This window comes from Neovison vison, chromosome 6 (genome assembly GCF_020171115.1).
Source record: "Neovison vison isolate M4711 chromosome 6, ASM_NN_V1, whole genome shotgun sequence".
NCBI lineage: Eukaryota > Metazoa > Chordata > Mammalia > Carnivora > Mustelidae > Neogale > Neogale vison.
In genome coordinates, this window is record NC_058096.1 from 102720445 (window position 1) to 102864623 (window position 144179).

Here is a 144179-nt window from a genome sequence, read left to right on the forward strand (position 1 = left end):
TAACAATTATTTGAAGCCCGGGTGCTGAGGTTACAAAAATGAATCAGACCTAGCCTTGAGACCCTCGCTTTTCTAATTTGTAAATTGGGACCGACAACTTCAACTTACTATCAAAAATTAAACATATGACGGGCCCCCCTTGTACAGAGATGTTCATCTTTGAAACCGTGTTCACAGGTTTATTTATGCTTGTTCAATTTAATCCTTTCCACGTCTGCTCCTAGGAGCTCTAAATCCGAAAAGGAATTAAATAATCTAATCCAATCCTCTAAAATTTTACATTCATTCCACGGGGATTTCTTGAATCAAGGAATCGGCCTGAAGTCTAATAACGACAGCGATCTTCAAAATTCTCAGCCTCCTACCCCTGCGTAGTTCTTTCGTGGGGGACGCGGTACAACCTTGGCAAGGCCGTCGCCCTCTGCGTCCCCAGCAAGCAGCCGGCGCTCTGGGGGCTGAAATGCCATTTGCCTTGCCTAACTCGTGTAAGACCGCTCTCGCACGCCCCCTGGAGGAGCCAGGTGGGAAAGAGGCCACTAGCTCGCCGCGCTTCTCCCACTTCTCTGGAGGCGGGAGGAAAAGCTCGGGAGCCTGTGGCAGGGAAGTTCCCTCGGCGGCCTTGCGGGGAGCAGTTCCAGGGAGTGGAATCACCCGCTAGGCTCCGGAGGGGCGGTACCCAGCCCGGAAGAACCCTGCGGCGGCACAGGAGTGCCGGCAGGGGGCGCGGGCTGCCAGGCCACCCCCGGGGGCTAAAGGCCGGTGGTCCCTCCCAGGTCTGGTGTGCGGCGCGGCTGCACCGCCCGATCCCCAGGCCCCCCCACCCTCACCTCGTCACCTCCCCGCCCAGTCGGCGGGCCTCTGAGGTGCGCGGCGCAGGCGCGGAGCGAGGTGGTGAGTGCGGCCGCCGAGCTGGGGCCTGGGGCTTGGCGCCTGGCGGGCAGGGCGTGAGGCGCGCGGGAGGGAGAAGGGCCGGCCCGGGGGAGCGCCCGAGAGCGCGAGGGCCACAGCGGCGCCGCCCGCCGGCAGGGCCGCGCGGCCGCTCCGCCCGCACTCGGGCGCTTCGGCTACCGCCGCCGCCTCGGAGCTGCGCCTGGGCGGGCCCCGGAGTCCTGGTGAGTGTGAGGAGGAGCGGGCCGGCGGCGTGCGGACGCAGCCTCCCAGAGGAGAGGGCAGGAAGACCCCGCGACCGACGTCTTTTTAAACGAAACCCTGCCTCCGTTTTAAGACGGGATGGCGGCCCCTCCCCCATCCTGGAGGCAGTTCCACCCCCCGCGGAGGACGCTCGGCCCCCTGCTGCTGTTTTCTTTATGGCGCTTTTGGGGTCGGGGTTTAGGAGTCCCCGCTGGTCGCCTGGCCCTGCTGGGCCCGGCGCGTGGCGCGGGCGTGGAGGCGGCTAGGTCCGGGGGTCTCCTGCGCGGCCCCTCTGACCGGCGTGTCCGGTGGCGCCTGGGCTCCCGAAGCCGGTCGGTGCCAGGCTGGCCCCCCGCGGTGCGGAGCGGCTTCGGGACTCTGGCTGCGAATCCCTTGTTCGCCCGCAAGCCTCCGCGTCCGAATGCAGCCTGGCGCTCTCATCTCGGGCCAGTGGCCTGCCCCCCCCCCTTCGGGTGCCCCTACACCCCTTTAGCTTTTCTTTTTCAGTACAACCTACGACGCGAGTAATTTGAAATAATTTCAATTACCTCTTCGCGAAGAGGTAAAAATTTGGGCAAAGACTGGTGACTCAAGTTGGACGTACCGTGCGTTCTAGTTTAAAAACTCCACTGAACCATTTTTGTGTTTCAGTTCTTTTAAAATCTGGAGAATATGTACTTATTCTGAAAGGAGGATGAAAAAAACTTGCTTTTAAAACCTTGTAAAAATAGAGCTTTTGATTGTGAATACTTGCCTTATTTTTATACCAGTTAGAGAGTATTTATATTAGATGAAAGGCCTTCGATATCGATCTGTTTGATATAGGTACTGATTGCGTGTTAAATGGCATTTTGTACAGACATTCTTGAAAAAAATGACAGGTGGAGAGATGCTGATAGGTATTTTGTAAGTTGCTTTAAAAAAAAATGTTTCGTGTGGCATGGTATCATTTTTGTAAATGTAGAACATACATATGTATACCTTAGCCTAGGAAAATGTCTAGATGTGTGTATACCAAAATGTTAACAATGTTTTTCCTGGGTGAATAGATTCAAAGTGATTTAATTAATTTAAATTAACTTATAACCTGCTGTGACATGTATTACATGGGTTGTTTGTTAAATGGGGAAGAGAGTGAATGAGAAGGTGACTCAAAATCTTCCCCATGAGAGGAAGACTTAGTGAGGAGGTTGATAAGACATCTTTGAGTAAAAAACCATACTTCTTCATCAGCGCAGTTATGTATACAAAAAGCACATAAGAATATTTGCTGAAATGAAAGATGTTAGCATTTCTGGTCTTGAGAAGGCATCTTAGCATCATGCTGAAAGGGTGGGAGTCAGACCTTTCCTGATCAAGGTGATCCTATTCCTCTCACCTGACAGCCTGAATCCAGGCCAGCTTGAAAGATTAATTTTTAGTGCCGTGCTTGGTTTCCTTTCCTTGCTTTTTCATTCTTCAAATTGGAAAGAATTTAAAGTGTGTTCTGAAATAGCAAGAAGCTACTTTAATGTTGGGCCGATAGTTTTCATTGTTCTCCCGACAGTTTTAGAACATTTAAAACATGAAGTTTAATGCCTTGGGCTGTATAAATTCTGGAAGTGTACAGAAGAGGTATTAGGAATGAGTCTTGAGGTTTTAGTTTATGGCATAATGAGAAGTTTTTGAATGTACTTGATTGGGAAGGGTTCAAGGAATGCTATTTGTATTAGGTAAGCCATTTTATATAGAGATACTATTTCTATAAATCTAACTGTTGTCAGTTTCTTTGGGTGATTCTCTTCCCTTCTTCCTGTTGGTGACTAAGAACTGGAAGATGTAATGTGCTGGTAATAGTGATTAGCAACAAAAATTACTTACACAGTTAGTTGTTCAAAACTCAAGTCAGAAGACATGATTTTTCAGCTCTGGTTCTGCCACTTAGTTACTGACTTTCACTGAATTGTTTCCTCATCAGTAAAATTGGAGTGAGTTTGGTGGTAACCCTTCTGTGTACCTCACAGGATTGTGAAGATCAAATAAAATAAGAGGAGAATGCTCAATAAACTGAAAAGCACTGTCTTATTACTGTATGATCACATCACTTAAAAGCTAATAACCTAGGACCCAGAACCTAGTGAAGCAGCAAAAATAGTGTGTGCACCTCAAGTACCTTACCATTAGAAACAAGATGGTCTCAGTAATAATATCAAGTTTACCTGCTATGTATATGACTTTGATGATAAGAAAGGCAGCATATAAAGCTGGCAGAGAAAATGTCCATTTCTTTTTCTGACATTCCTTACTTCGCCACTTCTACAGTGAAAGAACACTAACCTGAAATGGAAGAGGTGATTCTGATTCTGACATTAATCTGTTACCTGAATTATAACTCCCTATTTGTATCTCCCTATTTCCAAAGCATGTGCTATAAAATTAGATCCTTACTCAGATTCCAGTGCTACCACTTATAAAGAATTTCCTGGACTTAATTTTACTATGCCTTGGTTTCCTCATCAATTGATACATCAATCAGTACATCAATTGATATATCATCAATTTTGAGGGAGTGTTGTATAATTTTCATATTATAGGATTAAATATGATAAAGCTGCCTGGCACATGATTGGTGTTCAGTAAATGGTTATTGTCCTTGTATTGTTAAACAATCTGTAAGGACTTAAAACAGTTCAAAGTCTGATTTGATTTGCTTTCATTATGGCTGAATAACCAGATTTATATTCCTATTTTGGTGTTAAAATATAGCTATAGTTTTAGAAGGTAAATTCATTTCAAAGAAATGACACATGTATATACTCACATATTTATCAGTTTTTAGTGCTTAATACAATATGTTCAAAAGATTATTTATACTTGAATTAATTCCATATAACTTTCCAGTTAATTAGAGACCTGGTGCTATAGTATTCTTGAGTCTCAAAAGTGAAATACATTTTTGCTAATGTGACTTCCTTTGTGTTTTTTCCTACAGGCATTTTTTTACCATCTGTGAAAATTTCCCTGTAGTTCATTTCTCCTCACTACAGTGTTAAGAATTATACCAAGTAAGTGGAATATGATAAAAACCATTTAGTCAATTTTATAACAGTCCATTGGAATTTAATCATTTAATGATTAAACAAAAGTTGCTATCTGTTTTGTTCTAAATAGAATGTTGAATGTGACCTTATAAGTAAGAAAAGAATTTTTTCTTGAAAATCATTCTGAGCTTCTATGTGATGAGTATGTTTTCTGGAAATCAGGGGATCGATACAGATTTTTCAAGGGCATATATCCACCATTAGCTTGAAAGCTGTATCAAAATATTCCCAATTGTAAGAAATGTACCTGTCTTATTCTTAATAGGGTACTATAATGATTTTTTTAAATAAAAATAACTTAAGAGCATGGTTTATTGTAATTATCCTGTTCTTAAAATTACATCAACATTTGAAATGGACTTCTCAACCTCACCAAGAAAAAAAAAACAAGCAAACAGTATTGGTGTCCTGCCTTTAAACTTGATTAGAAAAGTAAATCCAAAATATAAATGGAAGCATTGTTTAACACTTCTCTTACAAAGTAGATTTTCAAGTGGTGCACATACTTCTTATTCCCAGCAAGTTCTTTAGTTAAGAGGAATTTTTATAAAATATTAACAATCTTTATTTGTGACATTTTTGTTAAATTTTTCCATTTTTAGATTGCAAAGATATGAATGAATATCCTAAAAAAAGAAAAAGGAAGACATTACACCCTTCTCGTTACTCAGGTCAGTGGATTATTTTAAACTTGGGCCCTGGATTGAGTCCCATGCAATTGTATTCTTACCCATTTTCTCATAAATGATCAGATAACAGTTAAATATCTGGGTCAATTTTTAGGTAAGAGAAAACTTTAAGTTCTTTGAATATATATTCCTCATTGTCCGACATGCTCGGCACACATCAGAAGTTTACAGACATTATGTAATATATACAACTGAGTAGTTGATAGATATTTAAAATTAGATATCCAGAGTTGCATGCTTATACAGCATTAATTGAGATTTGCTTGTGTGTTCTTAAGGTGCATTAACCTTAGTGGAAGGTATTTGGATTGTTGGGGATAAATTTTTTATCCTATACATTATTTTCAGAAATGTGAACTTTATTTTGATTGTGTTATTTTAGGTCCTTTGGTTGAGGTTGGCTCTACTATCTTGGCAATAAGTGAGGTCTTAAGAAGAGAGGTCTTTAAAAAAAAAAGAGAGAGAGAGAGAGGTCTTTGATTTGGCTTGTGCGGAATTTAAGAAACAAAACAGAGAAAGAAGAAAAAAAAACAAAACAGAGGAGCATAGGGGAAAGGAGGGAAAAATAAAAGAAGATGAAAGCAGAGAGGAGACAAACCATAAGAGACTCTCAATCGTAGGAAACAACAGGGTTGCTGGAGAGGAGGGGGGATGTGGAGGGGGTAACTGGGTGATGGATATTAAGAAGGGCATGTGATGATGGGACGCCTGGGTGGCTCAGTTGGTTAAGCAGCTGCCTTCAGCTCAGGTCATGATCCCAGCGTCCTGAGATCGAGTCCCACATCGGGCCCCTTGCTCAGCAGGGAGCTTCTCCCTCTGCCTCTTCCTGCCTTTCGGTCTGCCTGTGCTCGCTCTCTCTCCCTCTCTCTCTCTGATAAATAAATAAAATATTTAAAAAAAAAAAAAAGAAGGGCATATGATGAATGAGCACTGGGTGTTGTATCGAACTGATGAATCCCTGAACTCTACCTATGAAACTAATAATATACTGTATGTTAATTAATTGAATTTAAATAAGTTTAACTAAATAATAAAGTATATGTTGGTGCAAAAAAAATAGAGATCTTTGTTGCCACCTGTAACTAATCTCACATATCTATATTTGCAGGTATGCTAGCCCACCCAAGCTACACATTCATTCTTCATATCTGAGGAAATTAAGCCTGGTTTACTGCCTCTTAACCTCTCCCAACAACACTTGAAATGACTATTCAGAAGCCCTCATTGGTCCTCAGACTATTTCTCCTGTGCCTTACTTTCTTTTCATTACATGGCAGATCTTCTTGGTAGTTAATTCAGTGTTAATTCAATGTTTTTTGCAGTTAATATATTTATCACATATTTATAATGTGTGGAATTCTGACAGTAAGGCAGATCTGTCTTTGTGTACTTCAAGTGTTATATTGTAAATCATGTAATTGGTGGTTCTTGCAAAGCTCAATGTCACTATCAGATCTGAAATATAGAGGCTTTCAGAATTGAAGGAAATACACTTTATTACAAATATGAAAATTTATATATGGTGGATAAAGTGATGGCTTTACATGTTTAAATGTTTACTTGAAATTTTAAAAATTTTCCTTTTATGTTCAGATTCCTCTGGAATAAGCAGAATTGCAGATGGATTCAATGGAATTTTTTCTGATCATTGTTACAGTGTTTGTTCTATGAGACAACCGGACTTAAAATACTTTGACAACAAAGGTATATCTAATATTTTCCAAAATATCCTTTAAGTTGCTTTTATATATTTTTATTTCTTACTTGAAAATGTGGGTAAAAGTTATGACTTCTAAATGGGCACATATTCAGTTTGTTTAAATGTAAGGAAATTGGGTTTTTTTGTAAGAAAGCAAGTATGAATTTTTAATTATTGGCATTATTTCAGACCTGTAAATAAAAAGCACACTCTCCTAAGTCCATTTTAGTGGCAAGGAATTGGTGGAAAATCAAGACTGACCCAGAGTTGGGAGCATTTATGATGAAAGGTTAGGAATAGTGTTATACACAGTTCTTCCACTCAGCTGTAGTCTAAAGGTCTAATGGAAAGGAAGGAATGGAGGGTGAAGCATTCAGTGTTTTTCAGTCTTAACATCTTTTGTTGAGTCTTTAAAACAGCATTGGGTAAATGATAAAAATTTGCATTTGCTCTCTTCTTTGCAACCATCAAAACTGCCAATTTCCTTGAGCTCCTACCAGAGGCACAGAAATACGTTTTTTTGAAAAAGCATAAGGAGTTGAAGATATTTGTATGAACTCATGTTTGGCTTAATAGAGACACAGATGGTTACATACAGAGATAATTATAGTTATGTCTGTGTATATGGAGCACTGTACAAACGTGTTTACTCTGTTAGTTGAGAGGGCCTAAAAGATATGACACCCCAGTGGGAGTGAGCCCAGATTTTGTTTTTAAAACCATTCTCCAATAAAAAGAACTAGCACTTGGAGAAATGGCTGATTTATTTCTAAGGTGGGAAATACATAAGATGAGCCTGGAGCATTTTGTAGTGCCAGAAAATAAGGAAGTACTCAACACATGCACATGATCCAGGTAGTCAGAGGAACATAGGAGCCAACTAAAGAGCTCCCAGTAGTCAAAGCTGAAACAGTTTAAGGGGGAAAAAAAAAATTAGAACCCCAAAATATAAAATAAATATTCCTGAGCCCATACAGACGTAATTGAATGAATAAATTAGAAACTGTATAGGAGAGGGGCGCCTGGGTGGCTCAGTGGGTTAAAGCCTCTGCCTTCGGCTCAGGTCATGATCCCAGGGTCCTGGGATCGAGCCCCGCATCGGGCTCTCTGCTCAGCAGGGAGCCTGCTTCCTCCTCCTCTCTCTCTGCTTGCCTCTCTGCCTACTTGTGATCTCTGTCTGTCCAATAAATAATAAATAAAATCTTTTAAAAAAAAAAAAAAAAAAAAGAAACTGTATAGGAGAATTCCAAATTATTTATGTGGACTCTCCTCCCTCAAGGAGGTGGAACATAACTTTCCACTCCTTAAATGAGGACTGCATACAGGGACTTCGTTCCAAAACATAGAGTATGGAGAATACTCTGTGGAGAGCCTTCATCTCGGGTCTTGGTCTCAGGGTCCTGGGATAGACCCCCACATCGGGCTCTCTGCTCAGCGGAGAGCCTGCTTCCCCCTCTCTCTGCCTGCCTCTCTGCCTACTTGTGCTCTCTGTCAAATAAATAAAATCTTTAAAAAAAAAAAAAAAGAGTACAGTAGAGAAACCTGATCAATACTACTTCAACCAGGTGATCACAGTCAACATCTACAGTAACAAATCATGTAAGTACTATGTACCCTTGATATGATGTGATTAAAAAAAAAAAAAGGCAGCTTGCCTCTCTGGTCTACCTCTAATAACCCATAATCCCAGTCTAATCATGGGGCATCCTACAAAATACCTGATCTCTACTCCTCAAAACTGTCATGGTCATCAAAAACAAGGAAAGTCTAAGAAACTGCCACAGCTAACAGTATCCTAGAGAGAGATGACAGCTAAATGGAATGTGAAATCTTAGCTTCTTGAAACAGAAAAAGAACATTAGGAAAAAATTAAGAAAATCTGCTTAAGTATAGGCTTTAGTTAATACCACCTTACTGGTATTGGTTATTAATTGTAACAAATGTATCATATTAAGAGCATAGAGAAATTGAAATGTAATGTAAGAGAATGGAGAAACTGAATGCAGAAAATATGGGAATCCTCTGTATTATCTTCTCAAATTTTTTCTGAGAACTCCTAAAAATAAAGTCTTTTAAGAACAACAGTGACATGATATTGAAGCCTAGTTTTTTCTACTGACCTGTATTTCAGTTTCCCCATGCTAACTTTGAAACATGGGGTCTGGGCTGAAGGAATAAAGGCTTACTCAAACTCAGTAATTTAAACTGAAAATTCCTAAATTACTTTAATAAGTATATTCTAGTCCAAATGGGGTACAGATGCAAAAGCAGTTGCTTGTTTGGACAGATTATTTTGTGTGTCTGTTGGATAACATCTCTTTTCCTGGCTAAGTCTAAGTCCTTTAGTTCCTGTGGGAGTTCAAAATTTTATTTAAAACATTTAGTGCTTTGTTTAATAGTAATTAATATTTAATGCTTTGATATATATAATATTCCAAATCTCTTTTTACAGATGATGATTCTGATACAGAGACATCAAATGACTTGCCAAAATTTACAGATGGAATCAAGGCCAGAAATAGAAATCAAAACTACCTGGTTCCCAGTCCTGTACTTCGAATTCTAGACCACACTGCCTTTTCTACAGGTTAGGGAAACCAGTTGATAGCATTTGCTTATTTTATATAGATGAATGAAAAAATTTTTGCCAATTATTTATTCATTAGGTCTTATTTAGTGATGGTAATAGACGTGTTATATTTTTCAGAAAAATCTGCTGATATTGAAATTTGTGATGAAGAGTGTGACTCACCTGAGTCAGTCAACCAACAGACTCAAGAGGAAAATGCTATAGAAGTTCACACTGCTGAAGATGTTCCAATTGCTGCAGAAGTACATGCAATTTCTGAAGATTATGATATAGAGACAGAAAACAATTCCTCAGAAAGTCTTCAAGACCAAACTGATGAGGAGCCACCAGCTAAACTTTGCAAAATTCTTGACAAGAGCCAAGCTCTGAATGTGACTGCCCAACAGAAGTGGCCTTTACTGAGAGCCAATAGCAGTGGTCTCTATAAGTGTGAACTTTGTGAGTTCAACAGCAAATATTTTTCTGATTTAAAGCAGCATATGATCCTGAAGCATAAGCGTACTGATTCAAATGTGTGTCGAGTATGCAAGGAAAGTTTCTCTACCAACATGCTTTTGATCGAACATGCCAAACTGCATGAAGAGGATCCCTACATTTGTAAATACTGTGATTATAAAACAGTGATTTTTGAGAACCTCAGCCAGCACATTGCAGACACCCATTTTAGTGACCACCTCTATTGGTGTGAGCAGTGCGATGTACAGTTCTCCTCAAGCAGTGAACTCTACCTACATTTCCAGGAGCACAGCTGTGATGAACAGTACTTATGTCAGTTTTGTGAACATGAAACAAATGATCCAGAAGACTTGCATAGCCATGTGGTAAATGAACATGCATGTAAATTAATTGAGTTGAGTGATAAGTATAACAATGGAGAACATGGACAGTACAGCCTCTTAAGCAAAATTACCTTTGACAAATGTAAAAACTTCTTTGTGTGTCAAGTATGTGGTTTTCGGAGTAGACTTCATACAAATGTTAACAGGCATGTTGCTATTGAACATACTAAAATTTTTCCTCATGTTTGTGATGACTGTGGGAAAGGCTTTTCAAGTATGCTAGAATATTGCAAACATTTAAATTCACATTTATCTGAAGGGATTTATTTATGTCAATACTGTGAATATTCAACAGGACAAATTGAAGATCTTAAAATTCATCTAGATTTCAAGCATTCAGCTGACTTACCTCATAAATGTAGTGACTGCTTGATGAGGTTTGGAAATGAAAGGGAATTAATAAGTCACCTTCCAGTCCACGAGACGACTTGATTATTTTCTTCACCTGCCATAATGTTAATGTAAAATAATAAATTTGACTTTTTTGGAGATGTTAAAATGGATGATTTTAAACATAACTTACGAGAATTGCTTTTAACAAGTAAGTTTTTTAATTGTCCAATTTTCTTGGCATTGCTACATTTTTCAGTATATAATGGTATCCTAAATGTGTTATTTTCAGTGCATGATAGTTTTAACCACTCTTGGTGTCTGTCATCTTGTTTCTTACAGAAACTCTGATTTCATGAATTGATGAGAAACAGATGTACGAAAGAAACTAGACTACAGTTTTCCTTTTGTAACCATGGGTGCTATTAACTTTTTTAAACTCAAGACAAACTCAGTTTTTCCATCTTTGAAGTCATCAAAGTACTGCATTATCAGAACTTAAATACAATGTACCATACAATTAAGTCCACTGATATTTCCGTTTATAAGAACCCAAACCCTCCCAGATAATCCCCATCAGGAATTATCTCCAAGACTCAGTGGACTCTCCATCTGTATTATTCTTTTAACAACACTAGGAAGTGGGACATCTGGGTGGCTCAGTTGGTTAACAACACTAGGAAGCAAGTGTTACAGTAGGAAGGGAAGATCCAGTTTTGTTGATGGTCTTTTTTTTTTCTTTTTTTTTTTTTTAATTCTCATTCTATTTTAGCCCCTATCTATGAGTTAAATGATTTTAAAATGAGACTGAGGAGGAACTGGTAAGGGGTTAGACAATAAAAAGTAACATTTAATAGCTCAACATTTTCACAATTCATTTTCAGTTATGTAACAGTGAAGTAAGCTCAAACTCTGATGACAAATCATTTATTGACTGAGAAAACCCACTGAAGTATTAATCTGGAATTAAGAAGATCTAGAAGATGAGGGGTTCTGGCTTTCTTCTTGGCTTGTAGATGGCCATCTTCATTCACATGGTGTTCTCTTTGTATGCAAGTCTATTTCTCAGACTCCCCTTTTTTATAAGGTCACTGGATTAGAGCTAACCTTAATGACCTTATTTTAACCTAGTAAAGATCCAATCTCCAAATAAGGTCATACTTTGAGGTACTGGAGCTCAGGACTCCAACATTTGAAGAAAAAGAGACAAAACCACAATTCAGTAGCAGCTTCTTAAATAGCAGTATGCAAAGATACGATTTTGTCTATCATTGAACTCCAATGAACTACTAACAAACAGTATTGTTCAGGAATATTGATACAGTTGAAGAGATCAGTTTATGACCTATGGTGTTCCCACTATAAGAACTGTGGAAATTTAGTCTATTTTGAGAATGGTGGCAGCAACAAGTTTTCTCAAAAATAATCATTTTTGGCTCTACTATTGTCATATATGCATAATTGTATTTTTAGAAACTCATCTTATTTGAACATTCCAGGTAGGGCTACCTGACAGAAATGTTTCTAAGACAATATCAGAGTATTTAAACTGGAAGAGAACCTTAGAAACCATCTGGTCTAAACCCTCTAGTTCTCTTAAGTTTCTTGTTGAAATAGGCCAAGGTCACAAAACCAGTTATAGGAGACAGGAGTGGAATCCAAGTTATTTGGCCTCCAGTCTAATGTTTCCATTACACCATGTTAGATTAAAATCCAAGCTTTGTCCTTGGGGTGTTTTTCATGACTACTTAACATAGCTGTTTGGCTGCCTTCTTGGTAATTCTTTTTTTAATGCCTTTTTAATATACATCCACCTTCAAGAATTTTATTTTTAGGAAACAGACTTTAAATAAATTATGCCTTAGTGGGTTTTTTTCAATTTTGTATTTTATTACTTTACATTTGATCACATTAGTAATCAAATTAAAGTAATTGTAATGAAACCTCAAGAGATATTAATCCAAATTTAGACCCATGTAATTTTGTACTTTTTACTGAATCTGCATCTTGAGGACACATCCCACTGACAGTTTGCCCAATAAAAACTTTTTGCTTTGACTCCACTTTCAAATAAGTCAATGACAGCTGGTTTATATTTTTAGCTTAAAGAACTTCTTCAGAAAAACAACCCTAACTAAAAAGAGATTTTTTTCTAACTACTTGGTTTTTCCCCCCAAAAATGCAAAACATTTCCACTGAACTCTCCTGTGATTTAAAGCACAGTTCAAGTCTGAGAATACATAATTGATAGTGATGTTTATTTTCACTACAATAGGATTCTTGGCAGCAAGAATTCTTGGCCAGTAGCATTGGACCATTTTATTTCTTGCTTTTTTTTATCTTCACCTTGCAATGAGTTATTACTTATGAAATTCCAAATTTCCCCTGTACTCCAAAATTTTAAAGTGATTGTACGCTATTCAAAAGCCTCTCTTCTCATAAATTTGCCAGTTTTACCATTTTAAATCAACTCTCTTAGATTTCATGAATGTGTGTCATCACATACTAACCGGTTTCTCCGTTTCACAGAGTCCATAGTGTGTTGTTAGGTGATTGCTGAGTTACTGGTACTGGTGTAGTATATGTAAGGTTTTGTGTGTGTGTGTTTGGAATAACACTAGTCCTAATTTTTAAATCTAATTTGCAAAACACTGTATTACTTAATTTCTGGCACTTTACCATTAACCATTACTTTTGCTTCTTTTGTCAGTATTACTACCTTTTGTAAGAAGTTTAATATGTTTCCCAAACTACTATGATTAATTTTTAGCGGATTTTAATGCCTAAAAGCACTATGACTTACACAAACTTGAGAAAGTTAATGAAAATCAAATGGCCCCAATCCTCTTGGGAATCAGATTGGTTTACCCAAAAATCAATATTTGTTAAGAATTTAAGTGAAAACAATTAAGACCAAACATCCCAAGGAAAAGCAAATTTGGTTACTCAGGTTTACCCTATAATTAACACAGTCTGATTCCTGGGGCATCTGGGTGGCTCAGTTGGTTAAGCAACTCCCTTTGGCTAAGGTCGTGATCCTGGAGTCCTGGGATCAAGTCCCGCATTCGGCTCTCTCCTCGCAGGGAGTCTGCTCTCCCTCTGACCTCTCCACTCTCATGCTCTCTCGCTCGCTTTCTCGTTCTCGTTCTCTCTCTCAAATGAATAAATAAAATCTTTGAATTAAAAAAAAAAGCAAAAACAGTCTGATTCCTATAAATTAAGATCAAATTTGGGGATATATATTCCTTTGCCTATAACTTTCAGTTCTGGTGACTAAGACAGAGTATCTACAAGAATTTTCATTCAAGGCATTTAGGTTATGGATTTACATATACTTACATTGGTTTAGCTTTCCATAAAAAAATCTTTTAAGACAACATTCAAATCGAAGAGAAAGAAATGTGTACATTCATGTTGTAAAATTTAAATTCACAAAGCTAAAAGTTGCCATGTAATTTACATATTTATATGAAGTTATGCATTCAATTTGTAATTTAAAAAATTTTAAGACTGCGTTCTTTTTTTTTTTTTTTTAAGATTTTATTTATTTATTTGACAGAGATCACAAGTAGGCAGAGAGGCAGGCAGAGAAAGAGGAGGAAGCCCGCTCCCTGCCGAGCAGAGAGCCCAATATGGGGCTCCATCCCAGGACCCTGGGATCATGACCCAGGCCAAAGGCAGAGGCCTTAATCCACTGAGCCACCCAGGCACCCCAAGATAGTGTTCTTTGAAGCCTACTTCATACTCGTCATTGAAAATAATTTCTGGGTAAAGACTTCCTGTATTAAAGCCATCAGTCATCACAACCTCCTTAAGTTCATTCTCCTTCGTAATCCTGGTGTTAAACTGGTAACTACCCAAACCCAAATAAATCTTATTTGTGAAAAGTAATTTCTTTATTTTAAAAAGAAACAATTTTGGGGGGCAGCTGTCTGGCTCAGTAGAGCATGGGACTCTTAATCTCACAGTTGTGAGTTCAAGTACCATGTTGGGTATAGAGATTACTTAAAATCCTTTAAAAAATGAAAATAAGGGGCGCCTGGGTGGCTCAGTGGGTTAAGCCGCTGCCTTCGGCTCAGGTCATGATCTCAGGGTCCTGGGATCGAGTCCCGCATCGGGCTCTCTGCTCATCAGGGAGCCTGCTTCCCTCTCTCTCTCTGCCTGCCTCTCAGTCTACTTGTGATTTCTCTCTGTCAAATAAATAAATAAAAAATCTTTTTAAAAAAATGAAAATAAAAAATTTTCTCACATTGCTACATAGAAATATCATTATTATCTACTAGTCTTATTCCCACATTTTAAGAAGGTTGATTATTTAGACAGCTTTTTAAAGGAGTTTTTGTTATTAAAACGTTTAAAAGTGTGTTATTTTTGGTTTAAAAAGGCAAGTGAGTATAACCTGAATAGTCTTTTTCATGCTAAAAATATTGAACTGAATGACTTATACCCTGAGAAATTTAGTGAAAACTATGTTTTGAATGAAAACTCAAAAGTTTTCTAGTTTTTAACCTTACCCAGATAGTGTCCACTGCCAAAAAACTTTTACTTGAAATGACTGATACTTTTTTTGTTTGTTTGTTTTTTTGTTGTTGTTGTTTTTTGTTTTTTTTTTTTTTATGACTGATACTTTTGTTGCCCTTCTCTTTAGAATAACCTGAGAGCAGGAACTGGAATCATACCCATCAAATGTAACTTCTGGTGGATAATTTTTTTTTCCTTAATTCTCTGTGTGAAGGCCATTCACCATTCTGTTCTAAATTTGAATTGACTGAAGTTTGAGAATATTAGATTCTCTTTTCCTGCCTACCCTGTTCATTTTATTTAGGGTTACCTCCATTATTCATGTTTCTAAAACATATTTCTCAAATAAAATCTATGGTTGATTACCTTCATCTTTACAAGTCTTCCATACCTCCAGGAAGTCTCATAAGATTAAAATTTTCCCAATTAAAAGGGCAAAAGTAAATTTGTTTTCTTTAATTCTTCTATTCTCCAAACTGTTAATTTAACTTCCCTCACACCATATACCACATCACTGGTTTCTATACCCTATAAACATTTTACATGTTCCTTTCTAATAGCAGTTGGCTGTGCTGAATTTATAAATTTCAGTGAATCTATCTTGGGTTTTAAGAAGCAGAATATCATGGCACAGATCTTAATAAATACTTTTTTATGGTCACAAGATTATGTTTAAGTTCCTTATGGCACTCATTCAGTGTTCTTTACCGAATAATTAAAATACTGAGGTAGAGGAACTAACCTAGAATGATGGAATGTCAGTCTGTCTGGGAGGGATCTCTAATCCAGACTCATAAAGTGCACAACATATAAAAATAATTGTATGTGATACAAGTTTTGTTTTCACGGCAATAAATTATATGTTAACTGTCACATCAAATCTGAATTGTGAATATATTTACTTAGGACAAAACTGACTTTTTTAAGAAAAAAGCAGATTGATTTGAAGAAAATATGAAGTAAATAATGATACATAGACATGGAAAAGTTGGGTAAATGATACATTAAAGACTAAAATTTAAGAATACAAAATTCTGATCTGAGCTTCTTTGTTCATAGTTTAGAAGAATGGTTATCAAAAAAAATAAAAGAAGAAGAATGGTTATCTAGTACCATTAGTCAAATGCTTTTTTATAAAGATTTTATTTATTTATTTTGGAGCATTCGAGGCAGGAGGAAGAGTAGAGGCAGAGGAAGAGGGAGATAATATCCAGCAGACTCCTTGCTGAGTGCAGAGCCTGAGGCAGGACTCAAACCTATGACCCTGAGACCATGACCTGAGCTGAAACCAAGAGTCAGATGCTTAACCCACTAAGCCACTCAGATGCCCTAGTCAAATGCTTTTTAAGCTAGAATAAATGGAACTTCTAATTTCCCCATCACTCTTAAAATTTTTTCTTTAGAGAAAGTTTAAATATGCCCTATTTGTTTTTTTCATACAATGTTATACTAGACACCTGAAGAGAGAAAATGACAGAGTCCAGGACCAAAATATGAGTGATTTTTTAAACCCTGTTTGCTAACTATAAATTGTATGGCTATAACCATGAACAGTGGTTATATATATATAATATACATATCCTATATATAACATAATATTACTAAATTTTTCTCAAATAGACCATGGAGTCTCTGCAACTCCTTAAAAACTTCTATTTCACTACTCTTCTATTTGATAAGTAGCTATGGAATATCAATTCCAAAGCCGTGTGCTCAGGGATATGAAGATAAATAAACCATGGTTCTTGTCCTCAAAGAGATTTACCATATAAGGCAGGAAACTCTTCCCTCACATTTCTGAAGTCAATTCAGTTAAATATCAAACTGAGTAACTTTTGCATTTCTAAGTATTTGTTTTATGTACAAGGCTACCAGAACTTTCTTGTATTTTTGAGGTGTTTGGGGTTTGTTTTGGTTTTCTTTGGGGGTATGTGGGTTACATATACATATAATATATGTGCGATTAAATACTTCCAAAATATTATCCAGACTGGCTAAAGTTTATATTCCCATCAGCAGATCACATTTCTCTACATCCTTACCAAAAATTAATATCATACCACATTTTAAATTTTCTGTAAATCTGAGGGGGCATAAAGTAGTACAATATTATTGTTTGAATTTGCATTATCAAATTACTAACAAGGTTGAAAATATCTTAAAACTAGATATTTTGGTTTCTTATTTTGTGAACTGCCTCTCCTGGTTGACTTTCAAAAGTTCTTAATAAAATTTAAATATCAGTCCTTTGTTTCCTATATATACTACAAAAAAAAAAAATCCCAGGTTGTTATATATTACTAATATCTTTTTTTGAATAGAAATCTTTAATGTAGATAGATCCATTACATTTTCCCTTTACAAGTTGTGCTTTATGCAGCTTGTTTACAGAATTGTCTGTAACCCCAATGTCATAAAGTTATTTTCCTACATTTTCTCCTAATAATTTTCTGGTTATACTTTGCATGTCCACATCTGAGTTTCTTTGTGTGTTGGTATGATTCAAATTTTGTTGTTGTTGTTATTTGATTCAAGTGAGCCAATTTCCCTAATACTATTTGTTAAATTATGCATCTTCTCTCAGTGTTCATACCAATTTTATCATATATCAGTTGCCTACGGGCAAAACTGGCATACAGGTCTGTGTCTGTACTCATATATATTCCTTTGTTCTAGCAACAGTGCCCCAGGCTTAAACAGTTACAGTATGCTTAAAATATTAGGGTTTTACAATGTCTTAGTATAAAGTAGTGCGACTTTACTCCCTTTACTCTTTGGGAGAATTGTATTAGTTATTGGTAGACTTTTTCTTCTTCCATGTAAATTTAAGATTAGTTCCAATTCCATCTGAAGTCTTGTGGCAGTTGCATTAAAATTTTAAATGATTTTAGAGGGAATTAACATCTTTACATTAAAATCTTTCCTTTTGTAAATATTGTGTATTTCTCCATTCACTCAAGTCTCTTTTTAATGTTCTTTTAATTTTTTTTTTAATGAGGGTCATATGTAGTTTTTGTCCAGTCAATGCCTAGATTCTAAACAGTTTAGGTTTCTTTAGCATGTTTATTTTCTAATGGGTTATTACAGGTACATAGGAAGGCTTCTGGCTTTTTAAACATTGATTTTGTATATAAACACCTTTTCAGGTTCTAGTCTTCTTAGTTCTAATAGCCATCTTTGCTCAATTTTTAATATAAATAATCATATAACTTCTGAATGACATAAACTTAAGGAATTAAATGTCCTTAATAGCTTTTTTTTTTATCACAGAATTTGTTTGTAACTTTACTGTTAGTACTAATGAGTGCCATTATTAACGCGCAGAACTAGCAATAGCAGGCATTCCTTTTTTGTTTCTAGTCTTAGATGTAAGACTCCTAAAGTTTCCCCAGTAAGTTTGTTTACTGTAGGTTTTGGTAGGTAGTCTTTATTAGGTTTTTTAGTTTTCTAAGAACTTTTTTTTTTTCCTAAGAGCTTTTATTATAAATAGATACTAAACTTAAGCAATAACTTTTTGTGCACCTATTAAGATGAGTATGTGAGATTTCTCCTTTAATCTACGAATATAATAAATTATATTGGTTGATTTTCAGATGTGGTATTATCTTTGTATTTCCAGGAAAACCCTGTTTGGACAAAAACTTTTTTCAAATACATTGTTGGATTCAGTTAGCTAATAGTTCATGGAGAATATTTGCTTCTACATTCACAAATGTAATTTTTCTTACTTGTACCTCCTATCCAGTGTGGTATCAAGGTTATTCTACTCTTGTAAGTTGGATGTTTCCTCTCTTGTTCTATTCCCAGCCAAATCCTGTATGAGATAAGATTAATCTCTTTTTAAAGTGTTTGGTAAGAAGTCACCTCTAAAATCATCTAGGCCTGGCTTTTAAAAGACACACATGTATTGGAAATTGCCATTTCAGATCTTTGAGTGATTATTAACTTATTCAATTTTTCTTTTTTCTCTTGGAATAATTTTGGTATTTGATGCCTTCCCAGAAATTTTACATTTCATTTAAGTTTTCAAATTTATTCGCTTTATGGTATATATCTAGAGTTATTTTCCTTTGATATGTGTCTTCCTTGTTTTTGACATTCTTGAACACATATGGCAGTGGTGTGTCAAATTTATAAGTTTTTTGAATAATTACATTTTAGTTTTTGTTAATCTGTATTTGTTTTAGTCTTTATATTTTAATTTTTTAAAAGATTTTATTTATTTGACAGAGAGAGAGACAGCTAGAGAGGGAACACAAACAGGGGGAGTAGAAAAGGGAGAAGCAGACCCCCTACCAAGCAGGGAGCCAGAGGAGGGCTCAATCCCAGGACCCTGGGATCATTAACAACTGAGCCACCCAGGCGCCCCAATTTTTTTCTTCTTTATGTTTACTCTGCTGGTTTTTGCCCATGAAGCCTGTTCCATTATAAGAAGAATGGATTAAATGATTTATTAGTTATTATATTAAAACATTTGTTGTAATTTATAGTTCATTTTTACTTTAAAATATAATAATTCTATAACCATGTAATTATTATTTGTAGAATTAACAAAGGGGCACCATTATGATTTTAAAAATTTAAAAAGAAAGCAGAAGTTCCCTTTTAGATTCCCTATGCTCAGAGCTGATTTGAATAATTAAGGGTTTCACATAGCTATTAAGTGGCATAGTCTAGATTTGAACTGAGGTCTTCAGATTTCAAGTTCCACATTTTTTTTCTTTTCTATTCACTTGACAGACAGAGGTCACAAATAGACAGTGAAGCAGGTAGAGAGATGGGGGAAAGCAGACTCCCCGCTGAGCAGAGAGCCCGAGCTACATCCCAGGACCCCGAGATCATGACCTGAGCTGAAGGCAGAAGCTTTAACCAACTGAGTCACCCAGGCACCCCTCAAGTTCCATATTTTAACATTAAAAGATTTCTTCTTCAATACATATTTGTTGAATGAACATATGAGTAGATCCTAAAGGTGGTGAATGCTTTCACCCTCCATATGCTGCCAGATGCTTGAAATTCATCCTTAAAATTTCATTCCTTTTTGCTTAATGCCTTAAAACCATTGTTAATTATAGTGCTTATCAGCCAGAATTGTTACTAGATGCACATGTATTTTATTAAGAATTAGAAATAAAAACTTTATAGTTTTTCACTACAAAAATACATGCTTAATATAGAAACTGTGAAAACAGAAAACTACAAAGGAAAAAAAAAAACACATGTAATATCATCATCCAGAAATAAAATGTATGTATTACATGATTTACAAAAATATTTTTATGTACTGGGGAATATATCTATGTCAAATATTTTTCTAAAATAAACTTTAATGACTACATCATATTTAATACGGTCCACATACCACAATTTATTTAACCCATCTCCTTTGGGGGAACACTTGTATTGTTTATAATTTTTCATGATTTTAAATAATACTTTACTAAATATTTATTTGTATTTTTGAATATATAGTATTTGGTTATTTATTTATAGCTAAGTCTCTGTCCACATGTTTATTTTCCTAGGACTGCTGGGTCAAAAGCCTTCACATTATAAATTTTGAATAATTTTTCCCAAAAAGCCCATAACAATGTGATAGACAGTTTTATATGTCAACTTGAGTAGGCTGTAATACCCAACTATTCAATCAAACACTGATCTGTGTGTTTCTGGCAAAGTATTAGTGATTAACATTTACAAGCAGTAGACTTTATATAAAGAAAATTATTTGGGGATGAGCTTGATTCAACCAGTTAAAAGGCTTTAAGAGAGGGGCGCCTGGGTGGCTCAGTGGGTTAAAGCCTCTGCCTTCGGCTCAGGTCGTGATCCCAGGATCCTGGGATGGAGCCCCGCATTGGGCTCTCTGCTCAGCAGGGAGCCTGCTTCCTCCTTCTCTCTCTCTGCCTGCCTCTCAGCCTACTTGTAATCTCTGCCTGTCAAATAAATAAATAAAATCTTTAAAAAAAAAAAAAAAGGCTTTAAGAGGAGAAAAGAGATTTTCCTAAAAAGGAATGGTGCCTGTGGTGCAGTATCAGGTCCTGCCCAAAGATTTCCATTCTGCCCCTTTAAGAACCACTGAATTTCCAATCTGCCCTTACTGACCTCTTGCCCTACAAATTTTGGATTTGCCTAGCCAGCCCTCACAATCACAGAAGCCAATTCTTTGCGATAAATTTGTCCTCTGAATCCTGACTGATACACACTGTAACCCTCTGACCAGCAAAGTATGCAACTGCCAAGTCGTCATTTACATTATAATGCAAAGTTTTCTCACATAAACAGACCTTTATCTATTGTAGAAATAGATCTTTTTTAAAAAAGATCTGAAAAAAGCACATCTGAAATGATCTTATTTATTTACTTGAAAGACAGAATGAGCAAGAGAAAGCACTCACGAGCAGGGGCAGAGGGAGAGGGAGTAGCAGGCCCAACACAGAACCCTGGATCAGGGACCTGAGCGGAAGGCAGCCACCCAGGTGCCCTGAAATAGACCTTTATTGGAAAACAAATTTTGTTAGAAGTACAATATAAGGATTCCTAGCAGATTGAGTAGCATACTGTTTACGTGTGCGCATTTGTATACGGTGCGGAAGGAGGTTGGTAAAATTAGATAAGGGATTAAAAAGCATAGAACACTGAAGTCAAATGATTCCAGTTTATTTTGCAATTATGCCTACAGCTCCAGTATATTACTAATATTAAAAGCCATTTTTTAGATGGATACTTCTTTTTTTTTTTTTTTAAGATTTTATTTATTTATTTGACAGAGAGATCACAAGCAGGCGGAGAGTCAGGCAGAGAGAGAGAGAGAGAGAGAGAAGCAGGCTCCCGCCAAGCAAAGAGCCCAATGCGGGGCTCAATCCCAGGACACTGAGATCATGACCTGAGCTGAAGGCAGCAGCTTAATCCACTGAGCCACCCAGGCGCCCCTAGATGGATACTTCTAATTCCAGTCAGTAGAATAGCTCTTTAATAAACATTGTGTGGAATCTTGGTAGAGTCCAATATCTAGAGGACAACCAAAGTGACCTTTTAAAATGTAAGTCCTATCAGTCCTCAAGTTTAAAATAGCTAGCCATTGCACTTAAAATAGAATCCAAACTTCTAATCTTGGCCTGTATGATTCTACAACTACCTACCTCTCTAAACGTCCCACATTTTTTTCTCCCTCCCTACATCCTAGATATACTGGCTTTTTCCTTTTCATCCACCATACCACTCTCCTTCCTATGGGCCTTTGGACTTCCTGTTCCCACTGTTTGTGCCACTCTTCCTCCAATATTCCAAGGATTGGCTTCCTGGGAAAAATCAAGGAAATATCTCCCCAGAAAGGATCACCCTGTGTGGCTCAGTTTTTCTCATTTTTCTTCCCATAGTCTATCCCATTGTCATTTTTTCCTTTTTTAGGGTAGGAAGCACATCTGAAATGATCTCATTTATTTCATTTTTTTTATCGAATTTTATGTATTCCAATAAAACGTTAATCTTTCTTTATCCAGCTCTAACTATATACCCTGCAGTGTTATGAGCACTTTACCTGCTATCGACCCATTTAATTTTCACAAGAACTTATAAGGTAGGTCTTATTAGTACTCTAGTTTTATAGACGAGGCTCAGGAAGGTTTCCTGAGGCTCAGGAAGATGAGGTGGCTTCACGTGCAAAACTGCACCTCACTTACTAGCCCAGGAAAGCAATCTCCAGACCGTTAAGCCATGTAAAGACTAGCAGCAGCAGCTCTCCAAGGATGTCAAGAAATGCACGCTCTCAGGCCTCACCTCTGACCCAATGAATCAGAATGTGCTGTTTAACAAGATCCACAGGTGATTCTTAAGTATAAAATTTGAAAAACACTCATCAACAATGTATCAATTTCTTCTCACCTCTAGAGTAATTCAACACACACACAACTATCCCAAGCCCAGGAAGCCAACCACACAACAGAAAAGATTAGTGGTAGTGGAGCGGTCAAAAGGTTTTCCTTTATTGCCCCTGCTGCGGCAATCATAAATCCCTTTTGTCTGGCAGCCCTAACCCCACCTCAGCCCAGTTCACCCCACCTCCTTTTTGAGATTTCCCTCACTAAAGTGGAAGCTAGCCATGCCTGAAGGAGGCAGAGCTTTGGAGACTCTGATGGGAGAAGAGATGGGAGGCAGACGTATCCGGGGTGGGGGGAGGGGAGCGTGCCCGGGAAAGAAACCATTCGGGTCGCATTCCCTAGCCTCAACAAACCGAGCCTTCTGCCCTTAGGAAAAATGGCGGTCGGCGCAGCTGCACTTCCGGCCACGGAGCCAAACAAAATCGGGGCGGAGAAGAAACCGGAAGTGACCGCCCTTTTGACACTCCTCCCACCTCCTCTCCTCTTCCCATCCTCTCCCGGGAGGATGAGGAGGCCTGGGGGCTGTGGCTGGTTTGCGGTTGCCGAGTGACAAGTCGGAGCCGGGACAGAGTGAGTGCTCGCTGCCTCGGCCGCTGGCCCATTCACTTCGCTCGGGGTGACCTTCGGGCGGCCAGGGACAGGGGGCGGAGAATCGTGCGCCGGAGCTCTGTGACGAGGCGCCCCCGCGGCTCTGCGGGAACGGAGCTAGCGAGCGGATTTGCGAGCGGGGGCCCTCGGCCAGGTCGGGCCCGCGGAGGTCGCGAGGCCGGAGCCTGGAGCCCGGGGTTGGGGAGCCGGGTCTGGGGCTGGCGCTCGCGGGGCAGGGGTGAGGTCCGGTCCCTAGCTCTGCAGGCGGCGTTCCAGCGCCCGGTGTGGAAGGCCTTTCCTGTGGAAGGTAGGTGTTCACAGCCGGTAGAACCGGATCGTTGCCCTCACCCCGCTTTTCCCACGCAGCTCCTTCACTGAGTCATTTCGTGACCCTTCGGAAGGCTTTATGGCCATTCTGCTCCGTTCCACACACATGCATACCGGGACTGGACTAGCGTGTAATCGGTTGTTTGGTGTCTCTTTCATGAGAACTTGCCAGAAAAGAAAATTTGTTTTAACTTCGATTCTTCGAAGTTCTTGGTGCTTTGGCTGGTAACGTTAATGATCGCTTTAAGCGTTGCCTGCTTATTTGTTGTGATGAGAACTAATTTTTTTTAAATGTCGGAGTTACTTTATGATACTGGAATTTTGATACCTAACTGGGTATCCACCTCCACCCCCTAGAGCTCCAAGTTGAGAAACTTCTTTTCCCGAACTTGTTCCATCTCACTAACCCTGTTCCTAAGAGTCACGTGCAGTCACTGTTTGCCACAACTAGTTTCATCTTCTCCAAAGGGAAATAAAGGAAAAGTAGAAATTGCAACCAAGATTTTTTCCCATAGTTAATTATTTTAATGGACTATCCACTGAAAAGTCTTTAATAGCTTGTCTAAAACATTTCTTCCAAAAGTCTTTTGGCAGTTTAGTTTATTTCACTGGGGAGTTAATGCAGTAGGAAGGTGTCATTAATTTGCATGTCTTTATCATATAGTTTAACTTGTGCTTTTATTTTTTCTTTTTAAAGATTTGTTTCTTTTAGAGAGAGACAGAGGGAGGGAGTTGTGGGGGAAAACAGGGAGAGAGAGAATCCTAAGCAGATCCCCCCCCCAGCATGGAGCTTGACGTGGGGCTGGATCTCAGGATCCTGAGATGCCAACCAACTACGCCACCCAGCTACCCCTAATTTGTGCTTTTCTGACTTTAATTTTCTTCCCCCAGTATCACAATGGCAGAAGCTGCTTCTCCACTGAAGCACTTTGTGCTGGCTAAGAGGGCAATTACTGCAATCTTCGACCAATTACTGGAGTTTGTTACTGAAGGATCCTATTTTGTTGAAGGTTAGTTTCTCTAAGTTTTTAAAATAATACGGTTGAAAGTATATGCGGGAGCTTTGTCCTTTCACCCTTAGCTACGGAACACATATACAGGGCATTGCTCTATAGTCTAGGAGAAATGCCATAACAAATGAAACCCATTTCTGCCCTCCAAAGGAAGAAGATTAAGTGGTATTAATAATCTAAGATATAAGTAGTTTTACGTATGATACCTGTAAGCACTTTATTATGTTATTAATGCTTTTAATCCTTATATCAACGCTGGGACAGATTTTAATTGCAATTATTTTTTTATTTTATTTATTTGTCAGAGAGAGGGTACAAGCAGGGGGAACAGCAGAGGGAGAAGCAGGGACCCCAGTGTGGGACTTGATCCTGGGACCCTGGGATCATGACCTGAGCCAAAGGTAGACACTTAACTGACTGAGCCACCCACACATCCCTAATTGCAATTATTTTAAAGATGAAGAAACCAAGGCACAGAAAATTTAAGCAACTTGCCCAAGATCACCTCGCTAGTAAATGTCCGGACTAAAAATCAGGCAGCCCACATTTAAGCCATTATACTTATCTCTTCCCCAAGTCAGCTGTCAGTCTAGATCTCAGACCTATCTTATCTTCTCAGACGAGGGTGGACTGTGGTGGGGGAAAGAGCAAAAGAAGCTTTCTTAGAGTGAGTGTAACTGTTCAAACAGGTTGGTGAGGAATATCTTACTGGGGAATACTGCTTTGGAGGTAACTGTTGAAATCTTTTCTGGTTCTTAAGATTATATGACTGTCAGGGATACAGTGAAAAAGGAGGGATTCTATATACTTCTTCAGTGACAGTTGGGAAACAGTTGGGAGTCCAACTTTTTTCCTTATCCTTCCTCCCTCACCAGATTTTTAGCTTGAGGATAGCCCCTGTAATTTTTAATAATTTTGGAATTTAGGGGCGGGATTCTTATGACCTGTTGCAACAAGGCATTCACCTTTTACCAAATATTCAGATACTGTGGCATTTTTACTTTTCAAATGGCCATGTTAATATAGAGCAAAGCCAAAATATGCAAAATGTGTGCGTATCTTAGGTATTCCTTTGTATGATTAACCTAATAATCATTTTTATCACTTTTGCTAACACCATTTCAATTTTCTAGCAACATACAGGAATCCAGAACTTGATCAAGTAGCTACTGAGGATGATCTGATAGAAATACAGGGTTATAGAAACAAGCTTTCCATCATTGGTGAGGTGCTGTCTCGGAGACATATGAAAGTGGCATTTTTTGGCAGGTAATCCTTTATTGTTTCTCTCAAGGGTAGTTTCCAGAAATCAGCTTTTATAAATCATATCTCCAACCTCGTTTCTTATGTTTCAGCAAGTGATATTCCTCTCCCTTTACCCCACAGAGTTTCTCCCTTTGCTAAATGCTAAAGCTATTAGCGTGAAAAAGCATTTGTTCATTTTAGTTCTTGGTATAAAACGAAGCTTTCTAAAGGTCCTTTGTATTTTTACTTTTTTTTTCTTTTAAAGATTTTATTTATTTATTTGACAGAGCGAGTTCACAAGCAGGCAGAGAGGCAGGCAGAGAGAGGAGGAAGCAGGCTCCCTGCTGAACAGAGAGCCCGATGTGGGCCTCGATCCCAGGACCCTGAGATCATGACCTGAGCCGAAGGCAGCGGCTTAACCCACTGAGCCACCCAGGCGCCCTGTATTTTTACTTTAAGGATGCTGATCTCTGAGAATTAGCTTCTTAGCCAATCCAAAGAATAGAAATACAGATATATGATATGTGTAACCTGTGACTTTTTAAAGTTTCTCTTAATTATCAGGTGTGCCTTCCAAAAGGATTCTGAGCCCCACGATTTCCAGAGGGAGAGTAGGAAGTGCCATTTGTTAACTATCTCGAGTGATAGAGCAATCTGTGACATAGCTCATGTTCATTAAAGAATAATTTGTTAACTTCCTGTGTAGTGTGCACTCTGTTAGGCAGTAGGAATGCAAAGACAAATGAGTAGGCCCATATCATGTGTTGTGTGTCAACAGAAAATGGATTTACTCACTAAACTAACTTTTAAGCCCATCTTAGAGCTTTTTTTCAAGCATTTGTGAGTTCCTATACTTAGAATTCCCTTTGCCTTGATTTATCTATGTGTGACTCTCACTGTTCAGATCTCATCCTAAGTGTTACAACCTCAAATCTTCTCTGACCGCTCTGTCTGAAGTATGCCTTCTCAGTTATTCTCTTCTAAAGTGCCCTGCTTATGCCCTTTAAACCTTTCCCACAGTGCTGTTTTTATTTATTTATTTATTTAGGTCCACTTCTGCTTCACCTTATGGGTCTTACAGAATCTAGCATGAGGTAGGTCCATAAATAGGCCCTAATTCAAATTAGAGTGGAGTGGAAATGGAAAGGAAGAGGCCTTCTGATGAGGTGATGACTCTGTTGTCCTATTTGAGAAGGAGAGATAGGTAATATCTTTGGAAGTGAAAAAGATCCAGCCCAGATTTACGGAGATGGAGACTTTAGACCACAGTTTGTGATGGGAAGAATTTGCGATTGTGATGTCAAATTGTCACAAGATAAAAAGGCAAGGATAGATATATGAGAAAGGTGGAATTTGTGTTCTTTTATTTTTCTGATATGTACATTCCTAATATTTGTGTAAATCAGGTTGGCAATTTTGTAAAAAATGCAATCTGATGAAATTTCATCAAAGTTTGAATTCTAAAAAGGTTGGCCTTAGACCCAGTGAAAGAATAAAGCTTTTACTGTTAATGTTTTATTTTCATGATTTTATATATCATTCTTCAGGACAAGCAGTGGGAAGAGCTCTGTTATCAATGCAATGTTATGGGATAAAGTCCTCCCTAGTGGGATTGGCCATACAACCAATTGCTTCCTGAGTGTTGAAGGAACTGATGGAGATAAAGCCTATCTTATGACAGAAGGATCAGATGAAAAAAAGAGTGTGAAGGTATAATATTATTAGCAGCATAATGTATCTGAAATAATGTCCTTAACTTTTTTTTTTTTAATTTGTAAGATGTCTACATTGCTGGACATAAAAGAACTATTAATAGTTCTATTTGTAGCTTTAGAGCCATCACTGATATTTTGAATTCTCTAAATTTTTTTTGCTTCAGAGCTAAATCATTAGAAGAATAGATCTTAAAGCATACCATATTAGAAGAATATCTTATTAGAAGAATAAAACTTGTCCTTAAAATAAATTAGAGTTAAAAGTTTGTTACATTTTAAAAATAATGTTCCCAGTGAAAACAGCATTACTGAAGTGTATTGTTGCTATTTAATCTCAAATCTGATTTCATCTTTTGAAAGAAAACTTTGTTTAAAAAATGGGGCTCTGGAATGTTTTTGATGTATGTCTGTGCCTTTAGAATCTATTTTATCTTTGGCGTATTTAGTAAGAACATTCATGAATAGATTTAATAGTTTTTTCAGATAAGGGCCAATGACAATTCCCTACCTTTCATAAATTTTTTTTTTAAGGTTTTATTTATTTATTTGACACAGAGAGAGAGAGATCACAAGTAAGCAGAGAGGCAGGCAGAGAAAGAGGGGGAAGCAGGCTCCCTGCCAAGCAGAGAGCCCGATGTGGGGCTCTATCACAGGACCCTAAGATCATGACCTGATCCGAAGGCAGAGGCTTAACCCACTGAGCCACCCAGGCTCCCTTTTCGTAAATTTCTTAAGGAACCCAGTGCCACTAGGTTCCTTCAGCCAAAAGAGGGAAAAAAAGTGTTTCTCAGTATTATCACTTTCTCTTAAGTCTTAAGAGCTCTCCCACAAATGCAGAAGTTCAGTGTTTAAAATCCATCCCATATTAGTTTTTGCAAAACTAAGTTGAATTCACTGGTGTAGTTATTGTTCTGTGAGTTTACTGTTTGATTTAGCTCAGGTAACTCAATCTGCCCAATACCTTTCAGATTAGTTATGGGGAATAAAGGAGGTGATGTTTATGAAAATATTTTCAAATTTTTAACCCATCCAAATGAAGGAATCACCTCTTAATCAGGATTTTTACCAAATCCAAATTTAAACTACTGGTGGCTCTAGATCCTCAGTAAAATGTACTATGATATTTTAAAGTAATCATCTCCTCTTTCTTGGTCTGTGCTCTCTACTTCCAGTCCACTTCCTTCATGCCCTTTTGCTCCTCTCCCCTACTCCAGTATTTAAATTTGTTTACCTCAAGTTGAGGCCTGCTTTAAGGTATAGACTTTGAGTCTCATGCTGTAGTCCTTTACTTAGTAAAAGAAATGCAATAGTAACAGCTAATATTTCACTGTACACTAAGTACCAGGCAATATTCTAAGTACCTGCAGTAACTCAAACCTCACCACAGCTCTGTCAGATAGGTGCTTTTATTATCTGAATTTTACAGACCAGGCATCAAGATTTTAGTACAAGTTTATAATTCAGTCAAAAAGTTTATGAAAGCAAGCAGAAATAAAACCATTGACAATAACATTGTCACTATGGAGATTCACCTCAGCCGTGATCAGGACTGTTGTGCCCATTTGAAAATAGATGTTTCCCTTTAAAAATTGATACCTCTACATCTCATTTGTATGTGTACTGGTGTCCTTTCCTTGAATATTAATTTTATATTAAGCTCTTTGTATTGTATATTTAACACATACATGAATAGTATTAAAGTAACACATTAATAAATTAGCATATGTCAGAAATCATCTTGAGAAATAGAAATATTTTAGTGAATTCAGATGGAAAGAGAAGGCATAGTCATTGATGTCAAGTAGGTTTATGTGAATAAATAACCGCCTAGTAAGAAAAATCCTTTATTAAAAGAATATGTCTTGAGCTTCTCTTGTATTGTTTTGGTCTTATTACTCTGGTGTTTTTAAACCTATTTTAGTAATGTTTCTTATATTTTCACCCCTTAACTACTGAGCAGTGCGTTTTAGAAGAGACAGAAAATACAAATGGGCAAAAAGAAACGCCAAAACTCACATGTTTCCTAAAGCCAGTGGAAAATTCTTATGGTATAGAGTTAAATGTGTTTCTTTGTATTTTGTAAACAAAATGGTTTCATGTGTGTTATTTTTTTTAACTTGCCTTTTTTTTCTCTCAATATATTGTAAATTTGCTTTCATACATACAATATCAATATCGGGTATTACATAGCATTCCATTGCCAGAGTTCACTTATTGGGCATTTACAATGTTACTAGCTTTGATTATTTTTGCAGAGTGGATGACTAAACTGTTTTTAATAGTATCTTTTTTCCCCCTTCTTGGTAATTCTAAAACTCAGTTTCTCAAGATTGCTGAGATAGTTTTATTTCCAGTTATTTAAAGTTCTGCTTTTTGTATATGTTTTGCAAAAATAAATGTACCAGATCATAGTGTTTTTCATTTTTATTGAGTTTTATTACAAGCAGAGTTTTGTTTATTTCTTTCCCTTCCACTTTAGACAGTTAATCAGCTGGCTCATGCCCTTCATATGGACAAAGACTTGAAAGCTGGCTGTCTTGTACATGTATTTTGGCCAAAGGCAAAATGTGCCCTCTTGAGAGATGACCTGGTTTTAGTGGACAGGTAAAATTACATATGAATTGCATTTTCTCCTTGTAAAAGTTTATTTGATAGAATAGTATTGCTTATTTTAAAGTATAATACATAAAAATTTAAATGTTTAGTTGCTGCTTTGTTCTCACTTGTTAGATTGTTAAGAAACAGAAAAGGTGTTGGTTTATGTTTTTTACTGGTTATATAAAGTGCCAGTTTCTTTGTCTAATTCTATTAGATGAAATTTCAAGGATAGCCACTTTTCTCCCCCCTCTACCTTGTAGTTTGGATAAATAGCTGGGGCTTAGAGATTGCCTAATTCTAAATGACTATGTAGGTAACTCTGACTAGGTAAATTTTTTTAACTAGTAATACCTCTTTATTTTATTTTATTTTATTATTTTTATTTTTTTAAAGATTTTCTTTATTAATTTGACAGAAATCACAAGTAGACAGAGAGGCAGCCAGAGAGAGAGAGATAGGGAAGCAGGCTCCCTGCTGAGCAGAGAGCCCGATGCGGGACTCGATCCCAGGACCCTGAGATCATGACCTGAGCCGAAGGCAGTGGCTTAACCCACTGAGCCACCCAGGCGCCTGATACCTCTTTTTTTTTTAAGAATTGAAAGAACACATGCGTAGGGTGTGGGGTGGGGACGGCAAAGGGAGGGAATTTCAAGCAGACTTCACACTGAAGCGTGGTGTCAAATGCAAGACTGTCACCACCTTGAGATCACAACCTGAGCTGAAACCAGTAGTCCAACGCTTAACTGACTGAGTCACCCAGGCATAATAAATTAATGCTTAAGGCCCAAGTTTCCCAGAATAACTTAATGGACAGTTTACATAAATTTTTTTTAATTGTTCAGGAATTAATTGAATACTTCTGGAATTTTGTTTCAACTCTTCTGATGAGTCTTCATTTATTATATGTTCTTTTACTATATTGGTGCTAAGTAAAGTGATAATGCACATTTGCTAAGCAATGTCCTTAACTAAAAAATGTAGTTAAATGATTTTTCAAAATTTTGGTATGCTCTTTTGTTTTCTTTGGTTAAAATTTCAGTGTTGTGTGGAAACCATTTTGGTTTTGGTGATGGGCTTTTAATTTTGCTTTATTTCATGGCCAGACTATGTCCATGACACCAACCTCTCATCTTTCTACATTGTCACAATGGGTAGATAGTTATATTATAATTTTTATAGTATAGTATATTAAACTTAGATTTTAGCAGAGGGTGTTTTATTATTTATGCTCATGAGCACTTAAATATTTTCTTAGCTGTACTGGACATAGCTACTTACACCTTTGATTTTGGTATATATTAGCCGTTTTGTGGGGGGGGTTGGAGGGCTTTTTAGCACTTATTTTTCATCCTTCCAAACCATAAGGATTTAAAAGATTAAAATATTGACTATGTTACTTACTTTGTCAAAAATCAGAAGGTTATTTGTTTTTATCTTAAAGATTTATTATTAGAGCGAGTATCTCCCCCCCGCCGCCCCCCCCCCGCAAGGAGGAGGGAGGGGCAGAGGGAGAGGGAGAAGCGGGCTCCGCATTGAGCAGGGATCCAGTGACTTGGGCTCCATCCCAGAATCCTGGGTTGGTGACCTGGGCTGATGGCAGACTGTAACTGACTGAGCTACCCAGGTGCCCAAGGTTATTTCTTTCTAGTAAACAACTTTTTTTTTTTTTAAAGCATTTGTTTAAGTTTTCAATTGAATAGGCTCTGGGAGTTCTTTGTCAGCAGAATAGATGTAAGTTAATAAAACACAGACTCAGCTTGTCACAAGTGTTTTTTTATAGGTGGAAAAAGTAGATCTCTTGGGCTTTGTGCTGAAAACTGGTGGAAATCCTGGCCTTTAGACTTCAATTTATAAAAGCTTTATAAAATGTCTTTTATAATCAAATTTTCTTTTTTAAAAAATATAAAATACAATATTATCTTATTCCCATTAGTCCCGGTACAGATGTCACTACAGAGCTGGATAGCTGGATTGATAAGTTTTGCTTAGATGCTGATGTCTTCGTTTTGGTAGCAAACTCTGAATCAACACTAATGAACACGGTAGGTTAAATCATATTATTATGTTTGAGTGGTAGGAAATGAGATGGTGTCTTTTCTGAAGAGTGAGGGAAATCCAAATCATGGATTAAAAAGAACCTCTAATATCAAGGGTGAACAGAGGAATTTGTGTTTCCATGGGACCGGAAAAGTTGTTGCTGGCCTTCTTGAGTGTTCCCATTGGGAATCTAGGGTTTGATGGCTCTCGCTTCTAGTGAATCTTTAATTAAATGCAAGGTGTGATATGTGTGTGGTATTGACATTGATTGTGGTTATTTGCCGGTTTCAGAAGGAATGGGCACCAGATTGTCAGGGTGATGATTTCAGTCTTTTGAATAAAGTTTAACACTCCCATCTCACACCCTCCCCCAGTCCCCACATCTGGCAGGCAAGGCTTTTCATACTTCTAGTTTTGTCAACCCTTCCCAGCTTTACTTGTGTGTACTCTAGGTTCTGGCTTACCTGTGTCCATTATACGCCACTGTCAGATTTAATAGATTCGATTATTTATCCAGGCTGTCTAGAGCCATACTCATCCCAGATAAACTCCAGAGTTTATAGATATCTAATATCTAAAACTATAGTATGGTTTTTAAAAATTGTCATTCCTCAAAAGCATATAAATGGCCAAACACCATTATAACCTAGGTGTTACTAGCAAGACCTCTGGTTTGCCACTGGTACTAGCTTTTGTATAACCTGATCTATATCACATGGACCAGGCTGCTATGACAACATGGACAGTTGTTTATAATCTCATGGTATGAGAAACAGATAAATGCTTAAAATCTTTGTTAGAATAACGCCATTTGAATTACATTCTGACTTTTGTGTCTTTGTTTATGCTATTCTTTGCCTACAATTCTTCCTCCACTCCCAGCTTGTCTTTCAGAAAGCCATTATCAGTACTTCTAAGTACATCTTTATCATCACTCCCTTCTTTATGGAGCTTTTCCTAATTCCACCTGGATATGGTGTCTCTTTCCTTTAAATAAGCATAGTATGTATTTTAGCATTTAAGGCACATACCTTTCTCTGTTGTTTATTATTATGTGCATAGGTCTTACATTGTTATTCTAAATCTTCAAAAAGATTTGAGGTAGCTTTTTGAAAATGTTGACTATAATATCCAGCAGTATCCGTTATGCTCTGCATAATAGTAGAGACATAGATATTTATTAAATTGAATTTCAGAAAAGACTCATGGCAGGAGCAGGAAAATCCTCACTCTTGCCGTCTTACAATTTAGTTTTCTCATCTTGGAGAAGTGTAATGTTCAGTGATTTGGGATCCTTTATCGGTGGGTATGAATCCACTGTTGTCTTAATGGTTCAAACTTTAAGATTAGAAGAACTTCAACTATAAATGTAAATATAAAATAGCTGTTAAAAGTGAACATATCTTGGGTATTTGATGTTTTTTAGGAAAAGCAATTTTTTCACAAGGTAAATGAACGACTTTCCAAGCCTAATATTTTCATTTTGAATAATCGTTGGGATGCCTCTGCATCAGAGCCAGAGTATATGGAAGACGTAAGTTATTTTTTCTTTTAAGTTATGAGCTGTAGTCATGTACATTGTTATCTGAGAAAACAGTATACCTTATAGAACATCCTACGTAGCTGTTCTTTTACTTGAGAAAAGACTTAGTGATCGAGACCAGACTATTAAACTACTTTGGAGGGAAATTGTTATAGAAGTGTACTATCTAATCATTTTAGATAATGAAACTTTGTTTTGTTGTGGTTTTTTTGAAGTATAGCATAACAAAAAAGTGTGTAGATCCTAAGTGTCCAGTTCAGTGAACTTTACAAATTGAAAGAACTTCAATTTGTAAAGAACTTGAATTTGTGTCAGGATCCAGCTCAAGAAGCAGAACTCAAACTCAAGAATTGAAAGAACCTCAATTTGTGTCAGGATCCAGCTCAAGAAGCAGAACATTGCCAGCACCCCCCTCCAGTCTTGTCCTATCTCATAAGAATGAGCACTTACATGACTTCTGACATCCTTGATTAGTTTTTTGGTTGTTCAACTTTATGTAATGGAATCATATAGTATCTGCTTTGTGTCAGGTTTCTTCTGCTCAACATTACATTTGTTATTGCATCCATACTCTTGTGCATGGTTGAAGTGCAGTGTCATTACTGTATAGTATTTCAGTCTTTGAATATCTACATTTGATTTATTCATTCTACTAGTGATGGGCATTTGGGTAAACTTCCTATATTTAGCTGTTATAAGTAGTGCTGCTCTACATATTCTTACATGTGTGTCTTTGGTGCACATAGGTATATATTTCTGTTGGGTATATTCCAGTGCTTCTTCGTCTGAGGGGTTGGGCAGTTTTGATCTCTGGGGCCATGTCTGAAGATATTTTTGATTGATACAGCTCTGGGAGTGTGCTACTGGCATCTGTTGGGTAGAGGCTAAGAGCTGTTAAAAGTCCCGTAACAGAACAACCCTCCCAACCAAAAGTTTATCTGACTCAAAATGTCAGTACTGCAGAGATCAGTAATTTGTGAGTATATATCTAGGAGTAGAATTGCTGGTAGAGAATATGCTGCTTCAGTAAACACAGCCCAAGAGTTTTCTAAAATGCTTGTCCCAGTCTATACTCCCAAGCAGATTGAGAGTTCCAAGTGATTTATATATCCTTATCAACAGTTGTATTTTTTTGTTGTTTTAAATTTTAGTCATGCTGGTGGTTTTAGAAACTTTTTTTTTTTAAGATTGTATTTGTTTGTCAGAGAGAGAGAGAGTAAGCACAAGCAGCAGGAGTGGCAGGCAGAGGGAGAAGTAGGCTTCCTGCAGAGCAAGGAGTCCAATATGGGACCCCATCCCAGGACTCTGGGAACATAACCTGAGCCAAAAGCAGATGCTTAACTGACTGAGCCACCCAGGCATCCCTAGAAACTTCTTTTTAAGAAGAATAGAGTATCTGGAATTTGGCCTGTGGTCTATAAATAATATTTAATTTGCCTGATAATTTCTTTTTCTGATTTTAATCATGATTTGTGTTTACTTACAAAAAAATTAAAATTTACACAATCCCATCACTGTTTACATGTTTGATTATGTGTTTTCATTCTTTCCCCTACCCCCAGAATTATAATTTTGTTTAATATGAAGCTTTATATATCCTGCTATTATTAATGCATATGGTCATACTTTTGCAAATTGGGGTCTCATTTAATCATCAGAGATTTAGGAAATATCATCCACAGATTGTTTTTTTCCATTCTTATTTAGCTTAGATCCCTTATCTTAGGCACAATGCTAGAGGCTAGTACTATACCCTAACTAGTTTTACTCTTAGTCTTATTTTTTCTTTAATTTTTAATTTTCTTTAAAGTTTTAAGTAATCTCTATACCCCACATGGGGCTCAAACTCACAACCCCAAGATCAAGTCACATACTGTACTGACTGAACCAGCTAGGCACCCCTCTTAATCCTAATTTTAATACCTAAGTACTAATCTTAAATCTAACATTGCAACCCTAATCCCTAGCTAATGCATTCTCCCCAAATTTAATTCTCAGTGTTTTAAGAAAGATAGACTATTTGGGATGCCTGGGTGGCTCACTTGGTTAAGGGACTGCCTACAGCTCAGGCCATGTCCCCCATGGAGCTCCTGCAGTAGAGAGTCTGCTTCTCCCTCTGACCCCCCCACCATGCTCTCTCTCTCTCATATAAATTAATAAAATCTTTAAAAAACAATCACTGAAAGAAAAATAGACCATGTTCTGATTTTGCAATAAAGATAGCTTCATTGTAGCAAATTATTTGTAGCATTTATTTTCTGATATCAGAGATATTAATAGCTTCATTAAAAGAATATTTGGAAAACAAGCATAAGAAAGAAATAAAAATGCCCCACCTGCTTTGTGGTTGTTGCCTTCATGCCAACTATTAATTTTCACAAATATGTATATACATATTTCTTCTTTGTAGTATAGTCATGTATGTCAGTAATACAGAAATAAGAACATTTTCCCATGGCAGTATTATTATTTGTCAATACTATTGTTTGGAAATGGTGTCATGGTATTTGGTGGTCCATCAGAATTTTAAGTGGTCAAAGAAGGATCATTACTCTAAGAGAAAGTATTCTGTCAGCAAGTATCAAACTTCATTTATTAGAATTTTTGGGTTTCTTAAGTATATTGGAGATACTACTATAATATCACTATAAATGGAGTTTAGTAAAGGCCTGTAGCAGTCTACATTTGTTTGTTAGAATTACTTCGGTACCCTGTTTTCTCTAGGTACGCAGACAGCACATGGAAAGATGTCTGCATTTCTTGGTGGAGGAGCTTAAAGTTGTGGATCCTTTAGAGGCACAGAATCGTATTTTCTTTGTTTCTGCAAAGGAAGTTCTTAGTGCTAGAAAGCACAAAGCACAGGGAATGCCAGAAGGTGGTATGTATTAATATAGATTGTCTTTTGAAATACAAGAATAGTTGTAGAAATAACTGCTATAAATCTTACTTTGCTGTATCCTAGGTTTTAAACTCTTCACCTAAATATTACAGGTGGGGCACTTGCTGAAGGATTTCAGGCGAGATTACAGGAGTTTCAGAATTTTGAACAAATCTTCGAGGTAGGAATTTTGTGTATGTATTGAATAATATAAAACCCTGTCATTGGTTGAAGAGTGATCATAATCCTCTGTTTCCTCTATTTATCTTTGTCAAATAACCTTTGCTTGCTGTTATTTAGTATAGTTACTGCTACAGCAAGTGAAACAAGTTTGAAGAAAGGAAGTCCCTGCAAAATCTGTAAGAATTGAGAATTAAAGATTATAATTTCTCATTTTTTCTTATATGGTTGTATTCAAACGGGAAACTGTTTTTCTAATATTGCATGTGTTGTGCAATGAGTGAAATTCTCTTTATTCAGTAATTTGAGGAAAGATTAAATAAATGTAATTGCTATTGGAATGGGTAATGGAGCAAAGTGAAGATCATGTTTTTCTTTTGTACCATACTGTTGATAGATACAGAATGTAGTTAATGTCATTTTACTGAATTTATTACATTTTAAGCTGTGTCATTACCTGTTTATTCTCCACATTTCATGTCAAATGTCCTAAACAAATGAGTACAAAAATAATTAGGATACAGGGTATTCTGTAGTATAGGAATCTGGTAGGAACTACTGGGCACACAAATAGCTAATGTATTTGCAGCACTGGAAAGGAAGGACACTTACTTCTATTTTGGTGTAGATATTTAATTCAGAGACATTAAAACTCATCCTACATTTAACTGAAAAAAGTTCTTTAGATGTTAATTTCCAAGCTCTTATTTAGCCCATTTTAATCTAGCTCTGTTTAGATTACATGTCCCCTTTTCACCCATGTATGAACATGAAGACTTCAGAACTAAGAAAAACTTCTTTTGTAATTCTTCCTTTAAGGTGTAACAGCTTTAATAGCAAGGATGTGAATGTTGAATGTACTTGGCAGAATTTTTAAAATTAAACATTTGGTCACTATCCCCCTAGTCTATAGGAAATAGACTATTAAGTAGATGAAGACAGAATACGTAAAGAAGGAAAGTCCACACTAGTGGAGACCTTGGTAAGACATCTCTAAAGTCAGAGCTCCTGGGATAGTAGCATACGTCATCCCAAGCTAAACCATAGATTGCATGAATTCCCAGTCACTCCAAGACCATTGTTTATGTTCTTTCCTTTTTCTTTCATAAGATTCAGTGCTCTCCTCACCTTTCTCAATTATTTCATCCATGGGAAAAATATTGGGGAGAGGATCTATTGTTCTGTCTCCCTTTGTCTTACTTATTGACCTTTCTTTCCTTCTTTCTATGTGTATTAGATATTTGTCACTGATTTCTCCTACTAAATCTTATTGTTCTCGTATGCATTTATAACCTCTTTCATATTGGTTCCTGCTACCCAGACAGAGTATCTCCTTGAAGAAGTGGGAATGAGAAGAATAAAAAGCTATGCTGTAGAGCACTGGTTCCCAAACCTTGGCTGATCATGAGAATCACATGAGGTGCTTTAGAGAACTGCCTGAATTATCCCAGAGGACGATCCAGTGGGGCATGGGATGGACCTAGCAATCCGTATATATTCACTTGCTCCCCAAGTGAGGGCAATAATCAGGCAGACCTAGGAATTACTGTTTTTAATGTTTTTAGAAGAAATTTGGCAGTTTTTTATTGTAATAGTTCATTTGGGAATCTAAAAATTATGTATAGAAAAAACCATGTGCAAGAGCTTTACATAAAGTCATAGAGAATATCAGACCTTAGAATTTGAAATGTTTGTTCAATTAAAAGTATGATAGATTTAATGTAAGAATCAGCTAGAAATTATTTGAACTTACCTAAAGAAATAACTAGATGGGCAGAAAGTCTTGTCTTGGTGGCCAAAGCATTTTTTGATGATTACTTGTTTCAGCTTTTTTTCCAGAGTGAAATTAGTTACTTTTTAAATCAATTTTCATAATTTAAGACTTCTATAAATTGGGGCATTTTTAAGAATTTATAATTTAGTAGGATAAAATTGTTCATTTTTAAAACTTCTGTGTTTTTTTCTCATATCTATTTAGACATATGTACATGTATATACATATGTATATATTCTATTTTTTTCTTTTTTTCCTTTTTTAAAAGATTTTTATTTATGTATTTGACAGAGACACAGTAAGAGAGGGAACACAAGCAGGGGGTACTAGGAGAGGGAGAAGCAGACCTCCTGCTGAGCAGGGAGCCGGATGCAGGGCTTGATCCCAGGACCCTGGGATCATGACTTGAGCTAAAGGCAGATGCTCAACACCTGAGCCACCCTGGTGCCCCCACATGTATATAGTCTAACCTTAATTGGATTTCCCAGTGATTTAACTGCTCTGCTTTATCCTCCAAAGACCTAGCCCCAGCTTTTAGTTAATTTTTCCATTCATAAATAGCAGGTTTGGGTTTTTATTCATTAAATTCTGTGTTAATCTTTAAACATAGTTTCTCCTGACTTCTTTATACTTTTTTTTAAGTGGAATTGTCTTTTTGCTTTTTTTCTCTAGGGAAGAATTTAGGGCTGTGAATTTGTGATGTAACTTTGGACATACACCATGGGTTTCAGTATCCAGTTTAGTTTTCATTGTTTTTAATAGTTTTTAGTTACAGTTGTTGGCATTTTCTCTTCAATACAGGAGTTGCTAAGAATAAGATGTTTTGATTCTTTTCATCCAACTTTTGGTTATTTATTTCTTGGTTTCTTTGTATTGTGTGAGGCGAACGTGATAACCACTACACTATGGAAACGGTTTCTTTTTATTGTGATCATAGAATGTGTCTTATATATGTATTTTCTCTTTGTTTTTAGAATTCACTTTTTTTGGAGTCTTAGAAAATGATTTTTGTGAAAAGAAAAATTGCACCAAGTTTACCATTTTTAGTGGTCTGATATTTGCCATAGACTTTTTGGGTTTCATTTGGTTCTTGAGGAGCAAAACATTATAGGAACATTTGGAATATCAAGTTAAAATAAGGCTTGAAAATTAAATCCATTAAAATCAGTCAAAATTGGTGTTAATTCTGTCAGCATGTTTCTTATTATTTTAAACCTGTATTTGAATAAGTGTATATTCTAAAGATAATTTAGAAATCTAAATACCTTTGCTCAAATATTTGGCCATTAGCTGTTCTTAATAGTTTTGATTATAAGATGGAAAACAGGTATAAGATAATTCTACTCTAAAATGTCAGTGAATTAGTTGTAAAGGACATTCTGGGACAACTGGTGAAATCTGAATGTGGACTGTATGTTAGGTTAATAGTATTTACTGTCCCAGTGAATGCAGTGATTGTTTCTTGGTCGTATAGGAAAATGATGCCATTCCTAAGAACGCATGTTAATATATTTAGTAGTGAAGTTGTGGTGTCTGCAAAGAAGTGTCAGATTGTTCAACAGGAAAAAAAAAATCTATAAAAATATATGCATAGCTCTCTATATAGATATATATGTATGCAGAGGGAGACAGATGGGAGAGGTATATTGTATAGTAGTATTTTTTCTTGCATTGCCCTTTCAATTTAAAATCTTTAAAAATAGGGGCACCTGGGTGGCTCAGTGGGTTAAGCCTCTGCCTTCTGCTCATTTCATGGTCTCAGGGTCCTGGGATCAAGCCCCGCATCGGGCTCTCTGCTCAGCGGGAAGCCTGCTTCCTCCCTCTCTCTCTGCCTGCCTCTCTGCCTACTTGTGATCTCTCTCTGCCTGTCTCAAATAAATAAATAAATTTTTAAAAAATCTTTAAAAATAATAAGTTGGGAGTGGTGAATAGCACGTTATTGGGTGTTTGGGGTCTGTTAAGAGGATTTGACAAAGTCATTTTATGTCTTAATTATATATAAGTATTAATATCTACAAATCTATGACTATAATTACCAGCTGGCTTCTTTAGATATTATTAGAAAGTTAGAAAACAAACAAAAAAAGTAAGTTAGAAAACTATCTTAACTGAGATACAATTGGGATTTAAAATGGTTTGGTGCAGTATTTTAACCTTCTTGGAAAATTAGAGTTCCTGATAAAGTAAGTCTGGAAGCTGCTGCTCACTATGTATGTTCCCTGTGGGGATTCATAAGCTTATTAGTGTAGTGAGAGTTCTGAGAAATAATGCAATTTTTAAAACCCATATTTAAATTAACATTTCTCACTCCTCAGAGTATTTCTTTTGCAGGTTGACTTGATACTTTTGTGATCAGTGGGAATATCAGTGTCGGATACCCATTTCTAAACTAGAAGGAATTTATGTTTATTATTTTAACTAGTTATTTATATTAACTAGAAGTAGTTTATGTCTCTCTGTTAATTCATGACATTATTGTATATTTTTAAAATCAAGGAGTGACTTTTATATTGCCGAATAACTTTTGAAAATATTTTTTCTGGTCTAGCTCTAATACTGTGCTGTTACCTATAAATTTAGGTCTTCATTGCTGATATCTAGATCTGCTTCATCGAGGAATATAGGATTTCTTTTAACCTTTTTTTCTTTTAAAAATATTTTTATGCTTTTATTGTTTTTATGGAGGTTAATTTGTCATTTTATGAGGTGCAGTTATTTAAAGAAAATCAGAGCTTTGTTTTGGTTGTTAAAAATAAGCAGTTTAACTGTTTAATATTGTGTACTTATTGGTGGTTTTTCTGTAGGCACATAGAGAATGGGAATACCATAACTTCCTACAACTAATCTTTTCAGGATTAGTGATGTTGAGTGAACTTATAAATAAGTTTATAAACTTTATAAACTTATAAATAAGTTTAACCATGAACAAAAGTTAGGCTATCCAATGGAAGAAAGTCATAGGTTTAAGTTAAGGTTTTATAAAGTGTTAAGGAAATGAATTACCCTCAATGTCCTATAGCTAAAGAAGTGAATCTGTTTTTATTTCATACCTTATTAAAAATAAGCAGTTTAACTGTTTAATATTGTGTACTTATTGGTGGTTTTTCTGTAGGCACATAGAGAATGGGAATACCATAACTTCCTACAACTAATCTTTTCAGGATTAGTGATGTTGAGTGAACTTATAAATAAGTTTATAAACTTTATAAACTTATAAATAAGTTTAACCATGAACAAAAGTTAGGCTATCCAATGGAAGAAAGTCATAGGTTTAAGTTAAGGTTTTATAAAGTGTTAAGGAAATGAATTACCCTCAATGTCCTATAGCTAAAGAAGTGAATCTGTTTTTATTTCATACCTCATAGTACTACAGGGGACAGCTAAAATGGCAGAAGAAATTACAAAAGTTTTTTCTATCTTAGTGAATTGAATAGGTAATCATTTTAGAGATGTGAAGGCTCTAGGTTATAAATAGTGTATTGAATGAACATACTAGTGATTTCAAGATACTTTGGTATTAAGTGAATACTTTTTAAAGCTTGAAAGCTGTTTATTGTGATGAAAGATAGTTAACACAATTTATACTGGTTGCAGTGAAAAGAGGCTCAAGAAGATGAATTCATGGAAATCATGGAAAGTTGGGGTATATTCCTAATTTTTAAAAAAATTCATCACAGGGAATAAATGTGACTTCTTCGAAACACCTATTGTAGTTATTGCTGCTGTGATCTAGACAAGTGATTGTGCAAAGACCAGATGACCTTCTTCTGTAAACACTTGTAGTTGTTTTTAGATGTTATATCAGTGCAGAATTTAACTTTCTGTGAAGTAAGAATGAGTTTTAATATAATTTTGTAAGTTTTCAGTGATGAATTCAGAGTAAATATTTTAGATAACAAATAGTATTCAGATGTATTGAAATTGAAACAAGTTTTATAGTATAAATGTGTCCATTACTATATGTGATGCATTCTACCGTATTCTATTTAAAAACAAAAAATAAAAAGAACAGTGGTCATGAAACCTGATTTGTACAGCTGTGAATGGTTTATGAGCTACAATTAGCTTAAAGATGAAACAAATGAGATAGGGCATCATTTGAACCTGTTTGCACAAACTATAGAGCAAGGACAATAACAGGATTATCTTTGAAATAGCTGTAGGTATTTTTTAAACAATATATTATTTCGGTTGCTTGTTGCTAAAGACTTTTTTTCATGTTCAAGTTTTAATACAAGTCCTAATTTCTAATAACTATGTTCTATCATCAACTGATTTTCTTAAAATGTGAAATTCTATTTCATAACTCAGTTAAGAACTTCATTATGTTATCTATTGTAAGCATGAGAAAAATTAAGACAGACTAGAAATAGATTAAAGGCAATCCCAATAAAGTTAGTAATTTTAATGGAGAAAACTTTAACACTGACAACAGTACCCTGCTTATTCATTTATTTTTTAAAATATAGTCAAAAAACCATTGCACATTACTGTGTAAAATTACACAAAGATATGAACTTGCTGTTAATGCCCTTTTTACTTTTGATTTCTTGTAGGTTTTTTTAACCTTTGTTATTTTAAGTTCTTTTTATTATGCATTTATTTTCTGCCCTTATGTTTTGGTTATCATTACAAACAGCAAGTTTTTGTGTTTAAATTCCTGAAAATGTTGGGATGGAATTACAGTAATGTGTTATGGCTTGGGCCCTCGCAGGAGTGTATCTCGCAGTCAGCAGTGAAAACAAAGTTTGAACAGCACACTATCAGAGCTAAACAGATACTAGATACTGTGAAAAACATAATGGATTCAGTAAACGTGGCAGCAGCAGAGAAAAGGTATGAATTCATTTTATTGCAAAATAAAAATGTCAGTTCATGTCCATATAAATTCCTTAAACTAAGGTTTTAAATTGTTATATTTTAAATACTTTAGCACTTAAGTCAGCAACCTACTTGCATGGTTTTAAATGAATATTTGAAATTGTAAATATTTATTCTACAACCTTAACATCATTTGCATTTCCTGGAACCCATTATTCTCAAGAGTTATGATTTTAACGTGCTTCATAGTTTAAAAATATCTTTAAGGCAGTGGAAGAACAAGTGGAATTTTTTGAAGAAATCCAAAAAGCAGGTGGACCTCTTTTTATATTCAACCTATGACCCATTTTTCATGTTTATACATTGATACCTAGAAACCTCTCTTTGATGCCAGTTGTGGTTTTTTATCAACTGGTAAACAAGGCGATATTACCTGCCAGCCAGAAGGTCAGTTTGGTAAGCACTACCCTATATGTCCTTGTACTGCACTGTTACTCCATTTATGACATTATAAAGATGAAAGTAAATTCATGAAATTGCTAACACTGAGGAAAAGGCTAGTTCTCACAGACTTGGTACACTTGAAACAAAGCTGAGGTTATTAGATGTGATACAGGATGTTAAGCCTTAATTGAACAGTTAGTGGGCTTAAGCCAATCAAGGGAAAGATACAAAGCATCAGAGATTAAGAGGACATTAAATTGGGAATTTTAAATGCATCTGATCATATTGGGAACAAATACACCTAAATCTCTTGCCTAATTATGGCACTTCTCCTGGAATGCATCATATACAAAATTAGAGAATTTCTAATAAATGAAACACAAGAGTGAGAACTCAAAAGAGTCTGATCTCGAGCCCTGCACACTGTTTCTATGAGATTATTTTATTATTTATGCCTCTTTCAGCTCAGTTGTTTTATCATAGTAGCCAGAGTGAGTATTTGGTCCACCAGTTGACCTTAATATTACTGATTTTAAAAATACAGGACATTGGGACGCCTGGGTGGCGCAGTTGGTTAAACGACTGCCTCCGGCTCAGGGCGTGATCCTGGAGTCCCGGGATCGAGTCCCACATCGGGCTCCCAGCTCCATGGGGAGTCTGCTTCGCTCTCTGACCTTCTCCTCGCTCATTCTCTCTCTCACTGTCTCTCTCTCTCAAATAAAAAAAAAAAAAAAAAATACAGGACATTGAACTAAACACAGCACAAAGAAGATGTGATTTGAGAATGGTTTATATAATCATGTCTTGGGAACTCTCTTAGCTGAAGATAATTTTAAAAATGCTCAGGTCTTTGTTTTCCTAGATCCTGTAGTGGTTGACAAATTTTCTATAAAAGCTAGATAGTAGGTATTTTAGGCTTTGGGAGTTGTACTTTCTCTTTTGCAACTAGTCCATTCTGCAGTTTTAGGGCAAAGGTAGTCATACAGATGATAGGCATATGAGGCATATGGATGGTCATAGCATGGCACAAACTGCAGCTGGCTGGATTTGGCTTTCAGGATGCCATTTGCTGACCCTGTTTTTTAAATGAAGTCATTATTTTTATTGCTACTGTTCGTATCTGTGTTTGGAGAGTCCTTATTTGGGATTTGGATGCTACATGCACAGACAAAGTAGTTTATATTCGATCCTCTAGAAAATACTTTGTAAATGAAATATTATTTGAATCATTTTAGATGTGAAATGTAAGTTTTGGATTTTTTTTGCCACTGTATCATGCCAGCAGATGGCTCGTTACCTAAGTGAATGCCCTAGCTTAATTGCTTTGGGATTTCAGTATTTCCTGAGAATTAATTATTCTGCCTACTACAATAGGGTTTATTCAATGGAAGAGAGGGAAGATCAAATTGATAGACTGGACTTTATCCGAAACCAGATGAATCTTTTAACACTGGATGTTAAGAAAAAAATCAGGGCAGTTACAGAAGAGGTGGCAAACAAGGTGAGTTGGTGACTTTATGATACAGTTTCTGGGAATGGAGAGACTGGCTTAGTCAGTAGAGTGTGCCACTCTTGATCTTGGGTTTGTGAGTTCAAGCCCCACGTTGGGTGTAGGATTACTTAAAATCTTTAAGTAAAATAAATTTCTGGAAATGATAAATTTCTGGAAATGAAAATATTTTTGATAATCCTAAAAATGTTATCACCATTACCCTAAAGGCACATTTTATTAAGTTTTTTTACAGTTTGACTGACTAGTTGATAATCTTGGTTAATTTTTTTTAACTTCATATTTTCAGGTTTCCAGTGCAATGACAGATGAAATTTGTCGACTCTCCGTTTTAGTTGATGAATTTTGTTCTGAGTTTCATCCTACTCCAAGTGTATTGAAAGTATATAAAAATGTAAGTTAAATTACTATTAAAAATTATTCAGTTTCCTCACCTTATTCTACATTTTTATTTAGTGGATTAGCTATTTTAATTTCTTCCTGGCAATCAGTACATACTGATTGAACTTTTCTATCCCCTGTGCACTCTTGTAATAAATGTAAGCTATCTTATATATGAAGTACCCCAAAATATCCTCTTAAAATAAGATCATTTACTATACTTAAGTTTTTGCAAAATCTGTACATGTTCTAGAGAAAAAATAATGGGCACATGTACCTTGTTAACAGGAGTTAAATAAGCACATAGAAGATGGTATGGGAAGAAATTTGGCGGATCGGTGTACCAATGAAGTCAATGCTTCAATGCTTCAGTCCCAGCAAGAAATAATTGGTAATATTTATGTCTATAAGTTCATGTGTAGTTTATTTATTTCATTGGGAAAGTACTTAGTTTCCTTGAGGTGTTTTATAAAATGTAAAACATTATTTACTCTTGTTTCTTAAATACCATTATTTTGTTTTATCTAGAAAATTTGAAGCCGTTACTTCCAACTGGTATACAAAATAAACTACATACACTGATTCCTTGCAAGAAATTTGATCTCAGCTATGACCTAAATTGCCACAAGTTATGTTCAGATTTTCAAGAGGATATTGTATTTCGTTTTTCCCTGGGCTGGTCTTCCCTTGTCCATCGTTTCTTGGGCCCAGTGAATGCTCAGAGGGTGTTGCTAGGATTATCAGAACCCATCTTCCAGGTATCTTTTTCTTTTTGAGTAAGCTTTTGATTTTGTTGTTGCTCTACTACACAGTTATTTATCTTTGATTCTACCAGTTGAGATTCTTGCTTTTTTAAAATATTTCTACTTTGCTTATGTGATTTCTCTAATACAACTAGTTGTGTCCAGTTTGCATAGTTATGAGCTAATACCAATCACACAGAGCCTTTTCTGAATTAGTTATACTGTGCAAAGGGAAAGGCACTTCCAGCGTTTTCATTCAGTACTGTTGTTCCACATTCATTTTTGAAAGTTTTTTCCTTAAAAGTTTTTGTTTTCAAATAAAATTGAAGTTTTGACTTCAACTAGAGTAAATGCAAGCATTTAGAAAAAAAAAAAAAACTTTTTAATTTATCAATTCAGTACTTTATCAGAAAATCAGTGGAGTTTTAAAACCATCACCACAATCCTGTTTTAGAACTTATCACCCCAAAATGGTACCCTTGTGTCCATTTGCAGGTCATCATTCTCACCTCCAGCCCTGTAATTAGCTTTCTGTAACTGTCAGATTTTTCCCTTTCTGGACATTTCCTATAAACGGAATAATAAAAAATGTGCCCTTTTGTCCCTGGGGCATCTTTCACTTAGCCGAGTATTGTCAAGGTTCATCATGATGGTACATGAATGTTGTAGCATATACCAGTACTCCATTTTTTATAGGTGCATAATACTCCATTATAGATTATCTCGTATTTTATTCAGTTGATGGGCACTGAAGTTGTTTGTACTTTTCTGGCAATTATGAATGATGCTGCTATGAACACTCATGTACTATTTTTATGTGGACATCTGTTTTCATTTCTCTTGAGTATATACCTAGGAATGAAATTGCTGGGCCATGCGGTAACTCCATGTTTAACTTTCTGAGGAACTGCCAAACTGTTTTCCAAAGCAGCTACACCATTTTACATTCCCACCAGCAGTATATTAAGGTTCTGTTTCTCAACATTCCATCAAGACTTGTTATTGTTTGTCTTTTTTATTAGTGGATGTGAAGGGGTATCTCATGTAGTTTCAGTTTGTGTTTCCCTAATGACTAATGATTTTGAACATCTTTCGTGTACTTGTATTGGCCATTTGTGTATCTTGTGAAATGTCTATTCAGATCATTTACCCATTTTTTAATTGGATTATTTGGCTTCTTATTGTAGAAGTTCTTTATATATTCTCTAGATGCAAGTCGTTTGTCAGATACATGATTTCAGAGTATGTATTTCTGGTCTGTGGCTTGTCTTTTAATTTTCGTATAGTGTATTTTGAAGTGTAGAATTTTTTTCTAAGGTTGTGTCTTTCGTGTGAGAATGTTAAAATACAGTTTTAATTCCACTTGAGAGTTGAGGGTCTACTGTTAAAGGTAGAATCATATAGTATAAAAATTCAGTATTGGTCATAGAAAATAATTTTGAGACTTTATTTTCTTCATACATTTATGGTAAACTCATTATTTGACTCATTCTTTTTATAGATTTACTACTGTAATTATACAAGAAATAAAATAGAACTTATAAATGTAACTATTCCATTTGTAGTTGTTTAATTATAATAATCCTTTTCCCCCAACTTTATCAGCTTCCCAGATCTTTAGCCTCTACTCCCACTGCTCCAACCAATCCAGCAACTCCAGACAGTGCATCACAGGAAGAACTCATGGTCACCTTAATAACAGGATTAGCTTCTCTCACATCTAGAACTTCTATGGGCATCATAGTTGTTGGAGGAGTGGTAAGAAGTTCTTTTTAGTATAATTAAAATTGGAGTTTTGCAAAGCTGTCTGCTAGACATGAAAAGAAAGGTATATTTACTTTTATTTCCAGGGTAATTTGTAGAATGACATGAAAAGTTGTTGGCTAAAATTAGTGAATAAAGATGCGTTTCACAGGTCTAATCTTAAGTTTTTAAAAATACAGACTTATTTATTTTTAAATTGAGGTATAGTTGACATAACATTGTATTAGTTTTAGGCATATAAGATAATGATTTGATGTATATATATTGCAAAATGATTACCACAGTATACATTTTTAACAAATACCTCTTTAGGGAAAAAAAAAAGATACCACCAACTAGCTAGTCCTTAAAACAATGCTTCCTATTTTCACTTGACAGCACATAAATGATATTTATAATTTGGAGTAACAGGAATTATCCAGGTCCCTTATGTAGACTTCTCTGAATACCAGAGGGATCTGCCTTAAAGTATTCAAGATTATTTTTTAGTTGTAGTTCTTTTTAACTGTTAAAATTTTTTTCACATCATTAACAACATAGGTTTGTTTTGGTTTTTAAAATCTCTGATCTGGGGCGCCTGGGTGGCCCAGTGGATTAAAGCTTCTGCCTTCCTTTTAGGTCATGATCCCAGGGTCCTGGGATCCATCACCACATCAGGCTCTCTGCTCAGCGGGGAGCCTGCTTCCTCCTTTCTCTCTGCCTGCCTCTCTGCCGTCTTGGGATCTCTGTCTGTCAAATAAATAAATAAAATCTTTAAAAATAAATAAAATAAAATCTCTGACCTAAAAAAAAATTCACATGTCTTCTTGAGATATATTATATCAAGTTAGCAAATGTTTGGTAGGTTATAAAAATTCTTGCCTGGTATTTATGTATAGCTCCTTTTTCATCTTTTTTTTTTTTTTTTTTTAAAGATTTTATTTATTTATTTGAGAGAGAGAGAGACAGTGAGAGAGAGCACAAGCGAGGAGAAGGTCAGAGAGCGAAGCAGACTCCCCATGGAGCTGGGAGCCTGATGTGGGACTCGATCCCGGGACTCCAGGATCACGCCCTGAGCCGAAGGCAGTCGTCCAACCAACTGAGCCACCCAGGCGTCCCTCCTTTTTCATCTTGATTGATTTCCAGTAGCTTCAGATTTTCTAACAGAGAAGGAATATACATTTTTTTAAAAATATGAATTTGAGTCAAAGATAGGTAGGGGGCTGATGAGTTTGTTAAAATGCTTTAATGTACAATATCCCTACTGGTGATATTCTTTCTTTCTTTATTTATTTATTTTTGGTGATATTCTTTCTTGAAATAACCTGTGAATTTATCCTACAGATCTGGAAAACTGTAGGGTGGAAACTCATATCTGTTTCATTAAGTATGTATGGAGCTTTGTATCTTTATGAGAGGCTGACCTGGACCACACGTGCCAAGGAGAGAGCCTTTAAACAGCAGTTTGTGAACTATGCAACGGAAAAACTGCAGATGATTGTTAGCTTCACCAGTGCGAACTGTAGCCATCAAGTACAACAGTAAGTTGAAAGATGTGTCTTTTTTTTTTTTTTTTAAAGCATTACTGATGTATGACATGTATAAAAAATGCATAAATAAGAGTTTAGCTCAAAAGAATTACCACAGTATAAACACATTTGTAATCACCACCAAGGTGAAAAAAAACAAGGGTATCAAACATGCTCAAAACTGCATGATGGCACTCAGGGCTTGATCCTGGTACCCTGGGATCATGACTTGAGCTGAAGACAGACATTTAACTGACTGAGTCAATCAGGTGCCCCAAGACAAGATGAATTTTGACAACATACTAAGTGAAAGAAGCCAATTACAAAAGACCACATAAGGTATGGTCCCATTTATATTAAATGTCTAGAGTAGGCAAATGTATAGAGACAGAAAGCATATTATTATTTGCCAAGGGTTGGGAAAGGGGCAAAGGGTAATGACTGGTAATGTATATGAGATTTTTTGTGGGGCGGTAGTGATAAAAGGTTCTAAAATTTTATTTTGTTCCTGGTCACACAACTCTGTGAATATACTAAAAATTGAATTGTATTATTTTAAGTGAGCAGATTTTATAGTATGTAAATTATATCTTAATAAAGGTAAGAAAAGGGGAGCCTGGGTGGTTCAGTTGGTTAAGCATCTGCCATTGGCTGGGATCATGATCCCAGGGTCCTGGGATCAGGCCCTTCGTTGGGCTCCCTGCTCAGGGGGGAGCCTGCTTCTCCCTCTGCCTCTGCCCCTCCCTCTGCTTGTGTACTCTCTCTCTCTGTCAAACGTATAAAATCTTCAAAAAAAAAAAAATGGTGAAAAAAATAATCTGGGAACAAAATGCCACCAAAAAAAAAAAAAAAAGCATGATGGCAAGTGTAATGTATTTTTACTGTCACAGCCGAAATTTACAAGTCTAAGATTTTTTGTTGTTGTTGTTGAGAGAGAATTAAGCAGGAGCAGGGGTAGGGGCAGAGGAAGAGGGAAAAGCAGATTCCCCACTGAGCAGGGAGCCTGACGTGGGACTCAATCCCAGGACCCTGAGCCTTCAGCTCAGGTCATGATCTCAGGGTCCTGGGATTGACCCCTACATCGGTCTCCCTACTCAGCGGGGAGCCTGCTCCCCCACCCCACCGCCTGCCTCTCTGCCTACTTGTGATCTCTCTCTGTCAAATAAATCCATAAAATCTTAAAAAAAAAAAAAAAAAGATTTCCCACAAGGAAGAGTAGCCTACCAAGTTTGAATGTGTGGAATAGGAAGATGTAGGCAGAGGGAAACACCCCAAACCAAAAGAAAATAAGTGGGAGAAGAAATGTGTTCAGAAACATGAGAAATTTGAGTATGGCAGATGTGTATTTGAGTGGGGTACATTCGAATATAAGCCTAATACTAGGACAGGAGCGTGGATATTTGGAAGTCCTGGAAGTTGATGTCATTGACATTTAGTTCTATAAAAATAACTGCAGTAGTGTGGTGTATTAGTTCTATAAAAATAACCACAGTGGTGTGGTGTATTGAATGGTTTAGGCTGAGGAGACCAGAGTTAAAGGGAAATTAAACTTTCAGACACAAGCTCAAAGCCTGTACTAACACAGAGCTGCAGAGAATAGAAACAATGAGGGCACAGACTGGAGGATATTTGCCAGATATTTACTGAGCTCTTGTCTTACACGAGAGTTTTCATTTTATTTATATTAAGGAAGATCTTTTCTCTAATGGAGGTACCTAGACCTCCGGAAGAAATCAGCTGAGGTTACATATGTAAAAACAAAGCTTTTTTAAAAAATGAAGCTTTTCATTCATTTAATCATCAATTGTTAATTGCCTACCATGTGCTAATAACTGCCAATATCTATGCTAATGGTGGTTATAGGAAATAGAGATAACTTGGTCTCTTTCTTATAAGACTTTACATCCTAATGGAGGCAGCCTCGATATATTACTCAGTTAAAAAATACTCGCTAAATATTGATTTAATGAAATATGAAAATAATGAAAGATTCTTATTTGTCTTAATATTGATATATGGTGAGATGGATTGAAATGGAAAGGAAAAAAACCATTAGGAAGATGAATATGCATAGAATAGTTGTAGAGAAAAGTCAGTTAATCATATTCCAGAGGTATACACACCTACTAGGCATGCTCCCAGTTTCAAAAATAACATGTTTGCCAAAGCTACCATATTAACTGGCACACAAATTAAATACAATCCTTTAGTTATGGAAACATGGTTCAGTGTTGTTATGATTTAAAGTATTTTTTTGTCTAAGTCACAAGCTTATGAAATTTTCTTGCTTGTGCTCAGTAATTGTTATTTCTATAGGCAAGGGACAAGTAAGGCATATTATGCTTCAGAAGAAATACACCCATCTTCAGCCTTTTTATAGCTTATTCATATTCACAACTGTACCTGAGGTCGATACTGCCTGTTGAGCATTTGTCTTGAGACCAGATGAAATTAAGGCTACAAGTGCCATAGCCTCCTTCAGAACATTCTTAAAAGTGTTCTTTGATATCTTATGTTTCAGGTATATTTTAATCTTATATAAGCTTTAAATTAAAGCTTCATTCATTTTAAAAGATATTCATGACTGCTGAAAAAAAGCTTTTTTTATTTTAAGGGAAATGGCAACCACTTTTGCTCGCCTGTGCCAACAAGTTGATATTACACAAAAACATCTGGAAGAAGAAATTGCTAGATTATCCAAAGAAATAGATCAGTTGGAGAAAATACAAAACAATTCAAAGTTCTTAAGGTATTTGAATCTTTTTTCTCAATAATGTGAACATTTGTTGGTCTTGTTACTTGAGTATAATTATATAAAATAACTCGTGAATTTGTAGTAAAACTTTTTACATTTGGTTATTTTCCATACTCCATTTGTTTTTCATTTTCAGTGAAACCTAATTTCAACAAGAAAAAGAAAATCTGAATTAAAAAATTAAAAGGATTTTTTTAGATCTTTATCTAAAACTATTAAGCCATACTAGTCCCCATTCAGAGCAGAAGTTTTGTATTTAAAAGTGCAAGATTTGGTTTTGTTTTTTAAGATTTATTTATTTTAGAGAGTGGGCACATGATTGCACACTTTTACCACCTGTACAAGTTGAGGGGCAGGGCAGAGGGAAAGGAATCTTCGTGTAAACTCTGCTGAGCAGAGAGCCCAACACGGGGCTGTCTCAGGACCCATGAGCTCATGACCTGAGTGGAGACCCAGAGCCAGACACTCAACTGATAGAGCCACCCCGGTGCCCCAAAAGTGCGAGTTTTTAGTCCTCTGTATTCAAGACCCTTAACTTCCATTTTCATTGGGGGACTGTTGGGTGTACTTAACTTTAAAGCAACAAAAGTAAACAAGACATCCTAATATGCGCAATTCTGGTTTAATCATGGATTTTGTGGCATCTAAGTGAAGTTTGCCTTTGGGGACTTAACCAGGAGTATGAGTGATGAGTAGTAGAAGAAACTACTTCTTGGTAGTCCCTAACTTTCACCTTTTACCCATTAGCTGGCTCACCTAACAAGTTCTCATTAAGCAGCAATTAATAGCTGCTGCAGTTTACCAGTGCATGTGCCTCATATGGTTGCTCATCCAAGAGCAGCTCGCAGTGTCTCCAAATTATAGAGGCTGTCCTTGTGAGCTAAATTTTGGGACGTACAGCTAAAACACTTGCAGTTAAGTCTGTCTACGATGTCTTAATCTGATGTACAGTGACATTGTCATCACTCCTCCATTTCATCATCTCTGAAAAAGACTGCCGTCACTTAGACCTTAACTTCCTTATACATACAAACACAGCCAAGTAAATTTTATTCCGTTCTGCCTGATTTAAGATTATCTCAAATACAGCCTTTCAAATTTAGTAAGATTACATTTAACAGGTTTTGTGTGTGTGTGTTTGACTTAGGTAGGTTTTTTTAGTAGTGTTTCATCTTGTTTAGAGTAAAATGTAAATGATACTATTGGCACTTACTGTAGCTTTTTTATTTTGGCCAGACTGACTTATGTATGTATAATTATGATCTGCTCATCCTTTTTCTAACAGGAAAGTATAAAATAACAAATACCATAATATTTAGACTCTCCATTGTTGCTACATTAGGATTAATAATTCAGATAAAACTTACCTCAGGCTTCAGTAGAAGCCTGAAGAAGCACGCAGTGGAGTCTATAGTAAATGACCTTGACAGTATGCACCCAGCAACAGTACAAGACCAAGAGAAAAGAGAAACTCATTCAAGTATGTGCACGCCCTGGCCTAGTATGAGAATGGGAGACACAATCTGTGTTCCTCTGTCAGTGTTCCTATTTTCCTCTTTTTAGGATACTTAGCTATATCAGGTATAATCCTCGTATTAAAAAAAAAAACTTGGTATACCATGGTCCTTTGACATCTGACAGCTACTTTATGTATACATAAAACCAGTTATTCTGTACTTTATGCTTAACTTAAAGGGAATTCAAAGACAGTTACGACTCTGACTTTGGATATAATTCCCATGTAAGGTAATAGGATTCTTTTGTCTCTTATGCTTTTCTTAAGTTTTTTGGTTTTTATCTTAGTGTACCTTTTTCAAGTTCTAGACATTGGATTCTGTGTTTACAGCAAAGTAATAGCATATATACATACTCTTAAAAGGTTGGTAATAATTTAATCTGCATTCAGATAAATGTAGCAACACCTGACTAGTGGTTTTCTTCTTAAGATTGGATGGAATGCACTTTTTTTTCTCACTGGACTTTATGATAATTAGATTGGTTTTTTATTCATTTTTCTAAATTAGAAATAAAGCCGTTCAACTTGAAAATGAACTGGAGAATTTTACTAAGCAGTTTCTACATTCAAGCAATGAAGAAGAATCTTAACAGTAGAGATTGCTTTGGTGATCATCATAGGAGAAAATGGAACTTGGAAGATTGGGACAGTTGTTTATGAAATGACTTTAAATATGAATTATACTAACTGTACCTAAATAGCAAATCCTTGTGTAGATTCTGGTAATTATCTATCTCAGGGTGTTTGCATTTCTGAAGAGTGTTGTGATGTTTTTTAAATTTTAATTTTGGGTTAAGAAAGGCTAAATTGTGCTAAAAATGATGAATTAGTTAAAAGCAACAGAACCAACTATGTGACCCCTGAGGGGTGGGGCCTTGTTCTTAATTAGGGCTCTCTCTGTTTTTGATTCTGAAAAACTCTGCTTCCTGGCATCCAGGAGTTAGAGAATGCTCCTTTCATCTTTTCTCAGAACTAATTTTTGATGCCCACCTTAATGGGAATAGTCATTTGTTTTTGTTGTTTTATAAACTGTATTGCTCTATCAAGGAGGAGTGTGGAATGTTCTCAAGTGTATTGTTGATGCAAGTTACAATCACTTTTGCCATTCTGGCAGGTATGTAAACCACTAATACACTGTTTTTACTCCCTCTTTTTTCCCATTAAAACTGATGTAAAATAGTATAAAGGTTTGTTATTATAAAGTCTCTTTAAAAAGTATATTGGTCTGAATAAATTGTTGCCTGATCTGTTTCTAAAGAAATAGTTTCTGCTTCAGCTATGATTATGGCAAGAAAACCTTTCTATCTCAGTTTTAGGAATAAAGTTTGAAGTGATAAAAATAGCCCAAGATATGGGAGCTCTGAATTTTCGGTGGTTATGGTCATGTACAAATGCTATTCTTCAGAAGGTTTTTGCTGGGAATACTGCTGGACTGTCCCCCCAGGTGGCTTTTACTTTTATTTAATTGTATGAATTTGCCAGGACACTGTTTATATTCTAACTTAATGAAATGTTCATGAGTTCAAGTGCTGTGTCTCTTTCTGTGTAATAACTAATAGAAACATATATTGAAACATACAAAATGGCGTTCCGGGGGTTTGCTATGCAAAACGTAGTCTTGAGGATCACCAAAGCACCAGCATCTAGATGCTTGTTAGATGCATCATGACAGTGCATTTGGCCGGGGATGGTTTCTGCCATTCCACAGAGGGATAACATGTTACGCTCTTTTATCCTTAGTATTTCCTTTCTTGTGCCTTTAAGGCTCCCGGATGCTACTCAGTCTTTTTGGTGCAGCATTATGTTCCAGGATATTTTAAGGAGAAAATAACATTACTTAGGTCACAGAAGCCTTTCAAAAATGTATTTTTATGCAGATCAGATACTAGGATGCAGTATTAAAATCCAAGTACTACTTTATAGCATTTGTTGTTGTTTTATAACCAAATAATAGTACAAGCTACCAACAAATGTAGCAACTGCCACATGAAAAACTGATGTCTAAGACTACTACTAACTTAGGTTACAAGTTTAAGACCTTAATCTTTATGTGAAAGTACTTGAACTTTTTGAATGAGCATAGTGGTTTGGTATCACCTCCTTAGTAATAGTACAGTGGCTGTCAGAGTTTGGTCCCTGGATTAAGTGTATTATCACTTGTGTGAACTTTTGAGAAGAGCATATTGCAGAGTCTCCTCCATACCTACTGAATCCCATAGTGTTTGGGAACCAGCAGTCTGTTTTCATGTGCCCTCCGGGTGATCCCGATGCATGCTCAAGTTGGAACTACCAGAATAGTGGTTCTGGTATAGTGAAGCTACAGTTAAGTTCTCCATCACCAGTTGACTGTAGTTCCACCTGATCAAGTGTGAAAATGCATGAATGTTGGAAATGGAACACTGAAGTAATGAAACCCAACCTTTATGCCTAGAGATATGTGCACCTCTAAGGCCATGAATTATACAGGAGTATGTAAATTCACAGCTGTAGTTCAAAGTTGTTGCACATACTTGGTTTACTCTGTATGTTTGCAGGATTATTTATAACTTTGTATAGCCTTAAACTTTTTATAGAACTACATTTTTATAAGTATGCAAGGTGAAAATAAAACTTGTTTGCCTGTTAGTTGATAAATGTAGCATTTATGCTGGCAGTGAGTTTTAATCTTTATGTAGTAGACTGGCCCATGCACCCGGTCAAGAAAAGAGACTCCCTCATTTCATTCTCCTGGCCAAGAAAAAGTTCCCCCAATTCATTCTTGAAGGACAAAGAAATGAAAGCAGTAACTTTTCAGCCTTTTAACAGTAGGTAGCATTCACAGTGGTGAGGAGGAGGTTAAGGAAAGGAAAAAGGGCCGAGCATGAAATACCAGGCTTGGAGTTTACTTCTAAGGCTTAATTTTTAGTGTGATTAAGATATTATTTATTCATTTCAGAGAGTGAGAGACCGCACAGGAGGGGGGTGGTGGCACAGAGGAAGCAGCACAGAGCAGGGAGCCTGAAGCGGGGCTCAATCCCAGAACCCTGGGATCATGCCCTGAGCTGAAGGCAGACACTTAACTGACTGAGCTACCCAGGCACCTATTTTTAGTGTGATTTTTTTTTTTTTTTTAAGATTTTATTTATTTACTTGACAGGCAGAGATCACAAATAGGGGGAGAGGCAGGCAGAGAGAGAGGAGGAAACAGGCTTCCTGCTGAGCAGAGAGCCAAATGTGGTGCTCCATCCCAGGACCCTGGGATCGTGACCTGAGCCGAAGGCAGAGGCTTTAACCCCCTGAGCCACCCAGGCGCCCCTTTAGTGTGATTTTAAAAATTAAAATGTAATACATGATATCTGGTTAAAAGCACTTTATTGATTACAGTATCAGTTCACAGCAACATTTCACAGAGCTACTGTACAAATAATGAATCATTGTGCAAGAAAGATCCAAGAATACTATTAAGTCATGGTACAAGTCCATAGTTTGGTTTAAAGCTTTTTGTAAGAGCTTTAATCTACTACGTTCACCTTGCCCATAGTCATGTTACTGACATTCAAAGTCAATTGGCTAGAAGTTTGTAGAAACCACTGTAGGTGAAGAAAAACATTTTAATCAGCTTTAAAAACCCACTTCTGTGTGGATGCCTTTGGATAAGAATACGTGAATCCAAGTGTTCAGATGCTTTCAAAACAAATAGAATAGAGCACCATTGTGTAAAAAAACAAAAAGGCTTGAAATATCTACCAAGTATCACTGAAGTTCAATTAAAAAATAAATACTACATGACGTAAGATTTTGTTGGGAACACTTAACACCAGTTGAAACACAAACCAGCTTTTTCATGATGCTGCATTATAACTATTTTATAGGATCAATTATTGGATTTAAGAAAAAAGAGAAATTTTATCAACATGCAAACAAATCCGCTAAATACAAGGTGTACCATCAATCTGTGACTAAAACTTCTAAAAGATACACTGCTAGCTTAGACATTCAACTATGAACCATTTTAATGAGTACCTATTTTAAGATATACCACAGAATTTAAGGCAACTCAAAATGAGCAGGAGGAAAAACTAGTAAATATGAAACATAATTCACCCAAACAGTCTAATTTAAAATACTAATTTTTTTTTCATTGTGCTACTCTTTCTCACAAGAAAGATGGTCTAACCTTGTGGGTGCTTTAAAAAATTCTAACAGGAGATAAGACAGTTTAAAATTTTGCTTTCCACAATGGCTAAAGGGAAATTTGAAGCTGAACACAGTACTTGATTTAAAAGCAGAAATTTTTAAGCCTGACTTAAACCCTCAAGACTCTCGAGAGAATACTGTGAAAATGATAGGCCCATTTCTAAGATTGATTCATCAGTTTCCTAACTTTAAACATCAACAGATAAGCCACAGGTATTCACCTGCCTTGTAATTTAAAATGTGAACATTCAACAGTAACACCAAAGCATAAATTTCCCTGAATGTTGTCACTTTTAGAAAGGTTAAAATTATTAAATCTAAGACTTCGATAGTGTTGGAGAAGGTCAGTTATAATACTGGCACAGTATATTTTAGCAATAAAAATTTCACTGTCACCTGGAGAAAGCAAGATCCATTTCTCTTACCAGGTTAACTTTAAGACTGCCGAACACGTTCCAGACGCACCTATATCTGTATGTCTAGGATACTAGTTCACTATCATGCAGTAGCAGTTCAGCTGAGTCTACATTAAAATGAGAATGGCCTATCAGACTCTTACAATTGAAATATTAAACCCAAACTTTTGCATCTGTGAAGATGAACTCTGTGTGGTGTGCATGGAACCAATGGATCAAGCTAGGAAAATCTGAGGGAAGGAGGGAAGGATGAGACCTTGGATATTCAGTCTAAACCTCTAGTACAGGTGCCAAAACTGAGGACTGCCTGTCCATCAAGGTGGAGAGGTCTTTGCTACCAGCTTTTGGGGTGATGTGCTGAACCACATGGCAATCATTATCACTCTTTTTAAAAAAGAGTATGTTCTCTTAAATTATTCTTGCTAGATCGGGGGGGGGGGGACACTTTCTGAGATGATTGATCTATAAATAAACATGCTGAGGCATATTATGTTAAAATGTTTCTTGTAAGGTAAAAGAAAACAGGCACCAGATAAATGCAACAATCTTGATGCAAATTCTTAAATACTGTATTATTCTTACTGGTTAGAAATCTTATGCACAACACTTGAGACTATCAGCTGAACTCAAACTGCAAGTAAATAAATATACCTAGCAATTGGAACCTGTATTACTGGAGAGCAAAGATTTAGCTAGTAAGTTAATGTGGTAATAAGGTCAACATTTGGTCTATGTATAAATAGCACAATAGTGATTGGGTCTTAGTTGCCTAGTACACATTTAATTATGGGAACTGCTTTTAAGCTTATCTACAAAGATTTCAACTGTTTCTATCAACATGCTTAAGACCATGGAATTCTTATAATCTGGTGCTCCTCTGGCAAAAGTATCTTGTTGTTAGAGAAACTTTCAAGGTAGAGGAGATGCTCTCATACATTATATATATATGTGGCTATTTTGCATATGGCAGAAGGGCTTTCTTATAGGAATTTGGAATGAACTGCTGAACTACATGGCAAACCCTCACCTTTTTGGGAAATGAATACGTTCCTTTAAAATATTCTTGCCTTACCTTAAAGAGCTATTCTTTATGAAATGACAGTCCACAAACATTAATTGCAAAAAAAGTTCATAGAAATCTTACGTGTTTATAAATATACATTCATGCCTGCCATCTAAAATAGTCTTTTTTTGGTCCTATATCTTACTCTTTCTTTATCCATTTTCTTTTTACCATCATCAGCTGATCTTAAAACTGATAACAGACTTCATTATAGTTGATGCACTTACTAGCATATTCACAATATAAAAATGAAAATTCACAAGTAAAATTTGGGGAGCATTTAGATTAGGGTTACGTGTGATCAAAAGTTGAAACCTAAGTTGAAACAGACATGGTTTAGTAAATTACAAAAGTAATGCACTTCTGTATTAAGAATAATCCATGACTTCATCAATCAAGACTAATAATCTTGTATTATCAATGGTTTAGCTTTAGTTATAGGGGGAAAGTATCTTTGTTTAAATTCAGGGGAGCATTCTAGTAATAGACACATTATATCATTGACAAGTAGGAATTGCTTAGGAAAATACTAAGCAATGTTCCTCTGACTCCTTTAAGGACTCCTGGAATTTTTCTTTTGGCTTTAAAGTGGAGTCACATGGATCTAAGTATTCCTTTTGGCAAAATCACTTAGAAACCATTTTTTTGTGCCAAAAGAAAAATCACAGAAGAGCGAAAAGTCTGAATGTTTCCTTTTTCAAATTTAAGTCACGATAATATGAAATCTGAATTGATATAAACTGAACACAAACTCATAAAGCCACCTTGCTACACAACTGTAACTAATCAAGTCTAGTGATGGTTAGATTTTAACACTTCTTTCAACAACGTAATGCCATCACATTGTATTTCCCATCTACAGGTCTATCAATGGAGAATACTGGACAAAATTCTTCAGATGCAAGGACAACCCAAATGTTAATCTGAAATAATGAGGGTAACCTACAAACTCTGTTTCAGAATATAAAATCACTAGGAAAGCCCTGCTCTTTAGAGAGCTACTCAAAGTGTCATTAGATCATAACCAGATTTTTTAAACGTTTAAAATTTGTTTTTTATGCAATCACTGCTATGTAAGAATTTCTTATGTATGTCTAAAATTTCAGAATGATACCTTGATTCCCTGGCCTTCAGGGAAGGCCAGGGACTGAAAGTGAGCACTTACTTAAATTCACAGGATGGCAGAAGGATACACCAGAAACTAACGATATTCAACAGGGACTGCCCTCAGATATCTAGGCCTGCTAGCATTCTTAAACATTAAGCAACAAGGAGCTAAAAGGTCAGAAATCAAGGAGACTTTCTTCAAACGTAAGTACACATACATATGGGATCACTTCCATCTCTTACAATGCCTACTTCATTACAAAACTCAAAAATGTGATGTTTCTTATGTATAGAAAGTTAAAAATTTAAGTCTTAAAAAACACAATCAAACATAATAAACTGCTCTAATGTGAACATTCTGTCCTACACAAAATAAAGAATTTCGAGTACAAGCAAAAATTCATCAAGATTAGCTTAATTCCTCAAATTAATGCACTGGTCCTTTCAATCTCAGCAAGCACCCTTGCCTCCCCCTTTTGTTTTATAGTTTACTGAAATCTTTTTGTATATAACAATCTCAATAGAAAAATCTTCACCTGCAAATATAAGGTAGAATTTTCTTCTCACAGCGATAGGCTGTAGCACTGATTTCTCCAGATAGCAACGGAGAACAGCAAACATGTATGCACTATTAATTCCAGATTCTAAGAAAACTGTCCCAAGAGCCTGTTGCCACAGCCATGCCATCATCTGTTACACCTAAACAGCTGACACGGTTATCATGACCAGCAAGAACACCTGAAAAGCAGAAGTTTAGTAAAAAGTTAACAAGAGCCAACTTTCAGAATTAAACAATATGTGCATACAAGATTTAGAAGGGTATTTAAAAAAATTTTTTTCAAAACACCATATTTCATTTTCAAATCTTTTCTTTATCCTTTATTTCCAAGGCGTACTGTGCATGTTTAAGTGTATGTTCACCGGTTTCTGAAACAATTATCAATAAACAATTGTGAGGACGAAAGAGCTGGAAAGAAACGGTATGCATGGTATGGGAAATCAGAGAACAGAACACTTAAAACTCATTAGAATATCAACAAGACAGAAAGAGTCTAGAATTCCTATATATTCACTATATCCACATCTTGAGTAACTACTGCCAAAAGCAGTCTCAGGAATGACTTTGCCTTTAGCTTCAAGAAGTATTCGTTTGGGCGCCTGGGTGGCTCAGTGGGTTAAGCCGCTGCCTTCGGCTCAGGTCATGATCTCAGGGTCCTGGGATCGAGTCCCACATCGGGCTCTCTGCTCAGCAGGGAGCTTGCTTCCCTCTCTCTCTCTGCCTGCCTCTCCATCTACTTGTGATTTCTCTCTGTCAAATAAATAAATAAAATCTTAAAAAAAAAAAAAAAAAAGAAGTATTCGTTTGCAAGAAATCTGTTCCCGAGGTTTTATTTCATCCCTATCCCTATTTCAGCAATACACCGGGATAATGCAGACCGTCAGTACTGAAGTGGACATTTGCCTTTTTAAAATTTTTCTGGCTACCTGGCTGTCCGAGGAGGCTCCTTGCTCCAAATGGGGAGCCTGGGTGTGAGGGGTAAGCTAGGTAACTGCAAGGAAAATGAGAATCATGAAGATCTACAAGAAAACTTGGACTATATCAAATCAAGAATTACTTTTTTTTAAATAAACTCTGAGTCTGCAGTATCTATAACGAAGCAAAATCGTGTTCAATCACGTTCACCCAACCGCAGGAACATAACCTCATCTAACTCTTAAGACCTCTGTAGTCCCTCCAGCACAGCAATGTTTGGCAACAGGCAAATGTACAATCGTGGGTTGAAGTAACAGAAAATGAGCACTGTGACTAAATACTCCAAGTCACATTGGAAAGGAAAATGAGATAGCAATTCACAAGTCGCCATTCAATTTTTACCGTTAAGAGTATCCAGTTGGGCCAACGAAACCAAGCAGCTGTAAGCAAAGCAAAACTAACTCAAGCATATGCTAAATTATGGGAAACAAACACATTCTGATACTATTATGGATACTAACTGATTCAATTCAGGCAAAACGCCTAATACCTCTTTAAACAAAAGTCCTAATTGTGTAAACACTGACTGATGTTCTAAATAAAATCCACTCTATGTGGGAAACATTAGAAGACAGGAAGGATGCAGCTGTAGCGGGAGGAGAAATGTTAAAGCTGAGCCCTCAACAGAGAACGCCAAGAGTTAAAAAAAAAAAAAAAAAGTCAATGATTCATTCAAATTGTTGTTTTAAAACTTCGAATCTCTGCTGAGTGTTCAGCTTTAACATCTCTCCTGCTGCTCCTAATAAACCATGTGGGAGTGCACACACACACACACACAAACGGAGTGCTAGCAGGAGAGCAGGAAAGGCGTGTTATTTAAAGATACGGAAGTACATACTTAGGAGCTACCTTTGGGAACGGGCAATAGCAGCTGGGGCCAGAGGGCTGCTGCTTTGGTAACAAGCCATGTACCTGTTTGATTCCTTATGCATAATACTGATTGTAAGAAATACTTAAAATCACTCTGTGTAAGGTGTTATTCATGACAGTCTACAGTGGGACTGTAAGGCCACAGGGGAGAAGTCAGAGCATGGCGCTAAGGGGAGAGTGGGCCTGTGTCCTGTCCCAGCCAAGATCCACTCCAGAAGGAAGAGGGTTCATAGCAGTTACAGTACCTCCTGTCAGGTTAGAAGAAACTGTAATCTAGCGACTAGCGAAGTCCACACTGAATCAGATTCACTGTTCATCTTCTGAGCAAAACTTACCAAACAAGATTCTAGAACCAGATGTTACTACTCTTTACAAAACGGGAATGTCACTAGGGACCACGAGTGAGAGCTGCCAGGGTGCCATTCCCCATGGCTCCATAGCATCCAGGAGGCCGGGAGAACCACTCCACAGGAACCTCTCGCTGTTTCCTGACAAAATCCAAACCGACTGAAACGTCTTTACCAACCTGCACGATCTCCTTTTAGCGTGTCCCACACGTTACAGTTGAAGTCATCGTAACCAGCTAACAGGAGGCGCCCGCTTTTTGAGAAGGCTACGGAAGTGATCCCACAGATGATATTGTCGTGAGAATACAGCAGTAGCTCCTGGTCTGCACGGAGGTCAAAGAGCCGGCACGTGGCATCATCAGAGCCAGTGGCAAAGGCATATCCATTTGGGAAAAACTAGAAAGCAAAGGAACAGACCTTTATTCCCCGGAAGTATACAAAATCCACATGAGGCAGAGTGATAAGACCTAAATTTGAACTCCAACTTGGCTTCTTCCAGGTAAACGTCGGGCCCTGAAAATTCTTAAACACTTTCGGCCCTCAGTTTCAGCGTGCTGGTTAAGACTGAATGAACTAACATTCAAGGTCCGTGGTTCAGCCCACAGCAAGTACGCCGTAAAGACTGGCTCTGTTCCTCCATGCAGCTTATTAGAAGATTTAAATCAGATAGCACAGTTTATAGAATTTATATATGCAATCTTAAACATTCCAAAGTCCGTCCCATCATGAAAATAAACAGGAAAGATTTTACAAAAGAGAACATCAATCAGCCTAGTTAGGCTAGGTATAAACTTCAGGTAGTAGTAAACTATGCATTATTAGTTTGTGAATCCCCTTTCCTCAGAACCTAGCAGAACACTGATTTTTTTTTTAATAAAACAAAGACTTTTCATGTATCTGTTGGTCATCTGTGTATCTGTATTATTTTTTTGAACTGATTTTTCACGATCTTTGCTTATTTTTACTATCCTGTTAGTACTTGATTTGTAGAAATAAGATGAATGCAAATTTTATTTTTACACATTTTATAGTTCTTTATACCTTCTTTTAAAAATATAAAATTTCATTTTTATGTAACCAAATTTATCTTTCCATCTGAGATTTCTTCCATTGTTTTATGAATACAGTTCTTTCTCAGGCTTATTAGCTGATGTTCAATTGTATCTTTTTCTAATTTTTTAAAGTAATTTCATTTTTCACATCTTAATTTTTATCTCTCCAGGATTTATTAGATATACCAGCATTCAGCATAAGGATCTAACTTAATTTTCTTAATAGTCAAGTAAAAGTCCCAACTGTTTAAATAATCATTTTACTGATTTTGTTGTTACATCTTTAATTCACTGAACTCTTGTGTACACACAAAAATGTTAGTTTTGTCTTTCTTTTCTTGTACCTGTACCACATTTTTTAAAGCCTCTGCCTTTGACTCAGGTCATGATCCCAGAGTCCTGGGATTGAGTCCCGCATCGGGCTCTCTGCTCAGAAGGGAGCCTGCTTCTCTGTCTCTTTCCACCTGCCTCTCTACCTACTTGTGATCTCTGTCCGTCAAATAAATAAATAAAATCTTTAAATAAATAAATAAAATAAAAAATCCAAAGTTGACAGTAAATTTTTCTATCTGGCATGGCAAAATATTCATGGTACTCTGATTCAAATCCATCTGTTTTCTCCTCCCCGCCCCATACTTCAATTTCACAGACATCTGATCAAGTTTCTTTTCTTCATATTCCTCTGACTCCTCTCAAAAAAAACCAAAAAAAAAAAAAAAAAAGATCCATTTGGGGGTTTTTTTGAAGGAGAGGGAGAGAATCCCAGCAGACTGTCCTGGACACAGGGTTCCATCTCATGACCCTGAGATCACAACCTGAGCTGAAAACAAGAGTCAGACACTTGACAGACCAGCCATCCAGCCACCCCTCCACTTGGGTTTTGATTCAAATTTGTGTTAAGCCTAAAAATTAGTTTAAGGGCTAAATGATTAGCTTGTAACATGCAGTCTTTTCATTCAGGAAGATGGTACTTTTTCAAGATTTTATTTTTTAATTTAGAAAAAGAGAACGTAAGAGTTGGTAGGGGAAAGAGGGAGAGAGTCCTAAGCAGGCTCCAGGCCCAGCACGGAGCCCCAGGTGGGGCTCCATCTCACGACCCAAGCCGAAATCAAGAGTTGATGCTTAACTAAGCCACGCAGGGACCCCACAATTATTAAGTAATCTCTATACCCAAAACACAGGGCTTAGACTTACAAGCCCAAGATCAAAAGTCACATGCTCCACTGACTGAGCCAGCCAGGTATCCAGGGAATATGGAATTACAACAAAGAAAAAAAAGTTCCAAAAAAATTTTATGATTATAAAGATTCTACACATTTCTCATTAAATGTATGCCTCTTTCCTAACTTCTGTTGCTATTCTCAATAGGATTTTCTTCCTTTCCGTTTTCTGCCTGGTTATTATTGGTGTATGTAAGAAAATTACTGATTTTAAAATGGTTTCTGTCACCCAGAAAATACACTGAAATCTGGGAATCTAGAGAGCCAGACTGTATCACCTGCAAATAATGATATTTGTTTTACTTTCTAATTCAGCTTTTATTTCCATTTTGGGTCCAACTCTACCAGCTGGATGTTTCAGAACCATTTAAATAATGGTGATGGTATTATCACCTTGTTACTTAATACAAGTAACAAGCCTCCAGTGTTTTTCACTGTTAAGAAGTCCCCCCACACTCAGGATGATGGTGGAAGAAGGCAGTGATAACAAGGTAACAGATTCTCAGAAATGCAAGTACTTCTTATTTTAATGCTTTTAGTTTCAAGTCTGGTCCCAGTGGAGATGGTTTTTTAAACCTTTCTGAAACCTTTTTTCAAACCTTTTCAAGTTCCCAAAAGGCGTAAGGAACCCCTAGCCATAATTTCCTCTATCTACCAAGGATCCAAATTATTAGTCCTCCCAGGCACAGAGTAGTTTAGAAAGAAGATCCTTAAGCAAGTGAAAGGCTTCACCAAACCCTTACCGCCTTCTTAGAGGCTAATGATTTTGACCACTTTATTCCATCCTAACAGCCAGCAAGATACTCTCCATTGTTCCTTTGCAGGAAGTCCAACAATACCATTTACATATATTTATCAGCATGTATGGGGTTAAACCTGTTCTCTACCATGGACCAAAACAGAAGCTATAGTACAGTAAAGGACACCCAGCACGGAACAACCCAATCAGATCACCCCTTTCAGCTCAGTGTATGGGGCACAGCATGCCAGTCTATGTTCAAGACACAGGATGACCAGACATCTGTTTTGTATAGGATTGTCCCCATTTATGCCCTTCTCCCAGGCAAAACTGCATTCTCTCACACTCAAAATTTCACATTTCCTAGGCTGGATGATAGAAGCTCACGTGACCAATATGATGAACTAGTTTTAACTGGGAGCTTAGGATGGCCCTCAGAACTAAAGGAAATACTTAAATATATTTGAAATCTGCTAGATACATTTAAAGCAAAGTCTGTGTGATGTTGGCTGTTCATTTAGTTGGGTTTCTTTGGGTTTGCAATGTAACTTTTACTATTCTTAATTTTATGTATCTGCAGTATTTACCCTTCTTAAGTTTACCAGAGATTTAGGGAGTCAAGTCTTCTGAGTGTTTGAATTTTTAAATTTTCTAACAGTTTTCTATTATAAAATTTTGTTTTTCTATTATAAAATTTTTTATTATAAAATTTTCTAAGTATTTGTTCATTCAACAAATGTTCATTAAGTACCTATTGTATCATGTACAGTTCTAAATGCTGGTCTGGAGATCTATGGAAGTCAAGAAAACTGACAAAAACCTTGGTCTCCATAGAGCTTATATTCTTGTGAAGCACACTATAAACATGAAAACCAAATAAAAAATAAGCATGTTAGATAATGATAAATATGAGGGGGGGGAGCCAGAAAAAGGGCAAAGCTTATGGGTAAAAGCTTAGGGTGTCCAGGAAGGCTTTACTGAGAAGCTATATTTACTGAAGAGCGCCCCCTCCACCACCAGTGGGCGGGAGGTGAGAGCTGGCTTCTTCTGGGAAAATCAGAGACACAGAGAGGGGTCCGTACTGGTGACAGTCCCTGCCGTAGAAAATGTGCTGGTGGGGTTGGGGGATGGGAGGTTAGAGGGGTGGCAAGAAAGCCAATGTGACTGAGGCAAAGGGAGGACTGGGCAGTTGAGAGAGGGCGGGAGACAGCGTGGGTCATGGGTGACCACCGGTTCACAGTCCTTAAGAGGCTGATATGAACCCCTCAGGATGGCTGTTTTTCAGAACTCAAAGTTTTTCGGATTTTAGAAGAGGAAAATGCTGTGTATTAAGAAGAACTCCACTGGGCCCAGAGTAGTGTCCAGTGTGTCCAGGGACAGACACATCATACTAAGTGGGGTAAGTAAAGTCGCTGAGCAGCTCCTTGTCGTTCTAGTCCAGTTCTGCCACAGAGTAAGTCTACACTAAACGTAGGGGAGAAAACGTTTTTCACAGCTCTCCAGATGTCAGATTTGCAGCTAGGCTGGACGGACCACCCTGAAGGGGCAAGAGGGTATGGGGTGGTGGACCCGCTGGTTCAGGGAGAGGTTCTCACTTCAAATCTGCATTTCTGCTTTTCTCTTTACCAGCTCCTACCTCTTTCTCTCCTACTGTGAACTGTTCTTTTTTTCCCCCGAAGTCCTGAGCTATTCACTTCATATTTAGTATTTCTTTAGTGGCCTACTATGTAGTTGGTTCTTATGATTAAGAACATCTGTCCAGGGGTGCCTGGGTGGCTCAGTGGGTTAAAGCCTCTGACTTCAGCTTAGGTCATGATCCCAGGGTCCTGGGATTGAGCCCCACATCGGGCTCTCTGCTCCACGGGGAGCCTGCTTCCTCCTCTCTCTCTGCCTGCCTCTCTGCCTACTTGTGATCTCTGTCAAGTAAACAAGTAAAATCTTTTTAAAAAAAACATCTGTCCAGTGCAAAGTGCAATGTTTAAACTAGAGTATTCAAATCCTTCATCTTTTTTCCTGCCTACATAGGACATCGGGATCTCAAAGTTGTAGATGAAAGTCTCCTACACAATGGTGTTTTGGATTCATTTCTCCTCGCGTTTCTAATGCTTTGGCTTCGTGTACATTTCAGTGTGATAGCTTCACTACACACCATCTCTTGTTAACATAAAATTTCTCATCTTGCAATCTGTTTCAATTTTACTTAGTATAATAGAACTATACTAGAATTACTCCAGACTTCTTTCAGTTTATAATTTGCCCACTCTTTCATTTTCACTGCTAGCTTTCCTGGGCCATTTTGTTTTAGATATAGCTCTTGTACATACAGTCTGACTTACAACATATCTTGTAATAGTGGCGACCATTTACATGTATTGCCTTGAGTTCCTATATGTGGTCTTAACCTCTTATCCTATGCTGTATTTACTAGAATTTTTCTCCCCTATCATAAAGTATAGCCTCTGAAACTTAAAATTCCTGAGTTACAATATCTCTCCCTCAACACTCAGTGGATATTGTTCAGAAGCCTTCCTGCCCTATTATGGTAAAGTGTGAGGCTAGCCTGACTTTTTCTATCTTTTGTATCTAGGTAATCTACTTTTTCACTTTGAATATTTCTAGAATTTTTTTGTCCTTATGTTTTGATATCTTCAATTCAAAAGGATAGGTCTATGTTGGCCTTTTAAGTTACTTTAAAATACTGGGCAAGCCCCTTTAAATTGTTTTCCTATACTTCTGCTTTCAGCCAAAATGGAGTAACAGTGATTACATTTACCGCCATGCTGAAAAAGATAGAATAAAAAAAAAATAAAATTGACAAAATACATGAAACATGGTGGTGCCTGGGTGGCTGGGTCAGTTAAGCATCTGCTTTCTGCTTGGGTCATGATCCAGGGTCTTGGGATCAAGCCCCACATGGGGCTCCCTGCTCAGTGGGGAGTCTGCTTCTCCCTCTGCCTGCTGCTACCCCTGCTTGCACTCTGTCAAATAAATAAAATCTTTTTTTTTTTTAAATAAAATCAATCTTAAAAAAAGAGAGAGAGAAAGAAACATGGTTCTAATGACACTGGATATCAGTCAACAAAGGAGAGTGGTCCCTGACAGACATGACACAAGTGAGGCAGGCCCTGTAACTGCCCCAACTTCCTGCTTGGAGAAAGGTTATACGTCATGGTACTTGGAAGGGGAACCCAAATGGAGCCCACTAGCATTCCAGAGTTGAGAGGACAGAGATGGGAATCGAGGGAGTCCAAGGCTAGAGTTCACAGGCCAGAGCACCAGACAGGACAACCCTTGGTAGACAGTCAAGTCAAGAGATAATAAGGGGCCCCTCAAGTATTCAACTGAGTACTGATCACAGGTGTGTGAGGAAACTACTCAAGCAGAGGAGACACCATAAAGATAACCAGAAACAAGCTGAGGCTCACCCAGGCCTAGGAATAATGTCTGTCCCTCCTAGCAAGAGGGAAAACCTAATAAGGTTTTCCCTCAAGGATGGGACAAAGAAGCATACATAAGGTGCTGCTCTGGTGCCACCTAACAAAACTGAAATGTTAAGACCTGAAAGGATCAAATTATTTCCAGATAACTATGCCCTAGAACAAAGCTAAATAGTATTTATATAAATACAAAATTATTCAGCACCCAGCATGGTAAAATTTACAATGTGTGGCATCACATCTTATGAAAATCAGACATGCAAAAGCAAGAAAATAGGACCCATAATCGGAGGGGGAATCATTCAGCTGACACAAACCCCCAAAATATCACAGATGATAGACTTAACAGACAAGGTGTCCGAGATTAAAAAGGACACTGTATGGATTAATGGCAGATGAGACACTGCAGAAGAAGGGTAATGAGCTGGAAGATGTAGCAATAGCAACTATCCAGAGTGAAATACAGCAAGGAACAAGACTGAAAAATAAAATGAACACAGTATGAGTGAACTGTGGGAGCACTTCAGGTGTCTTAATGTATGTGGATTTGGAGTCCTCAGGGGAGAAGAGACAAAAATGTATTTTAATGATAATGGCTAAAAATTTCAAATTTGATGAAGACTATAATCCACAGTCCCAGACATAAGAAATAGGAAGAAAATTATGCAAAGACATATCATAATCAAGTTGCTTAAAAAACAAAGAGAAAGGACACCTGGGCTGTTCAGCTGGTTTAGCCACTCACTCTTGGTTTCAGCTCAGCTCATGGTCTTGGGGTTGTGGGTTCTTCTTAACATCTGAGTGAGTGAGCAAGCAAGCACAAGGAGGAGAGGGGAAGGGTCAGCGGGAAAGCAGCAGGCTTGCTGCTGAGCAGAGAGCCCGATGCAGGACTCAATCCCAGGACCCGGGGATCATGACCTGAGCCAAAGGCCAATGCTTAACTAACCAAGCCACCCAGGTGCCCTGAAATAGGACTCTTTAGACCCAACTACTGCCCTATAAGAAAATCACTTTGGATATAAAAATATAAACAGCAAGCAAAAGCAAGGAAGAAGATAGGCCTATGCTAAGACTAATTAAAAGAAAGCCAGGGTAGTTCTATTAACATCACACAAAAATTTCAGAGTAAATATTATTACCAGGGATAAAGAGGGACATTTCATAATGACAAATCAGCCAACCAAGAGACCACAATAATCCTAAAGGTTTATGCTTTCAAATACTCACTGAAGCAAAAACTATTATAAGGAAAAATGAACAAATACACAAATAGAGATTTCAAAAGTTCTCGCTCAATAACAGAACTGAGTTATCAGTAAGGATACAGAAGACCTGAATAATTCTATTAGCCAACTTGAGATAACTGTTATCTGTGGAACTCTCCATCCAGTAACAGCAGAACAGAGATTCTTTCCAAGTGCAAAACAGTGACTAGGTTAGACCATTTTCTGGACCATAAAACAAATCTCAAGTTTAGAATCCTATAAATCATACAAAGTGTATTCATGGACCATAATACAATTTAAAACAAAAATAAAAATATCTAGTGGGTTAGGCTGCTGCCTTCGGCTCGGGTCATGATCTCAGGGTCCTGGGATCGAGTCCCGCATCGGGCTCTCTGCTCAGCGGGGAGCCTGCTTCCTCCTCTCTCTCTCTCTGCCTGCCTCTCTGCCTGCTCGTGATCTCTCTCTGTCAAATAAATAAGTAAAATCTTTAAAAAAAAATATCTAGAAAATCTCCACATAATTGAAAACTGTATGACATACTTCTAAAAACCTCATGAATCAAACAGATCAAAATTTTAAAAAATTTTAACTAAATGAAAATGAAAACACAGCAACATTCAAATCTGTGGGATGCACCAAAAGCTATGTTTAGAAATCTACCACTTTAAGCTTCAATATTTAAAAATAAAAAGTTTCTGGGAGGCCTGGGTGGCTCAGTGGGTTAAGCCACTGCCTTCGGCTCAGGTCATAATCCCAGAGTCCTGGGATTGAGTTCCGCATCGGGCTCCTTGTTCAGCGGGGAGCCTGCTTCTCTCTCCGCCTCTGCCTGCCTCTCTGCCTGCTTGCATGCTCTCTCTTTTCCTCTCTGACAAATAAATAAATAAATAAAATCTTTAAAAATAAAAAGTTTCCAATCAATGGTTTCAACTTCCACCTTACACACCTAGGAAATGAAAATGACACCCAACTACACAGCCAAGAAATAATCGAGTGAAAAATCGATTAAATAAAAATTGAGCAAATCACTCAAACCAAAAGATTGTTCTTTGAGAAGATAAAGAAAACAGATAAAACTCTACAAATGTATTCATTTGCTAGGACTACCATGTAACGAAGGACCACAAACAGCATAGCTTACACAGCAGAAATTTAACGTCTCACAGCTTTAGACGCTGCAAGCCTGAGGTCAAGGTGTCTAAGGGCTGTGGCTGGCAGTCTTTTCCCTGGGACTCTTCACACTGTTAAACTTCTCTGCTTGTTGGTCTGGAGCCTTCCACTTTTTCTAAGAACACTGGTCATCTTGGATTAAAAGACCTCCGATCTGGTATGGCTCAGCTAATCACATCTGCAACAACCCTATTTTCAAATAAGGTCACACAACCTGAGGTAGTGGGGGTTAGGACTTGATGGATAAATAGATAACCTCAACAGGTCTATTATCTAAGACAGACATTAAATTCATCGTTAAATCTCTTCTCACAAAAAAAACTCTCCCAGAGAGCTTTCACAGAGAAATTAAACCAAACATCTGGGATGCCTGCGTGGCTCAGTAAGTAGTGTCCGTCTGCCTTCGGCTCAGGTCATGATCCCAGGGTCCTTGCTGGGGGAACTCTGCTTCTGTACTCTCTCTCTATTTATTTATTTATTAAATAAATAAAATCTTTTTAAAAAGAAACAAAAACAAAGAACAAAACAAACAAAAAAATAAACCATTTAAGGAAGAAGTAAGACCAATTCTACACAAACTGTCCTGGACAACTGAAGTGAGGGAATGGTCCCCAACTTTGCCTACAAGGCCTTTATCAACATTAGTCTGATACCAAACTAGAAAAAAAATTTGAAGAAAGGAAAAAATAGAGCAACTTTTATGAATATGGCTATAAAACTTCATAAAAGCTTTTATAAATCAAAGGTAATATATAAAAACAATTATGTATGATGACCAAGTATGATTTGTCCCAGAAATAAAGGGTTAGGTTAATATCAGGGGGGGAAAAATCAATAACAGACTAAAAACAAAACCACATGATCTTCTCAACAGATGAAGAGAAAGCATTTAATAAACTCCATTCATCCCTGAGAAAATCTACGCAAATTAGGAAAACAGAATACCATCAACCCGAGAGAGATGACAGAAGACAGAGATGGAGAAGATTAGGTATGACTGTTCTAAAATTCTCTTCTAACCAGGCTGGCCAAATAATAAGGGGTGGGTCTTGGGATCGAGTCCTGCACTGGGCTCGCTGCTCAGCAGCGAATCTGCTTCTCTCCCGCTCAGCAGCGAATCTGCTTCTCTCCCGCCTTCCCCTTCCCCTCCCTACTTGTGCTTGCTTGCTCACTCACTCAAATCTCCAAAAAAAAGAGAGTCCTGTTTCTGTCTTTATTGTTTAGACCATTTACATTTTATATGATTATTGTACTGACAGTATTAGGTTTAAAGTCACCATCTTGCTCTTTGCCTTTTGTCCTATTCTTCGTTCTTTTGCTACATTTTTTGAGTTTTTAAAAAATTTTTGCATTTTTAAATATCGTGTCTTGGTTTTTTAGCAACATTTTTGTTGGTTTTTGGTTTTTGCTGTTGTTTTGTGGTTGCCGAGAAAATTTGTGGTATACTACAGTTTGCAGCAATCTACTTTTAAGTGATCTTCTACCACTTTTACTTTTTAGATGTTCAACAAAATTATAAAAAATGGCTTTCATTTTTTTAAAAAGATTTTATTTATTTACTTATTTGACAGAGATCACAGGTAGGCAGAGAGGCAGGCAGAGAGAGAGGAAGGGAAGCAAGCTCCCCGGTGAGCAGAGAATCCAATGTGGGGCTCAATCCCAGGACCCTGAGATCATGACCTGAGTCAAAGGCAGAGGCTTTAACTCCCTGAGCCACCCAGGCGCCCCCCAAAAATGGCTTTGTTTGTTATTATATGTGAATAAACAGGAAACATTTTTTTTTCCCCGAATGTATCTTCTTCCAAAATGAGGAGTGTCTCATACACAAAAGCATTTGCATTCATAGTACTTTTGGAAATTCTAGTCATTTTTAACAGTTTAGCATCTGACCTAAATAGGACAGTAATAACTACATATGATTAGTTCATGCTCATATACACGGAATACTTATCTGGCCTAATCTATCTGTAGCTACCTGTTTGGAGTTTTTGTTGTTATAACCATGTTATAGATTTCAACAGTTTATATCCAGAATACAGTTTCCTTAGAAATGCTATTTACTTACACTGACAGCATTGATATCTGACACATGTCCAGTAAAAGACTGTCTGCACATTCCATCTCGAATATCCCACAATTTGGAAGAAGCATCACAAGCACCAGAAACAAAAGTCCTCATGTCAGGACTCAGGGAAAGACTCATCACATCTCCAGAATGCCCAGTGAAAGTGGTGGTCTGCTGGGCAGTTTCGATGTCCCATAAAGCACTGTAATTAAACGTAAATTAAAATAACAGCTATCAGATCTTTCCTTATGTTAGTTCCAACTACTGCCCTCAATCCCCAAATCAGTGTTCACGTGAACCACACTTACCAAGTTGTGTCTCCTGAACTTGTAACGATCTGGCTGTCGTCTAAAAATCGGCAGCAGGACAAGTAGCCTGTAGCATGGAGAGCAACACATTTTAGGTTAACTGAACAGAATAACCCAATTACCACGTGAAATACTAATACACATTTTTTAAAACCCAATACGTAGGCAACATATATTTGTTGGCATAACCTATAGTTTTACTTCCAGTTCTATGCTGTCTGCAACTCAATTCAATTTTATCAGGAAATTCTCAGGTAATTACCATGTCGATGGCATATCCTGTTAGATACTTCAGAAATTACAAACTTGGGACACAGTTCCCTTCTGCCTACCAGGATTACCGAAGAGAGAGAATCCTTTACACAAATCTCTATCACCTATGGCAGACTGGGTTTGGTGCGCTGGGAATTCCTCTACTAACACTGTGAGAAATTACAACCTCAGTGACAGTTTCATGGAACACGGTCACCTGAGTGCTCAGAATTTACCAGTGTTTCCTAATATGGAAATGGATATGGCAGGAAAAGGATATTAGAGGTTTTTATGAAAAGCATCATCAAATAGTACTACCAAGAATTCAGAGAGGCAGAAGCCTGATGAGCGGCAATAAATTCCTCATTAACACTGAAAACCAAATACACTCTATGGTGTGCACCCTGGCAAATCAATGTACTCTCATGTTTATGAAGTATTTTTCACTATGTATCTAATACACACTTTGTTATGTAACTCAGATGCCAAAATTCCATTAAATGTTATATGGTGGCAGAGAAAACAAGAGAATTATGTTTTGTTTTGTTTTTTAAAATGGGCTCCGTGGCAAGCATGGAGCCCAACACGGGCTTGAACTCATGACCCTCAGATCATGACCTGAGCCAAAATCAAGAGTCAGATGCTTAAATGACTGACCACCCAAGCACCCCTGTATTTGTGGGGTTTATTGTTTCAATCTTTTGCAATTGATCTGTCATTTTCATAAAATAGTGTTATTGTTGAAAGAAAAATAAGGTTACAGTCATCACTTGTAGACCTTTAAAGTTGGTGCTTTGCTGACTCATAGTCATTTTTACTCTCACCTGATAAACACTCAACCTTCAGCAGCTGAGCACGATTTGCCACACATTCTAGCTCACTGGCTCACTCAGAAGTCCTCCTATTTGGTAGGAAAGGACAGTATCCAGTGCAGCTCACCTGTGTGACCCGGTAACTCCCGGCTCACTCTCACGTTTCCCTCTCTGGTTTTTAAGTTATATATAGAGCAGATGTTGTCCAGCCCTCCACATGCGACGTAATTACCGGACGGAGCATAGGCACAGGTCATCACCCAGGAAGATCTCAAAGGAATAGCATGCATCTATACAACAAATATAATACAGAAACTATTACTAAGATAACAAAAACAGACCATTTTTCAAACCAGTTTACAATGAAGCAAATATGACTAAAAATTAAATGCATCAAACTAAAAATAAGCCAAATTAAAAATGCAATGGTTTAAATAAACAATGAAAAATAAAATACTAATAATACAGAAAAATTAACAGGCACATTAGCATATATCACCAATTCATTTGGATTTAAGTGTTCTTTTTCAGGAATTATTTTAAGAGAAGGATGTAGAATGTTTCAATGCTAATAAATATATCCATTCAAAATATTAAATGCAAATGTTAAAGAACTTACTAAAATTCTTTGTTCTGTCAACAGTAGTCAAAAGAGGAATTTTCTCCAATATGACATAAACAAAGCAAGTATCAGAGCCAATTAAAATGGTTCTTCCATAAAAAATTAAAAAATAAAGGTTCTCCTATGAAGAGATGGCACTGTGGGGGCACCTGAGTGGCTCAGTTGGTTAAGCGTTTGCCTTCGGCTCAGGTCATGACCCCAGGGTCCAGGATCAAGCCTGCCATGAGCTCTGCTCAGTGGGGAGTCTGCTTCTCCCTCTCCTTCCGGCCTCTCCCCCTAGTTTGTGCTCTCTCTTTCAATCAAATAAATCAATCTTAGAGAGAGAGAGATGGCACTATGTCCTTCTAATAGTTGGATATATACTCTGCACCCAAATTTTTAAAATGGCAATAGTTTGCTGTGCCTTATTACCCAATAGCAATCATTTGCAAGTAGGTGACAAAATTTAAGGTATATGGGAACAGCAAGGCTAAATGGTCCAGAGAATGAACACACTGGTTGAATCCTATTATGCTCTTGCTTAAACCTAAAATATTTTATAAAAACTCTTCTTGTTCTAGAAAAATATGGCTGAAAGACATGATGGATGGGCCAATTAATATAGAAAAACTCATGAATCTGTCCTAGCTAGCTTTAAAATCTCAATCAGGCTGAAGTTATTGTTTACTTCACAAAACAGAACTTTTAAATCGTTAATAAAAATAGTGATAGAGAGACGCCTGGGTGGCGCAGTTGGTTGGACGACTGCCTCCGGCTCAGGGTGTGATCCTGGAGTCCAGGGATCGAGTCCCACATCAGGCTCCCAGCTCCATGAGGAGTCTGCTTCACTCTCTGACCTTCTCCTCGCTCATTCTCTCTCTCACTGTCTCTCTCTCAAATAAAAAAAAAAAAAATAGTGATAGAAATACACAGAATATAAAAGGTATTTCATATGTTAAGTTTCTTGAGTGGAAGGTTTTCCACTGCCACTCAACACTTTGACATCAAGGACTCCTTCCAGTGGACACATTAGGAGGACCCACTGGGTTTTGCCAAGATGGGAAAAAGTTGTAATTTGCCTCCAAGCTTCTGCATCTCCTGAGCAAGCCAGAAACACAAATCAGTGGATCCAAGAAAACCCTCACAGTAGCAACGTGGCTTACCCACAACTAGAAATAAAAACCTCAGGGTTGTTGCCCATTAGGAAATCGGTAATTTAAAAAAATAATAATTTATAGGGGCACCTGGCTAACTCACTCATAAAAGCCTGGGACTCCTGATCTCAAGGATGTGAGTCTGAGCCCCACACTGAATGCAGAGTATACTTAAATAAATAAAACTTTAAGAAAATAAACCATCCGTGTGTAAAACTAATGCACACCCTTTTCTAATACTAAAATACAAAGTAGGAGACTCAAGTAAAATACACTGAATGATAGTCCTACCACTGTCCTTAGGAACATAAAAGGGCTTAATTATTAAAAGCAAATACTAGGCCCAAACAGAGGATCTAGAGTAAAATAAATGGAGTAATTTTATCTTTGAAGGAAATTTAAGTTTGAAATAACTGAATAAAGGAAAGCACTGGTGGACACCAGACCAAATAAAAGATTAAAGAGAATGACTAAGATATCCTACCTTATTTGTTGTATAGCTATCCCAAATAATTAATTTTCCATCTTGGGAAGCACTGACTAGTAGCCTAGAGGAAAAAACACAAAAATATTTTGACAGAGGAAAAAAGTAGCTTAAATTAGTCATCCACTGCATTACTACAGAATAGTTAAGAAAAAAATATTTTTCTAATTAAAAACTTAATACCAGAAAATTATCTTCCCAACTTAAAAAAATAAATTTTTTTCTGTATGCCAAAAGCTTTCAGTAGGACACATAATTTAGCAAAATTTAAACATTTTACTAAATTTAAACATTTTTACTAAAAATGTCTCTGGTTATTAATTCAACTTTTCTTAAAAAATGATTAAACTTTTTATGGTGGCAACATTCTAGTTCTTATTCAAGATTCTAATAGCTAATAGCTGACTGGTTCATTATTTACTGACTTAGGCTTAATGACAACAGTGTACATATAACCTTAAAAACGTATCTCCCTCCCTCTAAAAATCTGAACTGGGAGCCTGTGAAGGCAAGGCAGCCTTTCTGGATATGATGCAGGATATATATGCCTCCTGCCTTTGAGGCCTCTACCATCTGGCAGAGAGAAGGCATTTACAACAAGTTTACAGTAAGTTAAGTAAGTGGAAGTTGTCAGAGGGGTGGTATAAAAATCAATGCTGTTGTTGAGTCTTGCCAAAAAGAACGCATACTGAAAAATGGAATCCTGTAAGCTCAAGGTAAAAGTCCACATTCTGTGAGCAGGATATGTTCATTGACAAGGAGAAAAATACAGCACGTGTTTCAGGAACTGTGAATTTTCCACTTGCACACAGTGTGTGAGAAATGGGTGTAACTGCTGAGAAAAGAGGACTGGGCCTGAACAGCAGAAAGCATTGTTTGCTGGTTAAATATGAACTCTTAACTAAACAACTATTAGTTAACTGTAACTTTTTGTTTTGCTTTGGACATTTTCACTAGGATATAAAATTCAAAAGATATAAAAAAGCTATCTAGGGGCACCTGAGTGGCTTAGTGGTTAAAGCCTCTGCCTTTGGCTCGGTCACAATCTGAGAGTCCTGGGATCGAGCCCTGCATCGGGCTCTCTGCTCAGGGGGGAGCCTGCTTCCCTCTCTCTCCCTGCCTGCCTCTCTGCCTACTTGTGATCTGTCTGTCAAGTAAATAAATACAATTTTTAAAAAAGCTATGCAGTGGGGAAAAAAGTCACATTCCCCTCCCTGTCACCAAGCCATCTGGATCCCTTCCCTATAGGCAAATGACATTAGCAGGAATTTATATAGCAGTGGCAACAATTTTCTTGAGCTCACAATCCTGAGATCAAGACCTGAGCTGAGATCAAGAGTCGGACACTTAACTCCCTGAGCCACCCACGTACCCTGAAATACATTCTTTAAAAATCAGCTGGCGCAGGCACCTGGGTGACTCAGTTGGTTAGGCGGTTAGACGTCTGCCTTTGGCTCAGGTAATGATCCCAGGACTGATACCTGCCTTGGGCTCCATGGTCAGTGCAGAGTCTGCTTGAGATTCTCTCTCCTCTCCCCACCTTTCTCCTACCGCTGTCTCTCAGCATCTCTTAAAAAAAAAAATGCAGGGCGCCTGGGTGGTTCAGTGGGTTAAAGCCTCTGCCTTTGGCTCAGGTCATGATTCCAGGGTCCTGGGATGGAGCCCTGCATCGGGCTCTCTGCTTGGCGGGGAGCCTGCTTCCTCCTCTCTCTCTGCCTGCCTCTCTGCCTACTTGTGCTCTCTCTGTCAAATAAATAAATAAAATCTTTAAAAAAAAAAATGCAGGTACAGGGGCGCCTGGGTGGCTCAGTGGGTTAAAGCCTCTGCCTTCGGCTCAGGTCATGATCCCAGGGTCCTGGGATCGAGCCCCACGTCGGGCTCTCCGCTCAGCAGGGAGCCTGCTTCCTCCTCTCTCTCTCTCTCTGCCTGCCTCTCTGCCTACTTGTGATCTCTGTCTGTCAAATAAATAAATAAAATCTTTTAAAAAAAAATGCAGGTACAAACCTTGAATCATATCCCCAGTGCATAGCATAGATCTTAGCTAGATGACCCCTCAACGTACGTCTCGTTCGCATTTGTATTCGGCCCACAGAATCCATATTTGATGTGATCTTTAGAAAACAAGTATGTTATTTTTTACAAGTTAGACATACCTCAGACAATAAAGCAGAAATAAGAGGCATAAGACAGAAGACAACTTTATAGCAACTGAAGGTACTTTAAATAATTCCAGAGCCATTACAGGATCAGTAAGTTGAGGAAAAAGGGACTTTGAATGTTTCTATTTGCGCACCTTCCAGTGAGAATATTTATCATAGACTATTAACTTTTAAGAGTAGACATACCTTCCAACTTTAGGGGGAAAAAAAAGCCACAGATAAAAATCAAATAGTAGATGATCAAAGAGTAAAAACATGGATACTTTTAACTGTTCATAAGAAAGCAAGCTCTAGTAGAGCACATAAAGTATTTCCTTAATAAGAATTATCAATATTAAACTAATAAAACCTTCCTAAGAGTTGATGTAAAAAAAAGTAAAATCAGTGCATATCAAAATGAATCAGAAGTTACCTAAAAAAATACATACGAATCTACATATTTTTCCCCCTAGAGTCTTCTATTTAAACAAGTGTGCTTTAAAAAGCACATGTACAGGGTGCCTGGGAGGCTCAGTACAGGGCTCTCTGCTCAGCAGGGAGCCTGCTTCCCACCCCCCTCTCTGCCTGACTCTCTGCCTACTTGTGATCTCTGTCAAATAAATAAAAGCTTTTTAAAAAAAATCTAAAAAAATAAAAAGCACATGTACAGCATCTGACAAACTGTAATATTTTTAAATACAGAGCTCACTTTTTTTTATTAAATACTAATAACTATCTGAGTATCATTTGCATCCACATCAAGTTCTTTCACGTGAATTACTTAAATGAATGGAGAGAAAAATAACTTTACCTGAATAAGCGTTGCATCATTACATGCTTTCCTAGCATCCTGAAGTAAAGAAAGAAGATTATAATACATTTAAACATGGAAATCTCTGGATAGGACTTAAAATACCATTTTCATTGAAAACATAGACATACAAATACACCTTCACTGTACCACATAGTCTTTATTTAAAATTCAGTGGTCAGTACATTCATAACTTTGTGAAACCACCACCACTAATTCCAGAATAGTTACCATTAAAAAAGAAAAGTTAGAAGAAGAAACAACGGTACAAAAAAATCCCAATACCCCCCAATCCTCTCATTCCCTGGTAATCACTAGTTTACTTTTTTTTCTATGGATTTGTCCATTCTGGACATTTCTATACATGGAATCTTTTAACAGGACATTTTGTGTCTGGCTTCTTTCACTTAATGTAGGTTTTCAGGGTCCATCCATGTTGTAGCAAATGTCAGTACTCCATTTCTTCTCATGGCTGAGTAATATTCCACTGTTTGAAAGGATCATGCTGTTTATCCATTAACTGATGGACATTTAATTTCTTTCCACTTTTTGGCTTTTGTGAATACTGACGCTGTGAACACCCTTGTGAGTTGTGCATCCACATTTTCAGTTCTCCTGGGTGTTGGAGGCTACGGCATGGTTGGAGTCGTGGATCAAACCAGGCCCTGACTTGTGTCTCCTTTAAAGTCCGGACACCTTGACAAGCGGTTAAGGACAGGAGAAAGGGTCTGTGCTATGCGCTGTGCTCTTGCCTACGTGACTTCCCACAGGCTCTCCCTACAGAAGGGAACAACGTGGTCACTGTCATGAATTCTTAGTTGGTCCTTGTTGTTCCTGTACTTCCCATAACCCACTCCCCAGTTGATCGTCTTGCTAATGGCATTAGCAACACTACCTGGCATCATGAGGTTTGCTTGTAGTTAATGTAAACTTGTTATAGAAACTTGCGGTCATCTGACTAGATATTGATGTATTACTCCTCCTATTGTGGTCTGCCTTATAAATGACTGTAAGATGTGGAATAAAATTGGCACTGTTGGACATCCTCCTCAGTGCTCCTCCTGCCCCCATCTCTTTGTCTCTTCATTTATTTTCACCATCCTCTTACCCTCATGTTCCTGGTCAATCTGTCGCGCCGGCGCGACACCTGGGTATATATACCAAGGAGTGGTGAGTGATGTGTAACTCTACAATTAACTCTTTAATCAAGTGTCAAGTTGTTTTCTTCACAACAGCTGTACCATTTTACATTCCCACCAGGAATGCAGTATGAGCTTTCTGATTTCTTCACATCCTCACCCACACTGTCATCTTTATTCTTATTTTTTTTAAAGATTTTATTTATTTGACAGAGAGAGATCACAAGCAGGCAGAGAGGCAGGCAGAGAGAGAGAGGAGGAAGCAGGCCCCCTGCTGAGCAGAGAGCCCGATGCGGGACTTGATCCCAGGACCCCGAGATCATGACCCGCGCTGAAGGCAGCAGCTTAACCCACTGAGCCACCCAGGTGCCCTATTCTTATTTTTAATAGCCACTTTCATGGCTGTGAAGTGGTATCTCACTGTAGTTCTTATCTGCATTTCCTTAATGATTAGTGATGGTGAGCATCTTCTTCACATGGAATATCTATCTGGACATGAGCTTACTGGCCATCTGTAGATCTTTGGAGAATTGTCCAAATCTTTTGCCCCCTTTTTTTTTTTTTTAAAGATTTTATTTATTTATCAGAGAGAGAGGGGGGGAGAGAGAGCGAGCACAGGCAGACAGAATGGCAGGCAGAGGCAGAGGGAGAAGCAGGCTCCCTGCTGACCAAGGAGTCCGATGTGGGACTCGATCCCACGATGCTGGGATCATGACCTGAGCCGAAGGCAGCTGCTTAACCAACTGAGCCACCCAGGCGTCCCCTTTTGCACCTTTTTAAACTGCATGATTGTTGAGTTGTAGGAGCTCTTTATATATTCTGGACACTAGATTCTTATCAGATATATAATTGGCAAATACTTTCTCCCATTCTGTAGGTTGTCTTTTCATTTTTTTGATTGTGTCCCTACGCAAGTTTTTAATTTAAATTAAGTCTGATTTATCTGTTTCTTCTGTTGCTTGTGCTTTCCTTATCATATTAAACTGCTGCTGAATCCAAGGCCACAAAGGTTAACAGTTTGTGTTTTAAAAAAAAAGTAAAAATTTTGTAACTAAAGATTTTATTTATTTGAGAGACAGAGACAGCAGAAGCAGGAGGGGCGGTGAGAGAGAGAGAGACTCTCAAGCTGACTCAAGCCCAGGATCCTGAGAGCATGACTCCAGCCAAAACCAAGAGTTGGACACTTATGACAGTGCCACCCAGGCACCCCTAAAATTTTCAACACTGTTACCGTTTATATTTAGGTACCATTCTCAGTTAATTTTTATAAATGATATGAGGTAGGAGTCCAAATTCATTCTTTTGCATGTGGGTATCCAGTTGTCCCAGCACCATCTGTTGAAAAGATTGTTTTTTCCCTCTCAAGTGGTCGTATTATCCTCACTGAAAAAAAATCAATCAGCCCTAGATATATGGGTTCATTTAGGGACTCTCAATTCTACTGTACAAATATACTTCTGGTTTATGATTAAAAGATTTTAAATTGCATCTCCATGAGTAAAAATGAACTATGTTGATTTAATAGGCCCAGAGTATTCAGAGTTCTATGTTTCTAAGCTTCGGCAAAAAGGTTCATAGTTCCCATTTGGTTTGTTCTGGCATTTAGAAGTTGAGGTGATAGGAAGGGTATTTATAGCATACTCAGGTCATTTCGGAAGTATTTTTATAAATATATAGCACTTGTTTAAAAAGCTTAGTATCTGTGTACAGTGTAAATGCAATTAGGAGTATTTTAGGTCCAATGAAGAAAAGATAGGATACATTAGGAAAACAATTTTTGTAATAGGAAATGGCTCATACTGAGTCATATCTGTAAGTAGCAAGGTCCTTACATGTCAGCAGCTGTTTACGTTTAAGCATTCTAGAAGAGCCTTTCAAAGAGAACTTAAATTTTTACACAAAATGAAGGCCTTATCAAAAAGAAGATAACAGTGAAACAAATCGATATAACGAATAACATTTAATAAGCAACAAGATGTTTTAAATCAATAAAACATCTCTCAATAAACTGAGAGGATTCATGTAACATGGGGAAATCAGAAGCACAATTCTTCCTACTAAGCAATTTTTTCATCTCAAAGGTCAGGGTACTATCCTCTCCAACACATTTTCCCTACTGTACTTAGCACACTCCTGTGCAAAGAGGAAGCACACAGTAGCTGAATAAATGCCCCAAATGGGCAGCATGTCACAGTCAGCTGAAGGAAAAATGCCTGCCTCTGCCTGCAGCGAAGACTAGATGGAACACATGACCTTTTTTAGCTGCCTTTCAACCTATTTGTAACACTTAGACTATTTCTATGTAAGGGTGTTCACAAGTAGTTACACAAACATATAATTCTCCCATTCTTAGTCAAATTGAGGGTTGAGAAGCCTCATTTGGCAAAGAATAATTTAGTCCAGTTTCCTACAATGAAAAGAATTTCCAGAAATGATGGTGATGGCCTGAGCTATCTATGTTCCAAAAGTGGTGGAGTTAAAGACTAAATTCTAGAAACAGTTTTCTGATTTTAAGCTTTGTGAAAATGGTACTATCCTTGTTTAGGTCACCTTTCTTAACCCAGTCATTCAAATAAAAAAAAAAGTCAGGTACTATCCTGGGCCCACAGTATAGCATGGAAGGCTTGTAATATTAGTACTACAATTAAACAGTAAGTGATAATTACTGAATAGTGCAAATTGATAAAATTAAAACGTTGGAATATAAGCATTATACAATTAGCAGTTACTTGCAAATCATGCGAAGATTCTATTCACATGCAGAAGGATTTATTCTTCTAATAATAGACACTTATCCATTATAAAATGAATATAAAATTATTCCCAGTTTGGGGCACCTGTGTGATTCAGTGGCTTCAGATGAAGACTCTGTCTTCATCTCAGGTCATGAGCTCAGGGTCCTGGGATCAAGCCCTGCATTGGGCTCCCTGCTCGGCAGAGAGCCTGCTTCCCCTCTCTCTGCCTGCCTCTCTGCCTACTTGTGACTGATCTCTGTCAAATAAATAAATAAAATATTTTAAAAAAATGATTCCCAATTAAAGGCTGAAGTCCATATTGTCCACCAAAATGTAAGACATCCTTGTGCAAAAGTGACATATTTCTCACTCCAAATAACAATTATAAAAGAAGAATGTTTCCTTTATTTTTTAAATTTAAAATAAATCCTACTGCGTAAGATTGCATACCTTTCTATTATGTCATGTGTTTATACCACCGTGAAGTATACAGTTAGATTATATATTCTAGAAGTGAGGGGGACAAGCGGAGGGCCGTGAAATATAGCATGATGTGATTAAACTGAGAGGTATAGTACATGGCACTGTACATACCCATGGTCACTTGAAATTACGGGAGAGGAATGTGAGCACCTGCATCTATGTATGCAATTGTGTTTGGGACGCTGGTGAGCTATGAACAATGATTAGAGTACAAGCAGCAGAGGCAAATGTCCCCAGGGAACTATAAAACGAGGCCAGCTCTGGTCAACCTTGTAACACAAACCCAAAGTACCATAATTTACTGGTAAGTCCTATGCACGTCATTTCACGTGATCTCCACAAACCTACATAGTGGGCACTGGTATTCTCACCTTACAAGAAAGAGTTCAAGAGTCACGTAAGTTAAATTTGTTCAAGGCCACAGGATTAGGAAGAGCTGAAGCCCATGCACTTTCTACCACGCCATTCGGCCTGTCTTCCAATGAAGGGAGACTAAATCCAAGGACAGGACTCGGGTGAGGCTTTTCAGAGGACTGGGACTCAACAGACAGGAGTCAATGGGAGGAAAACTGGAGCCAAGGTAGTACGACCCTAGGCAAAGGAAACCATTTGTAAAAGGGCGATGAAGGGGGAAAAAGCAGCACATCATCAGAGAACAGCCACCAGACTCACAGGACAACAACACAGGCTGCAGGAGGACACGGGCTCTGGCATCAAAATATACCTGGTCTGAGAGGAACCTGGGTGGGTTAGTCGGCTGAGTGTCTGCCTTTGACTCAGGTCATGAGGTCAAGGTTCTGGGATCCAACCCAGCATCTGGGTCCTTGCTCAGTGGGTCTGCTTCTCCTTCTCCCTCCCAATCCCACAGCTTGTCCATGCATGCACGCACACTCTCTCAGGTAAATAAACAAAATCTTTAAAAACAGACATATACCTGGCCTGAATCCTGGAGATAGCACTCAGAAGCCAAGTTGCCTTGGCAGATTATTTCATCTCACTGAGGATCAGTTTCCTCAGCTATAAAACAAAGCAAAACCACCTACATTAAAGCGTTGCTAAGAGGATTAAGGAGATTAGCATGTGACCATGTATTTGGCTAACCACCCCAGGCAAGGACACCACAAAGAAATTACAGATCAATACCCCTGATCAACAAAAATGTAAAAATCCTCAACAAATTATTAGCAAACCAAATTTAACAGTATACTGAAACAATCACACCATAATCAAGTGAGACTTATCTCAGGGATGCAAGGATGGCTCAACATCCACAAATCAATGATACAGTACATTAAAAAAATGAAAGATAAAAACTATACACTCATCTCAATAGATGCCGAAAGGCATTCAACAAAATTCAACTTTCATTTATGAGAAAACTCTCAAAAAAATGGGTATAGAGGAAGTGTACCTCAACATAATAAAAGTTCTATATGACAAGCCCACAGCTAACATCATACTCAACAATAAGAAGCTGAAAGCTCTTCCTCTGACATCAGTAACAAGACAAGGATGCCCACTCTACCCACTGTAATTCAACATATTACTGGAAGTCCTCAGCAGGGCAATTAGGCAAGAAAAAGGAATAAAGGCATCCAAATTGGAAAGGAAGAAATAAAACTATTTGCATATGACATGGTATTATATATAAGAAACCGTAAAGACCACACACACACACACACACACACAAGGAATAAATTCAGGGGATTCCTGGGTGGCTCAGTTGTTAAGCGTCTGCTTTCAGCTCAGGTCATGATCCCAGGGTCCTGGCTTTGAGCCCCACATCAAGCTCCCTGCATAGCAGAAAACCTGCTTCTCCCACTCCCCCTGCTTGTGTTCCCTCTCTTGCGCTGTGTCTCTGTCAAAATAAATAAAATCTTATCAAAAAAAATTTCAGTAAAGCTGCAAGACATACAAAATATATACAAGATCTAAAAAAAAAATGTATCATTTCTATGCACTAAAAACTATCAGAAAGAAATCAAGAAACAATCCCATTTACAAGTGCATCAAAAAGAATAAAACACCTAGGGATAAATTTAATCAAGGTGGTGAAAGACCTGTACACGGAAAACTATTAAAACAAAGATGAAAAGAAACTTGGAAGACACAAAATCAATGGAAAGCTGTTTTGTGGCTCATGGATCGAAAGAATACTGTTAATCCATACCACCCAAAGCAAGCTACAGACACAAGGCAATTCCTATCGAGAATCGAATGGTGTTTTCCACAAAAATACACATTCTACTTCCTAAACTTTGTATGAAACCACAGAAGATCCTGAGTAGCCAAAGAAATTTTGAGACAAAAGAACAAAACCCGAGGCATCATGCTCTCAGATTTCAAACGACATTACAAAGTCACAGTTATCAAACAGTACGGTATTAGCATAAAAATGGACACATGTATCAATGGAACAGAGAACCCAGAAATACACCTGTGTGTGTATGGTCTACTAATTTATGACAACAGAGGAAAGATGGTCTCTTTAATACATGGTGTTGGGAGAACTGGAGAACCACAAGCAAAAGAATGAAACTATACCACTATCTTACTCCAGACACAAAAATAAACTCAAGATGGATTAAACACTTGAAGTTAACACCCGAAACCATAAAACTAGAAAACCTAGGTGGTACGTACACATGCACAAGAGTATTATCCAGCTATAAAAAGAATAGATCTCGCCATTTCCAACAACGCGGGTGGACACTGTGAGCATTAAGTGAAAGAAGTCAGAGACAAATACCATATGATCTCATTTATATGTATTCCAAAATTTAAAAAAAATAAGAAAGAATGAAAAATCCAAGCTCGTGTATACAGAGAACATTTTTTTAAATGCCATGCTCATGGGACATTGCACTCAGCCAGTCTGTCAGTCCTGTTCAGCTTCTGCAGCAAGTGACACGAAGCAGAGGTGGCAGAGAATCCATCCTGGTGCTGGCAACATCTACTTCAGACATTATTCTGTGAGGCCATCCCTCATCATCCCAGGCAAAATAAATCCCTCCTTTGACAGCTTTGTCAGACACCTAAACTATCAAAGTCAGAGTTCTTACTTGCATCTTAATCATCCATGGCCCTGAATTCCTGAAAGGAGATTTGGTTTGTTAGGATTTCAATCCAGTCAGTATCCACATTTTTTTGGTGAGTGTCCTTCAGCCATCCTTTGTTCTTCCTGTTCCTTTCCTCTCTTTTCTTGTAATATCTGTGTATAGATCCTATGCTTGATTCTTTCTTCTGATTCTTCCGTCATCAAATCAGAGGAGTTCTGAAACAGCTCTTGTGGAAGAAGGTTCACAGGTGGGGGAGGGGGCCGTGGGGGGCAGCCAGCAGTGTTCCGAGTCACTAGGGATTCTCCTGGCTTTGTTCTGAAGTTCTGTGTATCCCCTACTGTTTCAAACCTTGCTTTCTCTGCAGTAAGTAGGCACAGCAAGGATACAATCCAGTCTCTTTCCTCTACCCTGCTCACCAAGAGGCTTCCTAAACATGAAGGAAAATAGACATGCCATCTTTTATCTCTATCTTCTTGGTCCAGGAAAACGTGTTTCCACTGTTCAGAGGGGTTACTGGTGTTTTGCTGAGGGAGTACTAGCCACTTTGCAAAAACCATCCCTCTCAGTTTTCCCAGACCTTGATGCATTACTGTTTGATTCTTGGCATGGAGTTCTAAAGGTCTTTTAATTTTCTGGTTAGATGGAATTGTATTTGTTTAAGTTCTTCACTGTTTTGAGTTGATTTCCAAGAGTAAAAGATGACAGATATGAGTTTATTATGCCACTAATAATTTTTCATGTTTTTCTGCAATCTAGTATTTCAGAGATTCAGATTTTTCTAGTGTATTGCAACGTGATAATATCTGCCTCATCACAGGACACCAAAAACCAAGCTACAATTCCAGGTCTGTGAATAAGAATTAGGTTTGTCTCTCCACAGCAATATAGAGTATTAACTTCTTAGGGACACAGAGGTCCTAAGTCCATACAGATACTTGTTAGGAAATGATTTTTAGAAAGTACTTTAGAGGTATGATAAAAACAAACTGACCACTTCAAGACTCATACATTTAGTATTTGTAAACTGATCCAATAATGAACACATTTTATTCATTGCTGCTACTAAACAGAAGTGTCAAAATTCCAGAACAAGAAACTCTGCTCTTACCTGGATCTGATTCCGTAGCTGTTCGGCTTCCTGCCTCAACTGCTCCAGCTCACTCATCCTTCTGCTTGTTTGCCTCAGAAATCAGCAAGTGGAAGCAACTGTCAAAAAATAAAAACAAAAACAAAAACCCAGCGGGCTAGATTCAGGGCTCCATTTACACATTAACCTACTTTTTAAACCACTGACACACAACTTGTCTTTGATCCTTCCGAAATTCAAGCGAGCTAGCCATTCCAAGATCCGGCAACAACCTACTTAGCAAACACAGACCTCAATTACTCACTGAAAGGGTCCAACGGAGAACGTGATCCCAGGATATAAGAGAAATCCTGAGTTGAAGAGTCAAACCTAATTTACAAACCGTCAGGACTAGAATACAGTCCAGTGAGAAATCATCTATGACACTTCAGACAACACCCATAATACCTATTTATCCCAATTAGGATGTCTAATAGGCACCACAGAGTTCATACTCCAAAGCCGAACCCCACTCCACCCCCAGGTCATCCCTGTTTCAGTAAATGGGAAGTCCTGTCAACCCTTTAAGTCAAACACCGGGGAGTCATCCTTATTTCGTTCACACCCTACATGTAACCCAACAGCACAACCTGCAGTTCTTCCTTCAGAAAAATATCTAGGACCTGACTAAACCCAATTACCCCCACTCTGCCTACCTTGGTCTAAGCCACCACCATCTCTCACCTGGGCTCCCTTCTACTGTCCTCCTCTGTCCTAAGTAGAGCAACCGAGTCATCGTCTTTCTTCTCCTTTGAATCTTACAAGGTTTTCCACTCCAATTCAGAGGAAAACCTAAGTCTACCTTGACCTACAGAGCCCTACACAATCCCTTACACACCTCTCTAACCTTATCCACCACGCTGCCCCTCACTCTGCTCCAGCCACTCCAAAGGTTTTCTGATGTCCTTTGAACACACTAAGTAGGATCTAGTTTCAGTGTCTTTACACCTGCTCTCCCCTTGGCCTGAAACGCTCTTGCCCTGTTATCTTCATTGCTTGCTAACTTTTGCTCAAATGTTATCTCCTCAGAGGGACCTTTGCTGACAGCCCATATGCACCCACCTTACCCTATGTGGCTGCCTCATGACTCAACACCATCTAGCATGTATTTGCTTATTTGTTGTTGGTTTTCTCCTGGTAGAATGTAAGCTCCTTGAGGAGGGGACTTTGTTCACTTTATTTTTTTGCTACATCCCTAGCACCTAAGACACCTCTCCAATAAATTAACCTGAAATAGCTTAACAAATAAAGGAAAAAAATTTTTAAGGCTTTAGGATGAATCACAGAACCCAAAGGCAGGAATATTACCACCTCAGGAAAAAACCAGTTGAAAACTGGTAGTATTTTTTCTTCTACCTGTCCTGTTTTTCTCTATTTGTTTTCTCCTTTCTACAAAATAACTTCTTTGCTTCTCCAAGCACAAGACCCAGTTTTTATTTCCTCAGGTCAAAATTAGAGGTCCAAATGACTACCCCAACTCCAAATTCCCACTTGAGAGACTCTGATTCCAATAAGAGACAATGTGTTTCTGGTGTCATCCTTCATTCACTTCAACTATAGTACAAGTATCTGTTTATTAGGGTTAACTTTCTTTTGTCAAGTTAACAAGTTAATTAGGATTGCTTGGAATGGTATTAAACTACAAAGTAAGAATAACTGACATCATTCTAATAATCCATGTCCAATTTACTACTATAATACAGCTCTCTGTTTATCTAAAGGTCCAGCAATCTACCCACATGAGTTGCCAGAACCCTCATTTCCCCAACCCTTTTACGCTGTCACACTCAACAGACAAAAACCACGACCTTGTATGAATTCAACTACTTACTTTCTTTTGGCCAGTACTCAGGCCACCAAACATTGATTTAAAAAGCCAAACAGCGCACAGTCGTTACACTACAAATTCATTTCACTCATCTCAACGGGGCCCTCAAAACCGCCCCGCAACCTACATAGCTTTTTACTCATCACTTTCCCTCTATCAACTACCTCAGTTCCTTTGAACTCTTTAAGCTTCTGACCTTTCACACCCTCTTACAGATGACCTCGCCTTCTCTATCACAGAGAAAGCAGAAGCCATCAGACATGAACTCTTTCAATTTTCTACCACCAGACAGATACGTACAACTATACAAATGTAACAGACTCATCACATTCTCCTTTCCCTCCATTCGGAATAGAGGAACTGACTTTTCTTCCCTTTGGTCCAATCCCTCCACCTGTGATTTAAATCCTATCTACTGGGGCGTCTGGGTGGCTCAGTGGGTTGGGGCCTCTGCCTTCGGTTCGGGTCATGATCCCGGCGTTCTGGGATCCAGCCCCGCATCGGGCTCGCTGCTCAGCGGGGAGCCTGCTTCCCCTTCGCTCTCTCTGCCTGCCTCTCTGCCTACTTGTGATTTCTCTCTCTGTCAAATAAATAAATAAAAGCTTTTTAAAAAATCCTATCTACTGTCTTTCCAGTAATCTTATACTTCCCTTAATAATCTCTTCTAGAACATTCAAGTTCTCATTGTTCTTCTGTTGTTCTAGTCTTTTAGGGAAAATTTCAAACAGAGAAAGGTAGAGAAATCCATATAATGGACACCCATAATATACCATACCATTTATAAATTGTTCGTGTTACTGCTGTATTTCTTTCTTGATTTTGTTCATTTTTTAAAATTTCTATTTTTTTTAAAGATTTTATTTATTGGAGAGAGAGACAGAGAGTAGGATTACAAGCAGTGGGGAGGGGCGGGGGGAGAGGGAGAAGCAGGGAACCCAACAACCCAGGGCTCAATCCCAGGACCCTGTGATCGTGACCTGACCAACCAACTGAGCCATCCAGGAGTCTCCACTTCCTAAAGTATTTTAAAGTCAGTCACAGACAGCAAGACATTCCACTCTGAAATATGTCAGGACTTGGGCGCCTGGGTGGCTCAGTGGGTTAGGCCGCTGCCTTCGGCTCAGGTCATGATCTCAGGGACCTGGGATTGAGTCCCGCATCGGGCTCTCTGCTCAGCGGGGAGCCTGCTTCCTCCTCTCTCTCTCTGCCTGCCTCTCTGCCTACTTGTGATCTGTCTCTGTCAAATAAATAAAATCTTTAAAAAAAAAAAAAGAAATATGTCAGGACTCATCTCCAAAAATATTAGGACACTTATCTATTAAACCATATTAACGTTAATAGATCTACCAAAATTAACAGTAATTATTCAGGGGCTAATATACCTAGTCCATTTTCAAATTTCCCTAATTACTCCACCAATGTCTTTTTACATCTGATTTGTTCAAATTAGGATCAAATTACAGATGACATAACACACTGGGTTATGTCTGCTACATCTCTCCATCCAGAAGTATCCATTGCCTGCTTTATTTCCCCCTAAAATACTGACTTACCGGACAGAATGAGCCACTTATCCTTTTCAATGTCCTGCATTCTGCTTACTTCCTTACGGTCATTTAACTTGTTTATCCTCTACACTGCTAAAAACTTTTAGTTAGATCCACAGGTTAAAGGATATTCAAGTACAATGTGTTTGACAGGAATAGTTCTAGGAATAGTTCTAATATGCAGACTTAGTGGTATCAAAAAAGAGCACACTTAATCTTTGTTCATTCGCTCCTTGTAAAGCTAAGATTGGTGAGGGTATTCAAGTGTTAACAATTCAGGCTATTTTAAGTCCTCAGTTTCATCTAGCAAACCACCACCTGTGGGTAACCTTTCACTTTTAAGTGGATACTTTGTATCAGGGTTAAACATGCCCAAGTCTCTACCTTTAAAAAAGAGAGAGAGAGAGAGAGAGAAAAATGCCTTGATTCTACAGTTCACTATCACGGGGCCATCCTTTTTCTACCCTTCATTATGAACTCTCAAACAAAGCTGCCTATACATGACCCCATTTCTTCACAGGGACTTCTGAATTCTCAAGCTTCATTCACTCCTGTCCAGCTGCCGTCAGCTAAATTAAAGCAGACATCATGGAAATGGGGGGAGTGGTCAGAAGGCATGGGTCTGAGAAAGGTTTCTAGTGGCAAAATCAGAGCCCCTGAGATGCTTGTACCAAATGAAAGGTAGCAGAATATGCCATCCCAATGATGGCTTAAGGATGTGGCACAGAATTATTCAGAGAAACAGCAGACACAGGAGAGACTAAAAACAAGAGACCTTATCCTCTGAAATGGAAATTTAAATTTACAAAGAAAATCTCCACTTGTCAGAGTGTCTTGCTTTCTGTTCTAGGAAGGAACGGACTCTAAACCAGAGAGTCTGAACCAACAGAGTGGGCAGGATTTAAATCTGCACCAACACACCTTACCTTTGTTTACCCTTGCCTTGCCTGATAACCTCCCAGGACTGTCCCCCTCTACCCCACCACCACTCCCAGAGGCGCCAGTTTTTCTTCCTCGAGCTGAAGAGACTGTCTGTCAGCTGGTGCCTTGGCTACCTGAGGGAGTTACACATTTTTCTCCCTGGAAATCTCTGATGTATATGTGAGGGATACAAACATGTTCAAAAACTTGTTTTTCCTCATTTATCTTTTATTGCAGGGTGTCTCAGCCAAGAACTCAGAAAAGTAAAGAGAAAATCACTTTTCCTCCGTGACAGAGAGAACTGCAAACTTTCTCCAGATGCCTCAAAAGAAATGTTAAAGCTGCCTTCCCCTACCTTCCATGACCTACTGCTAAAAGGAGGAACTTGTTTTTCACTCTTTAAGGAAAATTTATTGGTTCTGTCACTAAGGAGAAAGAGTATTTTGATGACACACTTTCTGTTGCTCTTTTCCTCCCACCTGACAATTGCTGAGAATACCAATAAGGATCACATCGAGCACAAACTAAATTATAAATGACTTCCATACAAGCCTAGAGCTGACTAGGGTAAAATGAAGCCACCAAGATACCCCTAGGTGAAACCAAGTAAGATAAATCCTAGTAAGTTATGTTTTGAAGGTCTAAAGGAGGATCTAATGAAGTGGCCAATCCCTGTACTGACCTGGTCTGTGGACGGACGTATCAGGGCTATGAAAGCTCTGGATTCCTGAGGATGATACTGTGGCATAAGGTACAGTTTAGTAAGTGGCTGCCTCAAACCGTCAACTAAAGCATGCTCCAATTCAGACTACCTGAAGGTGGTAGGTAGTCTCTGGCTGACCTTCTCTTATCTCAGTTTGTATAGAGAGAATATTGTTAAGAATGATTGTCAACAGTTGGGTTGGGGTGTGTGTGCAGCAGACCATTGGGCTATTTAGTAAAGCCTTGAGGTTGATTTGGTTCCCGTATGTCAGAAGCTCTAAAAAAGAAAGGAGGGGTAGCATAATGGATGTCTCTTTGCCTTCAGCTTTGGGGCTTTTCACGATGTCTGAGTCCCCAGAAGTCCTACTCTGTTTTCTGTTAGGTGCCCCTCCAGGGGCACATTATTTGACTGCAAGCAACAAAGTCCTCCAACTACTTGTCCTCCTGTAGTTAGATCCTTTACATCCATAGTTAATAAGAACAAAAACCAAGAAAATGGCAAAATAGTTCATAATACTTTGTGAATGTGGGGGAGAAATGTGGAAAGTAATGGCAGGACAAAGAAAACCAGTAAGATAAAGAGTCAACTACCACTACAGAAATTTACCACTGGGTATAGCCAGGTGAACTGCCTCATAAATGAACTCCAAATCTTCCTTCAAGTTTAAGATACTCAAGAACCCAACCTATGAAGGGAGTAAACCAAAACATACTCTCTCACTGATGATCAGACTTCACCTGAATTAATGACCAAAAAAAGAAGCGATGCTAAGCAGAAATTAAGGTTTTCATCTACACTGGTCATACACCTAACAGAGATTACTTAAATTAAAAAGAAAAAAGAAAAAGAAGAATTGGCAAGGCTGGGGGAAAAGGTAACTCACTCTGGTAGGAAAGTTGTTGGAAAATAACTTGGCCAGTATCTAACAAAGGTGATGATACCTCTATCTTTCAATACGACAATTCCATTTCTGGGGGCCCCCAGCTGGCTCAGTAGGACATGCCAGCCACTCCTGATCTTGGAGTCATGAGTTTAAGCTCCACGTGGGGTATGTAGCTTACTGTTTAAAAAGTTTATTAGAGGGACGCCTGGGTGGCTTAGTGGGTTAAAGCCTCTGCCTTAGGCTCAGGTCATGATTCCAGGATCCTGGGATCTGAGTCCCGCACCGGACTCTCTGCTCAGCAGGGAGCCTGCTTCCTCCTCTCTCTCTGCCTGACTCTCTGCCTACTTGTGATCTCTGTCAAATAAATAAATAAAATCTTTAAAAAAAAAGTTTATTAGAAAAATAAATAAAACTGTTTAAATAAAATAAAACTGTTTAAAAAGTTTATTAGAAAATAAAAAGGTTTGGGACGCCTGGGTGGCTCAGTTGGTTGAGCAGCTGCCTTCGGCTCGGGTCATGATCCCAGCATCCTGGAATCGAGTCCCACATCGGGCTCCTTGCTCAGCAGGGAGCCTGCTTCTCCCTCTGCCTCTGCCTGCCTCTCTGTCTGCCTGTGCTCGCTCTCTCTCCCTCTCTCTCTGACAAATAAATAAATAAAATCTTTAAAAAAAAAATAAAGAAAAAAAAAGAAAATAAAAAGGTTATTAGTTTATTAGAAAAAATAAAATTCAATTCCATTTCTGGGTACATAAGCCCTAAAGGAAACTCAAGTATATGTGCTCATGTGTCAAGAGTTGGATTCAGGGCCACCTGGGTGACTCAGTGGGGTAAGCCTCTGCCTGGGGTTGTGATCTCAGGGTCCTAGGATCGAGCCCCGCATCAGGCTCTCTGCTTGGCGGGAAGCCTGCTTCCCCCTCCCTGCCTGCCTGCCTCTCTGCCTACTTGTGATCTCTCTTTCTGCCAAAAAAATAGATAAAGTCTTTTAAGAAAAAAGAAAGAAGAGTTGGAGTCATATAACACTATTCGTAAGAGCAAGAAATTTAAAACACCAATGCCGGGTGCCTGGGTGGCTCAGTGGGTTAAGCCGCTGCCTTCGGCTCAGGTCATGATCTCAGGGTCCTGGGATCGAGTCCCGCATCGGGCTCTCTGCTCTGCAGGGAGCCTGCTTCCTCCTCTCCCTCTCTCTGCCTGCCTGTCTGCCTGCTTGTGATCTCTGTCTGTCAAATAAATAAATAAAATCTTAAAAAAAACAAAAAACAAAAATAAAACACCAATGCCCACCAATGGGAGAATGGATAATTGTAGTGTTTTCTTTCACGCTGAATTATTATACCACAAGAAAACAAATGAACTACAGGTACAGACAATCTAGAGTAATCTGAAAAATATTATTTGAGCGGGGTGCGGGGGGGAGTGGAACAAGTTCCAGAAGACACATACCAGCATAACTCTTTTTATAAAGCTCAAAAACAACTAAGAATGCACACCGATGTAACAAAATATTCTTAAAGGGAATGATAAACAGTACAAGGAAGAAGCACACAAGTACAATAGCTGCAAGTAATGGTTAACTGTTGAATTCCTGAGCTGCGTTTGCTTTATGGGTGTTTATGTTACCAATGAGCAAGCAAATATATAGAGTGAGTCACAGTGGATCCACAATAAATACAGTTAATTTAACTCTTGCACTAAATTGAACAAGGAGGAGTGCCTGGGTGGCTCAGTTGGTTGGGCTACTGCCTTCAGCTCAGGTCATGATCCTGGAGTCCTGGGATGGAGCCAGCATCAGGCTCTCTGCTCCATGGGGAGTCTGCTTCTCCCTCTGACCCTCCCCTTCTTGTGCTCTCTTTCTCTCTCTCTCTCTCAAATAAATAAATAAAATCTTAAAAAAATAATAATAAACTGAACAAGTTTATTAGGCAGTTCTAATACCTTAACAAAGTACGTAAGCAAACCCAAACCTAAACTTGTAAAACCCAAGGACAACCAATCACAGCCAACTAGGCTTTCCAAATAAGGCAACCACATAGCTATAGCTAATCAAATAATTTCCTTGCTTTGCTTCTTTCTCTAAGAATCTTGCCCCTACGTATGCCCAATCCAAATAGATTTTTGCTAAAAAAAAAAAAAAAAAAAACTTAAACGTTTAATATGCCTCCGTTTAACTCTTACCACACCTGAAGTCCACTGGGAACCATAAAATAAGTGGAATGAGGTAAAAATAAAAGGAAATGGAGGTTCAGACAGGTGAAATAACTTGCCTAAAATTAGAGGCACGGAGGGGACTGAATCCAACTACACTTGATCTTAGCCAAAAGTCCAACTGTGTGAGAGTGTCTGGAACGTGACTGTCTTCACCCTGCCACACTGCTGTTTTCAAAGGGCAGCTCATCAAACTTCTCTGCTAAATCTGACTAATGGTATTTCTCCTCCTCATTCCCTTTATTACTATGGCTTTCATGACCCCAACTTCCTAGATCCTCCTTGTATCTCACTATTGTTTCTCTGGGGTTTTTTTGCTGTCTCTCCCCACCCCATTCACTTAAATACTTAAATTTCCCAGAATCTATCTTCAGCCAGCTAGCTAAGAAACTCTCCTCCTAGGAGGAGGGAAAGATAAAGGAATACGAGATACAGATGAGCCATCAATACATTCCTTTACAAAAAACAAAAACAAAAACAAGAAACCCACAACTACAGGGGTACCTGGCTGGCTCAGTTGGTGGACCATGTGACTCTTGATCTTAGGATCAGGAGTTCAAGCCCCACGTTGGGTGCAGAGATTACTTAAAAATAAAGTCTTGAAAGATTTTTTGAAGTTATACATAAAAACACAACCAAGAACAAAACACAAACAAAAAACATCAGAAGGATTCAGTATAACTGTCCAGAAATTTCACCGATGGTGATTTTTAATCTAGGTCATACTGGAGCGGTTCATCACAATCTCTGAAGTAGTACTGAAATTGTAGACAAAAGCAATTTTAAACTAATAACTTAACAGAAATTAGTTTAATATCAGCACAGTGTCTTTCAGTTACCATAACTTCTTGATTAAGTTCTTTTTCAACATGAATAAATGATTCATTTAACACAATTGAAATTACTCTATCATATAATGAAAGCATTGTAAGTTGAGAAGAAAGCAGCATATCAGTTATCTTTTTAAAAGTTCAGCTGTGCCAGTTACACATATAAAAAAAAACCAATGAGCCACTGTATTCACACTAATTTAAAAAAAATACACTTGCGTAATTCAGCCTTCTCTCTCCACTTCTTAAAACGTCCACAGAATCTTTACCAAAGCAAGGCATTATGTAGTCTATACAATTATACTGCTGTGTGAGTGAACAGAGCCATTTTCATCTATATGCAATAAGGAATATGAATATTTCTTAGCTATTAATAATTTTCATCCTGATCATGAAAGCTCACAAAGCATGAAAGAATATTTTAGGTTGTAAATTTAGGCATAAAACTACTTTTGCTTAATAAGTCTATTCATCAGAAAAATTCTAATTTGTTTTTATAATCTCTAATGTTCTACCTTTCTCTTGGCAATCTGTTAATTCCTACACTTTGTAAAAATAAAAAAAAAAAAAAACACAAAACACCTAACTGCAAACCCATAATGAATTAGGTATTTAAAGCTTTTACAATCATTCTTAGCATGGAATTTACTTTTGCTTCTTTTTTTTTTTTTTTTTTTGAAGATTTTATTTATTTGACAGAGAGAGGGATCACAAGCAGGCAGAGAGGCAGGCAGAGAGAGAGGGGGGAGCAGGCTTCCCACTGATCAGAGAGCCTGATGCAGGGCTCGATCCCAGGACCCTGAGATCATGACCTGAGCTGAAGGCGGGTGCTTAACCCACTGAGCCACCCAGACGCCCCTCTTAGCATGGAATTTAAAAGCACACCCCAAGCATTGCACGTACAGATATTCCCATGTGGCTTTCAAAGAAGTTAGCTAAAAACCTAGAACTGCAGGCGGTGAATGGATAAGCCAGAAGAATACAAGTTAAAGCTGCTGAAACTGTAGCACAGGCATACAGGTTTTTTTACTTTCTCATCCCACTGAACACTTAAAGGCCCCCCAAAGTGAAAAATTCCACCTCTTGTGAACTGCCGGCCGTCTGTGTTGTCTGTGTTCTAGAAAACAAGTAAGGTGCTCACGCTCTTCAGTCGGTTTCCCTTCACCTAACCACTATGCTGTGGCATGGTTCCTTCTTTCACCGGACATTTAACAAATGTCTATCATGCGCAAAGACCTGAGGCTACATATGAAAAGGCCAGCCCCAGTTTCCCAGGAATTCACAGTCAAGTAGGAAAAACAGACATTGAAGGGCATACTCCCACAGGTCCATAATCTCATTATGCACAGCCCTAGCACCAGATGTGGCTTGGATCTGGGCAGTGTTCAGATTTTAAAAAGATGTGGACCCTGGGGCAGCACCCCATATTATCAAGGAGTATTTCTGTAGCAAAACATAAGCACATTCACAAGTACGTGGGGGAAAAACAGACTAGCAGGTTTCAAGTTAGAACAGGCCTGGTTGCCGTACAAAATGCATCCAAATCATGTAAGGTTTTGCCACTAAGTGATGTATGAAAAAAACCTGCCATTTGCATAGCATTTTGGATCTCCAATTTCTGGATAAGAGATTATTGACCTGTAATGCCTAAGAGAAGATCACATGGCACAAAGTCAGGATAAGCCCAGAACTGAGGCGTTAGTAGGAGTCAGCCAACCAAGAAATAGCATTCATTGCGCACTTCTGTGCCATGCACTATTCGAAATTCTCCACAGTAACTCATTTAATGGCTTCAAATCAACCTCAGAAGGTAGGGGCTAGTATCTTCCCCATCCCACAGATGACGAAACCACAGGTTATGGAGCTTACGACGCATACCTGAGTTCATATAACCTAATAGTTTGCTGACTCACTCGCAGCGTCCTTACTGCGTGATCCCAGGACTGCTTGCCTGCTCTGAGTCTCAGTTTGCTGACATCAGTAGCACGGAGATACCCTATGGGGCTGTTTGGGTAATCAGAGATACACATTCACAAAATGTCCTTGGAACTTTAAGTGAGGGCTAATTTGGCCCAGCAAGGGAAGTATCAAAGACATTATATAACCAGAAACACTGCTCAGGTCATTATCAGTATCTGGATCAATAGATGTAATACAAAATACTTTAAACAAAAAAGAAAATACGATTATTGCAATTTTCTTTTTTTTTAATTTTATTTATTTATTTGACAGAGAGAGATCACAAGCAGGCAGAGAGGCAGGCAGAGAGAGAGAGGAGGAAGCAGGCTCCCCGCTGAGCAGAGAGCCCGATGTGGGACTCGATCCCAGGACCCTGAGATCATGACCTGAGCCGAAGGCAGCGGCTTAACCCACTGAGCCACCCAGGCGCCCCCGATTATTGCAATTTTCATAGCCCCAGCATCCCAGTTGTGCTGCCATGTAACCCCCTCTGTTCTCTCCGTAACTCCTTCAGAGGTGCAGATCCCTCCCTGAGAACTCTGGAGACTTCTGTTGGTAAGGAGAGGACTCTATCCCTACCCCCTATTATACAGACCAGGACTCCCTAATGAGTGGTAAGGAGAGAAGAGAGAGTCAAAAGGGGAAAGAGGGTAGGAGAGAAAACATGCAATTATGTAAAGGCCTTTCTCAAACTCCACCTACCTGGGAGGACAGCAGTACTGGGCCCAGCCCAGCATGCGGCCAACCCCCAACTCCAACGCTGTGACTCTGAGATTGAAGCCCTGTTCGTTACTGTTATACCCTTCAGGTGTGTAAGGGAAGCAGCAGCACGGTTGCTAACCAGGATTCCACTAAATAACCTGATCTGTGGTTCCCAAAGTGTGGGAACCAGCAGCAGCAGTACCACAGAGAAAATTGCTAGAAAAGCACATTTTAGGCCCTTTCCCAGCCAAGCCCCCCGATTCTGCTGCCTCCTACAGTCTGAGAAACACAGGTCTGAACTCGGTGATATAGGAAACAAATCTAAAACCTTTTGACTGAGGGAAGGTTAAAGAATGTATTCATTAAGGAGCTCCTAGGGGGCTCAGCTGGCTAAAGGTCTGCATCCGGCTCAGGTCGGGATCTCAGAGTCCCCCATCAGACTCACTCACTCTGCTCAGCGGGGAATCGGCTTCTCCCTTTACCTCTGCACCTCCCTGCTGCTTGTGCTGTCTCTCTCTCACACTCTCAAATAAATAAAATCTTAAAAAAAAAGTTTCCTAAAAAAACCTCAATGGCATTTATATTATTTTCCTGCTCAAACAAAACATCTAAATACTTTAAAAAATAAACATAGTAGTTGGAATACACAATCATAGGGAAAAAATTCCCATTCTTATCAGGTTTTTTTTTTTTAATAGGGCAGGATTATTTCCCATATCTGAACCGTTAACATTTTTTCAATTTTTTTTCTGAGGAATGCCTTCAGAATGGGAAGAGAGAAAAAACAGACACTCCCCATATAAATTTCCTGTTTCTCAAACACTCACAACTTAAAGATGTTTTTACAAAGAAATCATTAACAATTTCTTGACGTATTTTAGGTGTTATCTTCCCCTTCCTCAAGGGAAACAATCCATCGGCAAAAACTTGAATTTTTTGACAGCCACTACCTTCTTTAAATCTGTATTTGGTCATGCTATTACTCTTTAAAAAAGTAAGAATTAAATAAACTCAAGAGTTGAAAGGACATCTTAGGAACCAGCCATCTTCTATCAGGAAACACCTAGGACACCTGAAAAGAGAGATACTTGAAAAAAAGTTTTTATAATTTAAGGCTTAAATGCACTGATCTTTGTTAAAGTAGCAAAGCACGTGAGAAAACACCTGCCAATACTCTTTCATGTATCTCCGGAATTAACTAAAAAAGGGACTTAGATTCTCAACTGCCAAAAGCAGCTCTTACTAAATTTTTTTCTTTAAAAAAGAACTTTGTGATTTAGTTTTCTTAACAAGTCACAACATAATCAGTCCACACAGAAATCAACCAACAAGAAAACAAGCTCTTTATCCAGGTTATCATAAACAGATCCACTGGGGGTGAACCCTCTGGGTAAGAATTAGGGGCTCTCTCTTTGAACAGGACTTGTCATCGTGGCAGAAATCTAAACTCAGGTAGTAAATTCCACGGCCCAATAAAATGTCATGCATTAAAGTAAAAAAAAAAAAAAAAGGAAGGTATTCATGGAATTTAAAGTAAATGGATTTTGTTGTTTCACTCCTACACATTTTTACATTTGTGTGTTATAAATAAAATGTGTGATGACTGTAGTTTTTAAACTATGCCATTTATAAAAAGCTGAGTGTTTCATCATAAATTCTTTAGGTTTAATTTTTAAATTACAAGTTATAAAATTATCCTTTAAATCAAGGAAAAGGGAAGAACTCTTTGAGACAAAGGTAGTAACAAAACCTAAGATTATAATAATATCAGGTACTACATAAAAACCAGATGCAGAGTGCCTCTTCTAAATGCAGAATGCATGTGTTTCCATTCTTTCAGTGTATTCTCCCTACAGAACTGGAGAGAAAATGGAAGCTTTAAAGTGAATAGGTTTAGCTTTTTTCTAGTGAACATTTGGGAAAGATTTCAAAAGGATTTTTCTTTCTGCATTATTCCTATTATTTTTAGCAACAGTCTTAACATATATAAGAAATGAACACTATCCCGACCTGTCAATCCAAATTGCCTCCACTACAAACATGTCTTTAACTCCTACCCTGCACTAGGCACTCACAACGACCCACCCCAATCAAAAAAGTTTATCTTCTTCCGAAAAGTTATTACTGTTATCGGGATAGAAGGGCTGCAACAGAGCACATATTTTAAAATACTATGTAACCAAAACCGATTGTTTCATGACAATATGACTGCACTTACCATACTAAGGATCTTCCTTAAACTGAAACTGTTTCTAGAATGCTTATATTTTTAGCTGCACTACTTTTTTTTTTTTTTAAGATTTTATTTATTTATTTGACGAAGAGAGATCACAAGTAGGCAGAGAGGCAGGCTGAGAGAGAGAGAGAGAGAGAGAAGAAGCAGGCTCCCCGCTGAGCAGAGAACCCGACTCGAGACTCCATCCCAGGATAGAAGGGCTGCAACAGAGCACATATTTTAAAATACTATGTAACCAAAACCGATTGTTTCATGACAATATGACTGCACTTACCATACTAAGGATCTTCCTTAAACTGAAACTGTTTCTAGAATGCTTATATTTTTAGCTGCACTACTTTTTTTTTTTTTAAAGATTTTATTTATTTATTTGACGAAGAGAGATCACAAGTAGGCAGAGAGGCAGGCTGAGAGAGAGAGAGAGAGAGAAGAAGCAGGCTCCCCGCTGAGCAGAGAACCCGACTCGAGACTCCATCCCAGGACCCTGAGATCATGCCCTGAGCCGAAGACAGCGGCCCAACCCACTGAGCCACCCAGGTGCCCCAGCTGCACTACCTCTTTAAACAAAAAGTTCTATGAATTCACTGGCATCTATGTAAAATGGCAGGGAATTTCCTTTTACTTAGTCCTACAACTACCTTCTCTAAGCTGAGAGGCCTCAATTTTAGTATTTCTAAGACTCTGTGACTCAGACATTAGGAAATAAATTACGATTATATAAATTACAAATCCTAACTTTCTCAGACTGTCTTTTCTCAGATGACTTCACTCAAGTATTACTGCCTCTTGGATTTTTTTTTTAAATTTATTTTCTGCATAACAGTATTCATTATTTTTTCACCACACCCAGTGCTCCATGCAATCTGTGCCCTCTATAATACCCACCACCTGGTACCCCAACCTCCCACCCACCCGTCAATTCAAACCCCTCAGATTGTTTTTTAGAGTCCACAGTCTCTCGTGGTTCACCTCCCCTTCCAACTTCCCCCAACTCCCTTCTCCTCTCTAACTCCCCTCTTGGATTTTTTAAAAAAATATTTTATTTATTTATTTGACACAGAGACAGAGAGATCACAAGTAGGCAGAGAGGCAGACAGAGAGGGAAAAGCAGGCCCCCTGCTGAGCAGAGAGCCCGATGCGGGACTCGATCCCAGGACCCTGAGATCAAGACCTGAGCCGAAGGCAGCGGCTTAACCCACTGAGCCACCCAGGTGCCCCTATCTTTTGGATTTTTTTTTTTTTTTTTTTTTGATGGGACCAAGTATGGTTCATCTCTGTATCACTAAATCACACAGTCTTGGATCACTTTAAAGTCACATAATTTGTGTTGTGTGTGTATTTTTTTTTAACCAAAAACAATCCCTTAAATTAACCAAAATTTGTTACACATTACTGATTATATCTTAAAAATGTTTAAATGAATCCCACCACTAAAAGATGAAAATATGACAACAGTGGCTATCAGAATTTCATCCAACAAATGTTTGTTAAGTGCCCATCCAATGTTTCTAGGTTTATAATGTTCATAAGGCATCACGATCTAGCTTATTTGTTAATTTGGCTACATGGCACAAAATGTGACTTGCCAGTCACATATTCATGGAAAGGTAGCTACAACTTCATGTGTTCACAGCTCTAAAAAAAAGTTAAAAATCTTTTTTTTAAGAAGTACAATTATCTTAAAGTTACCAATAGTTAAGTACCAATAAGAGTACATCACTTAGCGTCTTTCTCCCACTACAGATCTCATTCTTTCTAACATAAAGCCATTAACACCTAGGCAGAAGGTAAAACTTCGGAGGTTTTACTAATTAAAAAGCAAATGCATCCGTGATATCAGTCTGAGATGAACACTTTTCCACCAATGCCACTTCAGGATCATACTTCATTTACTAAAATACCACACAATTGCTTTCTTGGGTTTAGACTAACAGCTAATAACCCACACTAGCTATCTGTGATTCCACTCCATCCTCAACTCCCTTCCCCACCACTAAGGTTCTCAAAAGCCATCTGTCCAAAGGGTCTTCTCTCTCCCAGGTGGCCTGAATAGTGTTTTAGCAGCACTCACTCTCATGTACACCAAGATTGCTCTTCAGCACCGCTGAGGAAACACACATTATTCCTGATGCTTCACTAGCCCTTCAGGACACATCTCCATTATCTCTAAAAACTTTACAAAGATGCTTCCTCACTGAAAACTAGCACATAACCATGGATGAAATTTACATAGCAACATTTCTCTTCTTTTTTATAGCCCAAGTCACAAAGGAATATTTGTGTGTTTTTAAATATTTTCCCCCAGGGGGCGCCTGGGTGGCTCAGTGGGTTAAAGCCTCTGCCTTGGGTTTGGATCATGATCCCAGGGTCCCGGGATCGAGCCCCACATCGGGCTCTCTGCTCTGTGGGGAGCCTGCTTCCTCCTCTCTCTCTGCCTGACTCTCTGCCTACTTGTGATTTCTCTGTCAAATAAATAAAATCTTAAAAAAAAAAAAAAGATCTCAGGGTCCTGGGATCAAGCCTCACACCAGGCTCACTGCTCAGTGGGGAGTCTGCTCCCTCCTCTCTCTCTCTCTCTCTGCCTGCCTCTCTGCCTACTTGTGATCTCTATCTGTCAAAATAAATAAATACAATCTTAAAAAAAAAAATTTTCCCCCAAAAGCTTCCCTAGTCACACATTAATAATTAATAAAATAATGAAATTCCTTGATAAGTTTTAGTTCTCATAAACATTAACATATAACCATGAAAATATCTAAGTTTTAAAATTTTTTAAATAATTTTTTTTGCTTTTTATATCATGTGGCAAGACGACCACATTTTTCTTAAATGTTTATTTAAGTAATCTCTACACCCAGCGTGGGGCTCAAACTCATGACCCCAAGATCAAGAGTCTCATGTTCTTTGGACTGAGCCAGCCAGATGCCCTAAAACCACGTTTTTCAAGAAGTTTAGTCCTACTCCCACAACAGCTTCCCCAGAGACCCATTTCATAAGTAATACACATAATGAGGATCCCTTGTTGATGAATTTCAATCCTTAAATAATTAGCTATCGTCCATTTTTCTACTACGTACATAATTTAATTTACAGAAGTCTAGGATATTAAAAAAATGTATAAATTATTTCTTTATAAAAACCTGGTCACTAGAAGCCTTGTTAACTATCCTAAATACAATGTACGATCTATGTTGAAAGCCAGTTACACAACACAGTCTCATTCAGCTTAAGGTATATTACTGGGTTTTTAATTTTACATTACCAAATAGCTAAAGCCCAATTTTCACCCTTTAAACAATTCCAGGATAAGAGTGTGCACATGGGGAACTCCAGAAAAATTGAAGAGGGAAAAAAATGAGCCAAACCACTGCTACATGTTACCATAACAAAACTACCAAAAATCCCTCTGCACAAGCACAGGAACTAATAGTCCTTTGAGCCAGGGACCCCCATCCTCATCTTTGTCTATTCCAAAGTAGTGTTCTCCCTCCACAGTACAGATTCTATCAATTTCTTCATACTTAAAAATGTACTACAAGTTAGATGATGAACAAGAGATGGATAAAGAAGATGTGGGGGGAGTGTGTGTGCATGCACGCACATGCACGCACGCACACACACGGAGTATTATGCGGCCATCAAAAAGTGCAATCTTTTTGATGTGGAAAAAGTGAAATCATTTGCAACAACGTGGATGGAACTAGTTAGAGGGTATTATGCTGAGTGAAGTAAGTCAATTAGAGAAAGACAATTACCATATGATCCCACTGATATGAGAAATTTGGAAACAAGACAGAGGATCATAGGGGAAGGGAAAGAAAAAGGAAACAAGATGAAACCAGAGAGGGAGAGAAACCATAAGAGACTCTTAATCTCAGGAAACAAACTGAGGGTTGTTGGAGGGGAGGGGGGTTGGAGGAATGAGGCGGCTGGGTCATGGACATTGGGGAGGGTATGTGCTATGGTCAGTGCTGTGAATTGCGTAAGACTGATGAATCACAGACTTGTACCCCTGATGCAAATAATATCTTATATGTTAATAAATACATATATAAATGATTAAAAAATTAGACGAAGAAGAAACCTAAGACTTCTAAAAACATAGTATTTTTGAATAAATAAAAATGAAATGTTTAAGGACCGTCACTCTTCAACTGTTTATATAACAAAAAATTACAAACATAAATCAACAGGAGAGGAGATATGATACATCCATACACTGAAATATTACATAGTTGTTAAGATGAGAACCTCAGAGCTCTAAATACTTGCAAAGATGCCAGCACTAATGACACCCCCAGAGCAAATGCTCCCTTTTGGGGTCCCAACTGTACAGTAAGCATTTTGTTGGGAGTATGCCCTTACCCAGCAGGGTATATACTAAGTGTTCTTGGTAATAACCAAACAGCACAGGAAACAACCCTGCTAAAGCCAAAACTGGGTTAGAGAAGGGGTTACATTAAGCTGTGTACTGCCTTAAATATTAAAGATGGACATTAAGAGAAACTTAAATTATTTTAGCAAGTCAGTAGTACATGCACATTAAAATCATTTAATATGACTGCTATTGCAAAACAAATTAAGTAAATATAGCTTTGAGCAATTCTAGAAGGCTCTCTATAATGCACACTGAAAAAATGGGATTGGAACATATATTGTTAACTTAGCAAGTATTTTTTTGTTCATCACTATTGCACCAAAGGAACTTTTTTGGTACCTATGCCATCCCTAGGACAGTAGGAAGGCTGTCAGGTAGAATAATAATGAAGAGTGCTCCTCTATTACCCCACTGTTGCAGTCTGGATACTGGCTTTCCCGATGGCATATGTTAACTGATAAGGAAAAATCAAAAGATTAACCGAAACAGTAGTTTAGAAAAAGGTGTCTGTGAACTAAAAATGGAAAAATATTTAAAAATATTTTAAGAGAGGGGTGCCTGGGTGGCTCAGTCGGTTTAGCATCTGCCATCAGCTCAGGTCATGATCCCAGGGTTCTGGGATCAATTCCCATTTTGGGCTCCCTGCTCAGTGGGAAGTCTGCTTCTCCCTCTCCCTCTGCCCCTCCTCCTGCTTGTGCTTGCTTGCTCTCTGTCAGATAAATAAATAAAATCTTTAAAAAATTATTTTCAGAGAAAGAAGTATACTTAAGCAGGAATTATTTTAGATAACCAAAACACTCTGGAGCTAAATGTTCTTTTTAAAAAAAAAAAAAAAAAATCCTAAACCAGATCTCTCTTTAACTATTGTCCTTTTTCTTGTCATTCTTTCCTATATTAATATGGTCAATTTAGAGGCTTACCAAAAATTACGATTTTTTAACCTCTGTAATTTAAAAGTTAATTACCCAGTTTGTGGTCAAGGTTCCTCCCTTTTTGTTTCTTCCTAGTGACCCACTATACTCATCTGGCTGCTTATCAGTATTACCTCCACCAGAGGGCAGACAAAAGGAAGATGAAGCTGGGAAAATTACCAACTTGTTAGCTTCCCAAGAAGCTTTAGTAGTATCAACCAAGAAACTTCAAAAGCACTACCGTTATAGGATTCTCTGAGACAGCCTTCCCCACTGGAAACAGTATTAGACAAAATACAGCAGAAAAGGTGGCAAATATTAATTCACGCATTCATTCATTCATTCAACAAATATCTGAGTTCCAACTACATGCCAGACACATTCCAGGCTCTAGGGATTCAGCTGTAAATAAAACAAACAAAAGGCCCTGTTGTCGTGGAGCTTTAATCTGTATCTGTCTAGGAGACAGATAATAAAGCACATAAATCAACAATTTCAAGTACAGATAAGGACTCTGTGGGAGAAAAAAACCTGTAAGAAGTTAGTGACAAGGCAGGCTATTTTTAAACAAATTAATATGTAATGCCTGAATGAAATGATTCAATGAGCCATGCTTTAAATGGGAGAAGGGCATTCCAGGAAGAATGAACAGGAAATCCAAAGGTCCTGAGGCAGAAACTAACCTGGGATACTGAATTAACAGCAGAGAGGATAGTGAGACTGGAGGGTAGTGAGCAAAGCAGAAGAGATTACACAGGGGTGGGCAGAAGACCAACCATGTAATCATGCGGGCCTCCTGACCACAGTAAAAACTTCAGATTTTATCTAACAGTAATGGGTTCTGCTGCCTAAGACTGGAAGCTGAAAGATCAGTTAGGAGCTACTGCTGCAGTCCAGTCCCAGGAAGATGGTGGTTTGACACAAAGGTAGCGGCAGTACAAACAATAAAAAACAGCCAAAATCGGAATGACAGTAAGTTAGGAGCCATCACAGTTGACAATGAGGGACCAAATGCAGGATGAGTGAAACAGGAGAATTCAGATTAACTTTCACTGTCAGCCTAAGCAACTGGATGGAGGATAACACCATTTTCTGAGGAGTAGAAGCTACCACCAGTGAAGCAGGATGAAAATCAAGAGTCCATGTCCCAGAAGCCAAGGGAAAACTGTTTCAGCAGAAGGAGTTCTCTACCACCCGTGTTAAAGGTGACCAAGAGACCTAATGTGGCAAGACTGATGTCACTGGTGACCATGAGAAGAATCATTTTTTACAGCACAGGAAGGATAAATCACTCTGTAGTGGGTTTAGAAGAGGAGAGATGGGGAGCTGAGGAATAGATAAGCCTACATGGACTCTTCCCAAGATTTCTGTTGTTGTTTTTGGACACAAAGTAGCTTTATTATTTTTTGAGGTTTTACTTATAACATTTCATTTTTTAAAATTTCAGACTTATAGTTGAAAAAAGTAGTATAAAAAAAGAAAAAAGCAGTATGGTGAAAAATACTCTTAGACCTTTCACTTATTCACTAATTGTTAATGTTTGCCACATTTGCTTTATCATTCTCTTTTCATTCTATAATTATTGCTTGTCCATTTGAGAGTTAAATTGAAGATATTCTGACCATTTACTATATTCTGACCATTTACCATCTAATAATTCACTGTGTATCTTTCTAAGAACAAGGACATTGTCTTACTCATCCACAGTACAATGACCAAATTCAGGAAACTTAACATTGATGCAGTACTATTATTTAATATTCATTACATACTCAAATTCTGCCAATGTCCTGATAATGCTATTAGGTCTGTTAGATTTTCTGATCCAAGATCCAATCCAGGATTATGCACTGCACTTTGTCAGAGCTCTTAACTTCCTTTATTTAATTTTTAGCACTTTTTCAAAGATTTTATTTATTTGAACGAGAGCGCGAGCATGCATGAGACAGCGAGCGAGAAAATACAGGAGCACATGCACTCGTGCTCGCAAACAAGCAGAGGAAAGGGCCAGAGGAAAGGGAGAAGCAGCGTACACGCCCTGGGCAGGGAGCCAACAGGGGACTCCATTCCAGGACCCTGGGATCATGACCTGCGCTGAAAGCAGATGCTAAACCAACTGAGCCACCCAAATGCCCTCAATTAAGGTCCCTCAATTGTTCCTCTATGTAGATTTTGGTTATGCATTTTAGAAAAACCACAGAAAAGTAATGATGTCCCCAATTAAGCACATCAAAAGGAACGTGTTTTAAGATTTTATTTATTTATCTGAGGGGGGAGAGAGCGAGCGTGAGCAAGCTTGATCAGGGGAGAGAGGAAGCAGCAGACTTCCTGCTGGGCAGAGAGCATACACGGAGCTCCATCCCAGAACCTCAGGATCAGGACCTGAGCTGAAGGCAGACGCTTAACCAACTGAGCCACCCAGGTACGCCAAGAGGAACCTATTTATCCCACTACTGGTGATGTTAACTTTGATCAGTTGGTTGAGATGGTGTCTGCCAGATTTCTTCACTGTGAAGTACTCCTTTTCCCCATTGGTCATTAATCTCTGGAGAGACCACTGGAAACTGTATTAGTACCCTTCTCCCCATCCAGTTTTCTCCATTAGTAATGCTGGTGTGAACCAACAAGACCATAATTGTTGCAAGCCAGTCAGTTTTCTAATTCTATTACTCCTTCTACATTTTTATTGGCAGTCTACTTGAGAATGCTTTCTCCTTTTCCTTTACTTATTATGAACTTGTGGATTCTTACTTTATTCAATGGGTTATAACTCATTATTATCATTATTCATTTTGAGGCTCAAATTTTCCCAGATTTGGCTGTTTAAGCTAGTCCCTATGTCTTTTTGATGTACCACCACCATTTTGGGGAATACTTCCTTGCCCTGTATTCTAGGCTAATCTTCTGCTATTTCTGCCCCAGCCCTGGAGTCAGCCATTTTTTTTTTTTTAAAGATTTTATTTATTTATTTGTCAGAGAGAGAGGGAGAGAGAGTGAGCACAGGCAGACAGAGTGGCAGGCAGAGTCAGAGGGAGAAGCAGGCTCCCTGCCGAGCAAGGAGCCCGATGTGGGACTCGATCCCAGGATGCTGGGATCATGACCTGAGCCGAAGGCAGCTGCTTAACCAACTGAGCCACCCAGGCGTCCCTGGAGTCAGCCATTTAGACCTGGGCACTATTTGTGCTTACTGCTACTAGGGTATCATTGCTTCTAGACCTTTCCATCAGACAGAGCTAGAAAATGTAACTCTAAATCCAATGGAACACCAGAGATGCTTCACTGCCTTTGTCCATTTCATCTTTATTTCCCTTTTCCCACAGTAAAAACTCTACCTCAAAAAATATCAATGAATTTACTCATTTGCTTATTTCTATGATACATACAAAATAGTTCAAGAGTTGCTATATCTCTACCACACAGGGGTCAAGATTTCTTATTTTTGCAGTCCTTTCTATCTTTACATTTAAGGTAGATAGTCAAAGTACTGTATTAAAAACTTACTTGGATTTTTCTTTTCTTCAGAGAGTTCATGTTATTCATTGAAACATAGTTGGTTCCTTTGTTGCTGTTTGTATTCAATTTTGGATGTTTTTTTATTTCAACCTTGTTAATTTTATTTTTGAACATGTAAAACATAAACAAGTTTCCAAAACTATACAAAAAGATCTAGTCACAGCAGTGCCATTCCCTCCACTATGCCTTCTACTAAGTTCCTACCCACCCCCTGTAAGTAACTTACTAGTTTCTGGTTATCCTCTCCTGCATTTATTTTTATTCTATCAAAAAAATTACATTTTCTCAAAAAAAAATGCTTTCTCAGTGTGGAGAAGGAGACACAGGGCAGAATAGTAGATCAAGAAAAGAATTTTAAGATGGGAGACAAAGGAGCTTCTGGGTGGCTCAGTTGGTTAAGCCTCTGCCTTCCACACAGGTCAGGTTCCTGGGATCGAGTATGGCCTTGGGCTCCTTGCTCAGGAGGTAATTTGCTTCTCCGTCTCCCTCTAAATACAGCTCCCCATGCTTGTGCGCGGACATGCTCTCGTGCTCTCTCTCTCTCTCTTTCTGTCAGTAAATAAATTCTTCAAAAGAAATATCTTCTGGTTTAATTTGAGGAATATCAGAGGGTTCTCATATTCAAAAAGAGACTGCCATATTGTTTATAACCTTCCAAAATAGTTGTATGTATAGCTCTAGAAAACCCACATTAAAATGGGATCATTATTTTGGAAGGATAATCAAGTTTTCACTACCTATTAATGTCAGCAGGAGAAAATCTGCCCTGGGAAGAGGGAGGTCTTGAACTCTGAGCCAGGCGTTGAACCAGAAACAGAGAGGTGAGAGAATGGCTGACTCAAAGATCTGTGTACAATTAACACAGCCGCATGGTAACAATCACACTGGAAAAACAAATCCACATCTCTGGCATGTCTTGGAAAGTTTACAAATGTGCTAACGAGTAACTGAGGGTCATTCCTCATGTCCTGGCAAGAAATCACTGTGGCACAGAGGCAAGAAGGTGGACTTCAGGTTCAGAGAGGTCTGGACTTGAATCCCAATTGAGTGAACTGAACCACAGGAAAGTCATTTAAGAATTCGCACAGTTTCCTCACCTGTAGAACTGGATAATGCCTACTTTGTCAAGTCCATATAAGACATAAATAGAATAATGTACAGCATCACCCCTGGCCCAGAACAAATGTCTAATAATTAGTTCCTAGAACAAATGCAGGTTAAACCAGTCAGCAAGGTAAAGAATTAGTAACAAAGTGTACTTTAGTAACACCCCCCAAAAAACTCCCAGAACTCACACCATCTCAGGCAGTACTTGGTAATGGAAAAAAAAAATGTCCGATATTTTGTTCTAATTCTCAATTTTCAAAATGTCCTAGAATCTATTTTTAAAGTGTAAAAATATGTGCTGACATACTAAAGCACCAATGACTTAAAAGAAACAATTCTAGGGAGATGTTGATCAAATGGCACAAACCTCCAGTTACGAGAGAGTACACTCTGGGGATATAAGGTACAGCATGGTTACTACTGTTAACAACACTGTATTCTATACTTGACAGTGGCTAAATACAGCCACTGGCACACACAGGTGATCAGCGTGTTAACTAATCTTACTTTGGTCATCATTATTCAATGTATATGAATATCAAGTCATCACGTTAAACTTTATGCTTTAAACTTACGCCATGTTATGTGTCAATTATATCTCAACAAAGCCGGGGAAAATTACAAAAGAAGAAATTCTACAAGTTAACAAAGACCAATGACTCAAGAATAGCCTCCTAAACAACGCTTATGGCTCACAGACATGCACCTGAATGTACTGCAAGCCATGTTAACCAATTTTATAATTTTACAAATGTGTATACACAAGACAGTTAACCACGTTCAATAAAACAGTATTATAAAAGCTTCTATTTCGGTTTCAGATTCATCTACAATACGGAAAATCTTAAAATGATCTTGAGCCAAATACTGAAATACACAATAAACTTTCAGAGCCACAGATGGGTAATAACCCAAAAGTCCCACACGAACGAGTCTTAAAATGTATAATGGCAAAGAAACTCAAAGCATACAATTTTATGTATCCAAACCGTCCTTTTCCTCCACAACTAGAAAAGACTTTCCTTTCATCTTAAATAAGCAGTGTGTGCTGTAAGTTCTAGAAGCTCTACTCCAGGGTCACAGTCTCAGTTTGCAACACTAAAAAGGAATGAAAATACAGCGTTCTCATCAACAATTAAATCTCAAATGTCTTAAGAAAACTTCCCAGCACGGAGCTAATCTACACGCGGAGCTGAAAGAGAAAAAGATGCATCCACATCCTCTACCAAAAGAGAAAGGGAAGGAGTGGGAGAAAAGGGAAGAGAGACAGAGACCGAGAGAGAGATGCAAAATAACAAAGCATCGTTTCTATAAACAAATGAAAGTCTGTTTTTAAACTTTTGGAAACTCAGTCTTCCCTTACCGTATGGCAATAAATACCAAAGTAGAAGGCAATCATTTTTGAAGCAGTGTTTAGAAGCAGAGAAAGAATGTGGAAAGAAAAGGAAAAACATTTTATCATGTACAGAATATACAAGAACTCAAAATCCATTACCCACCCACCCACCCCCAATACTGGACACAATCATTTCCAAAACAAATTTAACACGAAACCGCTAGACTCATTTTTAGCACTCAGCGGAAAACTTTTATGAGCTTTCCCAGAGCTCTCCACCCAATAACCCTTCTGGGCAGTCCCGACTAACCGCTATTTTCGGGGCAACCACCAGCTCGCGCTCTGAGTCCCCCCGGGAGGCCTCGGGGCGTACGGACCGACCTGGGGGTGTGGAGGCCGAGGGACTACAGGCCGCCCCCTCGCTTCCCAGAGCGAGCAGTCCGAGCCGCCCAGGAAGTGCCCGAGGCGGCGGCCGAGCGGCTGACCCCCGCGCGAGAGCGCAGCGCGACCAAGGCGCGCCCGTCCCGTCCCTCCCGGGCAGACTCCGCCACCCGGCTCGCCCGACCCCGCCAGCCCCACGCCACCACCGGGCGGGGTTCTGGCGGGGCGGCCCCGAGGCGCCCCACGCCCCCTGCGGGAAGCCCGGGATCCCCCCCCGCGGGGCGCTCCGACTAGCCGCGGCGCGTGCGATCGCCGCCTACCTGGAGGGACTCAGGTCCGCGTCGACCGGCCGCTGCCTGAGTCCGCGGGGAGCTCAGCAGCTCCTCGGGCGCGGAGCCGGCGTGCAGAGCGAAGCGCACCGCCGCGACGAGCGCCACCGAGATCCGCCGGCCACACCCAGGCCCGCGCCGCCCAGCAGCCAACTCCGCGGCGCGCCGGGGCCGGGGCGGGGACGTGGCTCGAGGCGCGATGCTCGAGGCACGAGGCGCGCGGGCCCGATGGGGACGCGGCGCGAGCGCGCGCGCTCCCTGGAGCGCGCGCCGCCCGGGCGGGGGGACAGGGGGCGAAGGCGGCGGCGGGCGTCGCGCGCAGCTTCTGCTTCCTATTTTCTGTCTCGTTTCCTGCTAGAAGAAGAAGAAAAACATTAATTCCCAGGCAGTTTCGTTTTCTTGTCGTTGTGGCGCCTGGACGCAAGAGCACACTTCAGAGCGTCCAAGTGGTGTGGCCGGTTTCCTTCCTGGCACCGCAGAACCCTCAGTTTGCTCGTGGGCAGGATGGGGGGCTGAGGTAGAAGACCCCTCCCGTTTAGGTTTAACAGTCTGGAATTCTACGTTTAAGAAAGTAAACTGGAGCCCAGAGTCACACTAAACTGCATTGGAATCCCAGCTCTACCATCGCTGGTCGGGTGACTGCGTACGTCTCAGGGGCTCAGCTTGGTCACAGGCAAAAGAGAGATGATCCCTACCTCCTAAACGTGCTAACATATCAAATGAGATGCCGTTTGCACAGAGCCTGCCTCTAAATAAATGACCAATACTTGGAAGTTGTTACTGGTGAAACCAGGCCTTTCACATGATCCTGGCGAGTCGCTCATCTCTGCAGGAGTTAAACATCATACGCATCTCAACCGAGGTTTTTTGTTTTGTTTGTTTTTTTCCTTTTCTTTTTCTTTTCCTTTCTTTCTTCTTCTTTGTAATGTTTAAAATGTCAGAAAATGAATGCAACTACCCAGTTTGCTTCCTCTGAAGTCAGTATAAAATGTCAGAAAATGAATGCAACTACCCAGTTTGCTTCCTCTGAAGTCAGTACCGCCGGGGAGCAGTTTTCCTCTCCCCACCCCCATCTTTCTTCTGAGTTAATTCCAGTTTGACAGACTGTTGCTATAGCATTCCTTCTCTGACGTCAAACAATTTAAAGAAACCGCCCTGGGTAACGAACACAGCAGAGGAGCTCTTTGTGGAGTTTCTGTGCAGGAGAAAGGTTTGAACGATGTGAGAGAACTTGAACACCTCCGCAGCTTTGCATTTCTTGCTCTTCGGCTGCTTCCCGCTATCACCTGGAATATAAATCTCTTAGTACATTGAAAGAGATGATGCCATGCGAAGCCCAGTCTGTTTGCGACTGTGCAGAACATGTGGACTTTTTGTATAAAAGCCAGACCATGCAAAAATGGAAACTGTTGTAGTGCTAGGATGATGAGATTATAGGTGTTTTCCCCCAAATTTTTTCATTTTCCCTGATGTGGGGGGAGCTTCTTCCATGAAGAAGAAAGGAGAAATGTCAAATATTCTATATACCAAAGTGTCAGGAAAGTTGATTGAAACTTGAATGGTTTGCATCTGTCACTGATTGTTTTAATGATTAAATCCCGAGCTTTAGCACCATCATTTTAAAAAGGAAGCAGAAGGAAATTATTACTTAAGGAACTCTGATTATACACCAGGTGCTCTGTTTTATTATATTGTGCTTAGTTCTCATGATGACTTTACAATGTGCACTTTATCCCCATTTTATAAATAAGGAAACCGAGACTCAGTGAGATTAATTTACCTGAAGTCACACAGGGAATGGCAGAGCTTACATGGAACCTATATTGGATTGACTTCAGAGCCCACTTTCTTTAGATATTTTCTGTCTTGTCCTTGTGCCCTGGAACTTAAACAGATGTTATAGGCCTTTGAGAAGTAATCTGGTTAAGTTTATTCATTGAATAACAAGTTGCTAGTATTTGGGAAAACCTGGTTGAAATTATTGAGATATTATATTCCAGAAAAGAATGAGGGAAATATAAATCAACAACTTCTTACTACAAAAATCTGAAAAGATATAACAAGAATTTACTGATCTTTGTTTGAAGATTTAAGAATAAGTTGCACAAAATGATGACTTCAACCTTGGTGAAAATTTGCTACAGACAAATTACTAGAAGAATAAAGTCCAAATACGAAAGTTTAATTGTTATCCAAACTAGCCCACTTCCAAGAATATTATATTTCTGTTTTGCCACATCTGCCGTATATTTTTCTGAAAAGAACACTTATTTGTTAAAGGACAAGCCTGTATTGCAAATCTGAAAGTCGATCTGATGAAAAGAATTTCATTACCAGAAATAATTTCCTAAGAGCATAGTAATGCATCTAAGTGATCCAGCAATTAGTAATATTGCAAATGATGATGTAATCCATGTCAAAAGAAAATGGGAGGGCGGGGAAAATAAAGAAAGAATGAAAAGAGAGAGAGAGGGAGGGAGGGATGGAAAGGGTTGGATTAATATTTTGAAGCCTGCTGATTTGTGTAGACAATTGCAGGGATGTATCCTGCTTCTAATGCTTAAACCCAGTGTTCTTGTGTTTGGATGCCACTAGCTGATACTTAGATTTCTAACTTATTAGGCTCTTGTTCTGACATCTTACTCTATTAAAAGAGGAGGATGGGATCTGCGATAAAGAACTTCTGAAGATAAAACCCCTGTTTCATCCTTGTGTTCCAAGTAGTGTTTAAGAGCAGACCTTGCACACAGTAGGTACCTGATGAACAAATGAATTAAGGAAGGAACTTGGCCACTTTGGTTTACTCAAATAACCTTTGTACCTAACTCTACTCCCATGCCCCGCTCAGAGTCATAGAAAAGGAGAGAGTGATCATTATTTTTCTGGGAATTTGGTTGCAGTTGCTTCTGCAGGGTGTTTTCTCCTACGATCAAGTTCAAAGAAGTTCTGCTCTCAGTCCAGTGTTGAATGTATCTGAGAATCTGGTTCTCAGGGATATACCCTAAAATTCAGAGTGCCCTGGCTTTATAACCTCTGCTTTTAAATGATACCCTAGGAATCATATTTTTTTTCTAAGCCTGCTTTGCTCTGAATGACAAGTGCATTAAGAAGAACAGAACCGGGCGCCTGGGTGGCTCAGTGGTTGAGCCGCTGCCTTCGGCTCGGGTCATGATCTCAGAGTCCTGGGATCAAGTCCCGCATGGGGCTCTCTGCTCAGCAGGGAGCCTGCTTCCCTCTCTCTCTCTGCCTGCCTCTCTGTCTACTTGTGATTTCTCTCCGTCAAATAAATAAATAAAATCTTAAAAAAAAAAAAAAAAGAAGAAGAACAGAACCATCAAATTGTGCCATACACCAATACTGCTCTATTGAATGTGTTGTATTCATTCCAGGTCTATTGTATTCAGGATGAGGCCACATTTTATATATATAATATATTTTATAGAACTAAAGTAATAGCTTTTATTCCAACAACAAAATAAGGTTTTGTTTTGTTTTTTAAAAGATTTATTTATTTATTTTAGAGTGGGGGCAGGGAAGAAGGAAGAGAGGGAATCCCAAGCAGACTCCCTGCTGAGCATGCAGTCCAACGTGGGGCTCCATCCCATGCCTCTGAGATCATGACCTGAGCCAAAATCAAGAGTTGGATGCTTGACTGACTGAGCCACCCAGGCACCCCACAAAATAAGTTTTAAAATATAAAATGGAAATTGTCTAATAGAATCTACAACAGATTTCCTCAAGGATGTAGGAAGTGATTCCTCAGTCAATTCTTTAAAAAGTTAATGTGGCACTTCAGACATCCTTGCCCCCAAATGGTTATGTCTAAATACTTTCCAATTTTCTCATGCACAGTGCACTTCCATATTAAACCATTTTATAGCTTATGTTTTGAGATTGCCTTTGCTGTATTCTTCTGGCACTCCTGATACAAATAAGTTATAGCTCTTGCATTGTTCTACTCAGATTTTATAATGACAGTCTGGGTCTGTAATCTCCATGCTCATCAGTGACCTTAGGAGAGCACTGTACTTAACTAATGATGTCTGTAATAGGCATGAGAAGGGGAAGGAGAAGCACCTGGCATGTATTTATTATACCATATCCTGTGGCTCAGGTCCCTGGAATCTGTCACTGGAAAGAGACAGGCAGAGTGAAAAGAACACTAAACTGCAGATCAGAAGACTTGGTTCTGAGTTTTTGGCTCTGGTATGAAATATCTGTGTGATCTTCGGCAGATCACAACCCACCTGCACTCTGCCTCTTATTCAAATATAAAACGAGAGTGCTGGATCTGACGGGACAGACAAATAGCAGTGATGCCAGCACTGAGTACTATGCCCAGTGTACAACCTCACTCATCAGTCACGTATTCTCTTCCTCGAAACTCATCCCATCCCAGGAATGCCGGGAAGGTCTCATCTGTTGGTGCTGACGAGTACAAACACTCTGTTAGCTCTCAAATGCCACCCCAAAACTTAGTGGATTAGAGCAACAACAAACATTTACTTTGATCATGAGGAGCCAATTTAGGCAGGATTGGCTGACACCCTCTTAAGCTCTGGGCAGTTCACCTAGTTTGATTTTACTTTCAAGGTGGCTCGTATGGGTTTGCCAGGTTGGTGCTGGCTGTTGGTTGGAAGGTGAGCCAGGGCTGTGGACAAAGACCTCTGTTCCTCTTCACGTAAGCCTTTCCACAGGCTACTTGGAAGCCCTCACAATACACTAACTGGATTCTAAGAGCAGGTGTTCTAAGGAAACAAGGAGGAAGTGCATAGCATTTTTGTGACTTAGCCTTAGGAAGCACATACTGCAGCTTTCACCATACTCTCTGGGTATATGCTTTCTCAAATTCAAGTGGTAGGAACACAGACCTCTTGATGGAGGAGTAGCAGCATAGGCTGTAATGTTGCAGCCATTTTGGGAAATACAGTCTGCCACAAACAAGCATATTTGCTAACCTTGGATTAATCTATGAAACTCACAATCTAAGAATCTGCTTTTCCATTCCTTCCTTGCATTTAACATTGACTTAGCTTATTTATGCTAATGTGCTCTACCCAATAGATATTTCAAACAAAGGAAAATATCTTGCTTTCCTTGTTAATCTGTTTGTTTGACTTTGCTTCCTTTTTTAAATTTTAATTTTTAAAATTAACATACTGTAAAATCGACCTCTTTCTCTTCATATATGGTTCTGTGATTTTAGACACAAGTACAGATTCATATAACCACCTCTACAATCAGTGTACAAAATAGTTTCATCACCCCCAAAGAACTTCCTCATGCTCTCCCATTACTATTGTTGTTGTTCCTGTTACTGTTCTAGCTCACCTCCCTCCCCTAACCCCCAGCAATCACTAATCTGTCCTCCATCCCTATAGTTTTGTTTTTTTCAAGAATATTATGTAAGTAAAACTTTTAAGACTGACCTCTTTCATTCACCATAATGTCTTGTTCCCTCTTGTTGCTCAATAGCATTCCGTGGTATGAAAATTAGAGTTTGTTCACCTACTCAAGGATATTCGGGATGCTTTCCAGTTTGAGGATTCATAATTCCTAATTATGAATAGTTTCCATAAACACTCATGTACAGGTTTTTATTTATTTTATTTTAGTTTTTTATTTTTAAATATTTTATTTATTTATTTGTCAGAGAGAGAGCACAAGCAGGGGGAGCAGCAGGCAGAGGCAGAGGGAGAGACAGACTCCTCACTGAGCAAGGAACCCAGTTCAGGACTCAGTCCCAGGACCCTGAGATCATGACCTGAGCCAAAGTCAGATGCTTAACCGGTGAGCCACCCAGGTGTTTCTCATGTACAGGTTTTTATATTAACATATGTTTTCATTTCTTTAGGGTAGATACCACGAGTGGGATTGTTGGGTTACATGGTTAGTGTATGTTTAACCTTATGAGAAATTGCAAAATCATTTTCCTGAGTGGATGGTTTATTTTTCATCCTCACCAGCAATGTATGGAAGTTCCAGATGCTCTTGAGTCCTTGCCAGCACTTGATATTGTCAGTTTTGTATTTTTAAATATTTTGCCACTCAACTAAGTGTATAGTGGTATCTCATAACAGTGCTTTATTTTGGAATCTTCTTCAGCATCACACATGCATGTTATCTCCTGCCTTTTCCTGCCTAGATCCATTTCATGCATTTCTGTCAAATTAATTTTCCTGAAACACAGCACTGATTAGATCCCTCTTTGGCTCAAAGAACATACAATGGTTTCCATATTTACCGAATTGAATATATCTTCCTTGCCCTGGCATGAAAGGCCTTACTTAATCTGGCTCCAGCCTAACTCTCCAGGCCCATCTTTTACTACTTTGCTCTATTTTTCACTCCACTCAGTCCTTTCACTCTTCGGACAGCGGGTTCTTCACCTGTTTATCTTTCTCATTGCTGTTCCTGAAACTGGCTCTTCCATTTTTCCTTTTGTAACCTTCAAGACCCAAGAATTATAAAAGGACTGTCCTGGCACTTCTGTGCCTGGACGACCACTATGCAATGCGATGCAATCTCTCTCAGACAGTCTCCCAGGCTTTTAGAGGACCCTCCAGGACAGCTCAGCAAATCCAGGACTGGGCAGGTATCCAGCTGGGGAATGGGTCTCCTTTGCTTATAAAGACCAACATCTTTCCAAGTTATTCTATTAGTATCCCTCCCTTGGAGAGGGGAGAGAAACTGAGATATGGGGTTAATCTCTCTTCCCTCACATTTTCTTCCCCAAACTCATTATCCCTTTAACCAATGTCTGAATACTAGAAGACAAAGAGTGAGTATGTAGTAATGATATTATGTCTGTCTTAGAAGCTCTTAGAGAGATTTTTGAAACTTTTTTGAGATTTGAGTTTAATGATATGGTAATTTTTCAAGTAACTTTCCGATAAAGCATGAAGAGTTCTGATAGCTGTCAACAATATGTCATTTCCCTTTAACAATGGAAGCTGAAAAAGAATAATTTAATAACATTCATAATTTTCTGTTGGAAGCATTTCTTTGGTCTGATACCAAGTCATTTTTGCCTGGAATTCATACTTTGCTTAGGAGGTTAAAAAAAAAAAAGACAGACAAGGGAAAGGAGATATATAAACTAATTATTGCTTTAAACATTTTTATTTGGTGGTAGAAACATCACTCAAAACAAATATTAATGAGCTAGTTCTTTAGAACAAATCTCTAAGATTAAAGGATGACTTTGATCTTGCTCTGCCGAAAATAGATTTATGAGTTCCAGCTTCTTTAGCCATCTTCTCTAAGTGGACCAAATACCCAAATCCTGTTTCCACCAGCCCATGCAAATTCTAAAGAAATCAAGTGAAATTATTAATGATAGTTAATAGTTAATGATAGTTGATGATAACTCAGTTCAGGTCAAGTGTATGATGTATTCAAGTTACATTTTCATACCTTCCTCCTTGTATAATTATTATGCTAATAATTACAGCATCGAGGGCATAATATATTCTTTTGTATGATCTAGAAGTTTACAATTGCATGACTATTTTAGGCCAAAATCTCATTGCTGGAGGACTCCTATCTTATCACTGTGTACATGGCTTTAGCACAGCACCTGCACGTGGTAGGTACCCATCAATGTCGGATCAAGGAATGAAGGAATGAATTAGAGCACTGAGAATAAGTCACTGGGAGCATCATTCATTCATTTGTAAGTATTTAATGAGTTCACAGATGAAAAGCTATCTTTAGCAGTGATGTCCACTATCACCACTATTGCTCAACATAGTATTAGAAGTCCGAGCCTCAGCAATCAGACAACAAAAAGAAATAAAAAGCATCTGAATGGGCAAAAAGGAAGTCAAACTCTCACTCATTGCAGATGACATAGTACTCTATGTGAAAAACCCAAAAGACTCCCCCTCAAAATTGCTAGAACTCATATAGGAATTCAGCAAAGTGGCAAGATATAAAATAAATGCACAGAAATCAGTTACATTTCTATACTCTAACAGTGAGATGAAAGAAAGAGAAATTAAGGAGTCAGCACCCAAAACCATCAGAAACCTAGGAATAAACCTAACCAAAGAGGCAAGGGATCTGTACTCAGAACTATAGAACATTCATGAAAGAAATTGAGGAAGACACAAGGAAATGGAAAAATATTCCATGCTCATGGATTGGAAGAACAAATATTGTTAAAATGTCTATACTGCCTAGAGTAATCTATACATTCAATGCAATCCCTATCAAAATACCATCAACTTTTTTCACAGAGCTGTAACAAATAATTCTAAAATTTGTATGGAACCAGAAAAGACCCCAAATAGCCAAAAGAATGTTGAAAAAGTAAACCAAAACTGGTGGCATCAAAATCCCAGACTTCAAGCTCTATTATAAAGCTGTAATCATCAAGACAGTACGGTACTGGCCTAAAATAGACACATAGATCAATGGAACAGAATAGAGAACCCAGAAATGGACCCTCAACTCTATGGTCAACTAATATCCAACAAAGCAGAAAGAATATCCAATGGAAAAAAGATAGGCTCTTCAACAAATGTTATTGGGAAAACTGGAGCCACAAGCAGAAGAATGAAATTGAACCATTTCCTTACACCATACACAAAAATAGACTCAAAATTGATGAAAGACCTAAATTTGAGACAGGAATCCATCAAAATCCTAGAGGAGAACAGAGGCAGCAACCTCTGTGACCTCAGCCTCAGAAACTTTCTAGACACATCTCCAAAGGCAAGGGAAACAGAGGCAAAAATGAACCATTAAGGCTTCATCTAGATTAAAAAACAAAACAAAACAAAACTACTGTAGAGCAAAGTAAACAGTTGACAAAACCAAAAGTCAGCCGACAGAATGGGAGAAGATATAACATATTAGATCAAGGGCAAATAACATATTAGATCAAGGGCTAGTACATAAACTCTATAAAGAACTTACTAACTCACCACCTAAAGAATTAATAATCCAATTGAGAAATGGGCAGAAGACATGAATAGACATTTCTCAAAGAAGACATATAAATGCCCATCAGACACATGAGTAAATACTCAATATCACTCAGCATCACAGAAATACAAATGAAAACCACAGTGAGATACTACCTCACTCTGGTCAGAATGGCTAAATTAGCACGTCAGAAAACAACAAATGCTGGCAAGGATGTGGAGAAAGGGAAACCCTCCTGCACTCTTGGTGGGAATGCAAGCTGGCGCAGCCACTCTGGAAAACAGCTTGGAGGTTCCCCAAAACGTTAAAAATAGAGCTGCCTAAGACCCAGAAATTCCACTACTGGGTATTTACCCCAAAGATACAAATGTAGTGATTTGAAGGGGCACGTGCACCCCAATGTTAATAGGATCAATGTCCACAATAGCCAAACTATGGAAGGAATGCAGATGTCCATCAACAGATGAGTGAATAAAGAAGATATGGTATGTGTACATGCACACACACACGATGGAATACTACTCAGCCATCAAAATAATGAAATTTTGCTATTTGCAATGTGGATGGAACTAGAGGGTATTATGCTCAATCAGAGAAGGACAATTATCAGATGATATCACTCTTATGTGGAATTCAGAAAACAAAACAGAGGATCATAGAGGAAGGAGGAAAAATAAAATGAGATGAATACAGAGAGGGAGGTAAACCAAAAGAGACTCTTAACCATAGGAAACAAACAGGGTTGCTGGAGAGGGAAGGGTGGGGGATGCAGTAACTGGGTGATAGACATTAAGGAGGGCACATGATATAATGAACACTGGGTATTATAAGCAACTGATGAATCACTGAACTCTACCTCTGAAACTAGTAATACACTATGATAGGGTCCGTGATCAAAGGAGCAAGACTGATAAAAAGCAGTCAAGCAAAGCTTTAATTTGCACCAGCACCGAGAATCAAACCAACCAGCCGCGGCTGTCTCTTAGGGAGAGAGCGACCCCCCCAGCCTCACAGACTAGCTTTTATATAGCAAAGGCCATGTAATTGAGCCTGGCCAATGAGACTGTAACACGCAGAGAAAGTTGCATAGTCATGTTAGGTCACACGCAGGTAGCCAATTGAATTACAGTTTACCCTATAGTAGCTGTTTGAACTAGCCTGTCACTCTGATCAGAATTAGCGCCCTAGTTTGGCGCCCAAAAGGCAGGGTTTACATTCTTTGGTGGGTAGGGAGATAGTATGTGTGCTTTACTGATTGGATGTCTCTACCTGGCCTGACTCGTCCTTGTATTCTGGGCTCTGTTATCTCCACCTGACCTGACCTGTCCTTGTATTTAGGCTCTGTTATCAGGGACTGGTCGACCATATTTTACTAGTTTCCCAGACTTGCTTCTAAGTAAGTTCCTTAAGATGGGGGGCCAGGGTCAGTTTAAGTTTACTGCACAAATGACAAAATGGCTATTTAACCAAGATGGAGTCGCTCTGGCTAAGTAGGCCCTTACACACTATATGTTAATTAATTGAATTCAAATAAAAAAAGAAAAGATATCTTCATAGCTTTTTAGGAATGAATTGAATCAGGCTAACAAAATGCTTGATTCAACATTTATGCTTCTAGGAACTGGAGTCTTCTCCTGACAGGTGAGGTGGTCAAGTTAGGGTGGAAGTAAGGCACAAGTTCTAGGGCTTGGAACAGTTTTTACACTTTTCCTTCATCTGCGGTCACATATGAGCTACCTTCGCAGCTTACGTGTCTTTTCGATGTCATTTTGGTTCATAACGTGATGTGGGGAGGGGCAAGAGGACTGCTCTAACACTTTGCCATCTTAATGACAGAGACTGATAAGGGCTTCTGGAGCAATTCACTCTCCTCAGAGACCAAGCATGGGAGAAAACTACAGGGCAGAAGCCAGCTTCTATTCTCACAGCCTGTGCTAAGTGTACTAATGGGAATGATATCATCACCTGTTTTTAAGGGCTCTTAAAAACAGAAAGGGGAAAGTCCAGCCCTTTGATTTGAGCCAGAATATTAGCAGGGAATTGATGGTTTAAACAAAACTGCTTTTCTCCTTTTAAAGTACATTTTGGGGGGAAGAGGGGAATCAACCACTGGAAGAAAATATTGAGAATACATGTCTAAAATGCTTTAGGAACAAGGCAGGGTTAAGACTTTTCTTAATCAAAACAATTGTCTTTGGAACAGATGTCATAATACAGTATTTTCCCTTTGATATATTTTAGGTTTATATTTATTGGGTATTCAGGAGACTAGATTTCACATTATCTACCTCAATGACTATTGACAACTGATTTATGAGGAGATATATCTATTCTCATGATGCAAAGGAGGCTCAGAGAGAGCAAAATCTTGCCAAAGGTTATCAGGGGTTGGGCATACTTCTTTGCCTCCCTCAGCCCCAACTCCAACAGCCCTTAAAGCTACCCCGGCCCCTTATATGTTAAAAAAAAAAAAAATTATTAAAAAAAAAAAAAGCTACCCAGTAACTGTGCAATCTAGAACAAAAGGTTTAAACAGATGATATGCAAATTAGCTCCTAAACATGCCCCTCCTTCTGCAATACCCTAGCCTCTAAGACCCTCCTACAGCCAATCAAGCATCCAATAAATGGTGGGGCTCACATAATGGAGCCAGAACTTCCTGACTTACTTAATACTTGGTTGTGTTCCGTCCTTGCTTTTAAGAGCCTACCCTCCAAGCAGTAACACAACTGCTTTCACTTAGGTTTCATTTTGAATGTTCTATTTCCTTCTAGATAAATCAGGGCAAAACCTCTTGCTAATGAATACCTCAGAAGTTTTTCTCTCTCTTAAGTTGTAGCATGTAAATAAAAACCTGGCAGGTGGAGAATTGAGCCACTCCACCCTCATCCAACTTGCCCCAACACTTACCGAACCCCAGAGACGTCAGAAATTCTTTTGATTTGGGAACATCAACTTCTTTGCTACTCCTTTTTGGCCCTCCCTTATCAGGATTAGCTACTTATTGCTCTTCCTGTTTTGCTTTAACTGAAATAAACTTGAGCTCTTATCCCTTCTGTCAGAGAGATTTCCTAGCTTAAAAGCTTTGAATAAGAATGACATTAATCCTACCTTTTCTGCAAAGTGGCATTATTGCTCACTACAGATATTTATACTGCTCTGCCTTGCTTTCTGAGAATTTCATGGACTTTCTCATTGCACATGAGTCAGTGTTTTGGAACTTGCATCTTCTCAAGTAACACAATTGATTGCCTCATTTTTAAAAATCTCATTTTTTCAAAGAAAATTCTAGTCCAACTTATTGATTTAAAAAATCTGACTTCGTTATAATCAAACCCAGAATTCAATTAACTAGCCTTTACATTATTAGCTTTACTTGAAGGTAAGTATATCTTCAGTAGAGACTGACTGTGGGGCAGCTGCACGCATCTCTGCAAGAAGGTTCCTCTTTGGTGACAATGAGTCAGATTTGTATTAACTCAGAAATGAATTTAAGGAGAAAAAAAGAATCTTGTCATCTAATGAGTAACTGTTTCATCTTGGTCTAGTTGATAAAGCAGTAGCTCCAAAAATAAAACTTACTGTAGATTTGTTCTTTTTTATGTTAAACACCAAACTCTTAACTTTGCCTTTTTGCATACCTAAATAATATATAATTTTTAAAAATGACTTTGAGTATTAGTATTTGGAAAAAACTGCTTGGTTTGGGATGGTGTGCTAATTGTTTGGGTCCACATATGAGCTGAAATACAAATTTCAAAGAAGTTTAAATGTCCCTGATTGTGAGGTGCATGGGTGGCTCAGTGGGTTAAGCCTCTGTCTGCTTTCAGCTCAGGTCATAATCCCAGAGTCCTGGGATCAAGCTCTGCATCCAGCTCTCTGCTCGGTAGGAGCCTGCTTCTTCCCTCTCTGCCTCCCTCTCTGCAACTTGTGCTCTCTCTCTGTCACATAAATAAATAAATAACATCTTAAAAATAAATAAGCAAATGCCCCTGATTGAAATGTTTTCCATGAAATCAGACCTGGTTTTTTTTATCCTCATTGACAATGATTGTCAAAACATCTATCCTAGACCAACTAAAAATGTAGTAGCTTTCCAGATCCTCTTCATCCTCGACCTATAACTACCATGTCATTTTGCACATTTCAATGACAGTTATTAAGTTCTGCCTCTTATTGAAGTTATTTGTGTAATTGTGTAGTAAGTGATTGTGTAAGAAGAGTCCTAATATATAAACCAAGTCTGAACCACCTTTGGCTCCTTCATGGCACCAAACAGAGCTTCTGACATTTACTGCCCCAATCCATCCAATATACTACTAAATTTATTTTCCTAAAGTTCAGCTCTGCTTAATGACTTCTTGGATAAGAATCTACAACAATTTCAGGTTGTTTACTGAATTATGCACTTCTGCTTCACCTGGTATGTATAATCTTCCATTATCTGGCCCAAACCTGTCCTTTCCAGCTTTTATCCCTGTGGTATTTTCCATTGAAACTTGGCTCTTTCTACTTCTGAGAAGAAGTCCTGGGATTTCCCATTTTTCTCATGCTTTCTCACCAACTAGAGTGCCTCACCTCACACAGAGACACATCCACAGAGCCACACTTGATCCTACCAATTGAAAAAAAAAAAATCTTTCCCTGTTTCTGATTTTTTCAGGATCTGATTTATACCCCTCTTGTGTACTTAGATCACTACTACTCACTTTGGCTTAAATTGTAATTATCTGTGTGCTTCTTTTATCTCTCTGATTTGAGAGTAAGCATGGCATGCTTGAGAGAACATGAAGCTATACATGAGATTAGAAAACTCTTGGTCTGGGGGCTCAGTTGGTGGAGCATCTACCTCTGGCGTAGGTCATAATCCCAGAGTCCTGGGATAGAACCCTGCATTAGACTCCTTGCTCAGCAGGGAGACTGCTTTTCCCTTTCTTCTTCCCCCTGCCTGTGCTCTCTCTCTCAAGTAAAAATAAATAAAATCTTAAAAAAAAAAAAAAGGAAACTCTATAAGTTCACATAGTGCCTCTCACTTATGAGCTGTGTGACTCTGACAAATAACTTATCTTTCTGAGCTTTTATTTTATTTTTTTTTTAAAGATTTTATTTATTTATTTGACAGAGAGAGATCACAAGCAGGCAGAGAGGCAGGCCGAGAGAGAGGAGGGAGCAGGCTCCCCGCTGAGCAGAGAGCCCGACGCGGGCCTCGATCCCAGGACCCTGAGATCATGACCTGAGCCGAAGGCAGCGGCTTAACCCACTGAGCCACCCAGGTGCCCTCTTTCTGAGCTTTAAAAAAAAAATCTATGTAAAAGTAATTGACTCACTTCCCCTCTCTTCTGCAAGTCATTGTAAGTAAAAAGAAGATTCCTTCTACCTAGACCAATCCCACTTGTATATACAAAAAAAAAAAAAAAAAAAAAAAAGGTGCTCAAGATGAAATAGAGTGAACAGAGGTCAATGAATGAAAAGAGAAAGTTTTTTCTGAAAGTCTGAAGTTTGCAGAAAAATGATGAGTTAAAGGTGTTTGAGAAAAGAAAGAGCAGAAGAACAGGGTTTTTTTTTTCAAAATTTTTTTTTTTTAGATTTTATTCATTTATTTGAGAGAGGATACAAGCAAGAGAGCGCAAGCAGGAGGAACAGCAGAAGAAGAGGAAGAAGCAGATTCCTCACTGAGCAGAGAGACTGATGTGGGGCTCGATCTCAGACCCGAGATCATGATGTGAGCCTAAGGCAGACACTTAACCGACTCAGCGCCCAGGCGCCTTTATTTTCCAGTTTCTTGAAGGAGTTTTATTAGTGGATAGTGCATTCACTGAGTCAGGGAGCAATGCATGTATTAATTTAAAGCAACAAAGCCACTGGAAACCAAATAGAAGTCCAACTCACTTCTCTCTGAATCTGTCCATCTTGTACTATCTTTCAGAAATAAGACAAAGAAAAGAAATAGTGTTATCCAGCATACGGTAAGAGATTAGCTATTTTGTCTTTCAAAACAGAGGAAATTTTTCATATTTTTCAAGGACAATTTCCTTTTTTTTTTCTAAGATTTTATTTATTTATTTGTCAGAGGGAGAGAGAGTGCTCAAGCACAAGCAGGGGCAGTGACAGGCACAGGGAGAAGCAGGCTCCCCACTGATCAGGGAGCCCAATGCGGAATCGGAGATGAACGGATAAGGAAGATGTGATGGATATACACAATAGAATATTATGAATGGAACTTGAGGGCCTTATGCTAAGTGAAATAAGTCAGAAAGAGAAAGACAAATACTTTATAATCTTACTTATATGTAGAATCTTTAGAGACAAACAAACAACCAAGTCCACAGATAGAGCAAATTGGCAGAGATGGGGGGTAGGGGTTGGTGAAATGAGTGAAAACACAAACTTCCAGTTATAAAATAAATAAATCATGCAGATATAATGTACATCATGACAACTAAAGTCAATAATACTCTGTTGCATATTTGAAAGTTTTTAAGAGAATAGATCTTAAAAGTTCTCATCACAGGGCGCCTGGGTGGCTCAGTGGGTTAAGCCACTGTCTTCGGCTCGGGTCATGATCTCAAGGTCCTGGGATCGAGTCCCACATCGGGCTCTCTGCTCAGCAGGGAGCCTGCTTCCCTCTATCTCTCTCTCTCTGCCTGCCTCTCCATCTACTTGTGATCTCTCTTTGTCAGATAAATGAATAAAATCTTTAAAAAAAAAAGTTCTCATCACAAGAAAAAATTCTCTACGTATGGTGATGGATGGTAACTAGACTTATTGTGGTGATCATTTCACACTATATACAAATATTGAATAATTATGTTGTACACCAGAAACTAATGTAATATATGTCAACTGTACCTAAATTAAAAGAAAGATCCCAGGTATTTCTTAGGTACACTAAAGTTAGAGAAGCCCTGATAAATAAAGTCCTTTCCATGAGGATTCTAAGATCTTTAACATTGGGAAATAATTTTTTTCCTCTCTCTTTTCACCTGTCTTAGTTACTTGAGATTCTTGAGCATCCAGGAATAATTTGGACTAACATGGGTTTGAGAAATGGAACCACATACTAATATAATATGGTTGCAAGAATGTTCTGGAAGTGATGGCATCTTTTCCGCTTGCACTATACTGAGACTGAGGAATGGCAGCATAGAATTAGAAGTTCCTGTGGTGCCTGGATGGCTCAGTCATTAATCACCTGCTTTCAGCTCAGGTCATGATCCCAGGGTCCTGAGATGAAGCCTCACATCAGGCTCTCTGCTTGGCTGAAAGCCTACTTCTCCCTCTCCCACTCCCCCTGCTTGTGTTCCAGCTCTCTACTATCTCTCTGTCAAATAAAAAAAGTTCTTTCCTAGTCAGTATAGCTGACCTTAGGGTGACCTAGTATTAGTCTCTTGAAAAAGCTGTGATTTGGACAGGTAAAATAGACTTTGAGAAAATCAAAGGGAGAGGCCTTCGCTTGCAGAATTTCAAGTTCAGGTGGGTATTTGTTAGTATAGCCTTTTTGCAGGAGAATTTGGCAGTATGAGAACACTAAAACTCTTTGACCCAATGGTACCAATTCTAAGAATTTATGTAAAATACACAATCAAAGATGCACAGAAAGATTGATGACTGAAAAATTTTGTGCCATTATTTGTATTCATGAAAAATTTTAAATAACTTAAATATTCAACATAATAATGAAATGATGAACTAGATTATGATGTAGCCAAATATTAGAATAATATGCAGCCAACAAAATCTTATTTTTGATTTGGGAAAAGTTCATAATATGCCAAATTTTATACCAAGTGCAAAAGTAAATAAAAATGGAGTATGACCCAAATCGTATTTAAAACTATTTATGGGGTGCCTGGGTGGATCAATGGGTTAGGTCTCTGCCTTTGGCGGGGGTCATGGTCTCAGGATCCTGGGATTGAGCCCCGCATTCCGGCTCTCTGCTCAGTGGAGAGCCTGCTTCCCCGGCCGCCACCCACCTGCCTCTCTGCCTACTTGTGATTGCTCTCTGTCAAATAAATTAAAAAAACAAACAAACAAACAAACAAAAAAACCAAACTATTTACTAGTAGAAAAAAATGAAAAGATATATACCAAAATATGAATAGTATTATTCATTTTTAAATTTTGAGAAATTTTAATTATTTATGACTTTCATTCTTTGTCATATTTTTGTAGTGAACATGTATTATTTCTCCTTTTTTTTTTTAAAAAAGATTATTTATTTATTTATTTAGTTGAGTGAGAGAGCGCACAAGCAGGGGAAGGGGCAGGCAGAGGGAGAGGAAGAAGCAGGTTCCCTGCTAAGCAGGGAGCCCATCCCAGGGTCCCAGGATCATGACCTGAGCCAAAGGCAGAGGCTTAACTAACTGAGCCACCCAGGTGCCCCTCAACATGTATTATTTCTATCATTAGGGAAAAAATTTAAATAAAAGCAAAATATATAGTTTTTCTTCCTTGAATACTGCTTCTGATTTCAAGTATTGAGTTGGAAAGGAAGGAGCATGTTTTTTGATCAAACATTCTATCAATTTTTTTCTACTAGCTGCCTCCAATTTGGAAGAGGGGACCCTCCATGGACAGACACAAATACACTCATTGAAAATGACAAAGGTCTGACTTTCCCTATTCTTTTGCTCGATTCAAGAATGTAACAGTAATTCTTTCCAAGGTTAAAAATTCATTACCCATACTGAAGGAACTTAAAAAAATTTTATTTTGGAAAAATTATAGACTTACAGGAAATTACAAAGATAATACAGAGAGCTCTGTTGTGCCCTTAACCAACCCAATTTCTTCTCCAAGCAACTTTTAAACACAAAATTATTTGGTGGATTTAATTTCTTTATTCTACCAGAATGAGAGTCATGCTGAGCAGCTGTGTTTTAAGTTGTGAAGGCAAATCCAGTCCCTTTGGTTTCTCTGTTTTGAAAACAGGGTAATAATTTTTTCCTAATTACCCATAGTTGACCTTTGAGTCCCAGGCTTGAAAAGAAATCTCAGACTGCTATCCTGTATCCTTTCTTCTCTCCTGTGGATTTGTAAATGTAACCACTTAGTTGCAGTTTCAGTTCACAAGCACATTTGTGCTGGGTGTCTGCCTTTGTACAGAATGACCAGGTTCTGGAAATTCCTCTGCTCCTCTTAGCTTGCGGAAGGGAGAGGAGAGAGAGGGCAGAAAAGAGCCTCTTGATTGACATAAACTTCTCTAATTATTGATTGACATTAAAACTTCTCTTTTAATGTGCTGAGGTTTCAGCACATTGAGGACTGAAAAAAAAAACCACATCTACTTGATTATGATATTAAAATGAAACAAAAAGACCAAATCTGACTGTTTCTCTTGCCAAATTGCAGATGGTAAAATCAGCACCGTGCAAAGGAGATGCTTGGGGTTACACTGCTGGGATTTACATCGTGGCTGTGTCCCTGATGAGCTGTGGGCCCTGGGCGACTTTCTGTTCTTCAGTTTATCTGCTTGGTCCATAGTAGGCACTCAAGAAGTGTTAGCTCTTGTTTCTGCTGTAGAAATTATAAACATTTAATTCACATACTTACATAATCCAGGAAACTGTTTTTTTTGTTTTGTTTTGTTTTGTTTTTTAAGAGTTTGAGAAAGACTGTATTCTTCTTTAAATGTTTGGTAAAATTCAACAGTGAAGCCCCCTGGTCCTGGACTTTTGTTTGTTGGGAGGTTTTGGATGATTAATTGAATCTGCTTACTAGTCATCAATCTGCACAGAATTTCTGTTTCTTCATGATTCATTCCTGGTAATTTGTATGTTTCTAGGAATTAAGAAATCTTTAAAACGATAATAAAGTTGCATATATACGATAACACTGTCAATTTACAGGATACGAAGATACACTTCAATTTTAGACTCAAGCAAATGATTCTCCACGATCCCTGGTGTCCACTTGCTTTTAAATGGTTGGAACTCTCTTCTCTCAACACACGTATCCAAGTACCCAACTGACCCGATTTCCTGTCTAACACTTGTGTTTGTCTCCCAAACCTATTCAAACATCTTAATTGTTTTATGTTCACTGCACGTAGATCTTGAAAAGTTGTTTGGGAGAAAATAAAATGAGATTATTGACCGTAGGGCCACACTTTTCAGGTGAAGCGCCTAGGAGAGGAATAATTTGTCTTTGACAGCCAGTGGAAGGCGTGCCTATGTTGAAAAAAAAAAAAATTCCTGTTACTTTTTCCGGGCTACTGGAGGAGCATTTTCCTAATCCGCATAAAGGCAACCTGTGGGCTAACTAATTAGTTCAATTAAAAGTAGAAGAAACTGGGCCGCCTGGATGGCTCAGTTGGTTAAGCACCTGCCCTCGGCTCGGGTCATGATCCCGGAGTCCCAGGTTCAAGTCCCACATTGGGCTCCTAGCTCTATGGGGAGTCTGCTTCTCCCTCTGACCTTCTCCTCTCTCATTCTGTCTCTCACTCTCTCTTTCTCAAATAAATAAAATCTTAAAAAAAAAAAAAAGGTAGAAGAAATAGGGGCACCTGGGTGGCTCGGAGGGTTGGGTGTCTGTCTTCAGCTCTTCAGCTCTGGTCATGATCCTAGGGTCCTGGGACTGAGCCTGGCGTCAGGCTCCCTGCTCGGTGGGGAGTCTGCTGCTCCCTCTTTCTCCCCACTATTTGCATGCTCTCTCATTCTGTCAAGAAAATTAATAAAATCTTAAAAAAAAAAAAGGGTAGAAGAAACAATTAAGTGCCAAATGTATGAATACATACTAGAAAAAAAAAACCTTCAGCTACAATCTCTTCTACATAGAAAATATCAGGATTATTACAATTCTCAAATGTTCTGATGTGCTAGAGCATCCCTTAGAAATATTGCATATTTCCAGGTCATAGAATTACAGAATTTAGAACCATAAGAAATCCTGAGGATCATGCAGCCCAACCCTTCATTTCACAAAAGAACCCTAAGTGTGCCCAGTGGAAACGAGTGGCTTAAAGGTATTGAATACGTCTGGAGCTGACCTCAGATACTCTGTTTTCCTGCCCTAACAGCAATAACAATTTTCAGGGCCTTAGCTCTGGGCACCTTCTCATAGGCTATTTCTCTTTCACTCTCATTGTCTTTATTTTTCCTTCTCTCCATTATCAACAAGTCATTACCAAGATCTCCGCTTCTTCTAGGAGGAGCATGGGAGACAATTTGTCTTCTGCTTAGCTCTTATCTCATAGGCTGTGCATCCCCACCCACAACTTGATACTGTCATCAACTACAGTAGGGCTTGTGTTTTTTGTCCACACAGATAAGATACAGTGTAAAGAAGCACAACTTACTATTTCATGAAAATATTCACTAATGAAATGACTGCTCAAACTCCCACATAGTTAACACTATGGCCTTTCCTTACCCATGGCATTTACAACTTGATCAGTCATCTCTACCTGATTTTTAGATATGGGAACCTTCTGCTAAAATAATGGGAACACACTGCAAACTGAAAACTGAAGTTGTAAAAGTCCTGGTAAACGATGGCAGAATTACATGAGGTCTGTTTTTGTAAAACTAGTCCTGAGAAATAAAGATTATTACTTTGTTCCCTCTAATTTTTCAGATAGCTAGTGTTCTTGATAATGAGGATCTGACAAAGTTTAAGAAGATTAAACTTGCTAATTAAAGAAATGAGATGAGAATCATAACACAGTAGGCATTTTTATTATTATTTTTAAAGATTTTATTTATTTAACAGAGAGATAGAGATAGACCACAAGTAGGCAGACCCTCAGGCAGAGGGAGAGGGAGAAGCAGCACAGTAGGCTTTTTTAAAAGAATGCTTTAATTCATAAAATGATGAACCATCTTTCTTTTTTTAAGATTTTATTTATTTATTTGACAGAGATCACAAGTAGGCAAAGAAATAGGCAGAGAGAGGAGGAAGCAGACTCCCTGCTGAACAGCAAGCCCAATGGGGGGCTTGATCCAAGGACCCTGGGATCATGACCTAAACCGAAGGCAGAGGCTTTAACCCACTGAGCCACCCAAGCGCCCCTGTGATGAGTCATCTTTTTGCTTGCAAGTATTGAGTATATTTTCTTCCATCAACTGCTCCAAAACAAAGTCAAGGCTCATTTCATTCTAAGACTTCATGCATAGTTTCAATCACAACCTAATTTGTTCAACATAAGATAAAATGAACTTACTTTCATTAGTTGCTTCTTTAAAAGGTCAAGTTTCGGGATTCCTGAGCAGCTCAGTCCGTTAAACATCTCTCTCTCAATCAATCTCTCTCTCTCTCTCTGAAAAATCAATCAAACAATAAAATTTAGGGGTATCTAGGTGGCTCAGTCGTTAAGCATATGCCTGGGGCACCCATCAAGAACCCAAAATCCTGGGATCACTCTAGTATCAGGTTCCTTGCTCAATGGGGAACCTGCTTCTTCCTCTGCCTGCCATTCCCCTTGCTTGTGCTCTTTCTGACAAATAAAATCTTAAAAAAAAAAATAGAGGGGAGCCTGGGTGGCTCAGTGAGTTAAAGCCTCTGCCTTCCGCTCAGGTCATGATCCCGCTCGATGGGATTGAGCCCCGCATCAGGCTCTCTGTTCAGTGGGGAGCCTGCTTCCCCCTCTCCCTGCCTGCCTCTCTGCCTACTTGTGATCTCTCTCTGTCAAGTAAATAAATAAAATCTTTAAAAAAAGAAAAGTATAATCTGGGATTTGATTTTTCTGGCCTCTGTGTGTGAAGTTCGTCCTGAGATATAAGGTGTCTTACCTTCTTCCCCATAAAAAATGGTGAGACTTTTTGGTTTCTATTTTTTATCATGTCAAATATAAGAAGGTGTTGTTCTGAAGCTCTTTTTCTAGTGATAATCAGCTAGTGAGCCAGTTACCTATTTTTTTACTTTTTTTTCAGCAAGAGAGAGAGTGTGAGTTGGGGTGGAAGGGAGGAATAGAGGAAGAGAGAGAACCATAAGCACTCTCCATGTTCCATGCTGAATGAAGAGCCTGATACAGGGCTGGGTCTCACGATCCTGAGATCATGACCTGACCTGAAATGAAAAGCTGAGGCTTAACAGACTGTATGTACCACCTAGGCTCCCCATTAACCAGTTATCTTTCAAGGCCACCCCCGGTTCATGATAATAAAACCATGATGTCCACATATAGAAGAAGTCATAGACATAGTTCTGCCTGCAGGAAAGTAATGGCTCATTCTCTTTCTCTCCAAATGAAAAATCTAACGTTTTCCTTTATTTATTTCCTTTATTTGCTATTTTCCTGTGTACATTCTGCCTCCTTCCACAAAAAAGAAGAATACGTTTTCCCTTCTAATTCCAGAATTGTCTGGCTGACAACAAAAGATATATAAAATGAAAATGTAAAATAGAAATAGGAGGTAAAAAGTCGGGATTGAGAAAATTATAAATAGTAATAACTTATCCCTTACCTGTTCCTTTTGGAAGCCATTCAGTCTCTTAAAATTGCAGAATTCAGACCTGAAAGCAAGGACCTTAGAACTCTTGTAGTTCATCTCCTCATTTAGTAGTTATGGGTATATTTTCTCAGTGTTTTAGTTTTTGGAAATGGAGAGAGTACAATTTTCAAATTGTTAAAAAAAAAAACTCAAATAAATTTAAAAATTAGCCCATATCAAAAATTTTATTTAACTTGGGGGTTTTTTTCAGAGTTATTTATTTATTTTAGAGAGAGAGCATGTGTGAATGAGGGGGAGGGCTGGAGAAAGAGAATCAAGCAGCGACTCCCACTGAACACAGAGCTGCATGTGGGGCTGCTTCTCAAAGACCGATGAGATCATGACCTGAACCACAACCAAGAGTCAGTCGCCTAACTGACTGAGCCACCCAGGATCCCCTATTTAACTTGTTAACTAGTGAGGGAACCAGTAGGATATTAAAACCGGTTCGAAGGGCAGTTGGGAAACTAGATTTATATAGGTAATCTATTGATTTCTGTCTTAAGTATAAAATTGACTCTGGCAGGACCATATATCATAACCTACAGGGTTCTGTTCCACCGGATAGGAATCATTTGCTTTCTGCTAGATAAAAAGTCAATCCTCGTTATTTGTAGGCTCCATATCTGAAAATTCCCCTGCTCATTAAAATTTATTTGGATTTCCAGAATCAATACTCACCCTCCCTTCATGGTCATTCAAGGACGTGCACAGAGCAGCAACAAATGTGATTGTCTCACGTGCACATTCCCAGCTGAGGTCAAGCAAAGTGACACTCACTGCTTCAGCTCTCACATTGTACCTAAGTGTCCCTTTTGTGGTCTATTTAGTGCCATGTTTTGTTTTGTTTTTCAATTTTGTACCTTTTTTTTGGTGCTTTCTCTGTTTAAAATGGCCCTCAAGCATCACGCTGAGGTGTTCCTAGCGCGAGAAGGCTATGGTGTGTCTTATGCGTGTATTAGGTAAGTTTCATTCAGACAAGATTAGAGTGCTGTTGGCCAAGAGTTCAATGTTAATGAATTAACTATAGTTACTCACTCACTCACTTACTCTTAAATCCCTTCCTCTTATCCCAACTCTTTGGGAAACTAGTATTTCAGTTATACAGTTATGATACCATTATTTTGCTCCTAACCCAAATATAAACTGGTGGTTCACACTACAATAATCCCCTTAGGGGCACCTGGGTGGGTCAGTCAGTTAACCATCTGCCTTCAGCTCAAGTCATGATCTTAGGGTCCTGGGATTGAGGCCCCACTGGGCTCCCTGCTCGGCAGAGAGTCTGCTTCTCCCTCTACCCCTCCCCTCTCCCTCCACCCCCTGCTCGTCATCTCTGTCTCTCTGATAAATAAATAAAATATTTTTTACAAAACTCCCCTTAGATTTGTTTCTTTTTAGAAGTTTCAAGGACCTTTTTTGGGAAGTATTGTTAATGAGGAGAACCACTTGGCTAATTTCAAAGACTTGCTGTAGTAGCCTCAGAAGATGTTTCATCAAGTTGTATCACTCACTCTAGGAGTTGTGTGATCTTGGGTAAATCATCGAATTGCTCTGGGCCTCAGTGTCCTCCTCTGTCTCATCTCTAGATGAGGTTAATAACTACCTAACCTGCCTACCTCCCACTATTGTTTTAGCGGCCAACTAGTAGTGCCTAAAGCAAACAATGTCCAACCTAGTCCCAGAGGTCAAGAAGTAATGTTAAAGCTGAAACGTGAAGCAAATAAGGGAAGAAAAGGAATCGCTGGTGAGAAGGCTCTTCTGGAAGGCAGTATGTCAGGTCTAGGAACTGCAAACCCAGTGTGAACGTAGGGCCCACCAGGTCAGAGTGAGGCTGGTTTGGGATGTGGGTTCTGTAACCCCCTCTTTTTCTTCTTCTTCTTCTTTTTTTTTTTTTTTCCTTTTGAGATTTTATTTATTTATTTGAGAGAGAGAGAGCATGAGTGGAGAAGAGGGACAGAGGAGAGGGAGAAGCAGAACCCCCCCCCCAACCATGGAGCAGGGAACCTGATGCAGGACTCGATCCCAGGACCCCAAGAGGATGACCTGAGCCGAAAGCAGATGCTTCACCAACTGAGCCACCCAGGTGTCCTCTGTAACGCTCTTCTTTCTACTAACTGTGAATATTCTTCAACCATTCTTCTGTTGAATAATTTAAAATAATCACATATTGGGGCCCCTGGGTGGCTTAGTCATTAAGGGTCTGCCTTCGGCTCATGTTGTGATCCCAGAGTCCTGGGATCAAGCCCCCACATTGAGCTCCTGGCTCAGCAAAAAGTCTGCTTCTCCGTCTCCCACTCCCCCTGCTTGTGTTCCCTCTCTCGCTATCTCTCTGTCAAATAAGTAAAATCTTTAAAAAACCCCACATATCTACTTAATAAATCCCCTATTTTGTGAACTTTCCCTGTTTATTTTGCATTGTTCTCCATCTTAAAATGGTGATATTAATTTGAGGAGCTTTTATTTTTTATTTTTTTAAAGACTTTATTTATTTATTTGACACAGAGAGAGATCACAAGTAGGCAGAGAGGCAGGCAGAGAGAGAGGGAGAACCAAACTCTCCACCGAGCAGAGAGCCTGATGTGGGGCTCAATTCCAGGACCCTGAGATCATGACCCAAGCAGAAGGCAGAGGCTTAACCCACTGAGTCACTCAGGCGCCCTGATTTGAGGAGCTGTTAATCTAGCTTTTCCAATTCCCAGCTACAGTCATTAATCTTTGCCTAAAGTTGATGAGTATTTGTATTTGTCAGCCAAAGGGTAAGAAAATATGAAAGAAAAGAAGTAGATTCCTGACATCTCCTGCAATAAGTCAATAAGCTGTCCTAGGATTCTAACTGAATTTCAAGAATTCTCTATTATATAGGAAAGGTTTTGTTCCTTTTTTACTTGATGTGGCAAATTACATGCACATTTAAGTCCAAAAGAGATCCGAACAGGTTGAAGCTGGCCAGCCCACCCGTCCGTCCATTTGTCCGTCCATCCATCTATCCATCCATCCATTCATTTCTTTCTTTTGCACCTCTTAACCCCCTTCATCTCTTTCTTCCAGCCCCCCCACTCCTTTCCCTCTCACAACCACCCGTTTGTTCTCCGTATTTGTGAGCCTGTTTTTGTTTTGTTTTGTTTGCTCTGTTTAAATGGCTACCTCATTTTAAAAAGCAAAGTTTTGCCTCAAATTCGGTAAAGTGGGTGCCTCAGCATTCTGCTGCCCTGCCATGAACCGAATTCCTAGGGAAACTCTAAGCCCTTAGAAAGAGCTCTCAATCAATCACGAGGAAGTTGTGCTGCCTTGGGAAAGGTGAGCCTGAAAATTAAAAGCCAGACAAAACTGTCTAAACATCTGGCCTCACAACATAATTCAACCACTCTTTTAAAAACATATTGGCATCAATCAAGCTGGAGACCCTGGGTCTGAAATCAGAAAACACTCTGTTTAAAAATGGCTCTTTCTAAGGAAAATCTGAAAGAAAAAAGAGAACGCTTTCATTAGAAGCATGAGACACTTCACTGTTTCAAAATCTAACCAAACCCATTTAAAACAAGAGTCATTTAATGCAACATGTGCTTATTCTGAATGTCTTTAGGTGAAGATAAACCAATTCCTACAGTGTTTAACAAAGGCATACTGTTAACTGCGATGAATGTGCTAATAACATTGGAAAGGAGATTATACAACTGCATCTCACATCATACTGGTGAGAAAAATATTCTTCATGTGTTACCAGTATCTTACATGAAATGTTTTTAAAATGGGTCACATAGAGGAGCAATACTAGTTTTGAGATTTAAAATGATAGCTCTAATTATAAAATATAAAAGATGTGATTATTCTGTGATGAAGTATTCATAACTTTAAAATAACTATATTTTAATTCAAAGTGATTTATAAGGAAACAACTGAAAACTTTCAATTAAGGGATATAAAACATTTATTTTTATTTTTATTAGATTTTTATTTATTTGAGACAAAGTGAATGAGCAAGAAAGCACTGGCAGGGGGAGGAGCAGAGAGAGAGGGAGAAGAAGACCGCCCGCTAAGTAGGGAGCCTGACACAAAGCTCCAGCCCAGAACCCTGGGATCATGACCTGAGATGAAAGCAGTCACTTAATGGACTGAGCCACCCAGGCATCCCAAGGATATAAAACATTTAGTAATACCATTTAAATTACAAGGCAAAGGGGCACCTGGGTGGCTCAGTGGGTTAAGCCACTGCCTTCGGCTCGGGTCGTGATCTTGGGGTCCTGGGATTGAGTCCCGCATCGGCCTCTCTGCTCAGTGGGGAGCCTGCTTCCCTCTCACTCTCTCTGCCTGCCTCTCTACCTACTTGTGATCTCTGTCTGTCAAATAAATAAATAAAATCTTTTTTAAAAACTTCAAAAAATAATTAATTAATTAATTAATTAGAAGGCAAGGAATTGGGGTGCCTGGGTGGCTCAGTGGGTTGGGCCGCTGCCTTCTGCCCAGGTCATGATCTCAGGGTCCTGGAATTGAGTCCCGCATGGGGCTCTCTGCTCAGCGGGGAGCCTGCTTCCGCCTCTCTCTCTCTCTGCCTGCCTCTCTGTAATCTCTCTCTCTGTCAAATAAATAAATAAAATCTTTTTAAAAAATTTAAAAAAATAACTAAAAGGCAAGGAACAAGTTTTTTAAGGCTATGTTCTATATACATCCAAAAAGCTTAAAATATTTTACCATAAAAATCACATCATACAATTTGGGTATTGAAATTAAAAAAGTGGAAAATAGGGGTACCTGGGTGGCTCAGTCATTGGGCATCTGCCTTCAGCTCAGGTCATGATCCCAGAGTCCTGGGATCAAGCCCCGCACCAGCTGGAAGCCTGCTTCTCCCTCTCCGACTCCCCCTGCTTGTGTTCTTGCTCTCTCTGTCTCTCTGTCAAATAAATAAATAAAATCTTTTAAAAAAAAAAAAGGAAAACAAATGCTGTGTTGTTGCACAAAGGTGAATATACTAATCCACAAATTAACATACTGATTGCTTATTACACTTAGCTCTGGGTCTGCGATGAGCCAAAGAATAAAGGAAGATCCAAGTTATGTAATTCTTTCCATAGGACCAAAATTTCTTCAGGCAATCTTTTTTTGATACTCAATCCTAAAAGGAAGTAGAATTAATGTTCATTTTAAAATTTTATGTATGCTGGGGAATTTACATATATGATATGCATTAATCATCTCAGTGAGCATCATATTAATCCATTTTCCATTCTACAAGATGTAGATTCACATCGAGGACTGCTTAATTCCAAGGTTTAAGTTTTTTCCACATTTCCGAGCCGCTTTATACACAGCACTTAATTAATTAGTTTAGTATTTATTTATTTATTTATTTATGGCACAGAGCATTTAAAACCCTATAAAGTGTCAGATACATCTTAAGGACTTTACTGGACCCTCAGAAATATTCTCAGAACCATTTTTATGATAACTTCTTCTAGTTAAGCTCTGTAGAAATTGAGGGCATACATTTTTTTTTTTAAGATTTTATTTATTTATTTGACAGAGAGAAATCACAAGTAGACGGAGAGGCAGGCAGAGAGAGAGAGAGGGAAGCAGGCTCCCTGCTGAGCAGAGAGCCCAATGCGGGACTCGATCCCAGGACCCTGAGATCATGACCTGAGCCGAAGGCAGCGGCTTAACCCACTGAGCCACCCAGGCACCCCGAGGCCATACATTTTTTAAATGACTTATTAAGGTTCTGTCCTGGATAAGATAAACACAATTCACTTAGTTTCAGCCACTGAATATAACTACAGAATCTAGATAGAATGCAGTAGCTGTTTTAGCATTCTGACAAAGCAAGTAGTAGAAGACGGATTAAAGAAGAATTTCAGAACTTGAAGAACCACTGAACTGGCAGCGACTTTCCAATTTTCACCCCTTCAGTATTCTCTTGTCTGAACTGAAGGTAGCCTCACACCCAGAAATGTGGTCAAAATTTGTAGCCTGAACACAACCAGGTCAATTACTGCTAAAAGAAAAATACTAGCATCCTCCCTAAGATTTCAGTAAGACCCCAGACCCTGTAATATTAAAAATGTCCAGGACACAATACAGAATTCGTCAGCACTGGAAGAAGCAGTCTTAACTCTGGTGGGAAAAGATAGTCATTAAGGGCCAATACCAAAATGACATATAATTCGTATTTTATGATAGGATATTTAAAATAGTTGCTATAAAAATGCTCTAAGAAGTAAGGGTAAACACTCTTGAAACAAAGAGAAAGATGGAAATTCTCAGCAAAGAAATAGAAAATATAAAGAAGAACCAAATGAAAAAAAAAAAAAGAAGAAGAAGAAGAAGAACCAAATGGAAATTTTACAAAGATGGATAAGAAGAGATTCCTCTGTTCACAGTATATGTAATCTGACTGAAAAGATAAGAAAATTAAATTCACAATAATACATAAGAAAATAAAGA

At 38.5% G+C, this 144179-nt stretch overlaps 3 protein-coding genes across 7 annotated transcripts; 2 read left to right on the plus strand and 1 right to left on the minus strand.

Annotated features, from left to right (window-relative positions):
• The first annotated feature begins 835 nt into the window (after positions 1-835).
• On the plus strand, positions 836-10527 carry ZNF639 (zinc finger protein 639). Of its 3 annotated transcripts, none has more exons than XM_044251825.1 (6): positions 836-891; positions 4103-4175; positions 4814-4882; positions 6494-6604; positions 9052-9186; positions 9307-10527. In XM_044251825.1, the coding sequence occupies exons 3-6, from the start codon at positions 4825-4827 to the stop codon at positions 10458-10460; spliced, it is 1458 nt and encodes a 485-aa protein (XP_044107760.1). In that variant the 5' UTR covers positions 836-891; positions 4103-4175; positions 4814-4824; the 3' UTR covers positions 10461-10527. The 3 variants fall into 3 exon arrangements, with proteins under 3 accessions (XP_044107760.1, XP_044107759.1, XP_044107761.1); XM_044251824.1 differs by lacking the exon at positions 836-891 and adding an exon at positions 1027-1112; XM_044251826.1 differs by lacking the exon at positions 836-891 and adding an exon at positions 1676-1693.
• A 12709-nt stretch (positions 10528-23236) lies between these two features.
• On the plus strand, positions 23237-55622 carry MFN1 (mitofusin 1). Of its 2 annotated transcripts, none has more exons than XM_044251827.1 (18): positions 23237-23326; positions 24563-24681; positions 25818-25953; positions 27477-27639; positions 30124-30248; positions 32176-32284; positions 33706-33813; positions 36547-36700; positions 36814-36881; positions 43369-43490; positions 45294-45420; positions 45719-45823; positions 46099-46201; positions 46339-46568; positions 48159-48311; positions 49641-49837; positions 52440-52574; positions 54605-55622. In XM_044251827.1, exons 2-18 carry the CDS (start codon positions 24570-24572, stop codon positions 54684-54686), a joined length of 2229 nt encoding a protein of 742 aa, XP_044107762.1. In that variant the 5' UTR covers positions 23237-23326; positions 24563-24569; the 3' UTR covers positions 54687-55622. The 2 variants fall into 2 exon arrangements, with proteins under 2 accessions (XP_044107762.1, XP_044107763.1); XM_044251828.1 differs by lacking the exon at positions 23237-23326 and adding an exon at positions 23601-23651.
• A 1808-nt stretch (positions 55623-57430) lies between these two features.
• GNB4 (G protein subunit beta 4) lies at positions 57431-115504 on the minus strand. Of its 2 annotated transcripts, none has more exons than XM_044251829.1 (10): positions 115375-115504; positions 89600-89697; positions 81076-81114; positions 80131-80237; positions 78127-78190; positions 76015-76177; positions 74824-74890; positions 74516-74717; positions 63789-64005; positions 57431-61596 (listed from the first exon to the last, which is right to left on the minus strand). In XM_044251829.1, exons 2-10 carry the CDS (start codon positions 89654-89656, stop codon positions 61490-61492), a joined length of 1023 nt encoding a protein of 340 aa, XP_044107764.1. In that variant the 5' UTR covers positions 89657-89697; positions 115375-115504; the 3' UTR covers positions 57431-61489. The 2 variants fall into 2 exon arrangements, with proteins under 2 accessions (XP_044107764.1, XP_044107765.1); XM_044251830.1 differs by lacking the exon at positions 115375-115504 and adding an exon at positions 114984-115039.
• Positions 115505-144179: the final 28675 nt, after the last annotated feature.

Bases quoted from the DNA above. Each gene is read 5' to 3' on its own strand.
- ZNF639 (XM_044251825.1), top strand. From the start codon at position 4,825: ATGAATGAATATCCTAAAAAAAGAAAAAGGAAGACATTACACCCTTCT. The intron at 4,883-6,493 runs GTCAGTGGATTA...TTTTATGTTCAG, and splicing joins ACACCCTTCTCGTTACTCAG to ATTCCTCTGGAATAAGCAGA. The intron at 9,187-9,306 runs GTTAGGGAAACC...TATATTTTTCAG, and splicing joins CCACACTGCCTTTTCTACAG to AAAAATCTGCTGATATTGAA.
- MFN1 (XM_044251827.1), top strand. From the start codon at position 24,570: ATGGCAGAAGCTGCTTCTCCACTGAAGCACTTTGTGCTGGCTAAGAGG. The intron at 32,285-33,705 runs GTAGGTTAAATC...GATGTTTTTTAG, and splicing joins AATCAACACTAATGAACACG to GAAAAGCAATTTTTTCACAA. The intron at 36,882-43,368 runs GTAGGAATTTTG...GGGCCCTCGCAG, and splicing joins ATTTTGAACAAATCTTCGAG to GAGTGTATCTCGCAGTCAGC.
- GNB4 (XM_044251829.1), bottom strand. From the start codon at position 89,656: ATGAGTGAGCTGGAGCAGTTGAGGCAGGAAGCCGAACAGCTACGGAAT. The intron at 81,115-89,599 runs GTAAGAGCAGAG...TCTTTACTTCAG, and splicing joins AGCTACGGAATCAGATCCAG to GATGCTAGGAAAGCATGTAA. The intron at 74,891-76,014 runs GTGAGCTGCACT...TCCATGCTACAG, and splicing joins GGAGTTACCGGGTCACACAG to GCTACTTGTCCTGCTGCCGA.